Source organism: Diplotaxodon limnothrissa, linkage group LG14, assembly GCF_057381915.1.
Source record: "Diplotaxodon limnothrissa isolate DT_005_m linkage group LG14, D_limnothrissa_male_GT1.1, whole genome shotgun sequence".
Classification (NCBI taxonomy): Eukaryota; Metazoa; Chordata; class Actinopteri; order Cichliformes; family Cichlidae; genus Diplotaxodon; species Diplotaxodon limnothrissa.
In genome coordinates this window covers 24,178,309-24,322,487 of record NC_140609.1, presented here as the reverse complement: position 1 = coordinate 24,322,487, position 144,179 = coordinate 24,178,309, and the positions used below count along the sequence as shown (strand labels likewise).

General features: G+C 40.1%; 4 protein-coding genes across 6 annotated transcripts; 1 reads left to right on the top strand and 3 right to left on the bottom strand.

The window, feature by feature from the left end:
- Window positions 1-5,536: 5,536 nt before the first annotated feature.
- On the bottom strand, window positions 5,537-12,933 carry gvin1l2 (GTPase, very large interferon inducible 1-like 2). Its single transcript, XM_085371732.1, has 3 exons — window positions 12,891-12,933; window positions 5,770-10,672; window positions 5,537-5,681 (listed from the first exon to the last, which is right to left on the bottom strand). The coding sequence occupies exons 1-3, from the start codon at window positions 12,931-12,933 to the stop codon at window positions 5,537-5,539; spliced, it is 5,091 nt and encodes a 1,696-aa protein (XP_085227858.1).
- A 2,675-nt stretch (window positions 12,934-15,608) lies between these two features.
- On the top strand, window positions 15,609-17,774 carry LOC146618868 (uncharacterized). Of its 2 annotated transcripts, none has more exons than XM_085370072.1 (4): window positions 15,609-15,662; window positions 16,059-16,172; window positions 17,354-17,396; window positions 17,638-17,774. In XM_085370072.1, exons 1-4 carry the CDS (start codon window positions 15,609-15,611, stop codon window positions 17,772-17,774), a joined length of 348 nt encoding a protein of 115 aa, XP_085226198.1. The 2 variants fall into 2 exon arrangements, with proteins under 2 accessions (XP_085226198.1, XP_085226197.1); XM_085370071.1 differs by having other exon boundaries at window positions 17,575-17,774.
- A 7,007-nt stretch (window positions 17,775-24,781) lies between these two features.
- Window positions 24,782-132,857, bottom strand: dscaml1 (Down syndrome cell adhesion molecule like 1). The gene is made up of 37 exons (XM_085370125.1): window positions 132,842-132,857; window positions 132,114-132,149; window positions 131,892-131,966; window positions 107,806-108,126; window positions 99,726-99,872; window positions 58,554-58,700; window positions 58,165-58,443; window positions 56,865-57,140; window positions 54,814-55,113; window positions 52,317-52,459; window positions 51,556-51,685; window positions 49,414-49,692; window positions 48,559-48,687; window positions 48,210-48,389; window positions 46,617-46,822; window positions 45,364-45,460; window positions 45,065-45,193; window positions 44,672-44,839; window positions 44,322-44,392; window positions 43,899-44,139; window positions 39,921-40,067; window positions 39,668-39,823; window positions 37,391-37,530; window positions 33,661-33,814; window positions 31,657-31,774; window positions 30,815-30,978; window positions 30,570-30,668; window positions 28,787-28,975; window positions 27,855-27,983; window positions 27,546-27,704; window positions 27,264-27,419; window positions 27,092-27,122; window positions 26,831-26,949; window positions 26,537-26,689; window positions 26,102-26,296; window positions 25,650-25,958; window positions 24,782-25,371 (listed from the first exon to the last, which is right to left on the bottom strand). The coding sequence occupies exons 1-37, from the start codon at window positions 132,855-132,857 to the stop codon at window positions 24,782-24,784; spliced, it is 6,378 nt and encodes a 2,125-aa protein (XP_085226251.1).
- Window positions 132,858-135,797: 2,940 nt separating this feature from the next.
- On the bottom strand, window positions 135,798-139,182 carry fxyd6 (FXYD domain containing ion transport regulator 6). 2 transcript variants are annotated; one of them, XM_085371574.1, is made up of 7 exons: window positions 139,134-139,182; window positions 138,772-138,798; window positions 137,693-137,725; window positions 137,449-137,523; window positions 137,189-137,225; window positions 137,021-137,070; window positions 135,798-135,835 (listed from the first exon to the last, which is right to left on the bottom strand). In XM_085371574.1, the coding sequence occupies exons 1-7, from the start codon at window positions 139,180-139,182 to the stop codon at window positions 135,798-135,800; spliced, it is 309 nt and encodes a 102-aa protein (XP_085227700.1). The 2 variants fall into 2 exon arrangements, with proteins under 2 accessions (XP_085227700.1, XP_085227701.1); XM_085371575.1 differs by lacking the exon at window positions 138,772-138,798 and having other exon boundaries at window positions 137,693-137,739; window positions 139,121-139,182.
- Between the last annotated feature and the right edge of the window lie 4,997 nt (window positions 139,183-144,179).

Genomic DNA, 144,179 nt, shown 5'->3' with positions numbered 1-144,179 from the left:
CGGCGTGCCACTGTGACGTAATCGGCCTTAAAATGCGGCCTTTAAGGCTGTAGACCCTGAATTGGGATACAGCCCTTGTGTATTCAAGGCCTCTGTTTCCCTTTGTCCAGTGTTGTGATCTCCCTCATGGCTGTGTGTTTAGTTTCCTGTAAGTTCCAGTTTAGCTTGTAATTTCTCTGTTCCATCACTAAGGCTGAGTTTGAATTTATTTTTACCAGTGAAACCCTGTTTAGGTCCTATCCTGCTTGCTTTACATGGCTATCCATGACAGAAATACACAGATTCGGCATACTGCTACAATGCTTTGTGTAATGGCGGTGACAATTTTTCAGGCCACATTTGTTTTCATTCATTTTCAGTTTAGTGTAAAAAATCAGCTGGCTGCTACTTTTGTCATTGCTATTCTCAGGTTGGTAGACACTGTTCTGTCATCAGTTAGTCTGTTCACTGTTGACTAAAAAGGTTAAAACCTGTGTGTCACAGGCAGTTTGCGGTCACAGTTGTCAGACAGCTATTTGCAACAAAGTCAAGGGTGAAAATCTGTCAGCCCCATCAACACCATGAGAGGCCTCATATCGATGTCACTTCTTAACCTATTTGAGGTGTCAGTGTGGCAATTGAGATAACTCTAAGTTCCACATCAAAGCTTTTGCAAGTGTTAACAAGAACAACAGTATTGTTAATAAGCCCTAGATTATGCACATTGCTACTAGCCATTATACTTTAAAAGCATATAACACAAATGACTTAACAGGTAGTTTGTAAGAATTAAGTGAAACAGCATTACACAACCTTATTCCTTTAACACAAATAAATTGCAGATTGGAAAATAAGATGGGTTGCTTTGTAGTCCTTAGTGTATGCTCAGTTTTCACTCCATCATCTCTGGATGTTTGTGTGTACCTCCCTTTTCCTGTTTATGTGTGTATGTGCAAACAGGGATTTAAAATGGCTAAAGCAAGCTTCCACTAAGAATTTTCAGCACTGTTTGGATGATGTAAGATATAAATCTGTAAGCCACAGTGAGGTCTGCTTTCTCTCTCTCTCTTCAAACTCGCCCTCGCTGCAGATCTGTATTGCTGAAATATATATGGAGAAAAAAAAGCTTCACACACAACTCCACCCCCCCCCCCCCACCAAATTATTTGCAATTCCCTCGGGCTTGTTACCATTTACTATATGTGCCTAATTATTTATGTGTCTGATTTGGATTCTCCTTTATTACCTTTTCTATTATCTCAGCCTCCTCAGATGTTGTCCCTTTATCCATTTGGATCATGCTAGATAAGGCACATCTAGGGGAAATTTTAAATCCTGGTTTTGTTTAGTTCCTTCTGGGTTTGACAAGACACCAAACAGAAGGCTTAATCGATCGGCCAGGTAGAACAGAAAAAGTTCTCCTGCTGGTCTACAAATGTGCTGCGTTTGGCATGCAGCTGAGTGTAAAGCTTTGTTTTCTCCATCTGGCTGCAAGGCAGATCAGACCATACTGTGATTATTCATCAAACAGGCACAGCTGGAGGAGGTCATTCACTGGCAAAAATAAACCATGATGGCAGTTGGATGTTTATATGTCTGCTGTAAATAATTTGCATGAAAAGAGAGTTTAGATTATGGTCCCTTGCTAGGTATCTGTGTGTATTATAAATCCACACAGAGTTGGCTTTTTATGAAAATCCATTAATTGATGCCATAACTGAGAATATTGTTCATGCTGTTGCATGTGGGTGTTATGATATTTGTATATGCTAAGTGTGAGTGAAAAAAATCAGCTGTGTTTTTATTCAAGGATGAAACAATTTTGACATTTAAAGAAGTTGGGGAATAATTAGTGAAATGTGAAAATTACTTCATCTGTGCTACACCTAAATTTATACAGATGTACAGCATATGAAAAAGAAACCTTTCCCTGTATCAGCTAATCTGTTTCTAACAGGGTTCTGATGCGCTCGTCTTTACAGTGTCGTTTCAGAGGTTTGCAGGCAGCACATCACAGGGTTGTGGTCTGCTCTTTGAATGGACCATTGCAACCATTTAATCAACATTATTGTCCCGTGGCTAGACAATGATTGTTGATTAATTTTAACCAAGGTTTAGCTCTCAGACAGATGAGACCATCTGACATCTGCCTAACTCGAGAACACTTTGGTATCTGCAAGGTGTCCTTGAGTCCTGCGGCATTAAAATGGGCCCAAATAATCATCCCTCCACCAACGTGCTTGACAGTTTGGACAGTTTGTGGTTGTGCTGTTATTCTGTGTTTGGTTTTGTCAAACCTGTTTGTTAGAGCCAGACATCTCCACTTTGGTCTCATCTGTCCAAAGGTTCAAGGTTCAAGGTTCTTTATTTGTCACATGCAAAGGAGGTCCATTAGATGTTGGATGGCTGGAAACTTTCTTCAACTAAATGAGGAGAAGACTGAAGTTCTTGTTTGTGCTCCTAAAACTTTTGTACCTAGTGTTATGGAAAACTTGGGTCCACTTGCTACATTTGCAAAACCGTCTATCAGGAGCCTTGGTGTTAGTATTGACTCAGCTCTGACTTCGGATGCCCATGTAAAATCTTTGGTTCGCTCCTGTTTTTATCATTTGAGAAACATTGCTAAGCTGAGTCCCATTGTATCGCGCTCCGAATTAGAAATTGTCATTCATGCATTTGTTTCATCTCGTCTGGACTACTGTAATTCTTTGTTTACTTATTTATGTAAAGCCTCTTTGGATCGTCTGCAAGTTGTTCAGAATGCTGCTGCAAAGCTTCTGACCAAGTCCTCCAAGTTTTCCCATGTCACACCCCTGCTGATTCAGCTGCACTGGCTCCCCGTTAAATTCAGGATCCAGTTTAAGGTTTTGACCTTGACTTTCAGGGCCCTGCATGGACAAGCACCAACATATATAAGTGAACTTTTGCATCCATACATTCCCAGCAGGTCCCTGAGGTCATGTGACCAGGGCTTGCTTGCTGTCCAGCACACGAGGCTGAAAACAAAAGGCGACAAAGCTTTTGGAACTGTGGCCCCCAGATTGTGGAACTCTCGCCCTTTGAGCCTGAGATCTGTGGACTCAGTGGTCGCTTTTAAAAAACAGCTAAAAACCCATCTTTTTAAACTTGCTTTTAGTTGATTTTTATTTTTAGGTTTTAGCTTCTGTGAAGCACTTTGTGATTTTTATCTTGAAAGGTGCTATATAAATAATATTTTTACTTACTTTACTTGTTCAAGAAATCTTGTGGTTTGTTTAGGTGCAACTTTGCAAACTTAATGAACTTTACATTACAGCCCTCAGTTAGCATGTTTAGAGTCTGAGATGTTGCACTTGGGTGTTTTGCAATTTCTCTGAGCATTGTGTGGTCTCATCTTGGGCTGAATTTGCTGGAATGTTCATTCCTGTGAAGACTGTAGCATTGTGTTAACACACAACTGATTATGCAAACTGCCAAAACCTCTGCTTCTATGGAGGCGGTCCTACTTGATGATCAGCTGATTTGATTAAAGGCACCCGACTGCTACTTACCCAATTAATACCTATGGAAGTAGCAAAGGTGTACTTAGCTTTTTTTTTCTTTTTCATATGGCTATAGGCACAGTTTAAAGTGGGTGCCAGGTGGGGGAACCCCAAAATCAGGTGAAAAGAATCACTTATAAATAAGTCACACAATAATTTATTTTGTGAGGCTATGATTAGCTAACATGTGCTGCTACTCTGTTATTCACTGGTATTTGTGGGATCAGCCAGAATTCAGCAAGATATAAGCAGATGTTTCATGGGCTGTATAGCTGATTTACAACCCTTAGACACTATGGCGTTAGTATAAAAGCTGTAGGTGCATGAAACTCATCAGCATCATCACCTTAAATATAAATTGGTGTCTGCTACCCTTGATGTAACCTAACACTGACCATAAACATGTCTGCTATGGAGTCCAGTATATAGTGAATCACTGGGAACTTGACTGCAACATTGCAAACTAGCCAGTTAAATTGCACTTTACTGTCCCAAACTGCTTACTATGCCCACAGTACTTTCCTCCTGTTTGATTAACAGAAAAATTGTGTGAAATGATTTAGGACACAATTCCTAAATTTCTAGTTTAGCAAATGTCACTTGCTGAGCAGTCAGTGTTATTAAAAATAATCTCTAATCTCCCGCTACTATCCCAATCTTACACCTTTCTCCATCTCTCAGAGTCCATCTCACTCTCCCTGAGAAATACGGTGCATTTAGCTAACTAGCAGACACTTTTTGTGACAAACTGTGCAGAAAGAATTGTCTGTTTGGTGATATTTGTTGAGCTGCTTGAAAAAAATGAAATTACCTCCCACTCAAAAAAAAAAGGTGCCCTGTTTATGCTTGCTCATCTTCTGCAGGGCTAGTTACTTGCATTATGTCTGCGCCTTGAATGCATCGCAGGAACGAGGAGAAAAAAAAACATGGCTTGAGGGTGTATATACATTAACAATATCATGCATTAACCTTTCTATCTGATTTAGCTGAAGGTGCAGGAAAGCTGTTACAGACAGCCCACTTCAAATCCCAGACTGTAGTGGTCATCACCACACATTCTTTACAATGTATTGAGGAGAATATGCAGCAGGTATGTAAAATTAAGAATGAAATATGTTGTTGGATTCCCAGGTTTTAAAGTTTGAACCAAAACATTGTGAAAATTGTTTAAATCTCAGATTGGATTCCTCCATCCTATATTGCCCTCTTGTGGATCTCACCATTTCACTTATCTCTCCATACAATTTTCCCCTTGTGATTCATGTTACTGATAAACAGTAGGGTGTGTACTACACGTTTTTTCTTGAATAGCCAAGAAGGAAGTTGCAAACATTAGTGTCATTAGAGCTTCTCCATGTGCTTCCAGACAAAGAGATAGTGTATGCAGCCTTTGAGATATAGTGCTTGTAAACTTTCACCTGCTAACACTTTACCAGGTGACAAAATATTTTAAAATTCAGATGGAGGAATCTACTGGGATGCACATGACTAAATTGAGCAAATATCAGCAGGTGCTACCAAAGAGACATTAATTGTTTTTAATTTTTAGTTTAATTTTACATGTCATTTCACAAGTTAGACTTTTGTCAGTTACGCTTCACTGTGGTGTGACATCATAATTGACATATCTGCATATTATTTTTATACTTCAAAATATAGGATAAAAAAAGTAATAATGGAAAATATATTTGATTTATGTTGATGATTTTATATGTTATAAAAGTACATTAATAATGTGCTTCCTTTTCAAAATAATGAAAAAAAAATTAAAAAGTGTTTTCCTGTTGTTATAATGTTTATACAGAAATGCTATTTACAATATTATATATATATTTCAAAGTGTATTTTTTTTAAAGTAATATTGAGTTGAACCTGTTAAAAACAATAAATAACATTCAGCACAGAGCAGTCCTTCTTCTGCATCTATTTCAAATCAGGTGGGAAACCTTAAAACCCAGGATCTAAATTCCATGGTTGAATTATGGTTTTTCACATATGAACAAATGTTCTTTCTTAGCTGAACTGAATGCAGTATTTTAAACACTCGTTCTGGTGAGGAACACCTCCTTCAGACTGTTTAAGGCCTGTTCCTGAGTGATTTTCCTCCATTCCTCAGGAATCTTTGTCGGCTCTCGTTTAAACTCCTGTGCAAACCTCTCATTGAACTTCACCAGCACATACCTGTAACAAAGAATTTGTTCATTTAATAAATTAAATTTAATCTAATACTGTCATTTCTACAATAAAGAGTGTTTAAGTCACACAGTACCTCCAGTAATCACTGGCCTTTGAGCTGTTTGTGTTGTCAGGAGAGAAGCTCCAGTCTGGGTAAAGTGAATGGAGAACACTGCTTGTTGTGGATGTATCATGTGTGTCCTTGTCCTCGCTCATGCTTTCAGGGCAACTGATGCAGGATACAGAACTAGAGGCATAAGGCTGCATGCCTTTAGGTCGATGGAGCAAGGCATTGTGACCCTCATGCCCCATATCCTCCTCCTCACACGGGGCTCTGCAGAGAGGACATTGCTTGTCACAGCCTTTCACTTTTTTGAAGAGGTAGTCTTGGGGCTGAACTGGAAGACAGTTAAGAAATTGGGTGGTATCCACATTTTTGGAGAACTCTTGATCAAGGTCCATCTGCATTGCAGCCACTGACTCCAGTAAACATTTAGCAAAACGGTTCCATTCTACAGTGATGCTAAACAGGGGTCCAGTCAGACAGGTCCTGATCACATTAACATCCCCTTTCTCTAAAGTGAGACACACTCTCTCCAGCAGTGGCTTTGTATCATTCAGGACTCCACTGATACCTTCTGTGGATTCGTTCACTGCTTCTTCAATTTTTCCTACAATCTCACAGAGTCTCTGATGCCTCCATTGTCCCAGGTTGGTTGATTCAGTGAGGTGAGCTGTCACTGTTTCCTGGATCTTCCTGAGTCTGAAGTTGTCATAGAAGAGCAGATATTCCAGGAAGACTTCAAATTGATCTTCTTTAATCATCTCTTCCAGCAAGCTTTGGTGGAAGGCCTGTGAGGAGTGATACTGCTGAGCTTTCCTTTGGATCTCCTCTGCAATAGATATCCCCAGGGGTCTGTTGATGTAATCCAAGACTGTGGGCTTGATGACCATGGAGATGAATGCTTGGGCCATCCTTTGACACTGGTCTCTTTTCCTGAAGTCATAGATAAACTCGGCCAAGTCCATACTTTTTCTTTTAGTGATACATGTCAAAAGTTCTGCGTCTTTGGCATAGCGGTTATGCAGGTTTTGAAAGTCTTGGCAAGAAGCATTACAGAGATATACTTTTAGATCCACTTCAAAAGCTGATCTAGTTTCCACAGATTTTTCATTTAAAGATTTTTCAACATTTTGTAACAGCTCTGTAATGTAACCGTCAGAGAAATCTGCTGGTTTGTTACACTTATCTGCTATATACTGTTTGCATTCCTCTATGATATTGTTTGCTACCTGCTGAGCTTCTACCTTGTGTTGTTTGTTGTTGTCTTCAAACATTTGCTTTAATCTGCTGCGGTATCCAAAATGCTCATCGCAAACTTGGAAGTCAGAGTTCTGGTTCTGGCCAATCATTTCAAGCTTTTTCATGTGTTTCTGGAGGCCACGGCTGATTAGATTCTGTCTCAGAATATCTTCTACTCTTGGAGTTATATCTTCTGTTTCTGAAGGCCTGAATTCAAAGTTGGACAATATCTTATCCCACACAGCCTCAAATTCATCCTCTATCTCTGCATCTTGCAGAAGAATTTTTGTTGTCTTGCTTTTTTCTACTAGTGCATCTACCTTGGATTCTTGCTCTTCTCCCAGTAATGCTTTAAATTTTTTAAGCTGTGTGGAAGAGTAATGGCTCTCATAGACTGCCTCCAACCTTTCTGTTATCTCTTCAGTTACTCTGTCCTGTAGGTTGTCAATATTGCTCATTAGGATTGGCATGAATTTGTCAGATCTCATTTTGAGAGTTTCCTCTTTCATCACATATGTCTCTGCTATTGACCTGAGTTTGTTCACCTCTGCTTTGACTTCCTCACTGGCTTCCTTCTTTAACTCACTGAGAAGGTCATTTTGAATAGATGCATCCAAAGCTTCTCCCTTTGTGGTAAAGTCTTTTTTTGTTGCACCCGTTAGCCAACTTTTCATGTTATCCAGTAAATTGTTTTCCCAGTAGAAAAATTCTGTGCACAACAAAGAAAATGCCAAAGCTATATCAGTGTTTTGGAGACCAATGGAGAATGATTCCTCTTTGATCGCATCCCAAACAGAACACAAACGCCTCATAAATTCAGGCAAAACTGGGGCTTCTGCCTTAGCGGCACTCCTCTTCAATGCTTCAAAAAGGATTTCTTTAAACTTTAAAACATCCCCACTATAATCTGTATCAACTGGTTCAGAGAGGGACATTTTGTTCCATGGTCCTTTGACAGAGACTGTGCAGCTTGTGGTCTTTCCATCTTTATCAATATTGCTAGTTTGCAAAAGCACCTGAGAAACGTACCTTAATTGTGACGCTTGTAATTTGCTATTTACGTTTTCGTTCTGGACAAAGAATTGGCAAAATGGCATGGAGCCATATTCTTTGATTCGCAGGAGAGCATTGACTCTGACACTGAGGTTTGTTTCAAAATCAGAACCAGGGTGTGAAGACATGCTGTGCATTAAAAAGTCACTCAGTCCTGTTGCAAAGGTAGCCATTGCATTGTCATTGCCCAGTATATTTCTTTTGCTGTCCAGTGAGACTGAGCAGAGACCTCTGACCTCAATTAGCAACAAAACATCACACTTCATGTCCTTTCTGAGGTTTTCAGGAAGACACAGGGCAGCCATGTACACCCCTCTTGAAGTTTGTTTCTTCCATTCAGGGAATTTCACTCCAAATAATGCAGAAAGAATCTCTGCATTCCTTGCATTATAGTCGCCAAGATTTGTCAGCACTCTTGTCCTACACTGTTCTTGTGGTAGGCGACGTTTGAGCTCTCCAAAGACACAGCCCAGCCACTGGATGGGGATATTTGAGGCATCTCCATCCATTAGTTCAAGTGGAATCCCATAAAGAAGAAGATCTGTAGCTAAGCTAGGGAGACGTAACACATTTTGGCTTCCGCTGCTGGGGCTGATGTATGCTAGCTCAAAGATTAGCCCTATCTCACGCAGAAAGTGCTCAGGACCTAATGCGCATGTATCAGGTTCATAAGAGGGATCAGCACAATCATCAAGGCTCATTTGTTGCGTGCCAGAAGTTGAATTGTCCGTAGTGAGTGTTAGCTCTGATTCATTTGGTTTTTTCTCTTTGAAGCGCAACGTGCTATTTTCTCCTGACTCTAAAAGACAGCTTTGGTCTTCAGAGGCCGAATTTAATTCATTTTCTTTTTCATTTAAAGTGATGGATATCTCCTGCGCCATGTTTGCGTCATGTTGATGGTCTGTCTGTTGTGACAGTGGTTCTGTGGTCTTTTCTTTGGATTCTGAGACCTTCAGTTGATGGCTTCCTTCAGACTGTTGCTCAGAAAGTTGCAAATTTAGACCTGCAGATTGTATTTCTGTTCCCTCTTGAAATATTGAACCAGTGTCTCCAGGGGTGTCTTTGACTCTTTGTTCAAGCTTATCCAAATCTACCAGCATGCTTTCTTTCTTTACTGTCTGTAGATTTGTGAGCAGATCTTTCGTCTTGTTTTGTTTTGTAGTTTTCTTAAGTCTTAGAGTGAGCCAGCTAAGAAAGTAAGCTCTCTTCACTTTATCTTTGGTAAAGAGAGCATCTGTAAAGATCTTCATAGCTGGGGTCATTTTGTAGCTCCTCAACTCAGCCATAATGTCATTCTTTTCTTTTTGTAGCTGGGGGTCAATTTCTGTTCTTTCTTTTCTCTGCTTACTCTCTGCTTTTTCTAGCTCTGCTAATTTGCTCCACAAAGGCCCCTGCAGAGGAAGCTGTTTACGCCTATATTCATCAGACCCCTCATCTAAACCCTTCAACACTTCCTCCACTGAGGCCATGGCTTTTTGACAAATGGGTCCTTCGTCCACATTTAGGCCTATATCCGCCGCAAATTGTGCTGCTTCCTCAAGCGTAATAAGTTTCAGTCTGTCTGGTAGCAGATGTTTTAGAGTATCACATAGCTTACTAGCCAGTGCATCCTCACTCAGACCTCTGCCCTGAATCACAGATTCTTCGGGAAGCCCCATGTACTTTTCAAGGTTCTCATCAACAAAACCAACAACTCTGCTCCCATTTCTCTCAGTGTCTAAAAGGTCAATGAGTATTAGTTTGCTGTTGGTATCCTTACAGGAAGCAAGAAGTAGTTTTTCCTTCTCCTTAAGATTTCCACAGAAAACAACTATAGCTGAAGATGCCTTGCATAAAAAGGTAAGGCATTTCTCATGCGCACTGGCATCACCCCGCAGGTTGGAGAAGACCAAAGGGACTGGGAAGACATCTTTGGTGCTATCTCCAGTGGGTAGATGCCATCCAATTTCTACCAGGCCACCCGAAAGCCTTTTGGGCAGCTGCCCTCCTTCCATCCCCCTGTGGAGAAATGTCTGACAGGAAGATGTGACTCCACGTAACATATGGTTTAGCACCTGTGACTTGGACACACTGCAACAACCAAGCCTGACAAATGAAACTAATGGCATGCATGTGGTTGCCAAATCCCCCTCTTGGATTCGCCTGTATTTATTTAGGGGGTGAGATCTCCACTGGCCCACAATCCCTCTTAAAGGCCAAAGAAGGAAGCAACTAGGCTCTTCCGGATCTTTGTTTGGAAGGACCAGTGGTATAGAAAATTGGCACTGCATCATCCGTTTGGAGATCTCTTGCTGAAGGAAAGTACTAGCAGACATATAGACAGCTGTGATTAGATCAAGCGGGTTGATGGCACCCTGGCTATCTCCTTTAAAACTACTGAGCACCTTCCCGGTAGAATTGTTGTCATCGTTTGTAACAAGATTATGAAGAGACTCACACCAAGGAGTCCGGGCATCTTTCCTGAGCAGCCAAAGGGACTGGAGGAAAGCTTTTGGTAGATCAGAGGGTTCTAGAGGAGATTGGTTCCCCAGAGTCCAAGTAATAATGTCTAGCATTGATGAGACATCCAGTGGTATAGCCTGGTAGGCCTCCAAGCCGAGCTCATGCAGAACCTCTGCCTGGAGATTATCCTTTGGAGATTCTAGTTTAAAAAAAACAACCCAAAAACACAGCTTTATCCATTTAAGTGTGACACAGACTTTGATAAAATAAGTAAGACAGAAAATAGCTACAAAAAACTAGTCCAATTACACAAAAATTTCAAGTACTGTGCAAATGCTCTTCTTTTTTGCTTTTATTTCTATTTAATTTTAAGTTCTTTACATTTATTTTTATTGTTTTCTTTTCTTTTAACAGGAAAAGAACATTATCCTTCAATCTCACTTTTCATTTCATTTGAGCTTGAAAACAGAAAAACAGTGTTATCTGTAAACTTGGCATCCCTTGGTGCAATTAACATCAGAATTTACACTTGCAAACAAAAAGCCAATTATCATTATTAACTAAACATATTGGAAAAAAAATGCTGTGCTTTTTATAATAGCACATTAACTCCTACCCAGTAAATTTTAGCTCATATTGTTTGCAAAGTCTGAACAATAGGAGCCTTCCTGCAACAGTCAGAACTCACGTTAATGTAAGACAGCTTTTAATCATACCTCTGAAGATAAAACTTGACAGATTCTTTTTCAAATTATTATGTTTGTTATGAGCACCATTTAACTTTGGCAACTGAGAAAAAATGAGGGTTCAATAACAGTTTTTTATTATTATTATTATTATTATTATTATTATTTTTCGCATTTATATAGCGCTTTTCGAGACCCTCAAAGCGCTTTACAATTCCACTATTCATTCACTCTCACATTCACACACTGGTGGAGGCAGCTACAGTTGTAGCCACAGCTGCCCTGGGGCAGACTGACAGAAGCCAGGCTGCCATATCGCGCCATCGGCCCCTCTGGCCAACACCAGTAGGCGGTAGGTGAAGTGTCTTGCCCAAGGACACAACGACCGAAACTGTCCAAGCTAGGGCTCGAACCAGCAACCTTCCGATTACAGGACGAACTGCCAACTCTTGAGCCATGAGTTTTTTGCAACAGTATCTCCAAAATCATTGTAGCCCCATACTATTTTAGGTCACCAAATGTGGTTACCAAAGGTTATCAGACTGTACTAATACTTTTATGTCTGTTTGTGGGACTCATAATAATTGTAATAAGAGGTATGCATTCTTATTAATTTAAATTTTACTCAAGAGGGCTCTGGTTATTTACATCAAAACACAAGATTATGCACAGTATTGGGCAAAAGTCTTGTGTCATCCTTCGTTTCTTTACATTTTCTTCCAAGAAACCACACTTAAATTTTTAAGCTGTCTTGAGCAATACTTGTCCAGGCTTTCTGAAGGTACTTCAAGGGTTTTCTTTGGACATTGACTGCTTTTCCACTTATTTTCAGTCCTGTCCTTGTCCTTTACCATTTTCAAAGGAATGATTTGTTTGTGTGTTAGCCACTTAACAATGACCTATGAATCATTCAAGCATAAAAGAGCAACTAATTCAAGTGCTGTTTTATACATAACAGACAACTTAGCAAAGATTCAATTTCATGATATCTTTAGACATTTTGTTACTAGGAGAATGTTTACAAAATGATAATCATCTGTTCCAATATTTTACCTGAAACTAAAATATTGGCAGGCATAAATGTTATTTTTGTACCAACAAGGTAATTCCCAACATGCTATAATAACTCAACACTTGTCATATCTCAGCATGATGTACATAAAAGAAAACTGAAGAAACTGGAGGGCAGGAATCCTGGAGATCTATTCCTGATGACTTCTTCAAAAAATTACAAAAACACTTGCCTAAGAGAGTTCAAGCTGTTTTTGAACACTAAAGGCAGTCATTCCGAACATTGACTTTCAAACTAATCAGAAGTGTACAAAGTCTATTTTTACCTTATATGCTGCTTTTCCATGTAAGTGTGCATATTTTTTAATAAATCATTGCACCCGTTTGCCATTTTCCAATCAAAATACAAAGAAACTAGTCCTTTGTTTAACCAGGTAAAAATCTCAATGAGATTTAAATCTAATTTTCAAGGGGGACCTGACATCATGTCAGCGAATGACACGTGACTGAGTTCAGTAGTGTAGTTACAAAAAAAAGTCTTTGTAGAACATAGGCATTTCTTTGGCGATTGTGCTCACTCACTGACTTTCAATATAGCTACACAATACCCACAGCATGTTCAAGTATTGTAAGTATGAAAAACAATGTTCAGAATGAAACGCATGATAATGATGCACAAACCCCAGACAAACAAAACAGAAGAACAAAAAGGAAACATACTTTTCTTCTTGCTGCTCAGTCTTTTATGACGCTTGAGCGACATGATTGAAACTGATGAGGCTGCTCTCTGCTCTCTTTTAAATGAGTTTTTCTTCAATGGTTCACCACATCACCACGTATTGGTATTGGCTGGAACCCTGTGAGCAAAACAAGCAACAAACAATAACAGCAAAAATCATTACTGGTATGTAACCTGCAATGCAACATCTATATGGTCTAATACCGCAAATACCACACGAATAGGCATTGTAAAAAGCTTTGTTGTCCTAGCAACAATACGAGGGAAAATCTCAAAAGATGGATCATTTTGATCAGAATGAATGTGGTTTGTCATGATTTCTATCTCCCTGAAATGCTTCACTGAAGCAAGACTCTCTTCCCTGTTTCATTTTTTCATTTTACTATGATAAAATCTGATCCTTGCCAAATGTGATAAACTGATATAATGGCTTCGCCTCAGACAAATCTGTACAGTGTCAGGAAGATAAAGCATACTGCTCATAGCTCTTCACTGCGAGATTATTGTAAAAAGCTTACAGCATTAAGCTCATAACTCTTTAGATTTCGATCAGTTCAAGTTTGAGCTACCTTGCACATCTGAGAGCTTGAATGGCAGCAGAATAATGGTGATATAAGATTAATAACAAACTAAGGTAATATAGTATAGCCTGCTACATAACATATACCAAGTGACTGCTAAGACTAATAATCGATTACCAAGAACAATTAATAATGAATTATTATATAAGCATGTAATCATCTGTTACTAAGTTTGTGATTTACATATGAGATATATATGTCAGTTACACATGGGTAAGTAAATACAGATTTTTAAAGAGTTGTCACTCGACAGAGCATTTAGCAATATGTTAACTCATCACTGATTTACACATTCATTCTGATTCTTTGAATGCTGAATCAGCTGTAAGCTCTCATCAGAGAAAAAAGTAAGAGAAGAGGAAGATATGAAATACATTTTGGATGTAGTTGCTGCTCTTCAGCTGCACTCTTGCTATTTTCAACAGCCTAGATCCAGTTTTGTAAAGCTGCTCTTCTTCCTTTATTGCTCTTCGTGCAGTAAGTATTCTTTTTTAATATGTAATCCCTCTTAAAGCAGGAAATATAAAGAAGTCTTTTGTTAAAGTTGCGAGAAATCCTAATTTTCTTACCAATTTCTCTTCACACGACTGCCTCTGTCCTGTAGATGTGATGTGTAACCAGTTTGTCAGTGTCAGGAGCGCTCTTATGCCCGTCTGTTCAGTGATAATACACAGTGATAACACATTCCTGCACCTTTATGTAATTCCACTACTACAAAAACTGAATATTCGTTTTCATTCAGGCTCATGCGACACGTCGCCAAGTGTAAACAAAGGGCAGATAGTGATTAGTGATATAAAAATTCTTTACACGACAAGGTTGACACTTGATCTTGATAACAGCAGTGTCCTTCACAGTGCAGGGCCAGGTGAAATGTATTCACAGACACATGCCTAAAGGATTATCACTGGCCTTCAGGGGTTAGAGGCGACACTCCAGACAGTGACGCACACAGACCTTAGTCATGTGTGATCTCACAGATAGGTCTATCTCTTTAAGATAACCGCATAACTGGCATACTGATGCATCCGTTTATTCGTAGAAAACCACAGTTTCTGAATTTTAGTGTCGACGTCCTATCAGAAATCTCTGCCTGATGTACAAACAGTGTAACAATCAGTAGAGGATGGAGGCGATCAGCATTTTGAGTTTAATATTTTTTTTCCCATTTTTAAAAGATTGTTTAGGTTTGTTGTTTTTACAATAAAAGCACAACTGATCAACTTGATCTTGATAGCAAGTAAGTAAAACCAGGCATTTCATATATTTACCGAACTTGTTAGTAACACTGTGCAGGATTCTGGATTAAAGTTGCAGCTGAATGAATGACTTGCAAGTCAATAAAGTAAATCTGCTTGGCATCTTTCTTGGCCTTCAGACAACAATTCTGATGGCTAAAGATCCAAATGGGACAGGCAACAAAAAACAACAACCCAAAAAACAATAATAATAATAATAATAGGTTTTGATTACCAATCTAACTGATTGATTGCTTAATTTTATTATTGCTCTTCGTTCTACAATGTATTAAGCATTCATTAAAAGATTACCTACATAAGAACATTATAATCATGTAAATAGGACAAATACCAGGAAGGGGATTCATCCCAAGAAGGTCAGATATGATCTTTTTATTTTTTTTGTTTAACACAATTTCATAACATTTATTAAAGCAATTTGCTATAAAGTATAAACCTTTCTTTAAAAAATACCTCATTAGGAGGTAACTCTAGTATGTCTCAGTATTACGTTGTTGTTGTTCGGCTTATTAATAAGATTGCTACACACTTAACTAGAGGCTAAATTAAATTGTATGCATCCTAAATTATCAATAGCCTTTTTCTTTATTGATAAATAAATGCATGTCTGCTACTGGAAAGGTGCAATGCACACCTGAGGGATAAGTGTTGTGCATAGGAAAAGATTACTGCTTCTCTATTTCTGTCCTGCAAAGCTCTTTAGCAGTCTTACCCTTATGTGTCAGAGACTGAGACAGTGAATTGAGTGCGTTTCTTCCTGATTGCTCAGACCTGTGCCTGTGTGGATTTTTATTTTTGTTCAACAGAACTGAAGACAGCAACTGTAAACGAAGAAGGTCCTAAAGGAATAGCGATCAAGATGTTGATAACCATGCTAACAGCTATGTATATGGTGGTCAAAGTGGTAGAAACGGTAAGGTGATTATAATGGTAGCACTCTACTGTACAGATCAGAACAACAAGAATGATGACGTTGATTATTAGCACAAAGTAAGATGCCTTTTTTTTCATTTATGGAGGATATCAGCTATAGTATAGTAAGTGTTTGTAGGTAAATGGCATTGACAATAGCTTTTTAAAATAAGAATGTACATGTGGATCGTGCTGCAACAGCTGGTTAGTGTAAACCACATTTATATTTACAGCTTCCAGATGTATTCAGGCAAGTTATGTTAGAGCCAACTGGTAAATGCTGCCCTGTCATTGTTCTCTGTTTTCTCGTTATTCAGTGTTCACATTTAGAGCCGAGCCAGTTGTTGACCTTTGACCCATATTCATATGTCTAAGCAAAACGTCTTTTTATTTACAGATAGGGGCGCGATTTACGCGGGAACAGGATCCTTTGCCTTATGTGGTGTCTCAGCCTTTGCCTTGGCAGGTTCACTCAGTGTCTCTCAGCCGGAGGAGCAGCAAAGCAGATGAGGTTAGTTATAGCAAGATCGATACTGCAGATCATAATTTACATTAAAAACCACATCAGTTCTGTTCATATAGCTTCATTCTCTGTATGAGAAAACTGTTGGGTAAAACTACATCCTCTATTCTTAGTATTTCTAGCCTGTATAAATATCGTCATACGATTATTATGATCTCATGTACATTAATAGTAGTAGTATTTTTTTAATCATCAATACTCATAAATGATCTTTTCTTATTCTTTGGTAATTAGTAGAAAGAAAGTCCAGAAGCACAGGACATAGAAGCAGAGGAATGTGTCTTAAAAAGGCAGAGATGGTTTGCCTCTATACTCAGAAAGTAGCAGCAAAATAATATATTTTTAAAAATAAAGTTGCCTCTACATCTTCACAGTTCACATCTGATGTCTCCTGAAGGTTTCAATATGTATCCCCGAATAAAGGAGCATATTTCAGCCCAAGTTGAAAGTGCGCACATCTTTTTGTAAAAGTGAAATTTTGGTTGACAGGCTTGTATTTTTCTTGTACCTTTTCTAAGGTTACTTCTGTCTAAAACCTCTATACAACTGAAACTTACAAATGTATCGAGGATAAATAGCTGGAGTGCTTAATGTGAGCACAAGTACTTAAATGAAAAGGTGCAACAGTCATACTCAACAAGCAGCTCTATACCCTTATGTGCTTAGACTGGCTACAGTTTAAATTTACCTTAGCTTGTCTGGTGAAAGGAGGGAGCAGACCTCATAGACAGGGTTATAAAGCCAACACATGAGACTGAACATAGGCATGAAACACACAGTCAAATTGGCAGGTAGGCATGATAAGCTGGTCCTCAGACTCTGGATTCCCTGCCGCTGCTCTGTTTGAGCTATAATCCCAATCAAGGGGATTTGTGTTTGAGGTCATTACTGTGACTGTATATAGAAAGAAAGCACAGTCATAGACACACATGTACTTTGGCCATTAGTTCCTTAAGTGTGGAACATACATTGCAGTTTAGTATTTTAGTAGTTTTGCATATGTTTAACTCTGAATGTCAGCCAGAGAAGATGGCACTACTGATTATTCTTACACATAATCTGTATGTGTTACATCTTGTGCACTAAACCAATACTTACTCTCCTTCCTGTGTGTGCCTGCACATCTATTAAGAGTTTTATAACACAAGGCTGTTCTGTTTCATTTACAGTATGATGGCCTCAGGAGAAACAGCATAGGCGTGTATAGAAAGAGTAAGTAACATTTGTAGGTAAATATTTTAAATGCAGGCTATTATTCTGATGAGTGGCCCTGGAAAAGTTGTTCTGAATAACTATGAAATCCAATTTTAAAAGATTTTTTTTCAGAAAAATAGCCTGCTTCAATAAAGGCTAATATATAAAATGTGCTTGAACTCAATCATTGCTACAGAGTTTCTCTACATGGCTATTTCCTCTACTTCCCTGGCTATTCCCTGTGTCCTGTCGTGTTCAGACTCCAATGCCAGTAACGGGACATGCACAGCGCCTGCTGTTCCTCCGCTCAGCCCTGTTGAAGTTGAGAAGGCCGCCTCTACCATCCAGAACCATTTCAGGAAATTCCAGCAGAAGAAACACAAGAACGGCAAGTAGATGGACCAGGAGAGTCTTACTACTCCAGCAAGTCTGAGAGACAATAGCAAGCAAGCTGTGATTTCATGTGATTTCATCAAAGGCTAGATGAATGCTGTGATGTCATGATTAAATTCATATGAACACTTATATTCAAATATACATACATTTAAACTTAGTAGAGGTCCCAAGATTAGTAATCCAGATTAACATACAGCAGCCTACATCTCACACAATGCTTATAAAACCATATTTTAATTTCTATGTGAACAATAAATGTGAATATTCTGTAATTCTGAATGAACAGATTTGCTGTGCTGTGATGATTGATGTGATTTTAAGAGTGCGTGAGTGAGTGTGATTCTCTAATTTATATATGACTGTTGTTTCCTGTATATAAATGTGTGGAAAAACACTGATGTCTCTTAAGAAAAAAAAAAACCCCCAGTCCATTTCAATAAACTCATCATCAGATTATGTTGTTTCACTGCCCTCTAGTGTTTAGAGGAATTTTTGCCTCACAAGTTGTACGAATTTTAAGGTGCTTATTTAATTTGATGTTTTTAAAGGTTTTAAAATATTGTAAAAGTTTGCAAAACACAATTAAAGTTATCAACAGTTATTATATGTAGTAATGTGAAAATGTTTAAATTCATCAAACTGAATGTTCACTTCAGGTCAAAGTGATCTTCAGGCCAGCGATGCTGCCAGTTGGCCAGTCCACTTCTGATTGTGTTGAAGATGTATGATCTGACACAACAATAGAGCCGGAACGTATGTTAATGCAACCAATTTATATCAAAAGATGGTGTGAAGAGTCGATGTGCAGTCAAACCTGAGTCCCACATTAGAAGAAGAGGAAATCCTGATAGAGAAGCAGAGGAATCACCAATTCTTCTGTGGAAAGACAGGTAGGTTATTCTGGTATTCATCGGTATTGGATAATGGCTAAAGCACATGGAAACCAAATCCTGTCAACACCACTAACAACTCTCAAAAACAACATAAAACATGTTCACTTTCAATGAGAAACAGGAGCAAAACAGGAGCTTTCTTTTGGTGTAAATAGCACTTGTAGAAAAATGTGCCACAGGCTGTTGCATCCAGCAAAAGGCTAAGTTGTTGTCAAAGAGCTAGTTTAAGTCAATGAAAGCAGACACTAATGTGATGAGCTTCTGTCAGCATGGCTGCCCTGAGGTGAACTTAACCTTAGTGTGATTGCTTTTCTGCTCATGAGATGTGATTGTACGCGGTTTCTGTGTGTCTCCACGAGAAATTTTGGCTTTAAGGCGGAAGTGCATTGCACTGCCCATCTACCCGCAGAGAGAGTCTGTTGTGAGATTGGGGCAATGTCAAAAATATGTGGTTTAGCTCGTCTTTCGACTCTTGCTTGTGCTCTTGTCGGTCCATCAGCAAGCTGTGGAGAGGAGCTGTAAGTTATAACATGCAAAAAGCTGAAGTGAAACCAAGTGTTAAAAACAATGAAAAGTATCTACGGTCTGTGCTTTTCATACTGTATTGTTTATCTTTGTGTTTTTTTTGTTCTGTTTTGTCAATCCCTTCTCTGCTCTGGCCAATCAGCATTCGACCAACATACAGCATCATCGACATTGAGAAATCAAATATCTCCACAAATGTGGAAGTGCAATAACATAAATAAAACATGAAGGAATCAGTGACAATGCTGAATATTAGGCTGGTCAGTTTCCCAGGTATGAAACCTATAGGTCAGTTTTCTACCAGAGAGACAACTCTGAATAAATCCTTCTGGTTGGATGGTGCTTACATTTCTTATTAACATGAAAACACTAAAATGTTTCAAATCTGTCAAAAACTTGTTGAAAAACTTATATAAAAAATGATATTGTTATTTATTAGGCAAACAAACAGAATTTATGTTTTTATATCCAAATTTGAGCCTGCTCACTTTAGGAGTCAGAAATTAAGCATCTTAATAAAAAAATAATAATGTAATTGACTATATTTTTAATCATATTTTTATTTAAGATTAAATATGACAATTCATAGATAAGAACAAAAATTATATTTCAGTATCAAAAATATCATTTTGATTAAAGAGCATGAGCATACTGGAGGATTAATGATTACATAATTTAAAAGAAAATAATTTTTAATGATCAGATTTTAATTGTGTGGCATAAATCTTACATTGGGTAAGGTATAAGGTATACCTTGTAAATTTTTTAAGCACTACACAAAGTGCAGTACTAGCTGTAAAAGCTAACATGCATGACTCCATATAGTTTAAAGTGGCTGTATGGAGATGCTGACGAAAATAAGCATTTAAGTACACTTAGATATCATGAAAGTAATTACTGGGGAAGTGCAAAATATTCCAAATATTAATAATTACTTGTTCAGAGCAACATAAAAGCCAATCATAGTACCTTGCTGTGTTTATTTTTTTTTAAAATAAAGTTAGCTGAAAAAAGTGAAGCAAGATGATTAAACAATTTGGGCAGTCTTAAAAAAATGTCAAGTTTTATAGGCTATATTTTGTCTATAATAAAAAAAATTTACTTTTCACCTCATTTTAAACTCCTTGGTTCTCTGGAGAGTTAAAGACAGTTTACAATTTACAGTAAAGTTTCTACTACTAGTTTGAGATGAGGCAAAAGAGCACAGATTTCTCCAGGCTTGGTTCCCATTTGACCTTTTTCACACGTCTTGGGGCTTTGCAAAGGTTAAATTTGGCTTTTAACCTCCTCTATCCACAACACATGTCCCCATGGCTGAAAAATTCACACTTCTTATGATTTTTCATTAAACAGAAGAAAAAGTTAAGATTCAACATTCAACAGCAAGTCGCCAATAAACAATATCATCACAGTTTATAAAAAGATAGCTTTATTGCACAAGGTGTTGAGTACTCTTTTTTTCCCATTTTTGTTTTGTTTTCATAGAAAAGAAAATGTAGAGTTAAACGCAAGCAATTGCAAATTGAAGCAATGTTTCCCCATAAAAGTTTAAGGAACAACCTCTAAATTTTGAAAATGGTTTCAGTAATCCCCTTTTAAATTGGTCAATTCACCATTTTCCTTTTTCTTTTATAACCAGCAAAATTTTCAGTACATGCAATGCTGCTCCCCTCCCCACAAATGTGGATTAATAATTTATTAATGATTTTTATAAAAGCAAACTCTAAATTTTGTGACAAAGTAAAAACAAACTAAATTACAATAATATTAAAAAATCAACAAAAAAAAAAAAAAAAGGAGACAACTCAACCAAATGCCCTGTAAAAGAAGAAAACAATATATTTTTTTAATTATGCATGGTCCACTCTGACACGTTTTAACTGGTCCATAAATCAAGATAAAGCGGTGTCTGTATAATTTTATAGTCTTGCCGTTAAGTCCTCTTCTGTTTCATTACAATAGCTTCAGTTCAAAGTTTACATTGTGCCCTGGTTTCTAGTGAAGATGTCGAAAATAGTACTCATTTATACAAAACACTTTCCTATGTACACAAGTCTTCTATTATGGAGTAAAACATAAGCTGTATAAGTGGACAACGGGGAACGGTGAGGGTGGAGACGGGGTTCTGATTGATTGGCAGATGGGGAAAACGTTGGGGAAGTGGAACGTGTGAAGTTGGCCTTACAAACACAGGCAAAGTCAGTTTGAAAGTATGTTGTTGTATTTTAAGGAAAAATCCACCCCAGATGTTTCGTAAGCTGAAAAGCTGTCCAAATATAATAAGAGAAATAAGAATAAAATATGAGGACCACTTTATCCAGTGGATTGTTTTTTTCCCTTAATAAATGTTAGTGATTTTATCTTTTCTATACTCGCTATTTGGTACATAAACTTCTAAAACTGATGTATTATCATTAATATTAAAATGGAAATTTGAGTATGATTAACATTTTCCTTACTATGTGAGTATGCTTTGTAAAATGCATTGAAAGCAATTCAGTGTTCATATGTTTGGGTGGACAAAAAAATAAAAAAAAAACATCTGCTATAAAGTATCAAAATAAGCTAAATGTTAAAACGCATATTATATGTAATGGCAAAATGTTACATGGACATTTATGGCCTACTAGAATTCTGGAAATGTTTGGAGGGTGGAATTTTCTTTAAAGACAGACATTACATTTACTTTAAGCAAACTGACAGAGGATCGGTGTTATACGGTAGAAGCAACTTCACTGAAGAACTGGGGAAAGCAGGTTGGACAGAACTTTATTTCATCATTCCAACCAATATCCATACAACTGGAGTAAGGAAGCCCCTGGTTGTGAAAGCAGGCCTGCCCCATTCCCAAACTCTTGTTTTTCTGAAGACAAGTATTTGCATAACTTGAAATGTAAAAGCTAAAAGAAAAGGCATCGTAACCATTAGCAACAAAAAGCAAAAATACATATCTCTCCCGGCTAGTTTTCAAACGAAAGGGAGCATGGATACATTTAGAAGCAGTTTTTAAACACCACTGTGTGGTATGCTCATTGGAGTTTGGGAATGACTTGCTGTGACACAGATAGGAAACAGAAATACTTGTTGGTTGTTTGTTGTCATTAATTATAATTATAGGTAATGGCATTGAGTTTGTGAACACACCTTCAGAAGGTACAATACAACATAATACAAGATTCTCACTGTATAGACTGTCCTCGTTATACTGTTTTCTTTTTCAACACCACACTTTCTGCACTGAGCCATAAACCACAGTTAACCAGCGACACAATCTCACACTATAATTTGACTTTACTGTGCTTGTCCTTTCAGCTGCTACCTGCTGCACAGGCGGTACAGCTTTGAACATTTACAAAATCACAAGGGGTTCAAACCTCAGTTTCACCACTTAATTTTCTTTCACACAACTTCCTTTCGCTCTAAGATCTTCTGCCCATGGTTGTGCTACCCGTTTAAACTTCCCTCTTCTTTTTCCTTCTTCTCTTCTGGCAATTTTTTTCACTCTGAGCGATTGTCTTGTGATCTTTTATATATATTTTCAATTAGAACGGCTTTTATATTTCTCTGCATTTTTTTCAATATTCATATATTTGCTATATATTTGAATAGAAATATATATGTACATACTTTTGAAAACAAACATATATCTTTTTCTTTTTTCTATTGCGAGAGCCCTGATGTTATGTTCGACCACTGAAAAACATGTGGAGCAACTCTTCTTTTTTTTTTGGAACGATCTTTGTTATGGGATTAAGCTTTGGGAGAAGAACTAATAGTAATAATAAAAAAAAGATACAGTACCATGCATAAAGCTAAAAATAATTTCAGCAAGGTGGAGGGACTTGAAAATACTCCTTTTAGTTTCAAAGACCACTTATTTTTGAAGAAAAATCTCTCTGCTACTTCACATTATATTGACGCTCGATCCCTCTGATTATACTCTTAAACATTACTGTCTGTTTATAAATTCAAGATTATGCAAAAATGATTTTTCTTCATAAATCTCCATAAATCTGCTGCGACTTGCTTCTCATTCAAGCTGACACTACACATCAAATAGCATTTCTGCCCGTCTGTGCATATTAGACCTCTTCTCTCAGTCAGTCTGTCTCTTTGACCTGCCAGTAAGCTAGCAGTAGATCACAGTGACACTGTATGGATATGATGATGGACCGGGTGGGTAAAGGTGAAAGTGGGAAAGGACAGAAAGGGAGGAAAAGGGCACAGGTAAAATGGCTTAAAACAAAAAACATAATGGATATTGTGGCGCCATGATGAATCATATAATGGTCGCTTCCTTCTTGAGGAAGTTTAAGAGAAAAAGAGGGACCTAGTTCTTATAATCTGTAATAGCTCTCTTCTGAACCCACTTCTTTTCCTGTGTTTTTCATTTCCTAAGCCATGTCGTCAATCCAAAACAAAGTTCAAAATGCTGGACCAAATTAGGGTCGTTGCGTTACATCATCAGCATCGACCCATTATCCCCTTTCACAGGTACAAAATGAACATTTGTCAGTTTTGACACAGATGTCTGCCCAAGAGGTCAGCATACAGACTGATTTTAAAAAGGTCCATCGTTGGTGTGCCTGCCACATGCATACATTTATATACACACATATACACCCGCGCAAACACGCTTGCACGCGTGCACACACACACACACACACGCACGCACGCAGGCTGTTGAAGGTTTCTGTTACTTGGATCCATTCTAATTTTCTCTTAGTGCACATGAGATTATATTTCCATCATCTGAAAATAAACAGAAAACTGATTTAAAAGAAAAAGGTTGGATTCATCTTGCACTTTATGATGCTTGAATTTTTTTCCCATCTTCTCTGCTTTGAGTCTGCTTTAGAAAAGCATCAATTAAGACCACTATGCTGTATCATCCATTGCATGTATATGAAAATCCCTTTGTCTCAAATCTGATATTGAGACGACGGTCCATCCATTGCCTCTAATGTACGAATCCACGATGGAGTAATCTTTCAGAGCCAGTGTAACACCAAGGTTGGTGGTTAATGCATACAATAAAGCATCCTGCCATGGCACAATGCTGTGATATGAGCTCCTTTCCATCAGAGGCCAAAAAAGCAACATTTTTAAAAACCTAAAAATCTTAATACACATCTCTCTGAAACTCAAGCAACCTGGTTCATTCTACAGCTGTCTTGATCCAGAAAACAAGACAGTGCACGTGGAAAGCATTTTGTGCATAAGTACTGTGTCTTTGCCAGAAAATCAAAATATAGAGTTAACAAATGTGAATAAATCATCTATGTTTTGGCAAAAGTGTTTCCCAGGGTGATGAAGTAAGAGATAAAAATGACACAATAATAACAGAAAGCAATCAGGCAGAAAGAAAGGCAAACCCCTGTGCTGTGGAGACCCAACTCTGACCCCATCATATAATATTGTCAGTGGGAACCCAACCAGCCCCCTGCAGCCTGGCACAGCACAGGCACTGACAGGTAAGCTGTGCATCTGTATGTTTCTCACCCCAATTTTTCATAGAGGCTCTAGGCAAGCGATGGCTTGACCAGCATTCAATGAAGAGTTACAGTGACAGGCCGCAGTGATGACAGGCTACACCAGTGTGTAGGACTTGGAGTAGGCCCCCGCCCCTCCATCCCTTTGCTTCTGTAGTCTGCCTAAGCCCGAGGAGCTGCTCTCCAGGAGAGAGTCTCTGGATCCTCCCATCTTGGAGGAAGATGAAGATGCACCTCCAGGGGTCCCTCCTGTGGCCCCTACTGCCCCACCTCCACTGGAGGATGATGATGCCCCAGAAGCCGCAGCAGAAGCAGCAGCTGCCGCTGCACTCTGGGCTCCTGCAGCAGAGGAGCCAGGCATTGTGAGAGTTCTCTGGGGAAGTGTGGAGCTGCTAGAGCTAGCAGATGCCCCTCCACTCCCACTGCCACAACCACCGCCTCCTGTTGCCCCTCCTGAGGAAGCCCCAGAGGATGTGAGATTGGACAGACCAGAGTGGCCCATGGTTAGGGCCTGCTGTTTTGCAGAGTCCATAGTCACATGACGGCCCTGGGTGTGGTATGCACGTTGGGCCAGGCCACGAATAGAGGCTTCACGTGGTGGGACCACTGGACACGGGTCATGACGCTCTGCCTGCTTTCGAAAAAAGGGGTCTGACTTCATGTAGAGGGGTAGGTTGCAGTAGTCACCTGGAAGGGAAAAGTAAAATTTATCATCACTGCACAAGCTTATAGGATATAATGGATAGTATACTGTGCACCACAATAATTGCTATAAACTCATCTAATAATCAGAATACATGCATACTATCTACAGTTTGTTTGAGTTATTTACAGAAAACATTTACTTACATGAAGTCTGATTTTCACAATACAATTTTAAGCCTTTGGCCATACTTTTTAAATTTGTTTTCATATTAAAAATCCTAACAGACAAAAAAGAATCATGCTTAGAGGTGACAACTCACTCTTGGCGCGATGCGGAATGGGAACAGCTACATTCTTGCCACGGTCATAGTCTTGGGGTTTAGGTGGCGAGGCAGTAAAACGGCAGATGCCGGGCTCTGACGGTGTGCTCATGGACGTCATGCTGTCTGCATTGTCGTTGGTACCTGTAGTCATCTGATCAGATGAGCTGTCAGAAATAAAGCACTCTGTAATCTCAAATTTAGCATGTTGCAGGTGTTCCTCCAGCTTGGCATGCTCATATGCTCTTGCCAGCTCCTCGTAGGTGGAGGAGGCACTCTCTGTTGACACCATGCTGTTGCGCCCTTTATCTGTTCAAAAAAATAAGGAAAGGAAATGAAGGCAAGCCCCTTTCATAGCCTACTGCAAAATCACATTTGCTTCCTGCAGATAAATAGCCTTAATTGTATGTACATGCTAATGGCTGTAAGTGTCATTTCACCCATGTACTAACCTGTGTCCTGCGAGAGGCTGGCACTGTAGCTGTCACTCTCTGTGACAGTGATGCCATGCTGGGAGCCAACTGTGCGCCAGTCTGAGGTGAGAGTACGGGCTGGCGTAGAGGCCTGGCACTTGGTCAGAGTCCACTGACTAGAGTAGCGGTTCCTGATGCTGTGGGCTGACTTAACACTCTTCCTTGACACTGGATCTGATGGTAAATGGATGAAGAAATAAGAAGGGTTGGATGTTCACAGCCGGAATAAATCAACAAGAATTTAAAAATAAGAAAGATTGGTCTTCATATTTTGGTCCAGAGAACATTTGAATCATTCATGAAAAAATAATACTAATAACTCAATTGAACTGAGCAGAAATGTTGCATTTAATGAACATATTCAAGGTTAAACATTTAATGATATAATGGAGAGTGAGGAGTAAAAGCACATACTGGTTCCTGGCCGGATGTCAGACATGTCAATCAAAGGGCCAGTGTTCTGGATGAGGGCAGGATGATGGACTGACACACCAGTGCAAAAGCTCTGAGGGTTCCCAGTTTGGTTAAACTCTGTGTCTGTCACAGGGATAGTGGCCTTGTCCTCACCTATGACAGGCAGAAATATTGTGTGTCAACAAAATAACAATTAGCCTAACACCGCATTTCATGTAACGGTCATCGATTCGGTCCTCGGCATAGTTGTGTGAACATATGCGACAAGTCTCTCTTTCTCTCTCTTCCTCTCACCGATTTGCTTGATGCCTTCTTTGTCCTCAATTAGCAGCTGCACTCTGGGGATGTCGATGTGCAGCCGTGGGCCCTGAGGAGGCCCTTTAACCGGGGTGTCGAAACTGCGGTTGTTTTTACTAATTCATAGATACAAGACGAGCACACACAAACATGCATAGTTTGAAGAAAATGGGAAAGAAAGTTGATTTTTGAGTGGATTTTAGGTTACGCTTAATAATATTTCAAGCTTAATTTGCTGAGAATACATTCCAGTCTTACCTGATCAGCATCTCTGCTAAGCTTTTGGCATCTAACGAGAACAGAGGATATAATTAATTTTTCATTTTTTTTTGACAAACAAGTATTCTTAGAATAAATGCTCTGCAGGCTGAATGTAATATTCTCTCTCATTTTCACCACTTATCTCCTCTCTTCTTATTTCTTCTCTCACCTCTCAGTCTCTTTAGTCTCTTTTCTTTGCGTTTCTTGCGAATGATGAAGAGCAACGCAACACCAAGTGTGACCAAGATCACAGGACAGCCAATAGAAAACAGCTTCTTGACATCGTCGTTCTTCTCCAGAGGGGATTTAATTGGCGGTATTGTGCCTGTAGAGATCAGTTTAATGTGCTTTCATAAGACAATATCATAAGGTACCCATTTTAATGGATTTCTCATTAAAACAATGCCATTTATCCAAAGTAAATGGCAAATGAAGATCATCTTGTACTCACTGCCATCATAGTCTAGAGTGGCAAACTGGGAGCTCTGGTTACCACAGCCAGCACTGTTACAAGCTTTCATCTTTAACTCATACCAGGTGGCCTCACGCAGCTCTGCCAGGAACACATCTGTGGTGGCGTTGGTGCGCACGTTCTGCCATGTCCAAGTGCCTGCACGAGTGCACACGACTCTTAATTACGATCACGTTTTTTCAAGAAAAAATAATATATGTGTCTAAGTTTGGTCACTTTTCCATTGAATTTATATCAGGACATCTCCAATATTACCAAAAACTGAAAAATGAAAAAGGAACCACTCACCTTTCGGTCTAAATTCTAGCGTGACAGCTGTGATCGGACAGCCTCCACTGGCCCAGCCTTGCAAGTTGAGGCGAGCATGGCTGGAGTTAATGTGGGTGAAGACAGGCTGGTCTTTGTTGAACTGGGGTTCTGTAAAGGCAGCAACGGTTTGATGCAGAATATGCTCAGAATATTAAAACAACATTTGGAATGGCATTTCACAGGTAATATGGTTAACACAGGTCATCAGCAGCAGACCTGCACACAACATTCAGTTAAATAAACTAAATAATATATTGATGCAGTTACAGCAAAAACTGAAGCAGCAAAGTTTAGTATTGTATGTAATATGTTTGCATAATCTCTGAGAGGTTAAATATGCATTTTGTAATGACTACCAAATTTGAAACTGGACTGCACTATAAGAAGTTTAATGACAGCATAAACATCCCGCTGGTCAGTCATATCACTGTCCATAAAACAAACCTTTCCCACTGCATTTTGAGAGCAGTGTACATTAATTTAAAGCCTTACTAATGACACGTAACCTTGCTTTGGAGCCATTTGTAAATGAAAAAGCATTAAATGTATCAAATGTTTTAATTCTGATATTTAATATTGAAACTAATTTGATATCATTTGAATAGACTGAAGCATAGATGAAAGAAAATAACCCTCCTGTAATAAAACACATGATCTATTCGTATATCATCTATTCATTCACATTTTTCAAAAGTCAATTCAAATTTTGAGATTGCGGAAAAGATACATTTAAAGGTGCATTAAACACTTTCAGTTGACGTTTTTTGTTGACCTCCTCACATGTGACCTGCTGTATTTTCTGAGTGTTATCTAGAACCCCTTTTCAAAAATAATTCCATTGTGTAAAAATATTTTTTTTTTACTTGTCTGCTGTATATATTGTTTAAAGTCCTTTTCTGCCAGCTTCTCACCTCGCCCGTGAGTCTTTGCCTCAATGATCTCACTGATACGTCCAGCACCAACGCTGTTCTTGGCAGCCAGCTTGACTTTGTACCAGGTCCCACAGCGCAGGTTGTCCAATTTGAAAGAGCGCTCGCTAGAACTGATGAAAACATCTTTCCATTCCTCTGTGTTGTCTACAGAGTACTGCAGAACAAAACCTGCATAAGAAATGAGACATGCACAAAATAGTTTTTTCTCAGTTTGATGCAAATCCCTCACTAATATAAAGTCTACTGAACTTTCAGACATTGGTACCACTCCTGGCCACTAGATGGCAATGTATGATTGCACTTCCCTTGTCCAGTTAAGCCTCAATTGGAGGATGGTGTAGCTGCTCTCTGTCTATGCCGCCATTAGTTACCTACAAACCCCAAGACTGGGATGGCGCTGACTGAGCATCTATGCAAATGAGGGCATGCAATATGGTGACTGTTTTTATAATCAGCTGCCTTGAAGAGCCAACTCCCTCCCACTCTGAGACACCTTCCATCTAATCCTCTGTCTTTCCTTCTGCCTGTATATGATTACGCATATATGACTGTCTCACTCTGAGTGTTTCCTTGTACTCTTTGTACCATCTTCATTTCCTTACTCTCTCTCTTTTTCTAACAGATGGTGCGATGGAGTCCAAAACGTTAAAAAGGGTTAACATGCAGATCGAGCAGTGTCTGTAAGTTTTATAGTCACCCTCGGTCTGTCACAGAACAGAAGAGGACACAGCAGAACATAACAGAAGATAGCACAGTGAACAGTACAGAACAGCACAACAACAGGCTGGAAGAACACTATGACTGACTGCTGTTGTACATAATATAAGATTCTCAGTGTATGGGACCAGTCTGCAACATTTGGCGATTTGTCTATTTAGAAATTATTTTATTTTTACACAAACTGGAAAAAAGTCCTCATTACCAGCTGAAAATGGCTTTATTAGTGCACACTAGCATGTTTTTTCTGAAAGGGAATCATATACAGACATCAGGGCAGTGATACTGCAAAACAGGTGCGTGACAAGGAACTATTGCTGACAATGAGCCGGTGGATTTAGCGACGGGACTTCAGGCTATCACACAAGTTCTACAGAAAAGATTTATGGACACATAAGACTAGATGCTGTATGCAAATACTGGCACATCCCTATTTGAATACTAAGCTGCACATCCAGTAGAGGCTGTTTAAGTTTATGCATTATATCCTGTTTCAGTTTTGCATAATGCATGCACGCAAGTCTTTCTTGGGTCATCCTGGCAGCACGGTTTCCAAAAGGAGTATATTCTATTCAGTTTTGGAGGCCTTCATGTGCTGATTGCAAGAAGCTATTACTAAATGTCATCTACTGAAATTTCTCTGGTTTTATTTGTTTGTTTTCATTGTCATTTATTCTGTAATCACATAAGGTAGAATAGCGGCTTTACCAAAACCATATATGGTGCTTGAGTGTGTCATATAGAGCAGTAATAAGTTAAACTGCCACAGCCTGACCAAAGGGAGAGACCCAGTCACGCACACTGTGGCCATCTTCACATACAGCTCATCAATAATCAGCTAATCAAACAGACACACAATTAACAGGGAAACATAAAACCAAGACACCATTCAATAAACTAATAGGTCAATAGAGACACTACCAATAATGCCAGGCAGGAGACAAGCTGAGGCACGACAAACATGTCAGCTATAGACAAGAGGAAAGTAATGTGAGTACACAAGAGGAGAGACAGATATACGGCTTTCCTCTGAAAAATTACGCACCTCTTATAGAGCTGCCGCCATTGTCTCCTGGTATCCAAGCCAGAGTGATGGAGGAGGTGGAGGTGGTAGAGACGGTTAGACGTGGCTGGTCTGGAGGTACTGAGGACGAGGCACAGAATCTTATAATACCATGACTTATATTATCAAAGACATACTTTTGATGAGTTATGTATTCATTTTGGCAAATCTTAATGTTTATTACGTAAAAAAAGTTTGCTAGTGTGTCATTATAGCCATTCGCTTACCTTGCACCAAAAGGTTGACTATAATAGTGTCAAAGCCAAGTGTGTTTGTGGCTGTGCAGGTGTAGTAACCAGAATCCTCAGCTTTGACAGAGCGCAGCACCAGAGTCCCATTAGCCAAAATGAGACGCTGCCCATCTAGAGAAACTGGTATGGCTGTGTCCTCACTATTGAAGAGAAAGAGACACTGATAAGAGGACCTTCAGTCTATTATTAGGGTTAATTAAGTATCAGCAGCCACTTTGAAACACCTATGGTCATAAAAATTATTTAATATAATAAAAGATTAATAAAATTGAATTAATTCTAATCTATTTCTCTGATTAACAATGTTAATGATTTATTAATTTTTGCTATATCGTTATATGTTCTTTTGTCTTAGTTTTACTCATGAGGATGGACTCCAAGGGGATACAAGAGAAACTGGGACTTTTGTAGAAAGCTGCAGCAATAAGACAAACTTAGTTCTGTTCAATATTAACTTTATCTCATTATAACCATACTGGTGGGCCCTCCACAACAGTCCCAGCTTCTCTCGTGGCCCCTGGAGAAAATTAATTGCCCACTCCTGGTTAAGGTGGATCACTTGTGTTAAGATGTAAGTTAGGATCTGACTTGGTGTTTTGCATAGTTTCTAGTCTGAAGGTTTTCATAATAATTTTTAATGGCTCATCCAACCAGGACTGCAATGAAGCTGGAGGCTATCCCAAATGAAATTGGCAAGAAGTGAGGTACACTGTCTGCACATTACCTTAGCATGTGCACTTAATTGTCTGTAATCAATTCTCAGAGGAATTACAGCAGCAAGAACACTCTGCTTCAGTATTTCTAGTGTGGATTCTCACCTGTCTTTGGTCCATTTTATGGTAGGTGTAGGTTCTCCTACTGAGCTACAGGGCAGTCGCACCTCTTTCATCCAGGGAGTGGTCACGGTACCGCCAAATGAGAGGATTTTAGCTGGGGCTGGTGCAGGAGAGGAAAAAAGTGAAAGGTGTATAGAGGCAGAGAAATTTAATAAAAAGACCTTTAGAGCTAATTGCATTAACACTCAAGCAGCCCATAAGACCAGCTGAGCAATAGACTAATTAATATGCACCAATCGGATGATTTGCTGTTGTCAAATAATTTTCAAATCCAATTAACAATCACTTGGTTTTGAACCAATACATCCCAGTGTTAATGCATGTGCATACATTGATTTATCTTCTTGCTAGAATTCTTTTAATAAGCACAATTAACTGAGAGGAAATGTGTACTCCCTATAATTCACATTAGAATTTGTTACACTGGCTGGAAAAAAATAGAACATATATATATATATATATATATATATATATATATATATATATATATATATATGTATATATATATATATATATATATATATATATATATATATATATATATATATATATATATATATATATATATATATATATATATATATAAAGAATACAAAGAATGAGAAGAGGGGATATGAAAAAAAAAGTCTTTCCATTCAGGCACATAACCCTCTTATTCTCTGTCACTCCCCTACCCTCTCTGTCTCGCTTTCTTTCCCAAGCTTGGCGTCTTAATGCTAGTGCTCTGGTGCACTTATGTTAAGGTTGAATGAAGTATTGAGTGAGCAAGCCTGGAGGACACTGTCTATTACAGCTGCCGATCAGCAGCACACTCCAATATGAGCACACATTAACAAACCTTTGCATCCAAGTCAAAGGAATGAACAGATAAAGAAAAGGCACTCTATTCATTCTTACGCCTTTATTCAAGAAAGCCTATTGATTTAACTGCCATTTTCATTTTCTTAAACACTTTGCCTCTCTATTGTCTTCTATATTAGTTAGCTCAGCTCTTTTTTCCTCCACCTGCTGCCCACCTCTGTTGCTCCCCTCTTATCATTTCCCTGGATGAGAGCAGTTTATCTGGTGCCCTCTGAACTCTAAAATTAATCGTGCACCTCTGTAACGTCAAAGCGAGCAGTAACACAGAAATAAAGAACGAAAGTAGGGGCTGTGGAGTAGAAAATATAATATTGGGAATAATTACATCACATCTACTATCAAATAAAAACACATGACATGTGCAGCAAGATTACAGTCCTTTATGGCGTAGTGTGTTACCAATGGTATTCTTGGTGACTGCAGTCCCAAAATGCCTTTAGATCACTAACAAGCTTCTGCTGTGTAGTTTTCTCATGATTATTCTCACCCCATGAGGCAAGATCGGGCTCACACAGATTGGCTTGCCAGTCTGTGTGGCTGGGTCTGGGATCAATTACTTATTTATATATATACAAATTTATAGACAAATCAGTGTATAACTTTCATGTAATGTGCATTTGTCCTGGATTTTTTTGTCTCTCTTCATTAAAACAAAACTTGCATAAAAATTAGAGACTGTTCATTTCTTTGTAAGTGAGCAAACTTATAAATTCAGCAGGGGAGCAAATAATTATTTCCTCCATTGTATAGCAAACGTAATGCAGTAAGAAGATGATGGGGCATGTAAAGCAAAACATCCTTTAAAAATGCTTATTTTTAGTTCATGAGTGGTGCAGTGGGGTGAAGAATAGTCGGAGAGAAAACGAGTGGTTTGTAGAGCAGCACCACTCTAACAGCGGATGTATCCTAATAGTTCCTGAGAGAGAGGACAGAAGCAGGGGAAAATAAACAGGAAAAAGAGGGCACTGTTTGTTTCTTCCACCAAACAAAAGTCGGTCAAAAGATTACTTCACAAATTTAGCATTGAACCTCGATAAAATTATCAAACTTAAATTTTGAGGGTCTTTTATCAACAGTGGGCACTTCCACTAATCATGGGTCTCCCTTTCATATCGAGGGACTCACCTTTGGCAGCTGGCTCCACAGTGACCTTTTCGCTGAAGTTACCTCGGCCTGCAGTGGTGACGGCTGCAGCCCAGATCAGGTACTGCTGGCGGTGGTTGAGGTGTGTGATTCGATAAAACAGCAGCTCTGGATTAGCTTCATACTCACTTGGGAGCTAGAGAAAAATGAAATGAGAAGAGACATTGTTGATTTGGAAGAACAAACTTGATAATGTCCGAAAAATCATTTCACTTGATTAAAACTGTTCGACTACCTCTTACTGCAATTATCTAATCAGCCAATGGCACAACTTAATGCATTTAGATATGTAGACATGGTCAAGAAGACCTCCTGAAATTCAAAAGTGAGCATCAGAATGGGGACTCTGAAAGTTATATGGTTGTTGGTGCCAGACAAGCTGGTCTGATGATTTCAGAAACTGCTGATCTACTGGAAAGGCGATGGTGTAATGGTGCGGGCTATTTTCTTTGCACACTTTTTATCCTTTTGTACCAACTGAGTACCGTTTAACAACACAGTCTAGCTGAGTGTTGTGGTTGACCGTGTCCATCCCTTTATGACCATCGTGTACCCATCATCTGATGGCTGCTTCCAGCAGGATAGAGTGCCATGTCACAAAGCTCAGATAATCTCAAACTGGTTTCACTGTACTCGACTGGCCTCCACAGTCACCAGATCTCAATCCAATAGAGCACTTATGGGAAGCGATAGAACAGGAGATTCACATCATAGATGTGCAGCTGACAAATCTGCAGCAACTGTGTGATTATGTCAATACGCACCAAAATCTCTGAGGAATGTTTCCAGCACCTTTTTGACTCTATGAAGAATTAAAGTCGTTTGAAGTCCAAAAAAGTGCACAATGAGACAAAATGGGCAATTACAATAAAAAGAGTCTGGATTGGTTTGGAAACATGTAGCACTTTAACGGTACCTTTTCAAAATTAAAAAGAAAATGTTTTATAGCATTTCTCCGAAAATTTTAAGTATATTCAAGGTAGCATAAGATAAAATTTTGGGGATTCCAAATACAAGATTGTTTGGAGAGGCTGGAGTGATGTGATGAACTGAGTGAACATCATTTTAACGTGAACCAATTATTTTCTTCCTCATTTTGTATCAGTAAAACAGAGACTAAGATGGGCTAAAAGTTAGAGAGGTTCTGAGGCTTATCATAATGTGGTAAGGCAAAACGGTATGAAAGGATGACGCTGGAGGGAGGGAGGGAAGGAAGGCAAGCGATGCTTGAGGAGAGAGAGGCGAGAGGGTTGGATTGGGGGAGTGAATCCCACTCCCTCGCCTTCTCCGTTCTCCTCGGGGAGGGCAAACAGAGATATGAGAGAGGAAGACAATAGGGGACAGACAAATGAGTCAGTCAGAGATATCATGAACAGTCATACACTAATGAGGCCTATCTACTGCAGGCATCAGCAGTGATGGAGAGGAGAGGAGAGGAGAGGAAAGTAACACAAACAGACAGAGGAAGAGGAATGGTTACCCACAAGCAGTATGAATACACACCAATACATATGCATGAATGTACTGAAACACAGGCACACACACACACACACACATAGAGCCGCATACATGACCTGGAGGTGGATGTGTAATTGCAGTGTGTTTAACCCAGCCATGTGTCTCCTGTCTAGACATATACGCATCACTGTCCCCTTAACACACACACACACACACACACACACACACACACACACACACACACACACACACACACACACACACACACACACACACAGAATCTTTCATTTTTACTGCCTGCCAATCACTATTCACCTACCCACCAATTATACCTGTATTTCCTCAACTCCTACTCTTCACCTACTCCTCAGGTATCCCAGCAGTCAGCTATATATACACACACCTGCAACTCTGGCTGTTGCTGTGCTGCTGGCCTCAAGTAATAAATAGTATGGAAAAAAAAAAGAAAGAAAGAAACAATCAAAAATCAAAAATTCAACACACACACATACACTGCACTGTAAGGCAGCACCTAACATTCACTCGGCACCCTCTAAATCATATTTTACTACACCCAAGCTTGACACCGTCTTACATTTGTGACTGACAGGCACACATACACGGATGAAATGAAGACTGCGATACAAGTGTCAGATAGCATGAACAGTCAGCGAATGTGCCAGACCAGTAAAACCTGCGAAGACACTGCAGCGTTACTGAGCTCTGTCCTAGCCTGCTGGGTTGTTGTCTGCAGAACGGTTTATTCTGTGCAAACAGATTCCAGTATTCATGTTGTTTTTCACATTTATGAGCAGGTTGCCATGAAGGAATCCACTGAGCTTTTTATTACTTCACTATGTTCCCTGTTCATCATCCATTCCTCTTGCCTGTGACGCTCTCTCTATTTTTCTCTCCGACTATTCTTCACCCCACTGCACCATCCTTCTGTGCACCCCCGATGCCATCACTGTTCATCATTTCTTTATCTTTACATTTGTCTGTCATCTGTGGGCCCACTCCTTGCTTTTTCCTGCATCTATCCACCAATATACCCCCCCCCCCCCCCCCCCCTTCTATTTTACATTGTTTTAGCCCCCCGCCCTACTCTCACATACGCATCAATATCTTCTTCTGCACATTTGTCTCTATACTCTCCACTGCAAGCTGAAGCATGGATGGAGAGATGGATAGATAGAGGGTGGGATGGATGTATGGGTGGGTGGGTAGATGCTAGGAGGAAGGGAGGGAGGGAAGAGTGACAGAGTGTGTGTTGCTGTAACGGATATTAAAATATTCCTCCGGCATGGAAATAGCGGTGATCCGGGGAACGATAGAGCGAGATAATGAAAAGAGGAACAAAAGTACTCCCCGCGCGGTGTGTCTGACCCCCCCATCCCTCCTTCCTTCTCTCCAGTCGCACTCATTTACATAGTAATCATGCCGAACTCTGCATGGGGGCTTCAGAAAGAGATAGATAGATAGATAGATAGATAGATAGATAGATAGATAGATAGATAGATAGATAGATAGATAGATAGATAGATAGATAGAGATAACGTGTGAGTGATTTATGAATGAAGGACATTAAGGAAAAGATGTAAATTTCTCAAAGGGAACATTTATATAGTACATGTGTATGCATGCGTGTGTGTGTTCAAGATTGCAAGCAGGTTATATTTCTTGCTTTAAATTCACACTGTTATAGAAACATGAGTTGCATATATGTATGTACCTCTATATCGCTCATGTAATACATTTATGAGTGCGTTTCTGTGTGCGTATGTGTGTGTGTGTGTGTGTGTGTGTGTGTGCGTCTAAGCTAGAGTGTGTATTTGCTCTTGGCTTGTTTTCTGCCCTCGTTGATGAACAGATGAGGTTGTCCTGGCAACGTGATGAGACGCAGATATGTAAATGAGGCTGGAGGGTGAGTTTGCACGCACACACACTGCAGAATGAGGAGAGCTCATTTCACACACGTATCTCGCTGAGACTGCAGCACTAGACCACACACAAAAACACACCCCAACACACACACCTACACACACACACACACACACACACACACACACACACACACACACACACACACACACGCAAATGCTGTAATTAAGTCAAATGAGTTTTATCTCAGCAACATATAAAATGTTTAACAGAAGCTATTTTCTGCATAGAAAATAGGGTCTTGTCCCCTTCACTTTTCCACTTTAATTCATTTGTTTATCGTGAAACTCTCTGCGCCCCTCTTATAACTTACCGGTTGGCCTGACCCGGGGCTGGAGCAGTAAATGGTGTACTTGCGGATGATTCCATTTGGCTTGTGAGGGGGCAACCACGACACTACGACACTGCTGGCAGAGGAGGGCACAGCTTTGATGCCAGCTGGGGGTCCAGGGTCTAAAAAGAAAGAAATGGAGGGCTGAGTAAAATGTGAACCACTTATATTTCAATGTGGTTACAGTAAACGGGAAGTAGTTTTCCCTTTCATCTTTATTATTTGCAGTAAATTGAACATCTTTGGGTTTTAGACTATTAGTTTGACAAAACAAGCAGTCAGAAATTCAATTCAACTTTCTTTTACACATCATAATAACAGCTATCTCGAAGCGCTTGTTAATATTATTAGGTAAAACCCTACAATATTAGAGAGAGAACTCCAGTGATCAATAGCCTGGCTTATGGGAAAATACAAAAGGAATATTTCAGTATTTTCTGCCATTTAATAGAGCACAGATAATGATGTTAAGAACATGACTAGCGGTATACCAGCTGCTCTATATGCATACTGGCCTGCATATAGTAGTGTATTATTATACATTCTAAAAATCTATTGGTTCTTTATTATCATTTATAAAGCCCTAAAAAAGGCCTTATGCTGCATGACTGTAGTCCTCAACCTCTTCCCAAATAAAGATTTCTCCTCATCAGCCCCACTAAGTATGAAACTACTGGTGAATTAATTAATTTAAGACCTCACTTCATTATAAACAACATCTTATGAGAAAGTCTTCATTTGGACACTAGTGACACCTGTAGCTTTACATACATTTAGAACAGACAATATGCCTTAAGTTCCATAAAGAGAAAATGATTATTCTCTCTTTACTATCACCATTTAAGGCTCATACTGAGCAAAAAATTTAAAAATGCATGATCTATAACAACAATGTATGATATGACCAACAACTCCCTTACTCAGTGATGTCCAGAAATTAGGCTGTTTTTGATGGAAATTTGTATTTGGCCGAGCACCAGCAGAATATGACATTAGGATTTATTAATATGAGAGGTATTTGTGCAATACTTAAATATTATTAAGAGATATGAGTTCATTTAGAGTCAAAGGTCAGAAAATCCTGAGAGAACTTGACAACATTGGAATTTATACCAAAATAGTATTTTTAACATAAAACCCACAAATGAAGACATGTAACCACACATTCAAAGAGCCAAATACTGTGGTCCCCTAGATATAAGGCTGAAAAATTAATCCCGGTCTTCAATATTCTTATGCTTGCTGTCTTCTATGTTTATTCATGTAAGAGACAGAGGCAGAGAACGACAGACTGAGAACTGGCTGTTTGCACAATTGCACAGCAAACACTTTTCCATGTGCTGCGGCCAGAACCGAGGGCAAAGGGAAAATACAGAAAACGCTGAGCGTTTGTGAAGAGGTTGCCCCTGGACACAGTGTCAACCCGCATCAGGGAAAAAAGACACACTCAGTTTGCCCCTGATAAACACGCACACTCTCACACACGCACACACAAAGACTAACACAATAGACATATTTGAATAGCAATTGCAGTGGGGCCAGCTCATAAAATGGAGATATGGTGGTGAAAAGAGAATAAAGGCCTTTTCTGAAACGACACATCTTAGAATCATCTGCTCCCCTCTCTTTCCTGCACTCCCTCTCTCCCTCATTTTCTTCATCTCCAGACGCCTGCCTTCTCCTCTGCCTGGCCCCAGGGAGGTGGAGGAGAGGCGGATACGGATGTAATCCACAGCACCGCCAGTGTAAGCACAAAATTAATTCTCTCTAAGCCACAAAGAATTAATCCCTCTCCTTGTGCTGGGTGCCAGGGTAGACTTGCACACAAACAATAGCGCATGTACACACACATGCACTCGTGCATGCACGCCAACACAAAGCCATATACACCTGCAAACAGACAGACTTAACCCCCAACCCATCTCCACACACACACACCTCCAGATACCCGCATGCACAGACTGACACCCTTAGGGTCCTTAACCACACACACACTTTTTGGCTTCTTAATTCTCATTAGCACTGGTAATGGCACATCAGAGCACAAAGAGGTTTAATCAGCAACCTCAGCCTTACAAAGACCCCCTCTACCCCCGCTGGCTCTCTGCCTCCCACATTGCTGCCTAAACCAAGAAAAAGAAACAAAAAACCTTAAACCTGCCCCAAAGATGTGAGGAAAGTAAATGACTCCTCCTGACTGGAGGTCAGTTCTTCACTTAGTTTATCTGTTTGGTCAGAGCTAGTAAAATACAGACTCACAGTCCTCACGGGTTTGGATATAAAGGACGTTGCTCCGGACGCCATCCCCAGCCTGGGTGTAGGCCAGCACTTGGATGCTGTAGTTAGTAAACTTTTCAAGGCCTCTCAGCTCCACTTGCTCTTTGGTGGTTGTGATGTTCTGCATTTCACCCCACTCTGTTAGACAATAGGACAGAGAGAAGATTAGAATGCAAACCTGAGACATTTAGTGATCGCAATTTAACCTGGATATAACAAGACAAACTCAACACACCTCCGTCTGGGAAAACAGCCCAAAAAACAACACGATATCCCTTCAATACACCGTGAAGTGTCAGTCTTGGAGGCTCAGCCCATGTGATAACTGCTTCGTCAGATGTTACAGAAATGGCTCGCACATTCTGAGGAGGCTGACTGGGTACTAAAGACAAAGACAGAGGACAAAAGGTCAGATGAGTTATCCAAGCTGTGAATCGTCAGGTATTTAAATATGTAGTGCACCTTTTCAGTAATGAAGGTCTGATCATTGAATGTTGGAAAAACAACTAATTTGACTGATTGCACTACAAAGATAAAATGCGGAAAATCCAGGAATTATTTACTCTTAAATATGTGGTTTATCATTAGAAGATAGATTTCTTTCCATGCTGTGGAACTGGATTACATTAGGGGAGCGGTTCTAAAACTTTTGTTGTCATGTCCCAGTTCAGAAACTGAAAAATAATTCATGTCCTTCACAACACAAATTTCACATTTTATTTTATGGAGTAACCATAAACCAAGTTGAGTTTGACTTAAATAAAGGCCACTGTAACAGCATGAATAAACACTTTTTTCCCTGAAAAAATCATATTGCTTAACTTATTTTCATTCCATGCTTTCTGTCCAAATGCCACAGTGCTCAATGAACTTAAGAAAGCTAATGGAGATGTAGATTTTTGAACTTGTGTGTGTATGTATATATATATATATATATATATATATATATATATATATATATATATATATATATATATATATATATATATATATACATACATACATACATATATATGTTTCATAACAGCAGGGTGCAAGATGCTAGCAGGCAGGGCATACATGGAGCGCCATAACCAAGTGGCCGGCATAGTGTACAGGAACATCTGTGCCAAGTATAACCTGGAAGTCCCGAGGTCAAAATGGGAGATGCCCCCAAGGGTGGTGGAGAATGACCGAGCTAAGATCCTGTGGGACTTCCAGATACAGATGGACAAAATGGTGGTGGCTAACCAACCGGACATAGTGTTGGTAGAGAAACAGAAGAAGACGGCCATAGTAATTGATGTAGCGGTCAAGAATGACAGAAACACCAGAAAGAAGGAACACAAGAAGCTCAAGAAATATCAAGGGCTCAGAGAAGAGCTCGAGAAGTTGTGGAGGCTGAAGGTAACAGTGGTCCCAGTGGTAATCGGAGCACTAGGTGCGGTGACTCCCAAGCTAGGCGAGTGGCTCCAGCAGATCCCAGGAACAACATCGGAGCTCTCTGTCCAGAAGAGCGCAGTCCTAGGAACAGCTAAGATACTGCACAGGACCCTCAAGCTCCCAGGCCTCTGGTAGAGGACCCAAGATGAAGGATTGACTGCCCGCAGGGGCGAGCGGGGAATTTTTTTTTATGTTTTGAAAAATATATTTCATATATTTTTCAGTTCAACTATTTTGAAAAACCAGTGTCGCCATTAGATTTCTAAAGTTCATTGAGGTTATATGGATATTGAGTTTTCAGGGGTATCTGCAGCCTGAAGTTAAACATTGTGCAGATTATTTTTAAATAAAGATATGACTTTGGTAGTTAGTTTATTAATAAATCTATTAACAGACCTTCCTGAAACTCTAAAATACATTTCCATATCAAACTTAAAGTGAGTAAACAGGTGATAGATGAAAGGCCATGCCATGTGTCAAGCCTGATGTATAGGACCATTTCTCTTTCTCTGTACAAGCCTCCCTCTGTCTCTGCCAGTCCAGGTGTCCTTTCTATTGGCTACCACTGACCACGAGTCATTCAGGCTTTGAATAAAGACCACTGTTGAAGATGAACAGAAGTCAACTTGTGAGAGAAGGAAGCGCAGGAAGAGAGGAAGAGTGCTGACTGAAAGACAGTGTAATGAAAGAGAAGGATTGGGCCAAGTCCACCAGGGAATTTCTCTGCAGCTGGTGAAGAGAAAGGAGGAGGGAGGAGGATGGAGGACTGGAGGGAAAGGAGAAAGGAGGATCAGAAAACTAAAACATGGTTTTGCATGAATAAAAACTTTAGCTTCCATATCCAAATAATGAGAATGCAACCAAACACAACCCCATTCCCACCTTTACCAGAAGCAAAATAAGACTAAAAATGTGATCAAGAAGGTTAGTGGGTTCAAATGGGTGTCTCTAATAGGGCTTGCTTATACAGATATTTTAAAATAAAAAAACAAAACAAATGAACAAAATAAACCTTACATAAATGACTGCATTAATTTGGGGAAAATAACAATGATGAACTCGGGCTATAGGGAGGAGGACACGCGGGTGATGGGCAGAGGAAGAAGAGAGGAAGAGAGTTAAAAGCAAGGGGAGCAAGGGAAGGGCAGAAAAAGATGAAAAGAGGGATCAGGGAGACAATGCGCTCAGCTGTGGATAATTACAGCAGGAAGCTAGCACAGGGAAAGAGAGAGAGACAAACAGAGAGACAAGCTAATTATAATTATTTTTAGTATGCTTGTTGTTATCACTATTATCATAATGGCCATCAATATCACTGTCGCCACGGTGACAGCCACAGGAAAGAACTGGAGGGCTCTGTCTCTTCTAGACCAATGAGGCTAAGCCAACTGTTCACTGGAAGGACGAATGTGTATGTGATTGGTGTATGTGTGTTTGTTTGTACGTGGTACAAACATGCAAATGTAGATAAACGGAGATTGAGAGAGATAGTATGTAACAAAGATGGCTGTCTGCATTTAGCATGAAGATGAACTGCCCAATGCTAAAGAAACAAAGAGTGAGAAAAGACAAATGAGAACACAAGAAGTGCGACAGATGCAGCCGCCTAGTCCAAAAACTGGAGGCAATGCATCAACCTTAATTCTTTCGAATGGATAAAAGCGAAAAGAAGTCCGTATAGATGTCTATAAGAAAATTATAATACTTCACCTTGTATGTTGTCAGTAAACAGTTTGATCTTAATTGCATATCTTAATTTAATTTGATGTGGTGTTTAACTTTTTTTAATTATGGTCAAAAAGATGATATAGCAGGATATGATTTGCCTACCTAAATAGTGACTGCCATAATGCTAATTATGAGTATAACAACTGTCAACTTGTCGTGACTTTCATTTGTTTTATCAGCAGCCAAAAGTCAATACAGTCGGCATAGAAACCAATGCTTAATATAAAAAAAAATAATTCATAAATAAATGATAAAAGAATTTTTTTAAGAAGGTGTCTGCCCTTGCAATATAAAGTTTAGCCCTTGAATGTCAGGTTGAAAAGCTAAATGGATCAAATTCAATCACAGGACAATAAACAAGGACAAGGATTCATTGCTCTATTGTGATTGCGCCATCAGTTTACTACACCAGCCTCTTCCATCTTTCCCAAACTGCTTTTAAGCTCGGGTTGCACATTTTTGTCTTTTTGTTGGTCAATTTTTGTCATCAGTTGTTTCCCCCCCAAAAGTATCAACAAATCTCTAATGTGTTTGTTTGGTAAACTATGAATCTTGTGCAACACTTTCCAGCCTAAGAAGAGGGTTTTGCTCTCTAAGTGCTTTTTGTGTTTTAGTCATTCATCCATTCAGCATTAACTCTTCTACCCAATAATGATCGGGACGTATTGCAGTATATACACTCTGTCTACACTCACTTTACATGAATCACAGAGGTTATCTGTGTAGATGGTATTTATAAGGGATTGGAATTTCAACAGCCAATATTCATTCTTGCTGAGGCAACAGAGCGAATGTAGTAATTTGAGGTTATACAGCATGGCATGATTTGAAAGAGACCAGACTGCAAAAGCAAAAAGTACAATGGCATGAGAAATAGTGCAGAGGCTGATATTTCATATGACTGACTTTGTCCTTTTCCACTGCACATTTGCACTTATTTGTTTTATTTGTTCCAATATTGCTACAGGTCATAAAGGTAGCCAACATTTACCTTATTATACAGTCCTACAGACTGTCCTACAATCCCTTTACACGTATGTTGACACAGTTGTGTATTGCTCACCGTCTTCTAGTGTTGTAGCATTGATCTCTGAGCTGGAAGGTCCTGTGCCTGCTCTGTTGAAAGCTTGGACAACCACCCCATACTGGGCAAACTTCTTCAGGTTGTCCAGTGTGTAGACCTCACTGTCTCCAGTGGCCTTCATCTCCACGATGCTGTACTGCCCATTACTACCTGGGCCATTTTCTCTGTAACCGATTTGGTAACCGCGGATGACACCGTTCTGCAGCTCCTTCCTTGGAGCCTAAAGGTTTCCATTTGAAAAAATGTTCTCACATTAGAATCAATATTCATATTGCTAGATTGTGTAATGACATTGACACCTCCACACATACATTAAGATGAAAAATAAGTTAATCTGAAGAAATAATGATAAAATAATATAAGGCAAAGCTGGTCAGGAGACAGATCCTTGAAATGCATTACCTTCCATGTGACCCTGATACTCTGAGATGTCACAGGCTGCAGGATGACATCCATTGGAGGACCATCAGGCTCTATAACAAGAGAGACAATGGGACTGAGTGGAGGCATTGCACTAATGTCAGAAAAACATTATGCAACATTAACATTTCCACGTTTCGTACTTTTTCTTGAATATTTAGATCAAAAGAGGTTTCTTTCAGTTTTATTGAGACTAGCATTCAAAATGATTAGTCAAGGACAGATGTCAGAGTCATAACAGATTCAAACGCTAATTGCTCATACAACAAGCAAAAAATAAAATATTTGCCTACATTCACGCGAGTAGAAAGCAGTGCTGTCAAAAGACTTACGTGCTTCCTCTGTGCTGATAGTGAGTTCCTTACTAGCCTCGCTTTTGCCTATAGCATTGTAGGAGTACATGCGGATACTGTAGACAGATGCAGGATGAAGATCCACTATGTTGGCCTGGTTGTTGGTTGGAGAGATATTTCGGGTGGCATGCTTTAGTTCCCAGGAATCTGACAAAACAGGAAAAAATAACACATTTTACTACTTCAACACTTTGGATGGACATGGGAAGTTGGGAATGCTATTGGCATTCAGTTTAAAATAGCTTCAAATAAAGAGGCTCAAATAAAACAAGCACAAACAACCTAGCAATTTTCAGTGTAGAATATACTGCTACTTTTAGGGTCTTTTGCAATACTTTAATAAAATAAATCACCGACTTGACTTTTACTCACCTGTTTTGTTCTTGTATTCGATATCGTATGATGTAATTACGCTGTTCCCATCAAATCTCTGTGTCCACCTGAGATTCATGCTACGATCTTTCACTTCTCGCACCTCTAGCTCTGGAGGGTCTGGAGGCTCTGAGGTTTAAAATTAGACAAAGTGAACAAAAGGAGGCAAGAAAAAGGAGGGAAAAAAGGACCACATGAAAGACAAGTTCAAAGGTGAAGAAAGAAGAGCGTAGTTTTGTAGCTTTTATGGTATTAAAGTGAGGATGGTACAGTACATGCTTTTGCACATGGACGCTTACCTTGCACAGTGAGCTGGATAAGGCCTCGTCCCTCTCCGTAAGAGTTGATGGCATGACAAGAGAAGAAGACTGAATCCTCACGCTCTGCTGGCTTGAGCTCAAGTGAGAAAGGCACAAAGAAAAAAATGTCAACGAGAGAAACAACTCTATGTCTGCATAGACAAATTGTGCAAAGCTTTGTGATGAAGAAGCGCCTCGGTGAAAGTTTTTGCTTGACCATGTTTTGTTTGGTATTTAGGCGACTCTGTTCACCTCACTGAAAGGTGTAACAGACACCTGTACACTCGGCACCCACTGCAGTTTGAGTGCCAAGAATTAGTTTTTGCCTAAAAAACATTTGGTTGGTGTGTGAGGTACACATACACCGACAAAACATACAAAACACTTGATCATCGCTGAGGTTGTGACACTCTCTGAATTCAGTGAACACAAAGTTGCTCCTCATTTATGCGTCTCCCTCCATTACCTTTTGTTAATATCTGAAAAACATGGCATCAGCAGGCTAAAGAAGCTCCGTGCTTTCATTTGAGCCTGGCCAGTGCAGAATTTCCGTTTTAAATGAATTAGGAGACAACCCGTGGCTGCTATGACTGCCACGGTATGTTAGAGGAAAATTAAGACATAGAGATATTGAGAATTAGAATTTCTGTTTTGAATCTGGGATAATAAAGTATATCTAATCTTGTATTCTGATGAATTAATTTAATAATAAATTAATCTCTCTAACTGTTTGCTAAATTTGTGGCCAGCACAATTTGAATTTCTAACAACCCCAAACACACAAACTGGTTTTGCTATCTTCTTTCTAATCTTAACGCTATGAAGCACAGACAAGGAAGGTACAAAAGTTGACACTGTACCAAATAGTTTGCTTTGCGTGGTGAAAGTTACAGCTGTTTTCACACGTGAACTCTGGAATCTCTGGAAAATCACCGTGTGATTTTCTGTTTTGGACTGTGTCTGAAGTTGCACCTTCTGATCGGTTAACTGCTAATTTTATGGCAGGGAGCTAGGAGGACAAAGACCGTTTAATGTCTAAATGAAGTCTGTCATTAGTGTTCACATGTACAATGCTGTCGGGTAATATGTTGAAAAATTCAGGGTAGTAGTCTGGGTGTGAAAAAGTAAATCAAAAGAAAAGATTTAAAGCTCATGCATCTGTCAACTGAATAAGAGTCGGTGAGACATTAATGTCTCATTTCATCAGAAATGATCTAGATCTTCTACTATATATAAGTCTTTTTTTTTTTTACCTTGAGTGTTGACAGCACCTCATCAGTCTTTTCATTGGGACTGGTGGTAATGGAGTATCGGGGGTTGCGATCGGGGTCGATGACGGTGTCACCCCTTTCCCAGCGGATGATGATGGGCCATTCTCCCCTGGCTGTGCAGTTCAACTCCTTCAAGTGACCCTTCTTAGCCATGGTGGTGTTGGGGTGACTGGTGATCATTGCTGGGACTGGAAGGAGACGGGAAATGGAGTGTGAGATGAAGAGAAGGCAAGAATAAATGGGGTGAAGCAGGCAGAAATGGTAACAGTAAACAGATTGATGAGAGGGATGTCAGATGACAGAAGCAGATAAAAGAGGGGAGAGGGAGGAAGGAAAAGAAAGAGTAAGTGGATAATAAGCAGGGTTTAAGTGGAAAAGCAGAAAGAAGGGAAATAGCAGAGAGGAGAAAGGTGGGATAACTGGCAGTTGAAAAAGGTGGAGTTCAGAGTAGCCAAGTTCCATTGCAGTAAAGTAATGAAGAGCTGTGGTCAATGAGGTAAAGTCAATAAACCTCCTTCCTCATTCCCCAATAGTTAACACTGGGGTCTAGGTGAATGAAGAGGCAAAAACGATACACTCTACCTTTCGTGTACACTCTATACACAAAATCCCTTTACACACTCAATCTTCTCTCCCCAACAGACACACGGGCACACGCACTCATTTACACACACAAAATATCGATCTGAGGAGGCTTCTGCTGTTTTGTTTTCATCACTTATTCATCTCACCCTCCCTCTTTTCCTCTTTTCCTCCCTCTCCGCTGAGTGAAACAGACAGAATTGAGGGAGGCAGAGGAGAGGAACGGTTCAATCAATAACACTAACACCAGAAGGGGAGAGAGAAAGTGAAAGGGAGAGAGAGGGAGAGGGGCAACCCTGTGATAGAAAAACATGATGAAACTAGTAGATAGATTTATGTGCAGCTTGTTATATGTGTCTGCGTGTACAAGTGTCAAAGGGTGCCAGAATATTAAGCCTTGACATCTCTGTCGTGATTACAGATTTTTGGTCAAGGTCAGTGTACTGCATAGTAAAAAATATATTGGCATCATATAACGCTCTACTAGATACTGACAGTCAATGTGTCTGTGTGTGTTTGCATACACATTCTCCATGTGGAGTTTCACATTGCATTACATAGGGTGTTACTGACGTCGAGGGCAGGTTGAAGAGATTGATTACAGATAATGGTTAAGCTCAAAGTCATTTTGATCGTCTGTAGACAGATCCCGAGAGTCAAAAGATCAATCGCTGAGTTGCTTGCTTTGTCAATGTCTACCGCAGATACACACACACACTTTTTTTTCATTCTATACCTCATGTTTTTTCACTTATGTCCACAGTCACCTTTGCTCTTCGAGTCTACGATGGTGCATGTATGTGCGCGTACGGTTGAGCCCAAAGAGAGAGTGTTGCGAGCTGGCTCATTGGTTTGACACGGTTAGTGAGTGCATGTGGATGAGGACCGATAAAGAGGGAGTGCTGGAGCATCCCAGATGGCCTCACTGCAGTCGTCTGCGTAGCGAAGAAGTCATACCCTGCTACATTAACCAGTGCAAGTTTGTATACTCACTCTTAACTGTGAGGACCATGCTTTTGCTGATGTCTGAGCCCACGCCGTTGGAGGCCTGACAGAGGTAGAAGCCCCGATCCTCTTCCAGGACATGTCTGATAAGTAAAGAGCCATTATTCATGATCTGAATACGGCCCGTCAGAGGCACAGGGTGGTACTGCTGTGGGTTCCCAATACCCGCTGGACAGAGAGAGAGTGAGCAAAGGAACATGAGATTATGATGTAGTTAACTGCCGGCATATGCATTTTACTTTGCACAGAATAGATATGACAATGTGCAGAGAACAGCTGATGGAGGCACATCACAGTACATAAATAAAGAATTTAGGATCGTATAAAACTCATGTACCTAATGCACCTTTGGCATGCTTCCACATGACCTTAGGAGGAGGGTATCCATCAACAGAACAGTTCAGGATAGCTGACTTCCCATAGATCCCATCCTGGTTATTGGGCTGCACCACAAACCGAGGAGGCACTGGAGAATATTAAACACGAGATTCATATTTCTGTTATTATTTCAATAACCTCTAATGTTTAGTGAGGAAATGGAGATGAGTATGAATTAAAAAAAACAACATATACTAAGAGTTATCCTCAGTTGAAATTTTGATAGTTGATGATGATGGAGAGCACTGTTTAACAAGTTAATCAACTGAAATGAGACTGCAAAGGCCATGGAATGTAATTCATATACATTTTAAACTCATCAAACTATTCAGTCACCGTTTAAAAGTATCCCTGCATCCTCTCATCGTGCAGGTTACACTTTTTACCTTAATATTTCAAGTTGTTCAAAAAAAGGCTTTGTCTGAGGTGACATAGACTTCGCAAAAAATAACCCTTTCTTCGAGTGTTAATGTGCTGATAATTAAAGAGAGAAAAATCAAATGTTATTTGAGGGATGTGGAGATGTCCTGTAATACTTTAAAAATCTTATCTTTTTTGTGTTGTGTTGTGTTTTGAAAAATTTGGCATTAAACCAAAAAGGTATTGGAATATCAAAATTAGAAGTTAAGGATCCAGTGCAAAATCACTTCTGCTGTTTGATTTTTGACCATTTTTATTTCTATCATCCAGGTCCTCCATCTTTATTCAAGTGGAATACCAAATCTCCAAAGTGCTCCTTTTTCCTCCATTTGTCCTTCATCCCTTTCTAAATATCTCTTTCATATTCTCTCTTTTGTGCTCTTTCTTTTCTTACCTGTAACCGTGAGCTGCCTCTCTGTGCTGACAGTGGCAGCATCATTGCTGGCAATGCAGGTGTAGTTGCCATTGTGCTTGAGCGACACCTTCGATATCTGGAGGGAGCTCATGAACTCCTTCGTGTCAATAGTAATGCCCGAAGAGGGCACGATCTCCTGGCCGTCCTTGCGCCATGTGATGCGTATGGGCATGTCCCCAGACGACACCACGCAGGCAATGTACATCAATTTACCGATGGAAGTCGGAGGAAAGTCAAATGGCTGGATCAGTGGAGGAACTGAGACAGGTAGAAAAGACAGAGAAATTGGATGAAAGAGTCCAAAAAATAACCAAAACCAATAAGAGAAATACAAGGTCCAAGGAATAGTGGGAGGGTGAATAGATATGCAGAGACAAATGGGAGAAATTGTGAAATGAAATAAAAGAAGATAAGTAAAAGAGATAGAACGATTGGATGAAAGAGAGTGGAAAATGGAAAAGGCAAGGGTACATAAAAAGGCAAGGACAGGCAGCGGGGTGAAATAAAGGGTATATAGAGAGAAGTCAGTCTAAGGCAAAGAGAGAATGGAAATAAAGAAAAAAATGAATGAAAACAGTTAGAGGGCTGTTTAAATGAGCAGGGTGAGTAAAAGGTGAAAACAGATTTTAGGCAGATATGAATAAATGAAGTATAGAGAAGAGAGACCGAGTCAGATGTGAAGGCATAGAGAGGATATGGGCAGACAGACAGTTTTGAAGATTCAGGGGCATCTCGAGGACATGGAGTGGGAGAGTGAGTGGTGCAAAGGGAGAAGAGGTGAAATGAGAAAAACAGTGAAGAGATAAAAAAGACTGTGTTAGACTGGGCATGGTTCAGAATCTATCATTTTCAGCTGACAGTCTGATTGGTAAACTAGTGGTCCAACTGTCTGTGAGACTGCGGGAGATCAAAAACATGATTTCTTGAGTCTTTCATCTAAGCCTTCACTCCCAAAAGCTTCTGCAGCCCGGCCTACTAGCCCACTACCCACTCTGCAGCCGCCTGTGCCCCCTACCAACCCCTCCACTCCACCCTACCCTGCCCTGCTAAAACCAGCCCATAATAGCTGCTCTAATTAGAGCCCCATCCACAGGGGGAAGAAGAGTGTTACCATGGATACCGGCAGAGGTGATGGTGGTGGTTTGGAGTGGGGGATGAAGTAGAGGTTGTTGTTGGTGGAGGTGGGGGGGACTACAGCTGAGACATCTGGGGGATTTAATCTGGGCCTCGTTAAAATTCATCTAATTAAATCAAAGACATGACAAGCACACATTCATACAAGCACATACCTAAACCCGGCAAACGTATGCATGCACGCAAATGTGCCTGTATACTCACATGTGCAAGTATGCACAGACCACTGAGCCACACAAATTTCACACATCATGCCAATGTCAAACAGACACACACACACACACACACACACACACACACACACACACACACACACACACACACTGCACGCTTATACTCGACAACATCCTAAAACAAACACATTGTTCTGTTGCAGCTGAGAGCAGAGACAAACATACAAGGTGACATGCAGAATACACACTCATAGTCATCTCTCTCACACACACACAGACACACACACATTTTATATATATATATATATATATATATATATATATATATATATATATATATATATATATATATATGCATGAGTATGATATGCACACACACAAATCGTATATAATAGCTCTCCTGCTCTATGTAATTGCTGAGTGGTTGAGAGCTCACACTAGGCCACTCCGCCCCTTAATCAGGGGTTATTAGAGGCAATGCATACAGCATTGTTCTGTCTTCTCCCTCTGCTTCACTCACACCATCTTGCTCTTAACCAGTTTTGCTCCCCAACATGTCTCTTACAATCACTCTCATTAGCATTCATAATTTCTTTTTTTTTTGACACAGTAAAACAAAGTCAGATTACTATAAATTCTGGTTCTATATAATTTTGCTTGTAGCATATTCATCTCTTTTCCCTTTACAGAATTTACATCACTGAGAGAAGATTATGTGCATTCTCATGTCATAATGCCTCTACTGTATGCAGCTACCCAAAAACAGATACCGACCAGCAGCTACTGTTTCAAAGCTGTGACCTCTGTGACTTACCTTTGACAGTAACATAAACAGTCTGTGTGATAAAGAGCTGCGGTTGGATGAGCACGCTACAGACATAGGCCCCCTCGTCCATCCCTTTCTGAACATCGCTGAGCTTTAGAGTCCCGTTCTCATACACCACCTGGACAGACATCAGCAGTATTGAAGTTAAATAAGAGGATGCTCATACATATGAGACATACTTGCTTTGCAAATTAATTTATTTCCAATTTTTAAGGATTTTCAAGATTCCATACAGGTTTTTTTTCTGTACACTACTAAATCAAATAGGACCAAAACAGTGTAATGTAACAGGCCTGTATCATACAATAAAAAGTAACAGCGATGCCACTGATCATTAAGTCAGTGTTTCAGACAGCAAAATCCCTTTTTATGGTTAAACACTTGCTTAAGCTTTCATTATAAAATGGATGTATGAAGATCACCTGCTCTATGCAGAGCCACACTGTCTAAAAATAAATTAACAATTTTAATATATATACATATACATTTTTGTAATTTTGTCCAGCTATGTTATTCTAAGTTATGAGATTCATTATGTTTTTTTTTTTACAGTAAATATACAATATTTCTAAATAACAGCTGTTAAACGACAAGAACACAAGCCTCTTACGGATAATCTATACACACAGTGAGAAATATGTGTATAGATTAAATGCTTTATAGTGCTGTATGAAAAACCAATACCAAGATATATTTTTATTCATGTTATTCATTTATTTTGGAGCAGAAATGGAGAGCACTAACTCTACCTGGCGATGGTTGTCAGGCAGTAGAAGTCCCTCCTTGTACCAGTTTATTGAGTAATAAGGGTACCCAATCACACGGCAGTTTATGAAAGTGTTTCTTCCTGCTACGGCGGTGATATTCTTCATTGGCCGAATCCTTGGAGGACCTGATGGAGAGAGCAAGCAAATGGGGAGAGAAATGGAAAAACAGAAAGAGAGATGGGTTGATCAAAAAGAAGAGAGGAGGAAAAAAGAAGTGTATTAATTGACGGTGTCAGAAGCAGGTCATGGGAATTTTAGGAATAACGGGGAGGGTGGTAGGGGAAGGCTAGTGGACAGAAGAGGAGAGAAGCTTGCAGAGGAGAGGGAGAAAGAGAGGTTAAATTGGCCTGCCTTAGTGTTAAGTTTCTTTTCTGGTGGAAACAGTTTCTCACCCACCCTCAGATGTTTTCTCTGGAAAATATATTAACCTCATTTCTCACCGATGTGGGATCTTAAGGAATTTTTTTAGGTTTATGGAGATTACATATACTAAGACGTTTACTAAAATAACCTTATAAACATGAACTACATTTTTTTTTCAGGTTTAGGCGGGGCATAAATTGGATAAAAGTGGCTCATGTCTTTCTACTTTTGATAATTTGCACTGTTTCTTTTAGGAGCAAACGGAAACTAGAAGAAGAAAACACCAACGTTCATGTTGTTGTTTACAGGTCAGACTGGGCTAGAGATGATAATTTTATTTAATGCTACTGACATTTAAACACACCGGGATTTAATATAATTGACTGCATGACATCTCTAAAAAGAGAGCGTGAAATACAGAGAAAGGGAAAGTGAGTGGGTGAAACCAATGGGAAAAAACCCCCTGCTAAAATGACACTTGACTTTATTCTGTACTTCATTTTGTGAGAAGATAGCACTTTTACATGCCCAGTAATAACAGAGTTTTCATTCATGCTGACCAACCAATTCTGACGGTTTCAAAGCAAATCTTTGGGTGTAAAAACCCTCCCTTGTTTGTGTCAGTGTCTGAAATGCGCTTTATCTTTTCCACAGTTCTAAATTATGACAAACTTGTTATTAAAATGTTGTGGTCCAATAGTGACCACAACAAGCAACTAGTAAAAAGCTCAACTACCTCAGTATAAAGTCTTGCCAAGAGGCAGAGAAAGGCTGAGGACAGGTAGACAGGCAGTCAGGCCGACACAAAATGTGTTTCTGTTTAGCATCATTGGAAGACACTGTGAGCTATCACTCAATCATCTGTCACTTCTTTGTTGACCTCCTCGCCACTGTTCGTCTTGTATCTTTGTTTTTGTCTCTCCTTCCCGTCCCCCTACCTCTCACTTCCCTCTGTCTCTCTCCCCTCCCTTTCGCAGTATGTGCCAACCTTTGAAGTCGCAGCTCTGACGAGTCAAAGATGTATTATTCAGCAACACCATCACACACAAACACAGATACCGTGTTTGTGTGACACGCGTGTGCTCAACTATGTCTGTGTGGCTCAGAATGCTTGCTGTGGGTCCCTCGCTGAATGAGATAAGTTGGGCGTATCACATTTGAGTGAGTGGATAAGCATAGCGCTGTGCTGCTGTTTCATTTCTGAATGTCTGTGTCCATGTACGCGTCGTGGCTGTATTTGTGTCAGTTTGTGTTGCATGTGGGCTTGAAACTCTCTGGCAGCGGGGCTCATTCTCACTCCAATGATCGTTCTGGCATGTCTGCTTCGGGCAGACTCACATGTCACAACTACACATCTCACCAATGGACAATGAAAGCAGAGAGAGTGTGTGTGTGTGAGAGAGAGGGAGATGGAGACAGTGATACAGCCCTGTTCAGTGGTGTCACTCCTCATTCTTGTTATCTCAGACGACAGTGACATCACCTGTCCTGTCACCAGAGTTTACCATCACTCCCTCAACATACATTGCCACTCCCCTTCTCTTATTCTTCTCCCATTTCAAGTACTCTGCCTCACCTACATCTCTGTCTTTCTGTGCCTTCTTAGGTTTCTTCGTTCAAGTCTCAGATTACCTTAATGTCACGTCCTCTCCATTAACAACTCACAGTATAAAGCTGGAAAGTTTCCATTTGAATATTCTATCTCCCTGCAAGCATGCATATGTGTGTACATATTGATGTGAATATAATTAGATAAACTTGATGGATGACTTGGTGTATTTGTCTTATCTATGCATGAGTTTACACCAGCACATATGCAGCTGGAGGACCCAAACTGCACAGCAAAGAAGACAGAACGAGACAGAGTATAAGGGCTAGTGAAGAAAAAATACACTCCCTTGTAAGATTAATGTGTAGATAGAAAGATGGACAAACAACCAAAAATAAATAAATTTAAAAAAGGAAAAAAGGAAATTTTGAAAATATACATATATACGAGGAAGCAAAACACATACAGAGAAAGAGGGAGAGATATAGAAGGGTACAGGAGAGGGTGGGGTAGGGGTCAGGCTATGAGAAGCCTCCGTATGACTGATATTGAAAAGTAGACAGGCACCTCTTACGTTTATGCGCGCTTGGTACTCAGCACTACCGGCTGAGTTTCGTGCGGCGCACCGATACACTCCACCATCACGAATCTGTGGGTTGCTGACGTTCACGTGGCTCACGGTGCTGCCGTCAGACAGGGTGTACTGACTGGCTCTGACACGCGACAGATCTCTGGCCACAGGCTCGTCATCCAAGGTCCAAGTGATGGTGGGTGGAGGCGCTCCTTTGGCAGCACACATCAGGGAAAACGGTTCACCCGGGACAACCACCCTCTCGCTGAAGGAGGCAACAATACGGGGTGTGCCATCTGGAAACAATCACAAGAGATGTGAAGTGTGAATTTGGAGGAAAAATGTTACTTTTGCTCCTCTCTAAGCTAATTTCCCGAGTTCAATCTTTAAGCCCACTCTCTTCTGATTTGCCCCTAGCAAAGAGAATTTGAACAGCAGGTAGGTGGGGCTTCTGTGTTTGTAGCCAGAGGTGTGTCCCTGAGATGACCCTATTAACAAGTTCCTCTTTCGCTGACAGAGCAACAAAGTCTTTAGAGCAGAATGAAGCCTGTGCTGTTGGCTCACATATACTACTTGTAAAAATATTGTGCCATTATATTTTGCTAGGAAAACGGGAAAGGGGTGGGGGGCAGTGGAAACACAGTGTATACAAGAACAACAGAGTCAACATCTGATATGACCACCTTTACTCCTCAACACAGCATGAACTCTCTTAGGCAAGCCCATTCTGTCACCCATTCTCTGGGTCAGTAATGTTGAGGTCTGAGCTCTGGGGAGGCCAATCCACGACTGAAAGTGTTCCACTCTGTGTTTTTCTATTCAGACATTTTATTGCATTAGCAGCTTGTTTGGGATCAGTGCAGAAAAATCAAGACACCTTCCAGATGATATTGCATGGCGGATCAAATTCTGATGGCACTTTTCTGCATTCATAATTTCATCAATTTGACAAGATGCCCAACACCACTGGCTGAAAATGCAACTCCACACCATAAATCCTCCACCGTGTTTCACAAATGGCTGGTACCTGGTACCTCTTTTCTGATTTCATCAAATAAATTTGGAAAATAACTTTAACAGAAATGTCAAACTTGGATTAATCCCTCCATAAGACCTGTTGCCACTGCTTTTTAGTCCAGTTCTTGTGGAATACCTCAGCCTTTTCTCCCTGTCTCCCTCCCTTAAGAACAGCTTCTTGACAGCCACCTTTCCACTGAGACCATTTCTGATGAGGCTTTGGCAAAAAGTATATGGATCAACTAAAGGGCCAGATGCATCTCTCAGGTCCTATGTCATGTCTTTGCTGGATTTTTTTTTCTTATTTCATAAGAACATGGTTTTCAAGTCTTGTTCATCTGCTGTAAACAGTTTTCCGAGCCTGCCACTTCTTCTTTTATAACCCACTTTCAGTCCAGTTTCACATTGCACACCATACAAAAATATGACACTTTTTCTATGCTGTTATTTTTGAGCCTCTATTCTGAGCGCACATAAAAAATTTTTGCAAGTGCAAATGTTGCATTTTGAGGATACAATTATTTTGAGCAAAGAAACGCTTAATTTGAGCCAACAAAATTCATTGCTTGGGCAAGAAATGTATTTCAGTGTTTGCTATTATCCATATACACACAATAACAGTCCTCTCACTCAGTTGTTGGCGTTGCTCTTGCTCAGATCTCTGCTCTGTGTGCTGACGGACATCTGCAGACCTGCTCAGCGGAAAATGGCTTAACCCAAACATACAAAACACATTCTTCTGAAAATGGCCAGGTACAAGAACTGGTCTGAATATGGATGAAAACGCAGCAAACAAATCTTGAACAACTGTTGCTCAAGACCACTTACAAAAAAATAAAAATTTCAAGTCGGGCTCCTTGTAAGGAAAATATAGGGAAATGAGTATAGACCACTGTAACAGTATATGCATAATAGTAATCAACAAAAAGCTGTTTGTTGTTTATTATTTTTTCCTTTTCTATATGTGAACAGTTTTGAGTAATAGACATAGACAATTTCTTACAAATATTAGAAGCATAATTTTCCATACCTTCTAGGAGAATGATGGAGAAGTCCTGGGCAGTCTGGCCTTTGCGTGTGGCAAAGCACTGGTAAGCACCCGAGTGTCTTTTTTGTGCAGCAGAAATGAACAGCGTCTCATTGTGAGCACCCTGGATGGAAAAGTGCTGATCAGGCAAAACAGGTTCTGTGTTGCGGTACCAGGACACCATATAGTGAGGAGAACCTTGAACAGCACAGGAGAGGATGACTGTACTGCTGATCCCTGTCTTCAGATTTTTGGGAGACAAGGTAACCCGCAGTGGCTCTAAAGGTGGTAGAAGGAACAGGCAAGACAAAGTAAATTAAAAAATAAAAAGGGATGAAGCGGTAAGCAGCAAGCAAGCACAGAAGCCAGTTGCTACCCAAATATTGAAGGTACAAAAACTGGTGCGTGTCCCTCGGGCACTAAAAAGTGTATTATTTGCATTGTTGCGCAAGAGCAATTTTTATTGAGCTATTCTGTGCTGTTCAACACAAATAACATGTTGGTATAATAAGTCTGTGCTTTCTGTATGTATATCATTTTTTCTGACTTTTTGTGTTTGTGTGTGCGCGCACGCTCTAAGCAGCGAGGAAAACCGAGACAGAAAGACGAAAAGGGGAGAAAATGTCAGTGAGCAATAAAGCAGCTGGTGTTAGGTGCTGGAGGCTGCTGAATGTGTGTGAGCATGTGTGTCTCTGTGACAATGAATGTGTAAGACTTTCTTCATGGGCACTGAGTGTATATACTGTATGCTTGTCCAAATTTGTGTGTGTGTGTGTCCCACCTTGCATGCCCTGTCACTTGAGGTTTGTAGGCTGTGCAATGATGTGCCCTGTGGCCAGTGTACTCAGCGTCCACTAACTCGTCTCAAGCCACCCTCAAATTTCATCTCTTATCTTTACCAACTCCATAACCTCCTCTAAGTGTTCTGTGTCTTCTATGTGTGTCACCTTTTAACATCTCTTATATTAACATTAATGTTATTGTATATATTCCATAACCTTCTCCTCTCTCTCACACACCCATCGGAAAATGGAGCGACAGGCCTGCATGACCACTGTTCTCTGTCACTGTGGAGACGCTTCACTGCGGTTTGAGAACACAGTGGGGGAGCAAGCCATCCTTAAATATCAAGCTCATGCTCGACCTAGACGAGGGTGGCCACGGCAGAACCGACAGAGCTTAAAAGATGTCTCTATTGCGGTTTGTGTCCTGATGTCACATTTACTACTTCTGCCTATTGCACTCAGTTGCTATTTGAGGGGAACACTGGAGGACAGGAGAGGCAAATTAAAAATTTACCCACCTATCACGTTGAGGTGACCCGTCACCTCTTTGGAGCCAAAGCTGTTGGTGACCTCACAGATGTAGTTGCCGCTATCCTCGAGTCTCAAGTCTGAAATGGTGAGACCAGTGATGCGCCGTGTCCAGCGCGAGTCTGCTGGTAATGGTCGACCATCCTTTAGCCAACGGATGGTCGGGTTTGGATATCCAGAGGCGATGCAGGGCAGCTCCACATTATGCCCCACCTGCACCTCACTGGACTGGAAACTGTCCAGCACTGACGGGGTGGACTCCGTAGGGTCTGTAGGTTATAAAGGTCACAAAAAGGTTTTATTGATTTCAAACACCAAAAATCTCAAAAACTAAAACTTAAACACAAGTCTCTTTTTCATAGAGTAAATTGTTGCTTACCCAAAACAGAGAGCCTGGCTCCGTTGCTCTGACGAGTCTCTCCACTGTACTTGTGCTTTGTGATGCAGCGGTAGGTGGAAAGGGCATCTTCCTTCTGCACTTCTGAGATGTACAGCGCGCCAAATGAGGTCAGGAAGAATCGATTGCCTGTAGAGGAGAGCAGAACAGGAGCGGGTCAAAAAAACATACATGCTGTTTATGTATGTCCTGTTTTATCTTTCGTAGGGCTAAATAATAACAGCATGTTTTCCATTTGATCATTTAATTACACATGTATAAGTTCTCAAGATTCACAAAGGTAACCCTATAAGCACTATATGGACAAGTATCGGATCCCAACTCTTAGTCTTTGAAGTCGATGTTTTCAGTCCCATTGCCACTGCACAACAGTCTATCTTTAAAAACGTTTTTGTGAAGGAACGGGTTGTTCCAAAGAGCTCACTGAATTTGAGTGTGGCACTGTAATAGGATGCCACAGTCCAAACAAGTCGGTTTTCCACCCTAGATTTTCCATGATCAACTGTGAGTGGTATTATTGTAAAGTGGAAGTGTTTAGGAAGCACTTCAAAGTGTCAGGCTGCATTCAATTACAGTGTAGACAAAGTATTTAAAAGTCACCAAATCAATAACTGCAGAGATCCAAACCTGCTCTGGCATTAACATCAGCATTAAAAACTTTGCACTAGCAGCTTCATGCCAAGGGTTTTAATGGCTGAGCAGCTCCTGTAGGTGTTAAGGGTAGGTGGCCCAGAGCTTTTGTTCATATAGCATATGTGCGCTGCTGAAGAGTTGGGGCTACTAGCTTCACCAACACTGAGCATATTTGTAAGGAAAAAAATCACAGTTTTTGGAAGATAAAAAGCACTTCTATAATATACATGTCATCAAAAGACCCGAACACATGGGTGCTTTTAACTGACTCTGTCCCGTTCTTTTAGTGAGATGTACACAACGGGAAAAAGACATTTGAGAGGAACAAGAAAGAGAAAAGAGAGTGGGGAGTTATTGTAAGCGTTAATAATTGATGTGTCGGTGCGTGTTATGGTAACAGCAGATTAGCGTCATTTTCATGTCACATCAGTGACTGCTTGGACTGGCTGTGATTTATCTGCATGTCAATAGACAGAGTATCTGCACATGTGTGTATGTGAGAGAGAAGAAAAAGAGAAGGAAGGAAAGGAGATGAGGAGAGTGTATTTCAGTGTTTCATTCTTTCCGCTTCTCTGAGTCTTTTTGTATTCTGTTCCCCCCAAAGGGTTATTTTAGACAGTGTGCACTTCAGAGTTTGTAGTAGATTGCAGATTGTTTGGTTATGTGAATGCTATTACAGTGTGTGTGCGTGCATTTGTGCAAGTGTCTGTGTGTGTGAGAGTGTATGTGAGTGTAAGAACATGGTGACTGTTGTTTGCCGTACACGATGTTGCAGTGTTGACAAGAGAGAGCTTTAGTAAAATGCAGGTGCATTGAATAGTTGAATACTAGAAATATGTGCCAAGCACAAAAAACACTCTTACTCACTCACACACACACACATGCTCCAAGCAATAGGTCAGCGCCTAGTCGTAGCACAGCATTATTATTGTTTTTTAGGGGGTTTTTTTAGAAACTTTTAGGGTGCAAGCAAATCAATTGGTTTATGGAAAACAGCTAATGTAGTGTTAAAACTTTATTGCTACTGTTTGTTTTTTAAACACTTAAATTGTAAAGTTTTAATCAGGAACATAGCTAATAATCATTTTATTGACAAGATGATTTAAATGATTATTTGTTTACATTTTTATTCCTTTATTGTGGCTGGCAAATGGTGAAAAACTGTGTATAATACGTATATGCATATGTTTACTGTGTATTAAGTATCAATAACCAGCTTTGTATCTGTCTATGTGTGTGTGAGTGTGTGTGTCTCCTACCACAATGTGTGCAACAAAATCAATGCATTTTATGGCTGCACAAGTCCATCCAAAGGAGATTTATAAAACAGAGAAGACTGACCTGGCTTTCTGCCACACACACACTAACAAGACTGAGATATGGCGGAGAGTCGCGGCTGTACTTCTTCACCACAGTCACACCTTGGCATTAATCTTTGGTAATAAATACAGTCCATGGGGCCTGTTTGCAATTGTCCATCAATTCTTTTTTGTTATCTTGATTGTTAACACAGTTTAAAAACATAAGTTAAACACGGCTCACAGACTTGTCAACAAACATTTTGTTAGAGTTGTTGAAGTCTACAAGAAGACTCAGATGACGTTTTAACTTGTTTGGTGTATTTATTCATTATTTGATGAGCTATATTCACCTGGATGAAATCTGATCACAGTACCTTCCATTACAACTCAGAGCACTTTGTGTTTTTTACATAGAACAAATTCCTTTTACAAAGACTTTTTCTTCTTTAGGCCTCAGTCTCACATATCTAGAGACGTGTCAGTGACCCTCTCCAACCTCTGGTCAGTAGGTAAGGTGTATTCCCTGATGCTTACTAGCATATCACTATGGCCGCCCTTAGTTTTCATGCAAGATGCTGCCTTGCCCAAAAACACTCGATCAAAGCAATCTGCTACAATAAAGACTGCTGCAAATGCAAGTAGGTGCACAGCAGCAGTCTTTGCAAACAATTTCACCTAGCAACTGACAGCAACTTCCAGGACTACTTGCCTGTGTGTCTGGGGCCTTATACACTGTCATCCAATTACAGATTGTTTGTCAATACCAGGCATAAATTGAGTGATTTATTTAAGGCAGTTAATTCTAAAACAGGATTTAATGCATTTGAACTAATCGTGAAAGAGGCATTACAAAATCTTTGTGTGTCTGTGACTAAGCTGTCAGAGTTCTGAATATGCATACACACGGCAGTGTCATCTTGTGCATCTGCATGGATATATGAAGTTCACACACGCGTGTTTTCATGTGAGTCAGACTGTTGTGCTGAGTGCTAAGCGACGTAAGCTATAATTTCCAAGCCTGCCCTTTTGTTCCAACCTAGGTATTAAGCCTTACAGGATAATATGCACTTGGTGAGTAGAACCCTGTATAACACACTGCTACACCCTGTCACAACATGCCTGGAGAGAGGAAGACAGACCAGAGGGGGGTGACGGGAGGGAAGAGTGGTGGGTAGAGTAAGAAATGGCTAAGAATGGAGGAAAGGAAAGTGATGCAGCGGACCTTAATGAAAAGGAGCTTGTCACTGCTGACTGTGAAGGAAACTTATGCCAGCCTTCTCACTATTTTTCTATACTCTGTTCTTATCTTGTGTTTTTTTCTCTCTTGTTCAAACTGCATAAGGATCCAAGGAAAAGAATTCATCCTGCATCATTTTTTTTCTGTGTAACCGATTAATTTATTCTGTAAATTAATAAATATCATTAAATGTTACATTAAAGCTGTGGCTACAACTGTAGCTTGCCTCCACCAGTGTGTGAATGTGAGAGTGAATGAATAGTGGAATTGTAAAGTGCTTTGAGGGTCTCGAAAAGCGCTATATAAATGCAATCCATTATTATTATTATTATTATTATTATTATTATTATTATTATTATTATTATTATTATTAAACATCAAATTTCACCAAACCAAAATAATAATTAGAAATTAACATAGAAAAAAATCATAAAGTCAGTAAAATGCATATTTTACACCAACTATAGATTGTTTTAGCAGTAATGATGAACAGTATTTTCTATTCTTATTAATATGCAGACATTTTCTATGTTTTAAAAACTATTTAGAAAAACAAAAAAACCTTCAAAACCTGAAGTGACTTTAAACAGAAAAAACCTCAAGGACATATACAGGATGCTAACAGATGGCTTTTTTGAGAAGCCTAATTTACCTTTTAATCCCCTTAGATGTCCAGCTGTAGCATCTTCCATAAGTAGGGCTGCAGTGGTATACCAGATTAAAAGCGGACATGGTATAAAAACTGAAAGTTATCATTCACTATGCATCTTATTATTAATATGCTTTTTCAAGCCAACCTGCATGCACATATCTTCTTTCCTTTTCAACTGCCTTCCAGTCATGGTCATTGTAGCTGGTAGCATTAAAAAAGATTTTTTTTATATACATGGTGATCATGGCTGACATTTGGTCCTTCAATGCTGTGATTTAAATGCGTATCCAGTGTGTAAAATTAAGATAAAAACAGAAAATGTAAAAAAAAACATGCTCTATTTTCCCCTTGACTGCACTGACCAAAGCGTTCTACCACTCTTCCTCTTCTTTCACTACTGATATTTAATTTCTAGCCACTCTCTGCTTCCCTGCTGTCTTTGGAGATGTGACACACCTAAAACAGGCAGCGACGGCGAGAGGCAGTGGAGTAGCGGAAGGGTCTGGACCTACAGGGAGGAAGACGGCAGATGGAGATTGATGGAGGGAGAGATAGGGAGATAAAGAGAAACATGCCGCTGGGAGTGACACAGGAGGGAGTGAGAGTGAGAAGGATGAGGGGCCTACAGGCCCGAGAGCCATACATGGGTAAAAACAATTCTTCTACATCTTTCTCCATCTCCCGTTCTCTCTCTCCCTCCTTGCAAGCCTCTCCTTGTGGGAGAGGAGATCAATTCTCGTCTAGTCTGCCTACGCCTCCAGGAGTTTGTTGATGTTGTTTTTGAGTGTGTGTTTGTATGTGCTTCTGTGTCTGTATTTTATTTATTTATTTTACTGTAGGAAGCTGGATGAGAATTTTGAGGTCTATCCTACACCCAAGGGAGGTGCAAAATCCTCTCACTTCCTCCTTGTTTTCCAACCTTTTCTTCCCTTTTTTTGCTCTTTTTTCCCTTTTTCTGCCTTCTGCATGGCATCTATTCTCCATCCCCAGTCTCTCTTCCACTCATTTCCCCTCTGCCCTCCACCTCTTTCTGTCTCTGCCTTTTTCCCTCTTAGTCTGTGCTCCTCTCTTTCAGGGGGGTCTGTAAGTAATGGAATCAGTTCAGCTGATCAGCCTGAGGCATCAAGTCAAGCCAAGTGCAGAAGCTGCTGCTAGATCTCTGTGTGAGCGTATGCGCACGTATGCCAAAAATTCCACAGGCAGACACATACATGCAAATAACGAGATGCTGAGACAGGGGGGGCAATGAAAAAAGGATTAAGGAGCCCTGGAGCATCACTTGTCTTCCCCAAAGTTCCCCTAGAGAGAGGACACTCCTCTTTTTTTTAAGATATAGTGAAAAGGGGAGAGGAGTTGGAGGCAGAAGATGAAGGGATGTAGGAAAGGTGATGCTAAATATATTCCAGTAGTATATGGCTGCCATTTTCAACAAATTATTGTCAAATAGAGGAGGAAGGAACGGTAGCATAAGAGCTCATAAAAAAGGAAAGCAGTGAAGAAAAAAATGATAATGTTAATGTAGTGATGTTGTAGCCACAGGGGAGGCTCGGAGAAGGAGACGAACAGATCAGATATGAAAAAAAAGATTAAAAAGTACCTAAGAAAAGATATACATATTTTGAGATGTTGACTAGACCAAGGAGATGAGGAAAAGATAGAAACAGATAAAATGGTTCAGGAAAAAGAAAAAAAAAGTGACTCGGAGAGATACAGAGCGAGAGAGGAAATGGCGTAAGTAAAGGGGTTTGTTCTTGGTGCTGCCATGCAAATGAAAGCGGCGCTGCAGCAATGCTAACTAACAGCAATTCACACTGTTGGACTCATCACTTATTAATGCTCCACAGCTCCCCCCTCCCTCTCATCTCTTTCTCTCTCCCTCTCTTTACCCATTCCCCTGTCCCCTGCTCTCGCCAGGATCTCTCTTTTTTGTTCACTCTCTCGCTCGCTGTTGCTAGGGCCCGTGCACTCACGTGATAACAGCTGGGTAGGGGGCGCTGCGGTAGCACACAGCGACGTGCAAGTGTGCGTTTCATGTGAGTTTTGTGTGCACGTGTGTCTATGTGTGTGTCTTTGTGTGTGTGTGTGCGTGCACGGTACCCTTCATTAGAGGTAAAAACGAAATCAGCCATTTAAATGATGGCAAACGAGATCAGAGGAGAGGAAAGGAACTGCTGAATGGATCTGTAATTGATTCACAAGTCTAGGCTATAGGCCACAGAGGAGTTCACCACATTTCTCTGTGCATCCTGTCACTTTATTTTTTAGGCTGCACTAGTTAACAAAAACACTCATAACATCGAGGTTTGCCTTTCAGATTTTGGGCTAAATGGATTGCAGATTTGGTACAATGCAGGCCAGTAGTTGCGCAAATGGACTTCTCACAAATGCATGTGCTCACAGACACACACTAACACACACACACACACAGTGAGAGACACTCACAATCTATCTAACGAGCTACACTATTCTTACTCCCACTGTCTTACAATCCACATTTGCAAAGTGCACTCAACAAACTGTGAGTGTGTGTTTGTGGTGAGTATCCTCACTACAGCGTGTTGCAGCAATGAACAGACAGTGGAGTACACCTACACATTCCTTATTTATTCACCTCCTCCTGATTTACCTTCTCGTTTCTATCTTCCTTTTCTTTTCCACTCCCTCCATTCAATTCGTCTCCATCTACCCTCCATCATTACAATGCTACTTTTAATGGTCAATCTCTCTTTCAGACACACATAAGCTGTCACATATGCTACAGTGACAATGAAAGATGTCTACTTTGTGTGTATGTGTTGTCACAGCCAGGGATTTAGGCGTGTGCTTTAAAAAAGCTATTTTTATACAGTCCTCCATTTTCAGAGGCTACAAATTAACTGGACAAACTAGCATAATTTTAAATATAAAGATTGCTTTTAACACTTGCATGAAAATCTTTTGCACTCAATGAACCCATGAGCATCACAAAATTCTGTGTTTCCTCACTTGTGATGCTCTGCTAGGCCTTTGAAGCGACTGCCTCCATTTGCTTTTGAGTCTTTTTCCAGTTTTTTCTATTTAATAACTGAAAAGCATCATCTGTTGGGCTGAGATCAGCTGTCTGACTAGTCCATAGAGGAATATCCTATTTTTTTTACCATGACAAATTCTTTGATTGCTTTTGTCTTATGGTTAGGATGATTATCCATTTTGCGCTGTTGAATCAGTTTTGTAGCATTTGGCTGAATCTGAGCAGAGTATACTGCCTTGTACACTTTAAAAGTCATTCTGCTGCTTCTATCAGCAATCACATGATCAATAAACACTGGTGACCTGGTTCCACAGGCTGCCATAAACGCCATAACATTGCCTCCTCTATATCTGACAGATGATGTGTTGTGGTCGCACAACTTGTACAAGTTAATCTTGTCTTCTTTTCTTTTTTTCAAAACTGTAGAGAGTCCTTTAGATGTTTTCTGGTAAAGTCTAATCACGCCTTCCTGTTGCTGAGTGTAACCAGCGGTTTACACCTTCTTGTAAGTCCTCTGTGTTTGCATTCATAAATGCAGTCGACTTTGACAGTGATATGCCTGCTTCCTTGAGCATGTTCTTGACTTGGTGAGATGATGTGAAGGAGTTTTTCTTGAAATGGAGATAATTCTGCGATCATCCACTTGTTGTTTCTGTGGTTTTCCAGTCTTATTGGTGTTCCAGAGTTGATTAGTGCTAAAATGAATGTATACTGGTTTATTTTGCTTTTGCAGCCTGATGATGGCATCATTCACTTGAACATGATTGGCATATAACTGGCCTACTTTGGGGCCTGGAAATGGGGGACTATAGATAAAAATGGCTCTAGGGTTAATTCAATATGAAGTGTAAAACTCTGCACACAATCATATATTGATTTAAATAATCTTTTTTGAATGCAAACCCCCTATTAGTGTACAGACACAAAAATATATAACCATATTTTAGTCAAAAAAAACTTATGGAGCTATCCAGGTTTGCAGACACATTATTACTGGAGTGAAAAAATTCTTATGTTCCAAAATGTAGATATTACTAAGCCAGTGCAGTGTTGTTACCGTGAATCCATTACCACTATTAAGAGACAGTGTGTTATTTAATTTGGTTTGATGCCCTTTAGTCCCAACTGCTTCACTTGGAGAAGATGTTCTTTATTCATCTAAACAAGCAGAAGTGTAGAAGTAAATATTCTCGAGTATAGTAAAACAGGAGTGCAAAAGCATGCAAAGGCTAAAACTGCACCTGTGTGAAAGGCCTCCTCGGCTTCCCATTAAGCCCATGATTTTATGAGCTCATGTATCTGTTTCTTGCAAACTATGAACTATATATTTGTGTTACGATGGAGTAAAGCCAAAGCACGTCTGTCTAAAATATGTTTAAATGGGTTATGATTAAGGCTAACATAGGGTTTTCTCACATTGTGCACCCTTCAGTGTGTAGAGACTTTTTAACAAGCTAGAAAGCCAATTTATTTATACACAAGTCAGTGCAAATGGTATCTTCAAGAAGAAATATCGAGTCACTATATCAGATCAGAACAATGCATACTTCGTAACTGTAACTTCGGTCGTTGCTGTGCTTTTTGGAAGTCGAATTTCCCAGAGGAACCCACCCGAGGGATTAATAAAGTTCTATCTTATCTTATCTTATCTTATCTTATCTTACTTACATTTTGCAATGCTCTCAAATAGTAGCTGAAGTAGCACCATGGACAGCTCTGTTGCTAGAGCCCAAAATTGTCACAATCAAACAGTGTGCTTTCCTTTGATAATCCTACCTATAGTGAATACTGTCTCTGAGCAATAAAATAATAGTGTACAACACTGTCCATTGATATTGCCCAGTTCATCTCCAAACACTCATCTCATGACCACATGATTCTTTAACCACCCATCCACATTAGAAGTACCATTTAAGAATCAACACTTCATCCCTACACATGCGTATTTATTTAAATATTACAAGTTCTAATAGGTTTGTTGAAATGTCAGGTATTTTTAACTCCTAAATAATATGGGTTTGGGGAGAAAAAGGCTGAAAATCAATGGTTTCTTTAACCTGTTATCCTACTGGAGGCGTGCTAATCCTTAATTTATCAATCCATCTCAGCTGATGAACACTATAATAAAGAAAGAAAACATGCCCTAAACTACAATAAAAACCAACGTGTATTTGCATAACAAAAGTATTAAATTACACCAAGATGCCTGTCTGACAAAATTATATAAATTTAGGTAAAGCGTTTTAACAGGCAAAGACAGCTATGAGAATGAAAAAGAATGAAAGGAGTCAGCCCTGATCCCTCCCTCTTCCTCCCCCTTCTCCTCCTGCTCTCCCACTCTTTCCCCTGGCTAATTTATTTGATAATTACCAAGGGCCCATTATGGTTGATTTCAAGGAGGCACTGGGAAGGTCTACTAAAAGCTATTTCATTTGAGCTGCTCATACTGTATCTAAGCTTCTTCCTTGTACACACGTACACACACACACACACACACACACACACACACACACACACACACACACACACACACACACACACGCAAGCACACATACACACACACACAGAACCCTTATTGACATGACATATTTTTCCTAGCCCCTTACGCCTAGCAATAACCATAACTTAACCCAACCCAATTGAAATTTATACTCTAAAACCAAGAACCCTCAGCCAGCTCTTAGAAGCTGGGTTAGAAAGTAAATCAATCCATTTTCCTCCAGTTATCCAATTCAAAGTCACAGGGGGCTGGAGTCTGTCCTAGCTGTCACAGGGCAAGAGGCGGAGTACATCCTGGACAGGCTGCCAGTCGATCACAGGACAAACACAGAGAGACAGACAAGCACTCAGAATAGGAAACCAGAATACCCAGACAGAACCCATGCAAGCACAGAGATAGCATGCTGAACTCCATACAGAAAAGCTCCAGCTAGCCAGTGGATTTAAACTGTTCCACCGTGCTGCCTGGGTGAAAGTAAAGGCCGCTAAAATTGTCCATATTTTCTACTAATGTCCTCACTCCTGCTACCTAAATTTCAAGTAGAGCTAGACATACAAGAAAGCACAACCATGAACACAAAATAAAGCATTATTTTATCCATTCAGACCCAACATGTAACTACCACCCTGACCCCACTTTCACTCACATTTAAAAGCATTATGTGTCGGCTCCAACAGCCATCCTTCAGTATCAGTATCTTTTTAGATTAGTTAGTTATCTCTCACACAAACATATTTACATAATAACACATAATGGCACATAGTCTTGTTTTAATATTACCTTCATTTAAGAAATTTATGACCGTTGTTTTCCAATATTAGGGCACACATGTAATAAACAGCTCTGGCTTATGTTTTGTGCTAAAAATACTTACTTCTTGTTTTTACACTGAGCTGAGGGCTTTTATACAAGGCAAACATGTTCCCTTTTGTGTCTTGTAGGGAAGTATTTGGGAAGTATTAAAATGTTACTTTTTTCACCCTGACATGTTTGTAGATGCATGTGGTATGTGCACATGTGCATGTATGCAGGATGGTTTTCTGGTGAGCAGAGGGGAAGGATAAAAAAGACTGAATTCTAATAAAATGCTTGCATCCTCCTAAATCCCCTCCTGCCCTCTTCCCCTACCTGCCATATTAACACACCCATTACAAGGGCAGATAAATGAAAATGAACAGCGCTGTGGTGTGATTCCCTTAGTGTCAAATCAATACTGCTCCCCTCCCCTCTGTTCTACTCCCGCCTTCCAACCCGCCCTTTTTCCTTTCATCTTTTTTCTCTGCTGCTATCATTCTCCTATTCTCCTCTCTTCTGTTGGGGCTCAAGAATTGGCATGTGTTTGACAAAGGGAAATCTACACGTACCAACAATAGGCTCTCTCCCTATCTGAGCCCCCCCACCCCTTTCTCCCTTTTGCTCTCTCTAGTATGAAATGAATGATGGTTGCTCCTATTTCCTTTCTATTCACATTCAAAGCAGTCTGTAATAGTTAAGTGCTATGAGAACAAGCCAGACATAGAAAGACCTACAAGGACGACATATTACTGCCACTTTTTTTTGAGTCAATCATTGACAAAAACTGAAAAAAAAGACTGGGGAGAGGTTGTGTCAAAATAGCAGAAGAAGGTTATTAAAGAAGAATTGTGTGAATTTTTATAGAGTTTGCCTCTTTGACTCTGCATGAGTGTAGGACACACACAGTTACTAGAAGCAGAATAATTGAAGAGGAAGCACAGATACACATTTACTCTATTCTTATCTCTCTACAAGTGTTCTGGTTTTTCAGCCCCAAGCCTTGACCTTCGCATCCTCCTCTCTTCCTTTGTTCAGTCTGTTTTCCAGGTTCAATGTGATGCAGTGATCTGAGGATAGGTATTCAGAGGACTAATGCACTCATTAAAAAAGCATGCTTCACCGTCAAATGCCAGCTGCTGCCCTCCCCAACACCACCACCAAGTCTCCTGTTTTCTTTGTCTTTCCCTCTCACAGTATCTGTTTCCTTGGTTTCTCCATACTTCTCTCTTCCTGCTGCTGTCTCTCTGTTTCACTCTCTTTCTATATTTGTTGTTAGAAGGTGACACCCCATACGCCCACACACCCCTCACCCTCTCTGAACAACTCATGCTTGGGACTAAAGAAATAGAAAAAGAGAAAGGAAGATGGAAAAACAAATAAAGGAAATGAAAATATGCATTCATCCAAACCGAAAGAAACAGAGAAGGAGAATCTGTTTTATCATCAGCCCACCCCCACATCTTTATCTCAGACTACCCTCTGCAATGGTTAAAGGCCTCTAACACAGTTAAGAAACCTTAATTGGAATGGCCATAAATATTCAAGCAGCAAGATGGGAGTAGTTACGTATGTCTGGATGAAGAGAAACAATAAAGGAATGCAATGCAAAAGTCAGACTAAGACAAAACCATCGTCATATTCTCAGATTGTCTTTTCCTCTTAAAATGATGGTTCTGCATGTCAGAGCACACATGCAAACACAGCACACACAACCACAAAAAAGACTTCATCTGCATTTATCTTAGATTAAATTCGGTCACTGACACTCATGCAAACACATACGCTAGACTTGTCAACATGTGGTGCTTTGTGTTGCTTTTGTCTTTAATTATTTAGTCTCATAGATAATAGATTGAGACAAGCTCACCAGTCATGAGAATGATAACAGGGCATATCTAATGCATTATAAACACACATACAGCAGCGCAAAGTAAACTCTACTACAGCGTGACCTTATTTCTGCCGTGGAAAACACAAAAACGACAGTGCATGAAGGGTCTAATTTCACACGCCGCTCGCTTTTGTTTGATTGTCATACATTATGAAAGGGAAGACAAGGCAAACAGGGAAAAGACTGATCATGGATCCTCTGAAAGCACCACTTGGACTTTCTGTTTAGATATTGAACTTGATTCCATTGTGTGCTTGTGTAAATTCAACAACAATGTACTGTATATTCATATGTGTATCCGGACACATACGGTACTGCCTGCAGTGTTCCCTCTGTATACATGAGAAGTGGAGAACAGCGAGTGTGCTGACACACATGTGATAAACTCTCTCACACAAATCAATAAAGCCTTGCCCTTTGTAAAGCCATGTTGTCCTCAGTGGGAGTACTACAGTGCCACAGCGTGTAAGCAAGCGCGCAGTGACACATACTGAATCTCAGGGAGCAGGGGGGTCACCGGGGAGCAAGGCCTGTGTGCGGATGAGTGCACCTTGCATGAGGAACGGGGGAGGGAGGGGAAGGCGGGAAGGAGGCAGGGAGAGAGATGGCCTGCCCTTCTCCTAGGCATGCCTTTCCATGGCCTCCAACCCCCATCGTTTGCCCGTACCACCGTGATGATGCTCCCTCACCACTGTTGCTGGGCATCTTGGTGACAGAGACCCAAAAGAGGATGTGGAGGAGGAGCCAGAGCAGGAGAATGACATAAAGGATGATAGGAGGCAAAAGAGCTGCAGAGACAGATGTTGCAGATTGGAGTGGAGTAGTGGTGACATGCTAAAAGCGGGTCCCCCAGATGTCGCGAGGAGGCCTGAGGGTCCAGGAGTGCCCGAGGTACGTTCTCGGAGGAAGCGGCACTAGGGGAAGGTGTGGGGTGAGGGCACAGCCACAGCAGAGCAGGAGCGGTTCTTCCTGCCTCCCTCCCTTCATGACTGTCTCTCTGTCTCTTCTGCCTCAATGCCCCCCTACACTCTGTCCCACTTAAGCCCAGTGTCACTGTCTCAGCAAGGGGGAGGGGACATGAAGAGAGCGAGAGAAAGAAACAAACAAAAAAGTAAAGACAAACTGGGGAAAAGAGAAGAGAAATAGATGAAAGAAAGATCACATTAAGGATGAAGATGAGGAGGATGCTCAAAGGGAGTATTGAGAGTCCAGTTAAGATTCCATCACTTGCCGCTTTCATGTATGAAGATGTTCTCTTTCCTTCTCTCCCTCTATCTCTTCCTTGGGAATGCTTTTGTCTCTTTGCCACACAAACATTCCTCACTCAGTATATGTAGAGCTACACACGCAAGCAAGTAAAAACATGTATGTGCAGACACACATCTGCACACAGCCTGCACGCACACTGAAGTCAGCTAGCCAGCTGATCCAGCATTTCCTGGTATGATTTTTAGATATGAGCATACTTAATAGGAAAACAGTCCAAAGTCGCTGTGAGAAAATGGTTTCTCTGAGGCTTTGCTATGGTTAAATCACATCTGCAAGTACAGAAAGTGGCAAACAGCTATAGAACGGTCTTTACAGAACAACACAGAGGTAAAATAAAGACAATTAAGGTGTAGGATGGGGAACAAATATGGATCTTATTAAAAGAGGACACCCCAAAAATTATGCTTACACTCCTATAACAGAGTCATGATGATCTATATAAAAAAGCTCCAAATCCAGGTGCCTGTGCAATTTAAGCAGTAGCAGCTTAATTATAGATTCAGTTCAATTCATTTCAATTGATAATATGAAAAAACAATAACAACAGTTATCTTTGGCCACTACAAGATCCAAAATTTATAATTGTATAGACAAAAGCAACTATTTTCCCTCTGTGCACCAGCCGTTTAGAGTGGGAAGGAAATATTTCCTTTGAACAGGAAGAAACCTCTAATCAGAGTTAGGGTTGAGTGTTTTCCTAAGGGATAAACAGAAACCATTTCAGAAACTAGCAATAAATTTAAGGTCTACTTGGTTCACACCCCCAAATTTTCCATATTCAAATTTGTACCCTTCAACACCAACTGACACTGACTCATATGACAGCTCCCTTTAGAGGTACAAGTCTTTGCAAAACACATTTTGATAAATGCAGAAGCTTTCACAAATATCTGTAAACTGACTTTAATGTGCAAAACAAGGGATTAATGTAACAGGTTTCACAGTGGTGCAGTGGTGAGCAGTATTACTGTTCGTCTAACTGATTATTCTAAATTAGCCGTAGCTGTGGATGTGAGCGTGAATGGATTCTGTGTTCCCCCACTAATCAGGGCTCGACAAGCAAATGTGGCCTTTCTAAATCTAAAGCAGGAGAAAGATTAGACAGATAGAGCATATTCGGTCACTCTGAATATGCTCTATTAAGACTCAGAAATCAAATCCACCCTGGAGGCCTCTGCAGTCTCAAACAGAACCTAGAAGTGCTAAGGACTTCGAGTTTGGGGATTATTGAATGTAACAGATTTGGCACAATCAATGTGCTGCTGCTCTCATGTCTACACAAGACCAAGAATGTATCTGCTAACCTTGCCATTTACAAACATTTTCCTTAGCTTCTGATTTGCTCAAATGTCAGGGGGATCAATAGGCTTTCTTTACACTGTGAGGTGGGGTAGTCTATTATAGCACTTTACCCTTAAATTCTATCTTAAAAGAATAAAAAGAATAAAAAGAATGAACAACTCTAAGAACATATTATTGGTCTTGAGCAGCATGTTTATGAAGCCTGATTAGTACTGGATGTTATTCTGAAAAACAAACAGATACTTTAGTTTCAAAGAAAAATCAGGGAAAGGGCAACATTTATCCTGACTCAAATAATGAGATTATGACGAGCTGAAATTACGTGATACTGGAAGATAACTGACTGCTGATTGTTTTAATTGGGAATTTAACTTATTGTTCTTCATGGCAATTAGGTGTTTGCTCCATATTTGGTAAAAAAGAGAAGCACAAGGGACAAAGACCCATCAAACGAATTCTGATTAATTTTTGTATATATGCACAGAATTAAGGAACATGTTTAAATTTGGCATAAACTTCACTGTTCACAAGGCCTGGTTACATTTGATTCTATTATCAAACTGAAAGGTACAGCTTGAGGTGGAGTTTGTATTGCATGACTGAATACTTCAACACAGTGTAGTCACGCAAAAGTCCACATGGCTAAAAGAGGCCGTGATCACGTTTGAACATTTTCAACCAAAGACAAGTTCACACACTGAACACCAAACATTTTAAATATGAATTTAAAAAAATGAAACAACTGTAAACCTGTAACCTGCTACAGTAAAAATCTATTTCTATTTTTATAATTTATTCCTCCATGTTTTAACTTCATATGTTTCTCCACTCTGTCCATTATCTTTCCATCCTCTGTGTCTCAGTCTGGCTGATATAGCCTGTCTTGCAACTCAAACAAATACTGTTAAATCCCATCATCTCTGAAACCAGACCCTCTAATCTCACTTGAGACCAATTTAACAGGTGCTATCACATCATGACATTGTTTTTTTTCCCTCAGTCCAGCTCAGGATATAACAACGCAAACACACTCAAAATATTATGCTGACATGGGTTTAGATTACAGCTGCTTGTGTTTGAAATGGTTGCAGTAATGGTTGGGAAATTCTCCTGTAAATGACGGGCCAAGCACATCAGCAGATGAACTTTGATTAAAAGTACATATTGACCCAGTCTTACAGAGCAGAGCAAGATTGTGAGAAACACCCCAGAAATCTCCAGATCCCTGTCCGTACACCAACATGTGTGTTTTACAACAGAACCCCTCTCTTCCCCTTAGTCCAGCATCCAATCCCCGCGCAGCCATGTAGCACTCCCCCTAAAGAGTGGGAGGCCTCATGAAGGGCTGGCACTGAGATATGGCAGTTTGGCAAGAGGTGGCATTTGCCAAGGTCATTCAGCATGTGTGTGTGTACCACCATCTCTGCTGCACGACCATATTTAAACATATTATACTGGAGTATGAGAACAGCACAGATGGGCAATTTTTGTAGTCGAGCTTATAATGCAGTATGCAGAGCAGAGGCCATCTTATGAGGCTGAGTGCAATATAAGGAAAGGCAAGGCTTGCTGCTGTTGTTTGTTTTTTAATGGGCCAGCAACTGAAGCTGAACCTCAAATCATCATAATGAGAGAGAATGAGGTCCACATATGCAAGGGGGAGGAAAGGAAGGTAGTTAAGGAAATCAAGTCAAAAGAGAGAGAGAGAGAAAGAAGGGAGACCAGAAGAAACACGGAGGGTGGAGAGGAAAGGAGAAATAAGGGGAGAGGAAAGAGGGTGAGAAATGAGAGCGAGAGAGAGATTCCTCTGCATCTCTGATTTGCTTGGGTGATATTCATCAGAGTGACAGAGCATAGGGAGGAATAGATGGAGTGAGGCAGCAACAAGGGTGAAGGGAAAAGAGAGAAAGAACACAGAAGTATTTTTTGTCTCTATAAGCCATTTGTTTTTATTAAGCCTGTCCTTGTAGCTGTTTCATGCACTCTTCACTGGTTTGTATTTGTTTATGTTCAGTTACAGGAGCATGAATATAGTGGTATTACAAGCTTAAGGTAAAGTGTTGCAGTCAAAACGTCTAGATTTTTGTATTTGCTGTGCAAAGTAAAGAAAAGGGAGAGGACAGGATGCTAAAAGAGACCGCAATTGGAATTTAGCCTGCCTAAATACTATTACTTTTAAGATGGATTTTATTGCTCATGGAGGAAGTCACATATTTCTCCACAAAAATGACACATTTCAGTAACGAGGCCTAAAATCTACAGCACATGCCTCCTTGGGCCACTCAGTCACCAAGTATTAAGACATATGATCACATTTTTTTTCTGCTGGCATTTAGAAAAAGGATAATGCCACAATGTTTAACGTAAAATGTGACTTTTGTTGTTTTAAACAGAACCCTCTCACTGCCGTCGAAACAGACTGGTCATATGGAATAACAAGAGCTTCTGAGTAATATGCAAGATGAATGCGATCATAATAAATGTTGCCCAAAAAGCTTCACGCTGTGAGAAAAAGCAAGACTGAAGAATATTAAGAGCCTGGGCGCAGCACAGTGAAGAGAGGAGAAGAAGCTGGGAGAGAATGAGAGGGATGCGGGGAGGGAAGGAGGGGGGATGGAGGCAGAAGAGAGGGAATGTGACAGAGTGGTGACAGAGAGAGAGAGTGGAGCGCTGTGTGTGTCAGGACTGTGTGTGTCTCTGTGCTTGTGTCCCTAGGCGCAGGCAAACATTAGCTGCATTAAGTGAGCTGACAGGTCCCTCCCCATTACCACTACTGGTGGCCGAGCGAAGGAGAGAGAGATAGAGCAAGAGAGAGAGAGAGAGAGAAGTGTGTGTGTGTGTGTGTGTGAGTGTGTGTGGTTGTGTGTGTGGGTGGGTGGGTTGGCTGTGGTTTTTACCAAATGTCTGTACAATTCAAAACACATGATGTGCTTCTCCTTTCTGTGCACATGGACGATATTATCATGACACATCTGCATATAAACGATGCCTGTACACAACAACTTTCATACGTTTTTGAAAGCACACCACAATTACACAAAAACTACACCCTGACACTCTGATGTGGAAAAAAATCACTTGCAAAATAAACACATTTTACACAAAGTCTTGACCTCTTGGATGTACACCACACACACACACACACATATGTATTCCCTCGCTACATGCAGAAAAGCAAACTCTATATATCATGCACAGTGACATCCATGCCCTGTCTCTCATAAGAAAGTGTCACTGAGTTTACATATAGTGCACGCGGGCCTCTGTGTGTGCATGTGTACAATGCATCGTTTCTTTTCTGCTTAAATATTGATTGTTGTCTTGTCTGGGGTTCAGGGTTAAAGACCATCTGCTGCCTCCACCCTTCAATTATTCAGTCACAGCACCACCAGCCCCCTACTCCAACACGTACACATACACAGACACAAATTAGTCCCTGGGGGCATATTTTCTGTTTCTGTGTGTCATGATAGCCTAATACTGTGTGCTTCTGTGCCCTGAAAAATGGCTGAGTTACCGGTTACTGATATTCGCATTCATTCAGTCTCCTTCATCACATGGCACAACTAGAATAGAACTCACAAAAGCACAAACAAACAGTTAACCCCAGGAAGTCAGCCCCTGCACTTTAAGAAAGCAGTCGTCTGTGGGGGGCTCGGAGTTAACATTACACTGTGGTAAGGCCAATTCCTCTGCCTGAAGAAGAGCACTGAAGACAAATTATAAGATGAAGTAGAAGATTGACTGCAGGATGTACAGAGAACAATGCAAGGATAGTGTGTAAAAGAACAGACGGGAACGATAGAAAAAGTTGTGCAAAGGAGTTAAATAGTCGTAAAGACCAACTGTGAGGGAGAGAAGCAGTGAAAGACAGAGAAGGCAAGAGAGGTTGTTGACCTCTGGCTATGAAGCTTGTCACTATAGTGCAGGCGGGGTGGGTGTGAGAGGTAGAGGGGTGGGGGCTGTTTGTTAGCAAAGATGTTTTTCCTCAAATACAATGTCTCCACGCTGTGGTCTGTGAACATGCACGTAGGTATGCCTGCGTCTGTGTGTAATCTCCCTGGGCAAATCCCTCTTTAGCCAAAGCAGGGAAGAATAGAGAAGAAAAGGAAAAGCCATCTTTATCCAAATCCAATTGCAGCTGGAAGGAGATAGTAGAGTGAGCGAGGTGGAGGAGGAGAAAGGAAGAGGAGGAGAAGACGCTGTAATTTGTCTGAGGGATTACAAGAAGTGCTGGCAGAACATGACTGCTGACTGTGTGTGTGTGTGTGTGTGTGTGTGTGTGTGTGTGTGTGTGTGTGTGTGTGTGTGTGTGTGTGTGTGTGTGTGTGCTGTGACCTAACCCTATGAATTCAGAGTACAGCCCCATCAGAGACAGTATTTTGTAACAAAAACACATTTTTTTTGTAAGACAAAAACCATGTTCTGCTAACTCAGGTAAGCATCAAACCCTTTGTTGACTTAGAGGGTGACGACTGGCCCTCTGTTAGTTCAAAGTCATTATCATCTATTTTTGCTTCTATAAGAGATCGGGGTTTCCTTGACTTGACCTCTTTCACATACTAGTAAAAAATTAATTAAAAAATTTAAAGTACATAAAAAGCATGTAGTTAAACATGTCCAATATGTGGCTCTGCTCCATTGTGCAATCTATATTGCCAGTTTATATATATTTTATTTTATATTGTTTTTGTTTTTTCATGTGCAGGAGTAAAATTATTTTTGACTAAACAGTCCAATGAGTGCTGGATTCAATACTGAAATCAGATAAGACCAACCACGCCTTAAACCCACCAGGTGACTCATGTCAAAACAAATCAATATAAAATGACCATAAAGCTTTTAAATGTAAGTATTTAGTAAGGTATTTTGATGAAACAGGGATAGGAGAGAAGAAAAAAATGAGGGCAAATATGGTGGGAGAGCCAAAAAATGTTGTGGAGCAGAGGAATGGGCTGTAGGCCAGTGTTTGGGTGCCAAGGTTTGATGTGATATGACTGTACGACACACAAGAACGCAGATATCTGCCTGGAGCAGGGTAAGAGTTAAGGACAGTGGAGTCAAATAAGTGTCAGTGCGAACCAACATCAGTGTCTTTCTCTGTCTCTGTGAGTGACAGCGATACGAGGCAGTCTGCCCCCCCACACACACACATGCACACACACAGGTGCCCAACGGCTCTGTGCAAGAACAGCTGTTTTGCTGTGACACACAGCATACACTGCACATCACATCTGATACACAGCAGCTCCTTACCCAGAAACTCATAGGCTACAATGACACACACACACACACTGCTGCTTGTTTCACCAAATACTGACACACTTTTTTAGGCGTTTTTTTACTGTCAGGTTACATTTACAGGCTACGTCTATGTACAGTATTATCCTGCAGTTTAGATGAAGTAAAATGTATGTATGTATAGTACATATCCAAAGGCATAGTTACAGCAGCTATGGCTGTTGCTAATAAGGCAATGAGTGCCTTGTGCCATGTTATTGTTACGCCCCCCTTAACACTCCCAACGCTCTGAGTGACTTTATGGTGATGAGACATGGGCTTCATGGTCTTAATTGTCTTAACCAATGAAAGCCTGTTGTAGACACCACTCTCCTGGGGTTTCCTTGCCTTTAAAGCCCATTTTTTGCTTAGGGATATCCTATGGTTTGATTTTTGAAACAACACCCAATAGCAAATGGTCAGTAACTATCAATTTAAGATCAACAAATCTCAATAATTTTATCTCCTTCAGTTTTTTCAACCCTAATCTTATGGAGGTGTTGGTGTTTTAATTGGTTTACTATAACTGGCATAAATTGGGCTCAGTGTAGTAACCTGATACTTACATATCAATAGCAGCTCACTGTACAACCTGATATATATCATGACAAAGCGTGTAACAGACACGCCGATCCACGGTGTCCATTTCACGCTTTGCCTCTCCAAAATGTGAAATGTGCACGCATGCAGAAGTTGCAGTAATCTGCAGTAACAGCAGAGGGAGATTTGTTTTTCAAGACAACATGAAAATATAATCACGATAAAGTGTTTAAACAGAAATTATTAACACATTTACATGTATATCCATATCAGTCCCCTAGCTTAATCGATTCATTTTGGGGAGACAAAGCGTAAAATGCCTACGGTGGATCAGCGTGTCTATTACACGTTTTGCAATGATACCTGGTTGCACTGTAGTTAGTCACCATGACATCTCGATACTCTCCATGCACTAGGAGTATAAGACTTGAAAGCAGCCTAGATTGCAGTGAGCAGTCATAGTCATAGTTGAAATAAGGGAGATTATGCCCTCCCATAAACCAAAAGGTTCTCTATTATTTAATCATATATGGGCTTATGTTTGCACATGGATATAAAGTACACACGTGCATGCAAGTCATATCACGCAGATGTGTCTTTGCGGTGTCAAAGCACTATCTGGTTTTTTAATCAGGTGATAAATTTTCCTTCACTCCTTTCTTTCCTTTTGATTACCTGCCTTCACTCCTATGGACTAATTCTCTTCTTGTATTGGAACTTAATTAAGTGTAGTCTCTCTTTAGACGTGTGCTCTTACACAGCTTAAAACGAGTACAACAATTAGCACAAGCTGCAGTACTGGTTTCAGTATGATAAGAAACAGCTACAAATATCTTCCAATAAAGAAATTCCCTGGAAATATTCGGTCAAATGAAGAGATAAGAAGTTTAATAATAGGATAAATGACAAGGTAACGTGAGGTAGGTCATCAAAAAGGACATCGTTAACATATGATGAGAAGTTGAAGACAGTCGTAGACAGTGTTACTTCAGGCAGGCTGTGAAATCAGCTCGGCCTGGTCCTTGCATAAAGTATAACATTTCTTGTGTCATGAGTCTAGAAAGTACTCTATAATCTATTGCCAGATCTACATGACAGTTAGAGCTGCATCTTTTGAAGATAAGATTTAAAAAAAATCTTATGCCACAGATGATTGTGTTGCTGCTTGAGCCCAGTACATAACACACACACACACACACACACACACACATTACAGAAACCATCTAGCTTAAGCAAAACTCAACCTAAAGAGTTGAGTGTGTTTCTGCAGGACAGCAGATCACTAAATCAGGAGCCCAATAATGTAACTTTTTGGCTTGTAACTTAGGAATATGTTATATCTGTAAAAATCATGTTTTTCTCTGCACACTTCAAAAAAAAGCCTTATATTTTTTGTGTTTGAGTAGAGCTGCTGAGCTGATTCTTTTAGTCAAAACACAGCAGGTTTGAACGAATATTTGCCTTTTCTCCCACTTTTCAATCAATAATAATAATTTTTCATAAATCAAAATCTGTTTTAATCTCCTTTTTTGTGGTTCTCTCCTGTTGCTTTAGTAAACCCATGCTTTTCACTCACAAAGCCACAGGTAGTCCTTGAAAGACCGGAGGAGGTTCTGAGTGCTTTTCGAAGTTTTCCCTCTCTGCCTCTTGTCTTCTATCAGATGGAAGAATGGAGGTGAGGAAAGAAGTGAGGGAGAGGGTAGAACAGAGGAAAAAGACGGAGAATATAAGCCCCCAAAGCAGCACTTAAAGTAAGTCTGCATTATTGATGTGGAGACAAAGCGAAACATTTATTTATCATCAAGGATGTGCAGAAGCTAAGCCGATCCCCGCAGAGCTGGAACAGAGAGAGAAAGAGAGAGTAAGTGAGGGTCAAAAGACAGAAAGAGGCCATGCTGAAAGAAAGATGTCTAAGGAGGCTTCAGTGTGTCTGTGTGAGGATACAGTAGAAGGTTAAGTCTAAGATGTGTCCTGCGCATTTTATCTAGTCTGCTGTGGGATTTCCTCTGGGCTGAAGGATCAAGACCAGGCCAGAGAATTATTTATGAGTCCTAAACATGCTTCCATATCACACTGTTTAACTGCTGCTGTTACCCCCCCCCCCCCCCCCCCCACACACACACACACAAAACTTGATGTTGTCGCAAGCCCATTATTTTAACATCTTTGTTATTTTAAGACTACAGCTGTGTATAAGTGTCTTATTTGGGATTTAATTGACTACTTTTTCAATTATTGATTCCTCTATTGTAAAGGATTCGAAGAGAAGTGCCCATAAAATGTGCATTACATGCCCCCATGTTACCAGCACAAGTGCACACATACAGTATTAGAGATGTTGACTTTCTCCAAAAGCAGAAGGGATTGCAGATTTCCTGCACAGTAGGTAAATGAGAAGCAGATGATGAATGAACAAAGCTTGCGTTGCGTGCAGTAGTTAAGACAACTCAAGCATTAACACTAGTTACCATAGTGATTAAGCTTTGTATTAGCAACTCAAATTGTCACCTGTCGCAACAACGGGGAACCCTTCACTGCATGTCAGATTAGCCATAATGTTTGGCTTAAATAATGCACATTGTTCGGCTGTGACTGATGGATTTGCAGGGAACCGACGTGTGAAAGTGGCTGAGCACTGCATGAATAGTGCGATTTCATCGGCATGGCTGTACATTGTGTGCATTTGTGTACGTGTGTTTGCGTGTAGGGGAGGCCGTTAGGGGATAAGCACTCAATAACAGCTGACACTGAGCTGCCCTCTGCTCTCGCTCACACAAAGGACTATGATTATATTACTGTTTGACTGCCTATCCCTCTCTCCCTCCACCCCCCCCCCCCCCCACCCCCCCATTCAGACCCTATACTGCCAAGCTCTCTGTGCACTCAACGGCTAGGATAATTACCACTATTGTGTCTCTCGCTCTCTCTCTCTCACACACACACACACTCCCATGCAAAGTGTGCCACGTGCTTGCCAGCTACCCCATCTGTCCTCTACTCTCTCCCCCTTTTTTTCTTTCTGCTCCCTCCCTCACTTTTTATCTGTTTATGTTTCTGCACCCTGAGACATTTGTCGTTCGGCAGAAAAGGGGAAATCCATTATTGGAAAGGAGGGGTTGGAATAAAGACACGTAATTTTTACTACTTACATTTCTCTCAGAACTATACAGTGGACAGCAGGTTCTTTTCGAGTGGCTAAACACCGATTCAGTTGTGTAAAATGTGGAATAAAATAATGCATCATAGCGGGACAGACTTATTACTGAATATCAATATTCTTCCCAATACCTGATCGTCTCCTCTCTTTATCCCTTTCGAATTCTTCAGCCTTCTGATTTAGCAAAGAAAAAGAAAAGTGAACCGCAGAGAGTGAGAGGGTAGCGAGGGAAGAATAGCGTGTGTGACAATACTGTCCCCTTTATTCCTTTCCTTCCTCCTTATTTCCCCAACGAGTTAAACTTTAATGTGTTTTCCCGCTTAGGTACTCAGGGAAACTCCTCAGAAATGGCTTTAGTTGCAGAAACACCAGAGTGGTTGTAGTGTGGCTTCTGTGTGTGTGTGGTGGTATTGTGAGAGAAGTAGATTTAAGTGGTAAGTGGCTGTGTATGTATGTGTGTGGCGGTAGATGAGTGGGGTGAGGTCACAATATGATGCTGGAGTCGTGTTTACACGAGCAAGCGAAGCTGCAGACAAATGTAGCCATTAATACCAAAATCATTTTCCACCATTTCTCCATCTGCCTTTTCTTCATCCCTCCATCCAGTCTCCTCTGCCTGCAGGAACAAATGCATACCTAGAAAAATACTTTCTCACCCTCTCTCTCTCTTTGTGTTAAAGGTTGAGGTGACCACCTTGAGAGTGTATAATTGCTTAATAGCCTGAAAGCTCCCATGTCTACTCCAGAGGCCTTTGCTCAGTGAAGATCGATCAAATACTCTGGCTGCCAGTGACAACTTCGAAGATACACACACACACACACACACACACACACACACACACACACATGAAGCATAGGGGCTAACAATGAGTGCGGCTCAAGAAATGGACAGAGACAGTTAAAGGAAAAGAGAAACAGAGAGTGAGAGGAAAGAGGAGTACCTCCCTTAGTGGCTGCCATGTGGCTTTAGCCATCTGTTGGCAGAGTCTAAATTAATTAGCTCCACTCATTACTAGTTTGCAAGAGGCCTGCAGTCTAAACCAGACACCAGCTCTCCAACTTCCCTTTTTTCACAGTATCTTCTTCTTCACCCTCTCTTGTGACTAAAAAGCTTCCTAGCATACATTAGACCTTGTGCTGAAATGTTTAACATTATAATGCACATATTAAATTGAACTTGTCATCAACAGACTCACTGTCACTGTTTTATTTTTACCTTAATCACAGGGATTGGCCAGGCTTGTCTATCTTAAAGTGAAATCAGAAAGAAAAACATTCTAGGTTAATGCTGCTGATGGAAGAAACTCTTCATCTCATGAGTTTCACTTTCTGGTTAAATAACGGCAAAACGTTCAAATGTGAGAAACAGTGATATGATATACAAAGTCAAAGGAAAACATTTAGGTGGGTGGGAATTTGATCATATTTCACGGTGAGGCATTATGAGTCTTTTTCACAAATGTGCAGATCAGACGAAATGAAGGTGGAGGATATCAGAGAAGAACTGTAGTTCCTGGTGAGCTGTGAGATCAGTCACAGGCTAAACCAAACACAAAAACACAGCCACAGTTGCACATTCATTGTTGTTGGATTACAGGTAACGTCTGTACAGTTGGAATTCTTCCTATTTGGGTAAATGAACAAAAATCACTGACATACACACTAATATAAATACTATTTTACCCCTAAATTTCATCTCTATTCACTGAAAAATTAACAACTCTTGCCCATCATGTTCCTTGTACCTCCTACACTTCTCTGCATGTTTAGGAGACTCAAAAATGAGAGCTCAACACATTGAAGTTCTCTCTTGAGAGAGAACTGTCTTTGCAAAATATGAACTTTTCTTTAAGCATCAGATTTTTTTGGTCAGGTTTCCTGTAAGTTTTACCTATGAAAAAATCAACTATCCCACTATAACTGCAATAATTATTCTCAAATAAAAGACTGGGTATTCCCCAAATCGGGTAAGTTAAAGAAACAACTGTGTGCTGCATGTGAAAATGAATCCAAAACCCTCAGAAATCTCTTGGACCTGGAATCCAGGTCTGTAGTTGGAGACCATTAAAGCCCACAGTGTAGTGATCAGCTGTGATACTAAATTCAAATGTGTAAAACAAATCTTCTATTCATACTGAAACAAAACCACAACCACAAAATCTCAGCGATGCTCCATCTAGACACACCATCTCTCACCCTTCGCCCTCCCCTCCCTCCTTTTCTCGCCCTGCCCTCTTATCCCACTTTTCCCTCTCATCCTTGGGGAGTGCTCTGTGCCACCGCAGAGACGACAGATGGGGCTCAACATCATCCAGAGAGTGAGAGAGATGGAGGGACAGAACAGGGGAAGGTTGCATTCATTATTTACATCACTTGGTATTGGAATATTAATGCTAAAAGCAATCGGGTAACCCTTCATTAAATTAACTGAAGATGTAGGGAAAGAGAGGAGAGGGTGAGATGGAAGGATGGGGCGTGAGCGAGGCAGAGGCAGTGGGAGAGTAGAAAGAAGCACACTCTGTTAAATGGGCCTTAAAATTAGTGAAGCAAAAACACCTCCATTAAGAAAGCCTGCATCTCTCTTTCCCCTCTCTTCTTCCACTCTAACTCTCCCCTTTTCTGCTCACTCCCTTATTTTAAACACCTCTTTGTCTTTCATAAAAATCACTGCTTTACCCACAAGCGCCTGCTCCGAACCTCTTTGAGAAATATGCATTTCTGTGCTGTCCCTCTTAAGTGCCTGTTCAAAATTTAAACATGCTTATGGTGGCAGAAAGTGTCTTTGGTCCCCATGTGCAGCATATCTCTGGAGAGTACTCCTCTGCCTTTTATTCTCTCTATCAATCTCTCCTTGGCAACTTCTTTTTTTCCCTTTATCCTGCATCTTTCTTTCATCACTTATTCTTAGCTCTCTTCTTCCTATCTCTCAATTTCTCCTTGAGTCTGTATCTCTATTTCATCTTCTTTCTCTCCCCAAAGTCCAAAATTATTGTCCCACATACACTTTGAGTGTGCACACACGGAAGAAAAAGCAGACGAAAGCGTAAGTACACAGATGCACAACCATGCATATTCATACTTAAATGTACAAATTCAAGCCCACAGATAGGACACACACAGCACACAGACACACACACACTCTAAGCGTGGCAGAATGCTTCTGTCCTGCACAGCAACACATTGCGTATATGCAGAGCCACTCTCCCTATTAGTGGAATACTGCTACATGCTGTCGACTTCTGGAGAGGAAAACATACAGTCATATTCAGAGGTTATCAACTGATGTTACAATTACCCACCCACCTCCTACACTGAGCATGTGCAACATGCACGTAATAGGTAGATGGCTTCCATACAGTAGGTCAAACTAAAATAATGGCTAACACTGAAAAATTGGGTCATTTTCTGTTGATGGACAAAGAAATTTTAGATTTTTTTAGATGCAAATGATGCCCAGTTGACATCCAATTTTTTAATATAAATTAATAATATAACTTTTTTAATTAGTTATAACTACACTAATCTAGCTAATCTAACTATTTTCAGCAGCACAACTGACTATTTCTATTCATCCATATCTTGATCCATTTAAGCATCAATACCCTCTTAATTATGGTTTACATGAAGATGTACTATAAAGTATTTCATTTATTTATGTCCTAAGAAAACAGCAGCAACAGCGGTAATGGGGCAAGGCACTTATTGACTGCAGGACTCAATTAACAACCTTATGTTTAGCAACCTTTTTATCTGGCTTAGGAAAACACAATAAAGATTTTATTTTGCAGATAGGGTGTTATCTCCAACGACACTTCGATAGGAGTCACTTAACCTGATACAAATGCGTATTTTTAACCAACTTTTACATTTTAATTTTATTCATTTGAGAGAAAATGTTTAAACTGTTACTGAAGATTTAATTTTCTTCATTGGTCACTTGAAAAGAAACAGAAGAAAACGCGATGCAGCAATGTACTTCTCTGTATGAAGCAGAATTCTTTCAAATCTTTTGTGGTGGGTAAAATATGCTTGTTCTGGTTCAGTCTGAATTACAGAAAAATTGGGGCTCTGACATTGGTTTTGAACCACTATTAATTAGTTATGTCAGTGTGTCCAGGCTACTCTTCCACAATGCTCTTTCACAGTTTATGCATTGATGTTATTGTGAATTAAATATTATTATAAATAGAGAACTGCTTAATAATATTCCGATATTGTGAACTAAAGATAGGCTTAATTAAATGCCTTTAGATAGCTACAGCTTGAGGTTACATGAAAGTTTATGCCGTTTCCATAGCAACAGAAACTAACCTGAATCCAGGATGCCAGGCATCAGAGCAGCAGTTACTTGGCTAATCTGCACCTAACTACTTGTGCAAACACACTGTGTATGCACATGGTGGTTTTAAAAATGTGTGTTTTAAAAATAACAGCAATCACATTTTTGCATGTTATACATTATCCTGCACTTAAAAAACTGAACAGAATTTATTGCATGCCCAGTAAAGTGATGTCAAGTTCCACTTATACCCACACCCTCTAGGGTGATACCAAATGAATTGGGGGATCAGTTTATCAGGTCAGTGTATCAGGCGGATAGAACTGAATATACTGTTTTCAACATACATTCCATAGTGCCACATGACTACAGTCTATATAAGCTGCCACAGCATGAAGATACGTTAATGTTAATAACTGTGTAATAAACATGAAACTCTTTTTTTTTGTTTTCTCATCTGTCCTATAGCTGATTACTCTATCATTCCCACCTATGTTAGTCTAAAATTGCAAAAAAAAAAAAAAAGATGGGTAATGAGAAAGAATTGTAGGTATAAGGGACCAATAGACATCTTTTTTCCAGTCAACAGAAATAAACAAGGCATTCACTTGTCAGCCTGCAGGAAAAGGGAACACTGTTTATGCAGAGGAAAAGAGACATGCTTACACAGATGCACACACACAAAGCAAATCGGGGGATGCTGGGGATGGATGCCATTGGCGAGTGAGAGTGCTTAAGTCAAAATCTCTCTCTACAGTGTTGACATTGCAAGAACCGCCTGATATGTAGCCTTGGCAGGTTTAAGTCACAACAGTGTCATTAACTTCCTGGTTTTCCAAAATTGCACATATACTCTTAAAAGGCCAAAAAGTTAAGACCACTGCCCAGAAAGACTAAAAAAATCAAACTTCTAAAGTTTTTCACTTGGACACCAAACACAGTTTTAAAGCAGCTGTGTTTTTCTTAGGATACATGTTTTGGAGGAATGTAAACGCAAAAACAAGTTTGTCGCCCACAGGTTGTTTTCCTTCCTTTCTTTCTTTTTACCAGCTTTTACAGTTTTTTACAGCCGCTAGGACACATTTCCCAATACTTAGGTCACTTTTGCAAAACACTTCACACAATCCTCCTAACTGACCTTCAGCTTGGCAAAGCAGTTCATTTCACATTCAAAATGCACTACAACTACCAAAACACTTTATTCAGGTCTCAAATAAACTCATTCTTCCAGAACACTAGCAAAGGTTGACAGCCGACAAACACACTTTGTCACCCACAAAACAATGACCTAAAAAACACTAACAACATGTAGCATTACACAGTGTTTTCTTGTGTAAAACAAGGACACATCTCTGTTTATAATTTCAATATATGTTACTGGAATGAATCGGACATCATGCAGAATTCGTTAATATTTGTTTATGTATTTTTATTTTTTTGCACTAAGTAATCCCAAAATACAAGAATTTGTATACACACCATCCACTGATACACATACAATAGTAATGCTAATCTACTTGGTCTTCTCCATTTGGCCACAGGTTCTCATCCACATCAAATCTTATGTCATCTAGGGCAATACACCTAGGAAATAATCTTCTGGCTGCCAGAATTGAAGGAGTTGAAAAATTGAAGGAGTAACACCTGTGTAGATGTTCATCTACAATGAGAATAAGCTGTGGCTGGTTAAACTGCATTTTTAGATTTAAAATATGTTTCAATAAAATATTGCTGTTGCATTTTGCTGTCTTTTTAAGTTTTGCATTGTGTTATTGTTTTGGCCATAAGTTTAACAGTTTTGAAAACAGTATGTAAGCACATGCAAAATGTCCTGTACGTACAAAGATTTTTGGCAGTTGTTGTGTCTGAGTGAGAAAATAATTCATGAAATTTGAGAGATGTAGTCATTGAATGCATTTTGTGCCAAAACAATGATAACTGATCCTCAGTTTAGCCCACATAGACTTCTGTTGTGCTCACTGTGTGAGGAGTTTTGCAAAAGTGACCTAAGTATTGAGAAATGTGTCCTGGCGTCTGTAAAAAACTGTAATGTTGTATTTGTACGCAAGCAATTGTAGCTACAATAGAAAACAATATGTTTTATTTTGTAGAGAGGCTGCATCTGACACATCATTCATTTTCAACTTGGCTGCAGAGATGTAGTCAACAAGGATGAATGAGCTGTAGTGTGAGCACTCAACTGTCAATCTGTGCTCATACACAAGAGCTTTGTCCACAAGTGTGGGTGGGGGAGTGTGTGTGTGTGTGTGTGTGTGTGTGTGTGTGTGTGTGTGTGTGTGTGTGTGTGTGTGTGTGTGTGTGTGTGTGTGTGTGTAAAACTGACTCCAGAGAGAATGTACCAAGGCTAAAATGACTTTCAACTGAAATGTATATGAGATTCAAATTACATTCTCTTTTTCCACTATACTCTCGCTTCCCACACTCCTCTCACCCTTTCTTTGTCTTCTGGGAGCCTTAGTCAGCTAAGCTTAGATGTAAAAAGATTGCCTTCTTTCTCTTGCTCTCTCACACACCAAAACACACATTCTTTGTCAGAGGGCAGCTGGATATAGGAATAGTATTGAAAGACAAAATATAGTCAGGTTATAAGAAAGCTTCCTTTAAAAAATGGCCTTCACTATGGCAGCGTGTTTCTCCGTGCTGCATTCAGTGACAACTGGTAAGTGAAAGTTTCCAGTGTCTAGGAAAATTCAAAGAAAAAAAGTTCAATGTAATGCTCTTTCTAAGTCCTGATGTTATTCCACATAATGGAATCTTGGACAATAAAAATAAAGTAGAGCTTCTCTACGTATGAGTTCGGCTGAATGATAATTAATTTAGTCCTTTAGCTCACTTGAAACTGTGGCTGTATTGTCATAATTGATGCAAGCTCTCACTACTAGCTTAACATTATTAACTTTACTTCATGCGCAACAAAGCAAACCTGGAGGCGGCAAGGTTTTTCTTCTGGCTTTGTGCATTGAACACCTGGAGGTTGAAAAGGACACAATTTTGAGTTGTGATTTCCCACCTACAAAATGTGTCACTGCATTGAAAAACAGATGAGAACGTTCTTTTGACTTGGTATAAAGTCTAAGCCAAGTCAAAAGCTGTTTCAGTGACTGCTCAGACAGTCGTTGTCCAAGAGAAAAACATTGCTCACAAAACACCACAAAATTGCAAAATTTGCCAAAAAATAAAACATGAGAAGAGGCTACATTCATTTTGGCACCACAATTGTTGGCTAGATGAAGCATGAAACATGAAATATGATAGTGTCCACAACTTCAGCATAGCGTAGGCTGAAATACAAGGGCATGGTGTCGGCCGTGAGCTGCTAATACACCTGGGCTGCTACTATAGATGGTGCTGCGAATGCAAGTTTGTAAACCAAAGCACTAAAACAGAAACTTAAGGCTTAGCCTAAACTTTGTCTCTGTTCTGTCACTTTAACACAATAAAACTCAGGAGTTTTGTTTGAAAAATCAGATACACCCATTACAGTAAAGACAAATTAAGCAGAATGACTTCTAAGAAACGCATAAACATTTCCAAATATCTGCACAACACTGCAATCGTGTATTCCCATTAACTGGGGGTGAATTCTGGGGAGGACTGGGTTCTGTTTTGGGGACTTAGTAGAAGTTTTAATGACTTTATGTTATGGATAAATCATTATATTTGAATAAGGTGCATTTTTAACTTTTTTAAAAGTGGATTTTTAAAACAAAATGTTTAATTTTGTTTGTTGACCACACCAAAAATTGGATTATTAATAGCAGTATCCTTTATTTAGTTTGGGTGCTTATAAATGAAAAAGCAAAAAGTTGGAGGATTCCTCCAAAGACATTTGAAACTCACATTTCTGTTTTCAAACAATGTCCCCAGTGAGTGAGAGGAACAAAAACCCAGATTGCCCTGGGCATCGTAAAACAATGGCTATGCACATGAACAAAACAGACAAAAAACAAAATGGAAAGAAGAAAAAAAAACAGGCTGCACTTTCAAAATACCAACAGCTAAGGTACAGAAAGTGAGCGCAGAGAAAATAGGTAGGTGAGGGAAGAATAGGAAGAGGGCAGACACACTGAAAATAGCAGAATGTGAAGAAAAATAATGATGCAAAACAAGAGGCGATCAAGTGGGCCTGATAAGCGCTTCAGAGGAATAAATGTCAAGTCAAGCAGTAAGAGAACCCTAGGAGGCAGAGGTAAAACAGAAAGTGAGAAAGAAAGAGTGCATTTATGACACAAACAAACCAGATATGGAAACATGAAGGGCAGATGTGAATCGGTCTATAATGGATCTGAGCTGCTTGCACCACTTTGTTGCTGCAGCTAAATTAAAATACGAACCGAAAACTTGAAAAAAAAAAAAGGTATTGACAAAAAAACAACAACAACACCAACTCTAAATGTGTTATACTCCACCGACTTCTATGAGCTATTGATGTGTGTGCGCTGATACGGAGGCATATGTCTTATGGGAGTCCTCAGGCCATCTCATAGATCCCAGAGAGCTCATTGATTAGCTATTAATAAAACACAGAGATGGCACTGCTGACAAGGGAGATCAGTGGGCTCACACACATGCGCTCATGTACTTACACACACACAGGCAGATGCACATCTGAATTTAACAGATATGACAGAGGTTATGTGAGGTTAGAGGGAAAGAGTGGGAAGGGCGGGAAAGTCCAGAAATCCAATAAAAATGGCAAGTGTCAGAAAGGGTAAAATAAAAATTGAGAAGGACTAAAAAAAAAGGAAGTGCAGGTCAAATGTGCAAACCTGTTTCACCTGTCTTCTTATTCTACGGCTATCTCGCTGTCCTTTTACTTTGAAGCACTCTGTCTCTCCCTTACTGCCTCTGCTTGTGTCCACTGTGGGCTGCGTGTCATGGGTCTGTCGGCTGTCGCCATCCTGACTTTGATTAACTGTGATCTTTCAGCCCAAAGAAAAGAAGTGGATCCAGAAAAGTGAGAAGAGTGCCAGAGGCAGACAAAGAGAGGTAAGAGGAGGAGCTCCTCAAGCAGATGGACACGACGCTGGTCAGACCAAGACGTGTTCCAGAGAGAGAAAGAGACTGGAAGGACAAAGAAATAGAGAGCAATGCATCAAGCAGAACACATTTTCATCTCTTTTCTGCTTTATTTGCTTCAATTTTCATCCATTTTGTTCCCGGTCCAACACCCCTCTGCTTTCCTCCTCTTCCTCTTCAGCTACCCTGCCTCCTTGCACCCTCCCTCTCTCTTCTCCTAGCATGTACATCTTCAGGTCATGGGTCATTAAGTCAGCTCCAGCGGGGATGTGTTGGAACAGGATATCTCTCATATTGCCCTGCCCCCAGCGCACTACTAAAAACACAAATACACAGAAACACATGCATGTCTACAACTACAGATGCACATAGGAATGCTCTGTTTTCTTTCTTTTCCTTTGCTTATGTAGCCTTTTCTTTAACACAAATGTAACAACTAGACACATTTTTCGACCTGCCGACACTCAACTTCAGCATTATCTGCTGCGATTACAGTCGTCAAAGTCATCATATTCTTGACTCCGAATGAAACATTTTCAGTGTTTAATGGCAACACTGCACTCTGTACACAGCAGGGCTGAACTGAAAATGATCAATAATGATAAAGCCTCACATTTTATCATTAACCAATTTGTCCACAAATGGCAGAAAATTGTCACAACATCACAACTTCTAAAAGTCGACAATGATGCAAAGAAGAAGCAAATCGTCTTCTATAAAACCTGTTAGGAATTTGTGGTATTTTCATTTTTTCTCAAGAATGACTTAAACCATTAATCAATTAATTCCAAATCGTTTTTTTTCCTTTAGTTTAATCAGCTGGTGGTGTTTATGGAAGCTTATTTCGGCCATTAAAAAAGAAAAACCTGAATTTTCAATTATTATCTCCAAATTTTGACTTACTTGAAATTTCAAGTTATTTTAGTTAGTTGAAATTTTAAGATAATAGCTTGAAATGTTTACTTAAAACATGCTTCTGTATGGTTTCACCAATCATACACTATTTGATTTTTTGAAGAAAACAATAAATATTGGCCCACAGCACAGTTTTTTTTCCTAACTTTAAACAGTTCCAGCTCATGTTTTCTCACCTACTTAAGAGTGCAGTTCAACCATTTGAAGCCAATACATGATGCAGTTCTCTTTTTTCAAATAAAGGTGAAATAAGTAACTCGTGTCAAACACAAACTATGGTGTTTGCCTACTTAAAATGAGCAGCAGACCAACTTAAGCAAAGGTCACACAAAGTGAATTCACCCTACAGCTTAAGCACATGTGACAAACACTGTCACTGCAAATTCCTGGTTGCAGATTCCAACGCACGCACTTACACACACACACACACACACACACCCAGCACACACACACATACACACACAAATGTGCATACAAGTGCAGCTCTTCACCATGGTTTTTGTGCACTGTCAAACAACATTAGATCGCAAGGAGGTGTCAGTGGGATAATTAGAATAACACATCCACTGCATTCTTCATTATGTGTGTCATCTTCACTTACTGGCTCTGCTTCCTCATTGACACCACCCATACTCCCACCCCTGACAAACACACACAATCCTAACCAATCTTACAAGTGACATGCTTTTTTAGGCAAGTTATGCTCCCCATTAGTGATGATCTGAGGTAAAAATCTAATTGTCTGAACCTCTATCATGTATTTTTTCCCCTAATTAGCTTCTTGGGATGGAAGAGGAGGAGAAAGGCAGCAGCGATATAAAATTTAAAGCTCCGGCGTCACTACTTGAGGAAGAAGTTGTTGGCGAGATCACGGTGGGTGATGAGTAATGCTCTGACGTTGGCTCTGCAATTGGCACAATATCTGACAGCAATTCTGTCTGCTGGCATGTACCTAGTCAGTATTGTAAGGATATACGTGGAAAGATCCAGGGCACGTATCCAGTCAGTCATAAATATGCAAACCTCATGGGAGGTAGATCTGCAACAAAGCCTATATAACAAGAAACATACAGTGTAACATGAAAGGCACACCGGTCAACAGGTCACAAAAACACACACACACACACACACGGATGCATGAGAAATTCGCGTGAATGTGCTTCTGAACACCTTGTGCTTAATGAATAACTAACTAGCTGAGAGAAAAAGGGAGCCATCTTCTCTGAGTAACGCCAAATGAATTCGCCGAAGCGCTATGCAAATGTTCCCTGGGCTAACGAGACTGCCTGCATGATTGGAGTGCCATTGAAATTCTCCTCGTGCACAACCCTCTCTCACTTCCTACCTCCCTCTCTCCCTCCTTCAACCTCCCTCCATCTCTCCCGCCATTTCAATCTCTATGCAGAACATCCATGTTCCTGAGCATGTACTTTCTATCTATCTATCTATCTATCTATCTATCTATCTATCTATCTATCTATCTATCTATCTATCTATCTATCTATCTATCTATCTATCTATCTATCTATCTATCTAGCTATCTATCTATCTATCTATATCTATATCTATCTATCTGAAATCTACAAAATAGAATTTCTTTTCAATATTCAAATCATGTTATCCACAAAGACAAACACAGCGGCCCTATCAGTGCCTGGACAGCAGTGAATGCCCCTGTGTCTGACTCTCTTTCTGTCTGTCTCACTGACACAGCTAGCACACACACGCACGCACACACACATGCGCACACAAAGTCCGCTCAAACAGAGCAAGCTCAGAGTCACTCTGCACCTGTTCTCTCTGTAAAACATCCAAACACGAGTGCTGAATAAATAACCCAACCTAACATGCATCACTGCCAGAATCGGACACACACACACACACACACACACACACACATAGCCCATAAATACACATCAATAAGTAAACAGCACCCATTTCCCCTCCACAGTTACCCCCCTGCCTGCCCTCTTCCCCCACCTTTACCCTAGGTATGAATGGTAACCATTCTAAAGACAAACACACATAGATGTGCACCATGTGTGTAATGGTTAATGGTTAGATACTAACAGGAACAAGTAAAGAAAGTCTAAAGAAAAAAGAAATGGAGGGGAGAGGGGAGGTAGGGGAGCATTAAGTACTTGTCAGATGCATCTTTAATGGTAGGCCCCACTGGCTTTAAAGCCTCTGGCCTTCTCTCCCTCCCTGGGGTGCTGGGGACAGCAGGAAATCTCAGCGCACACACCTCTTTCTTTGTCCATCTGTCCAACCCCTTATATGTCCTCATACACCTACCCACCTCATTCCATCATCCCTGCATCCTATGTCCACTTTCCCATCTGCATAATTTAACATGTCATGCTTTTGTGCCACTTTGTCTCTCTCTTTTTCTGCCTATTCTGCCATTTTTCAGCCTATCTGTTGTTCACTTTCAGGCCTGATGGAGTGGAAGAAAAAAAGACGATGCTTTGTCACTTCACTATTTCCTAATAAGTGCCTCTAGAAAAGAAGGGCGGGAGAGGGATAAAGTTAAAAGTGGAAAGACAGAGGGGTGGGAAGAGTACAGGTCCTCTGCGGAGTGGCTACAAAATGGAGACTGGGACAGAAGCTACTGCAGCTGTGGTGACGCTACACTTCACAGAGAGAGAGGCAGTGTGTGTGAAAGAGAAGGGGGATTAAACAGCCTCAATCAATGCAAAAAAAACACAGATGTCACACTTTTCCACACCCTCTTCACCCTCGATGTTTACGCTTTCTGTTGTTATCTCCCGCGATATCAACTAATCAATCACTTAGTATTGTTCTGTGACTCTATTTGCTTGTTCAATCTATTACAATTTTCAAAAATATTGTAACATTGCAAGTGTCTTCTTTCTCATACGAATAAAGATTGTTCTTTAAGAAGCCATACATTGTTTAAGATAAACGAAAACAACTTAATTGTGTGTGTTAATCTCTTTATCCCTTACCCTGGTTTAATGCTGTAATATGACTCACAATGTTCTCATTAACATTTAATGAAGCATGCTACTCAGATGCCACCTGAATAGTTCATTCAACCACAGTATGTAAATGTGTAATTCAAATAAGCTGTAGTTTCTTTGGCTCTAATGAAGCAAGCACATTATATCTAAGTGTGTACAGTTTGCAGAACTGACTCAGCTGCCTCACAAAAGAAAGGAACATTAAAAAGACTACACTGACTTCATGTGTAGCTATTACATAAAATAAAGACCATTCCTGTAAATGTCTTTTGGCAAACTTTGATATTTCTATTTTAACTTCAGTATTTTAGTAAAGGAAGAGGGCAGACACACTGAAAACAGCAGAATGTGAAGAAAAATAATGATGCAAAACAAGAGGCGATCAAGTGGGCCTGATAAGCACTTGAGAGGAATAAATGTCAAGTCAAGCAGTAAGAGAACCCTAGGAGGCAGAGGTAAAACAGAAAGTGAGAAAGAGAAAAAGCAGGTCTATAAGAAACATAAAATCCTGAAGTTTGGGGTTATGTCTACATCATGGTCCAATCACAGATGCTGATGATATTGTTGAATGTGTTGCTTACTTTTGGACATTTCCTTTCCCACAAATACAATTAAACCCATGGCAATCATTTATTAAAATTAAGATTAAAATTAACATCCAAGTCTGCACATTGCATTTTTGTTTCCTTGGCCCTTTCGAGTGCTGCAACAAGTGTTATGCCCCTGACACAAGCCTGATGTAGAAATCAGGGACACATTCTGGGATTATAGGAAAACATGCACAAGTGAGAAAATACATATAGTTACAGGATGGCAGGAGAAAAACTGATCATCTTTCAAAGGAAAAGTATGATCACACCATATAAAACCCAAGCTTTTACAGTGCAAACGTGTAAAACTTTGGCATGCATTTCCAAAATACTTAAAGTAAACTGACATATGCTTGACAATTCTGCTGTACGGTTTTAGGTCAGTTATTAGCTATTCTCGATAACAATACATGCATAATATGTATCCAAGGTGTGTTTGCAACTGAACCTCTAACGACCAATCATCTTTAAGCGGGGTTTGATTGCATGCAGGTAGAGAGCAAAATTTACACAGCTTTGTTAATGTACCTGCATTCATAAACTCTGCTGGACGGATTAGGAAGTGTTGGCTCAAATATCTGCCTTCTACACTGGAAGCTCCTAGATATTGGCTGTTGTCCCTGTTAACAGAGTGGCCAACAGGTTTATTATAATAATATATATATCACACAGGCACATAGTGTCACCGACAAGTCACACACAGTGCTTCATCATCCTAATCCAGACCATGGATGATGGACTATACAGTTTGCAATGCAGGAAATAAAGAAAGAAAGATGCTACATATGCTGATATGTCCTCTGTATGTGTGTGCGTGCGTGCACATGTGTGAGTATGGTGGAGATGAACCGTGGTGATGCACTTATAAAAATCAGGCAGCGATGCATCCTCACACCTTCCTCATTCCGCCCGCCGGATCGCACCCGTTACCATGGCGACCAGATAAAACTCACAATGTTTTAAGCTCCAACTGGAGGAGGAGAGCGATACTAACAAAGTGACACGCAAACACTCACACATACACACGGATGAAGTTCCTTCGTACACATCGCTGTCAGAGCATACTCTTTCAGTTCCCTAACTGACAAGCAAACAAATGTTAATTTTCTAACCGACAGCAACACCAGCAAACCATCAATTAAAGGGAGAGGCATGGCTAGATAGAGAAGTAGCACGAGAAGGGGAGGAATATGACAAGGGAGTAAAATCCACGATAGCCAGTCAACACGCAAAGCTTCGCACTGTTTGACTGTCTGCCTGTCTATCTATCTGTCTACTCCCCCACAAATCGCTCCACGAACAGGCCTCAACGCAAACAGATTTGGCTGTCAAATAGTGACATGACACCCAGGCAGGGTCGTCTCACAGTGAGGCCAGCTGTCAGCAAACACCCTCCTGCCTCTTCATCAAAGCCCATTCAAACTTAGCTTTATTGACCAACACAGCCGTCTGTTTGACATGTATCATCCTGTCAAGCCAATACCTTGGCATACAGTGTCCCTAATAAATGGCAAACCACTAGAGCATCTCGAGCGCTATCGAAAGACTGAAAGCTGTACATGCTACCAGGAGCTGATAGATGAAGTGGATGGATAGATGGATGAGGTGTATGGTGGAGTGCAAGTGGGGTAGGTGGGGCCCGCACATGGATCCTCTGTGTCTCTGTTTGTGTGTGTGTGTGTGTGTGTGTGTGTGTGTGTGTGTGTGTGTGTGTGTGTGTGTGTGTGTGTGTGTGTGTGTGTGTGTGTGTGTGTGTGGTTATGATGCTGACACGGGCCACCAGTCTGTACCAGGGTTGAGGAGGAGGCATCAAGCCAAAGATGGACAGAAAGAAGAAGAGATGCACTGTGTCACCAATAAAACGTATTCAGACTGAGAGGAGAAGAAGTAGAGAAGAGAAGGAAGCGAAGGAAAAAGGGAAAACAAATACTCTCAAGTATTTTGAAATGCCAGCTCAGATATTTCGGGATTATATTACTTAGTAAACAATTGGAAAATCAATTAACCATTTTGTTTAAAGATGCCTTATTAGACATCTTCATATGTGCGGAAATGTAAAAGTGACCATTTATAATCATCTAAAAGAATAAGAACAAGAAAAATCCAAGAAGAACAAATATGTGATTGAAAGTTATGATGGTGATCATTGAAATAGTGACAACTGATAACCTGACTGATCATTTCACCTTAAAAATTGTGTTTCAGTTATTGAAAATGAAACAGATTATTGTAGTTCGTGCAGTGATAATTCATTCAAATGGAATCAATGGAATGTATAGTTTGTTTCTTAAAGATTATGGATAACATGAACTGGTCACAGCTGAAAGCTCAAAGAGCTGCTCATTCAAATGTGTGTGTGTGTGTGTGTGTGTGTGTGTGTGTGTGTGTGTGTGTGTGTGTGCATACTTTTGCTTGTCTATATGTGCATGCTTTACCAAAGGCGTCCATCACGCGATCAATAACATACTCCCACTGAGCTCTTGCACACAGCCATGATACAGTGGCTTTAGCAAATACACATACACACACACACACGCACACAAACACACACACAGAGCTATGAGTCAAACAGACTGGCCCGGTCTCACCACTCTCACACTGAGGGATCCGTGACAAGAGAGAGGGGAATCCACCAGCAAGCTCTATCGATCCAGACTGGAAACCCCCCTCAGGCCACACACACACACACTTACTATAGTTGTGCTGGATCAATGAGTGCTCCTGTGTGAAGGACAGAGCAATATAGAGAGGCACACAAATACACAGACACCTTTATAGACACACTCACACACAGTGTTGAGAGATGAAACAGGCAGTCTGTATCAGAGAGCAAGATAAGGGGCAGAGAACAATGCGTATCATCTGACCTAAACAGTCTCATCTGACACCCTGCAATTTGCCATTGCTCCATGGAGCAAATGTTAACACTGCAACACAAGCCTGAACACATACTGTAGATACACACGAGTGCCAATGCACAAGCGTAGCAGCACGCAGGAGGCCCATACTGATATTTTCACTCTTCAGTTAGACAGTGAATGATTTGTTTAGAGGATCAGATGAAACAGAGTGAACAACACCAGACATAAGAGAGCCCTAGAGGTGTTGCTGCTCTCTTTTAGGTGACTGTGATAACATCAAATTAGACACACACACACACCCCAGTCCACACACACCCCTCGGTCCTCCTCTTTCTCTCTCTCTCTCTCTCTCTTGCTTTCTCACTTTCTCTCTCTCACACAAACACAAATAGCACATGTCTGCTAATGTCTGATTTATCCACAGAACACAGCTCTGAACCACAGCAGTGACAGTGACTGAGCAGCCAGGAATGTGTCAGGCAAAGGCCATTTCATCAGCCTTATTTTTGAATGAATGAGGCATTCTGTCATCTTCTCTCACTGGGACCAGTACCAGCAACACAAATAAACACAAATAGATTGATTATTATTGATAAAGAGAAATCAACAATCACAAGAAAGTCCATTACGTTCTGAAAGCAAACCACATTTAAAAAAACAAACAAACAAACAAACAAAAAAACATCCCTGGATTTAAAGCTTGGACTTCATTTGCAATAACAGAGAAAATTCTTATTTCTCCACCTGCAAATATTCCATTTATGTAGTGGAATGAGATTAGATCATTTGCTTTCCATTATTAACCACAGACACAAACAGAGTGAGCATGAACTTGGAAAATGAACCTGAAGCTTTTGTCTGCAGTCTTAGTTTGGGCTTTTTGATGAATCATTGATTATGAGTGGCTGAATCTCCTACCAGGGACAATGGCGACGGTGTCTTTCTCCCAGGAAACAACGCTGACATACTCCTGGACAGCTGAGGGGATGAGGCACTTGAACACGGCAACATTACCCCGCATGGAGCGCTGGTCGGCCACACGGACTGTGTAGGGCTCCCTGAACACTGGTATGTGAAGAAAAGAGTTGATATTAGTCACTAGATGTACACTGGGTGAGAGTGACAGTGGACACTTCAGTTTAATAAACCTCAATCTGATATTAATACTGATATTTAAAAATGACAGATGAATGCTGATATCATAAATTGGGAGTCTGCACAAACTGTGATATGAGAGGTATAGTTTACTTTTATGCTTTAATTTAATCAAATCTACATCTCTCAAATAGCTTTTTATATACAATTTAGTCCACAAAGGCTGTCAACAGCCCACAAAAGTCTTTATAATGTTTAGTCAAGCAAAGTACCACAGGAGGGCTACCATACAGCCAAATCATAAAAAGATTGGGATACTCTATAATAGAGTTCAGACACGTAAAGGCAATATGTAATTACAATGTAAGAACACAAGGTAAAGATAATCTGATAATAATCTGTTACATTTTCATTGAAAACATTTATTCTTCCTTTTAAATTAAGGAACTAAATTCATAAAATTAAATATATTTGTAATATCATTTGTTGTGTTTCTCTTTACTGTCTACCGTACATACTGGTAGTTAGTGTAACATGTTACACAGTAACGTGCTACTGTAATCACATTACACTTTTCAATAACATGTTACTGTATTGCATTAAATTCAGTAATTACATTACATTTGCAATTATGTTGTTATAAAGGTTCTTTCAGTTCTCTACAGGATGCATCAACAGAAACAATAAAAACACCAAACAGGACTTTTTCTTCCTGCACTTGTACTGAAATCCAGAGTAACCATAGTTGTTGTTTTTTTAATTTCCTAATTAGTTTTTTATTTTTATTTTCATTTTTATTTTCATTTTTAATTCCATTTAATTTCATTCAAAGTAATTTTTTAAAATATGTTTAGCCCTATGACAGCTGGGATAGGCTCCGGCAGCCCCCGCGACCCTGAAAAGGATAAGTGGAAGCAAATGGATGGATGGATGTTTAGTTTAATTTAGTTTAGTCTCTTTAATTATTATCTTATAAAGGGCTTATGTCAGAGGTAAGATTTAGGAAAATAAGTATCAATATTAAAATAAAAACACTTAAGTTTTTGAAAGCATTACCTCGTAATCTTGTAAACATCCAGAGTTTCAATAAACACATCCATCAATGTCTCATTGGGAATGTTGTAATAATATTTTTTTTAGCAGACTAACAGATACTAAAACTCACTTCTATTTTGGTTTTCCAAATTCACAATATAATTTCAGTTAATTTGCATTTGTCTTCAAAAGTCTAGTTTTTACTTTTATTTTAGTTAACTGCAATGTTTCTCACATCTAATTGGAGTATCGGAATTTCAGGAGTGGGACCTCTAAACACGCTCCTTCCGGTTGTCATCTAGGTTCCCCCAGTTCTACAAGCTGTTTATTCTCGTTTACGTGCCCCACCCTCCCTCTTTGTTTTCAATTCTTTAACTTCTTCACTTCTATTTAGTGCACGGGGATCTGCCAGGCCCGGGAGCCATCGCCAGTCAAGGCCTTCCCCAAACCGCAGCTCAATTCATGTCCAAGCATTCACCTTTACCTACTAAAACGCTGCCAAACCTAAAATGAGGACGTTGGCCCAGCTGGTGAATTTTAGTTTTTAGGAAAAGGGTGGCAAAGTCTACATCTTTAGAAGTAGAGATTCAGGCATTGCGTTGGTTTTTATTGCCCAAAAAATAAGAATGTAGTAGTAAAAGTACAAACTACATCCAGGAGTCTGTATTTTTACCTGTTCATGTTCCTGCAGGAGAATTGCTGTGATGAACATGGGGACGTCGCTTTCAGATGGTTTTCAACTTTGAATGTAAACACTAAAAGTAAGATTGTATGATTGTCCTTACTAGGATATTGTTTTGCCTCAGTTTATAGAACTGTAGGTAATTATGCGCGACAAATAATATAACAAATTACTTATTTTGGAGATTAATTAAGGTAATGAATACATTTTAAGAAAAGTAACAAGGAATGTGGAACACTGAGCTAACAATGCTGGTGGTGAATACTTTTAGGTATTGGAAATTACAACCTAAAATATATCTTAAATGTGTGGAAATTCTTTATTATAATATTCTTTATTCTCTATTATTCTTTATAGTTGCTCTCTATAGAATCAGAATTCATTAACTGAACTTAAAGGATCATTTTTTTAGTCATTATTATCAAGAATTGGCATTCGGATATAGTGATAGTCCTGATTTTAAGCAGTGGTATAAAAAATAGTAATACATCTAAAACAAACAACAACGAAAAAACACAAATATTTTTTTCAAATACTTTTTTCACATGTTGACAATTCACAGCTGACATCTGTCCTGTTCGACAAATACTTAAAGCAGGGTGAGTAAATAACCTTGTCTGGTGCTCTGTTCAGCCACATTAAGCATGTTTTTCACTGTTCAGCCACAGCTTTAAAAATCACGGGGCGATTGTAAGGAGGACCGACTCGGAGCTGTGTTGAAGGGGATACGTAGCGAGTTGCTGCTGGCCTTTTAAAGAACAACGCCACAGATGCTATGAGACGGCAAAGAGTGGAGGGTTGCACAGAGCCGATGGAACTGTCACATGCAGGCGCCAGGGCATCAAAAACACACCCTCTGCACATGGCATGCAGAGCACTAAACTGTGAATCTGTGCCAGTGTACAGAAAGGATGGTGGCGATTAAGACAGGCTTAATGATGAAAACACTAGCCTGTAGCAATAGCCTGATTGGTGAAAAATGTGAAATGCTGAATCAGAGCATAAATTTTCATTAAATAAATTAAGTGAAATTAAATTAATGGATTATTCTGGTAAGAAGGACAGACAGGTAGTTCAAGGACATGCTAGCTCGAGCGAATAAACAGAGCTGTTTTATAAACTGAACTGTGTGGCCTTGGCTGCTATCTTCATCTCATTTGTTTAAAGGTATGTTGCCAGATTTTTCAACACAGACAATTCACATTGGACACAATTTGACTTGAATAAGACGAACAGAAAAACAAAGTTACAGAAGTCAGAAAGGGTCTCAGAAAGGCTGATATTAGGGAGTGTTTCCAGCAATCTATCAATGCGGGCTCTCTTTAGAAATGAGGGCAGTAATGACTTAACAATGTAAAACACACATACACACAACAGAGGGAGTGGCCCTGCACTCCTATGTGTTCGCTCTCCCCCAGCTCTCCAGTGATATAATTAACGCCTAGCCTGAAGGCCAGTTTCCTTGGTCATTAATAATGCTTTATGCCAGCCGCCACTGTCACTGGAACTCATTGGAACCAAAGCCAGTGTCCTTGTCCAAACGGTGGGGAGTCTTTCACCTTAAAGTTCGATGTTTAATTTCCTGATTCTTTGTCTCACCATGTCTATTTCTTTCACACTAGCCTACTTTATCCATGTTCATCTAATCCTTGGGCCTTGTTAAGGAGTTAAGACTGGGGCAGACTGTGTCAACACCATGGAAATGTCACTTTTTGACATATATATGATCCTGCCAAAAACAGATGATGCATATTGGCTATTGAGCCTTGACACTGACAATTATGGCACTACCATGCCACTTTGGACCTTAATTATGCCTGGTTATTGTTTCTCACTTGGTCACCTAACTCACGGGCGGCTAATGTGAATTGAAGCTTAATTTGTAAATAAATCAAAACTAAAACACAATTAATTCCAATCAGGTCCTAATCTCAGTTTTTCATTTAAACAGCCCTTGCTTTTCACTGAAGCCATCTACCTCAGATCGATACCCTGGATCGACAGAGTGGCCTCGGCTGTTGTGGCCGAGCCAATTCTTTCAATCATTTATTTACTCTCTGACTGACCCTGCTGCCTCTCGTCAATAGCAAGTAAAATCCCCAATGCCCACTGAGCCTCTCATAGAGTGTTTAAAATCGGCTTGGCAGATTGTAAATGTTTGGCGTGATGATGACAGTGGTCACATTTTAATACAGCAGAGGTGCTAAACCAGTCAAGGTCACCTCGGGTTTGTACTTCCTGTCAGTGATCCCACCTTGCCCTACACTTGATTCCTTTTAAGAAAGTGTTGTTTAACCACTCGTTACCCCATTAAAATCTGTCAATCAAGCCATGTATGGCGACATGCCCTTGGACCCATCTATGTAACCGACCCCACTAAGAGGCAGCTGTTGTGATAGCATTGTCATTTATCACACGTTTCTCTTAGAAAATATGAAAGACAGAGAGGAAAAAAACCATTACATATTCATCCTCTTAAGCCTTGTGACATGATGCAAATGGTACCCCAACTGATTTGTGTGTAAATTGCACTCCCCCTCATCGCATGCGCAGCAGAATCATTAGGATGTTACTGATGCCTGACTATATGCAGCCTGGTTGCCTAGATACAAGTTAAAACATGGGTCTGGGCGACTGGGCGCACTGGGAGGCAAGTCCTGTATCACTGTCGCTTCAATAATTAACGACGGAGAAACCAAATACTGCATTTACTTATTCATAAAGCGAGCATTAAAAACACAGCAAAGGGAAAGGATAGAAACGGGGAAGTATAATGAAATACAAGAGAAATGAATGGATGTGGGTTGCATTATTGAATTGAAAAGGATGAAAAAAAGCAGTCTATCAGGTTCAGGTTCAGACAGATATGAGGAGGGCAGATAGAAGAAATCGATCTAAACACCTGCTGCCTTGGCCCTGTCCTACGTAGGTTTGTGTGTTTTAGGTGGAACAAAGGGGAGATAGGGTGGGGCTCACCGAACAGGTCTACCCAAATCATTATACCAAGTTTTTGTAAAGATGTGTTATGTGAGCAAAAAACAAAACTCTCAGATGTTTTTTTGCAATTTTGTTTTAAATTTCTATCCTTCAAATGTCCTTTGGGTCTTTTGTTTATTAACAGACAGAGAAAAATGCTAAATTTGCTTTATGAGAAAGTCCCTTGATATTTTTAAGTTTTGAACTGAAGCTAAGGTAATGCTAGGCGGATAGACAGATAGATATACAGTACAGTCATGAAAAAAGGTTTTCTTTTTTGGTCAGAGTTGAATTCAACAAATTATACCATTTATAATATAATATTGAAATTTTTGTTTAGTTAACTGGTGATTCTAAATTGGTTGTCAGTGTGGATGTGCATCTCTCTGTCTTGGGTAGGGTGTACCCTGCATCTCCCCCTACGACCGCTGGGTTAAGCGCCTAACCCTCCAGTAAGTACAGATCAAACTGAAGATGAAACTCAAGTTGCCATGCACACTCCAGTTTAAACATACGTATATCAATAGCCTTTCAGTTGCCTCTGGATATGAGAATGTATCAAACTGTTTTACCAAAAATAGTTGCGTGCAATAGACTGGCGTTACACTCGAGTGAAAAATGCACAGAGAAAACTAGATTTTTCAAAATGAGATACCCAAACAAAAACATATACAGGAAAACAAGCAGCCCACATACTGATTTTCATAAATGTAGAGCTATCCAGACAGGTGCTTGAGCTATTATTGGACCACAATCAGCATGCAAAGAAAAGGGTGAGAAAGAGGGGGAGGGATAAAGAGAGAAAGGGAGATGTGAAGATGTGAAGCGAGAGAGAGAGGGGGAGAATGACGCAGGGGGAAGTGGGAGAGAATTTTTTTAGGGGGGGGGGGGGGGGTGTCACACTGTGAGCTGTCAGCTGTCATCATTCTCCTGCACCACCTGAGACAGGGCATGCCACACCCTAGCGCTCACGCCTCTGTCGCCCATGGCAACTACAGGATTTTGTGTGAGTGTAACCGAGCCTGTGTGTTGTGTACAACTCTAGGGGTAATGAGGCACACACATGCATGTGAGCTCTGGTTATGGAGCTGTGGAGTTGTGGTTGCCTCAGCATTTAATTGATTAATTGTTGTAATTATTTGGGAGGGAAGGTCATCCCAGCACAGAGACTGGCTGTAAGGTCACTCTCACGCTGAAGGGACTGTCATCCTCTGGGGACCACATATGAGAGTGTTTGTGTTAGTGGTCGCGAGGAAGATGATCCAGCAGCATTTTGGAGAATGATTTTGTTGGTATACGTGTGTGCTAAGGAACTGCTGACTCTCTCTTCAGGTAGAATTGATAAACACAGTCAAAATGCCTCACTGGCTATTAGCATGACCTAAAAATCTACTTTTTTTTCAGGATTTCTTTTCACATCTTTTCATGTGTCTAGCTCACTCCAAAATCTTTCCTGCCAAACACCCTTACAAAGAGCTGGCGACTAAACACCATGAGCCAGCTTGAGGAAAATGGCTGAGCCGGTGTTTCAGTGTGTGTGTGTGTGTGTGTGTCTGTGTTAGCCTGTGTGTGTGTGTAGTTAGGGGACTTTCCAGTTCATGGACAGATGGAGAGACTGGGAGACAGGAGGCTTGCTGGCACGAGCTATTCGCAGGCTGGTGTGCATGTTGGTATGTGTTTGTTTGTGTGTGCGCGTGCATGTGTGGGTCCGTGTTTGTGTACATGCGCATTAACATGCAAACGTGCATATCTATTGTATAAAGTGTGTATCACATGAGGTCATGTGCATGTGTTTTTTACTTTTTGTGGTGTGTGTGTGTGTGTGTGTGTGTGTGTGTGTGTGTGTGTGTGTGTGTCACCGTGCAAGTGTTAAAAGATCAGTAACACCTTTCCTCGGTGTGTTCAGCACCTCTCTCCAGCTTTGACCTTGGCAGGGAGTGTGGACAGGTCACCAAACCAACTGTCTCTGTGCCTGCATGTGTGTCAGGGCACTCGGAGCTACTTAAGCCCCACCGAGAAAAGTTTTTGGTTTAAAATGACAATATGACTGTGGGCTGTTTGTGTGACCATATTTTCAGATGCTGGCTGTGGCTATGTTGTTTTTGTGATCACTTCAATGTGTGCCAAAAAAAAACTGCCTCCAGCTTGGCACTTGGACATTTTTTGGTGAGTATTTAGTGAAGTGAAAATTTTCAGAATGTCCACATAATATTATTTTATTGATAACCTTAGTGGTCTCCAATGGGCCCTCAACAAATTTAAAACATGAAGATCAGTTTTCTTGTCATATTCCAACGCACTGCACTCGACCAGTTTGGTGGCACAAGAATTTGTTTTTCAAAACTTGAAGTACCTCTCCTGAAAAAGTTTTGCTACCTCTCTTTTTTTTTGTTACAGAAAATGTATCCAATCACTGAAAGAGTCCAGTAGTGGCTTTCTATAGTAAAGCTAAAAAAAAAAGTCAGTCTAGAAATGAACGCAAAAGTCTTTTTGTTATGATGGTCATAACATGGTCATAACAGTGGACACAAAATACTTCTATCTCCATGTTAGTTTTAATAACGGCAACAACTACCGGGCCAGAAAAGCATGAAAAGGTAAGGTTAGTTAGTTCACCTGCCCTGAACATACATGATATGACAAAAGTTGCACCTCTTAATCTTTGAATAGGAGCTCACTGAATTGAAATGTGGTACTATAATAACATGTCACCATTACAACAAGTCAGTTTGTGAAATTTCTTCCCTCCTAGATATCGCATGATTCTACAAAGTGATATTTTCACAAAGTGGAAGCATTTAGAAACAGCTGCCACTTGGCCATGAGGTCGAAGGTCATGTAAAGTTACAGATCAGGTTTGCCAAGTGTTGAGGTTCCATAGTGTGTAAAAGCTGATACCACTCCACTGACTCAGTAACTGCAGAGCTCCAAACCTTCTTTGGCATTAACATCAGTACAAAAACTGCACACTGGGAGCTTCGTAGCATGACTTTCCATGAGCAGCTGCTGTATGTGTAACATGTAGGTGGACCAGTACTTTTAATGTACATTTAAAACTGACCTTAAATACAATAACACTGACATCAATAATATATTCTAAATACATATAAAGAAGAAAAAAGGTAATAGTCTGCTGGTTTGGTAAGTAAGAAACATAGTAACATTCCTGAATTAAAGTGTCCTTCTGGCCATTCAGTTTTAAGCCCTCACCTGCTTTGATGTGGATGCTGGGGCTTCGAATCTTGCCCGCTTGGTTCTCAGCAGTGCAGAAGTATTCGTTGTCATGGATAATGCTGTTATAGGCGGAGGGGGAGAAAGGGTAGAGCTGGAGGGTGCCGTTGGCATGCACGTGGCGGATATGGGGCACGTCGTAAATGTCGTCTCCGGCAGCCAGGTACCAGCGCAGGACGGCATGGGGGGCGCCACCCGCGGGGCAGGGCAGGGACACCCCCACCGAGCTGGAGAAGGTCACCCGCTGCAGGGAGGCGTTCACAAAGTACAGCCGCGTAGAGACAACATCCTCACTGTTGACTGTTAGGATGAGAGAAGGGGAGACAGAGTTAAATAGCTGATATGTGTCAGATATAGAGACAACATTCACGCCCAATATAGAATGTGCACAATCAAGGACCAAGGAGACTGAATAAAGTTGCATAGCATGATAAACTGCAACAGACAGCCAGTGCATTAATAATGAAATATATAGTATATTAATTGTACTTGTTCACTTTGCAACTTAAACTTTGACTTTAAAAAATTATAATTACAATTATTATGAAAAACTAAGCAGATAGATAGATAGATAGATAGATAGATAGATAGATAGATAGATAGATAGATAGATAGATAGATAGATAGATAGATAGATAGATAGATAGATAGATAGATAGATAGATAGATAGATAGATAGATAGATACCCAAACTGCCAACAGGTATACTCTCATATAGTGGTGGTTTTCTTTGATTGCTGTATTTGAATCATTTCTAAAGGGTCAAAGAGGTAAATATTTCCAAAAAAGGTGCTGCATGAATAAATGAACACATGAAATGAAGCCCTTTAGAGGCATTTATTCCTTTTCAAGACATTTATTAACTTCCCAACTTCTGAGATTTGGTATATGAACACTTATGAGCTTCCTGAACCCTAGGCAGTGAAGCTTTGATACAAGATATCCTGTTCAAGTATAAACCAACCTTAAAAGCAGCAGTGGGCACCAAGAGAGAACAGTCCTGACTGAAAGAAAGCAACAATGCCAGATAAGAGCAGTGGCACTGGTGCGTATCACAAAAAATCAAAGGAGACAAACAGTTTGTGTCCTGCTTCATTTCATTTCATTTTTTTCTTGCTCTTTAGTTTTGTTGTTGTTGTTTTTATTAATATTATTGCCATTTACTTTTGCTTTCAAATATTGGTTATTTTATTTTAAGCACCAAAACTTTGCTGGACTTTCACAAAGATGGTGATATAGAATACAATATGAGTTGGAATCTATAACCTTTCCTTCTGTTCAGTATATTAATTTTACTTATTAATTACTTAATTAATCTGGGGAAGCTAAAGATAGATAGATAGATAGATAGATAGATAGATAGATAGATAGATAGATAGATAGATAGATAGATAGATAGATAGATAGATAGATAGATAGATAGATAGATAGATAGATAGATAGATAGATAGATAGAGGTGCATCGTGAACATCCATGTTACTCTTTCAGGCCTAATGCATTCTAGAGATGTATTTACAATATTTTACAGGTCTGTTAACTAAATCAGTGTGATACAGTCAAACATTAAACATAAACCTACATGCATTTGCATTCAACCTATAAGAAAGCATCTACAGGCTCCTAGGTCACCTTAACTCAAAAAACCTCCTCACTGTCTGCCAAAAGGCAGACATAAATCTCATCCAATACGAAATCCTCTGAGATCTATAATCGAATATGTGTAAACAGGTAGTCCTTTAGAAACATGCCTCTCAACAGGAAAAAAAATGGGTTACATAAGATGACCCCGCCACCACTGTTATCTTTTCTGGAGGGAAAAATGTATAAACATTTGTGGTGTGAAAGCTAAGTGCTGCATATGTGTATGTGTGTGCATTTATGCTGGGTAGCATAGTAATTTGCTGTATATCAATACTTTTGTGGCACAGATGAAGAGTTAAGTTTTCCTAAGGGGAAGCAGACCACCAAATATCCTCTTTCGCACAACGCCCTCGTCAGCTATAAAGCAATGAGGCATCCTTTAAGATCTCTGTTTCTCTGTGTGTTTGTTGGAACTGGGAAGAGGGGTGTAGAGGAGTGTATAGAAGTGCTGAGCTCGGCTTGGCTGGAGGCCAGGGGAAGACGCTATGCCCCAAGCCAGAGTATTTTCTTCTCAGACAATGATACTTAATTAATCCCTTTTCCTGGATTTTGTCAACAATGCCTGGATTAGCCCTGTCTCTTTAATTCTCTGTGTGCTGGGAGAAAATAGGGTGTTAGCTATCAATGGAGATATAAAGACACTATCCAATGTCATTTAGGCTCTAATTTTTACAGATCCTCTATATCAATGGATATCATTAGCAGCCAGCTATAAAATGAAACACATAGGCTGACTAGCTGCTTTTTTAACATCTGAATGCATGGTAAGAAAAAAAAAGGAAGGGATGTTATAAAGGCTATTTTTGTATCTTTTCTGTCTAGTATAAATAGTAACATGTAATGACATTAATAACATGACATAAATAGGATGGGTCACATGAGAAAAGGCTCAAAAGTAAAATGCAGGGATTAGCCTGAACTGATGTAAGGTGATTTTCACTCTCAATTGTCTGCTGCCTGCCACCTAATGCATCTACCTGCCTTCCTTTCTCTTATCTGAGCGATAACTCCTCCTTTTCTTTCTGTTTCCCATCATTCCTTTTCCCCCTCCAGATACCCCTCAAAAGACATAAACCTTGTCTTTTCCTGCCACATTAAAGAAAGGCGATGTTACGTGATTGAAATCTGTATGCCAGACACAGAGAGTTAAACCCACATAATCTCCTTTCACATTTAACACATACATAGTCTATCCACTCTGTAATCGCACTGCTGTGGGAGGCTGATGTCCGACTTCCCTCTTTTCCATGCGTGTGTGGGTGTGAAGCGGAAGGGAGCCAGGCAGGAGCGCAATATTGTAGACAGGATATGGGTGGCTGGTTGGGGGAAAGGTTCTCAGGTGCAAAGGTGTTCGGATGCAACTGAGTGACCGAGCGTGCATCTGTGTGTGGTAAGGTGAAAGGGATAGAGAAAGGTTAATGTTAAATGACTGCCTCCGCTCTTGATGCCAAATTCAACCAACAGAGGAAATCTACGATCACTTGTGCATGTGCAGAGCGTGTGACTGTAAATGTATGTGTGTACAAGCACGGCAGAGAGGAGATAGTCATTGTTGGAGCAGATCCTCTCTTCAAAAATCTGAATTTAGGTCAAGTTCAATCCATGCTACCGTTTGAATCCATGTCAATCACTTTCACAGGCTGCTAGGCTTACTGATCTGCACTTTCAGCACCACGGAGAGCACCACTATGTATTTCTGGGGATAAACACAGAAGTGCTGCCATACTTGGAAAATAAGGAGAAAACTATTAGCAGGTGACACTATTTGGAAGTAAAATATTTTCATGATAAAGTACTAAGTATTGGTTAAAAAGTATTCATAATTACGCAATTGTTCACTATTGCCATCATAAGATTAATGTTGTCCTTCAGCTCACCTTACGTTTACCATAGCCTGCTTTGCGTGTCAGTGCTTTTCTACTTACACGCCTCGCACTTCACAATTGTAGCATAGTTGTCTTTAATCTTAAAGTCTTACCAAATGAACTCAAACAGCATTTGAGTTCATAGCTGCAGGGATGAAGTGATTTTAGTGGAAATGTTTGACAGTATGTGTTGCATATGGACACTATGTGGACAAAAGTACTGAAGAACCTTTACATTATCTCTACAGGAGCTACTCAGCCATGGAAACCCATGCTATAAAGTTCCTCCCCACAGAGCACCACTTTTCAACAACAGGTGCTTACTAAGCAGGACAATCTACTATCCATGAAAAACTCACAACAAAGGTTTGATCTGTCTCCCAAACTCCTGATAACAAGCCAGTTTCAGTGCACATGAAATGTTTACAAAATAGTTATATTCTCATTTAAAAGGCAGTGTCCTTAGGAATGTCACTGCTGTTTAAATATTTAATACAAAAATCCCTAAAATGCAAAGACTGTTGGGCTAATTTATATCACCTAAAAAATAGCTTTCTTCTTAAACTTATCAGAATATATCTGTTTGAACACATGAAGGCTATTCCATGCAGGAAATTGCAAGAAAACTGAATATTTTATACAACAGTGTGTATTTCTACTTTCACAGAAAAGAAAAAACTGGCTCTAACCAAAGCCAAGAAAAAGAAGTGTGAGGCTCTGATGCACAGCAAAGCAAGAGAGCAAGTACAACTTGTTCTGAGAATCAAGAAACTCACACATCCTCAAATGTGAGATTCATTGTATAGTACCTGCAAAAAAAAAAAAAAAAAAATCAACAGTGAAAGATAACTCTAGGTTTGTGGCCTTGTAGACAGAGGCCATATGAGGCTGGCCACTAAATGGAAAAGATTAGGATGAGTGAATGAATTTGGATCTAAAAATGAGGTGTAGAACAAATAAAAGATGCTGGAACATTGACTGCCATGTAAAACAGTTTTTGTAAAGGCTAAAATAGATCTAAATGACTAGAAGACTATTCCTCCATTTTGAAATGCCACGCCTAACCTTGTCAACACTGTTTGTATAAAGTCTCTAAACTCCTATGACTCCTGTAGTAGAGCTGTTTCACTGAGCTTCACCTCTACACCAACAAATTACAGCTTGGTGGCAGTCAGGAAAAACTCTAGTATTCAAGTTGCTTTAAATATAATAATTCTAAGTGTCATTTGGCATTGCAATAACTTGGTATTGGCAGCAGTGGGCACCAAGAGAGAACAGTCCTGACTGAAAGAAAGCAACAATGCCAGATAAGAGCAGTGGCACTGGTGCGTATCACAAAAAATCAAAGGAGACAAACAGTTTGTGTCCTGCTTCATTTCATTTCATTTTTTTCTTGCTCTTTAGTTTTGTTGTTGTTGTTTTTATTAATATTATTGCCATTTACTTTTGCTTTCAAATATTGGTTATTTTATTTTAAGCACCAAAACTTTGCTGGACTTTCACAAAGATGGTGATATAGAATACAATATGAGTTGGAATCTATAACCTTTCCTTCTGTTCAGTATATTAATTTTACTTATTAATTACTTAATTAATCTGGGGAAGCTAAAGATAGATAGATAGATAGATAGATAGATAGATAGATAGATAGATAGATAGATAGATAGATAGATAGATAGATAGATAGATAGATAGATAGATAGATAGAAAGTACATGCTCAGGAACATGGATGTTCTGCATAGAGATTGAAATGGCGGGAGAGATGGAGGGAGATTGAAGGAGGGAGAGAGGGAGGTAGGAAGTGAGAGAGGGTCTTTGTGGATAACATGATTTGAATATTGAAAAGAAATTCTATTTTGTAGATTTCAGATAGATAGATAGATAGATAGATAGATAGATAGATAGATAGATAGATAGATAGATAGATAGATAGATAGATAGATAGATAGATAGATAGATAGATAGATAGATAGATAGATACCCAAACTGCCAACAGGTATACTCTCATATAGTGGTGGTTTTCTTTGATTGCTGTATTTGAATCATTTCTAAAGGGTCAAAGAGGTAAATATTTCCAAAAAAGGTGCTGCATGAATAAATGAACACATGAAATGAAGCCCTTTAGAGGCATTTATTCCTTTTCAAGACATTTATTAACTTCCCAACTTCTGAGATTTGGTATATGAACACTTATGAGCTTCCTGAACCCTAGGCAGTGAAGCTTTGATACAAGATATCCTGTTCAAGTATAAACCAACCTTAAAAAATCAAAATCATGATGAATCAACAAAGGTGGCTTAATTTTTTTTAAACAACTCACTTAAATTTAGAGGGAAACCTCTTAAAATTAGTAGCATGGGATGAACGGGCTAATTGTTTTATTCTATGGTATAAATCCAGGTCACTGAGTTCACACACATTCATGCGCACGTGCAAAAACACATGAAAGCAAGCCCAGGCCTTCACTGCAAAAATGACAGCCTCCAGCAGAAAAGACCATCAAGATGATAGTGGCAACCAAGGGTCTTATGGCAGTAATGGTTTAAAGCTTAGTACAGAACAGTAAAAACATACACATAATAGCTGCCAAAATGAAGCGTCTGCTTTAAACTTATCAAAAGTAACTCTGTACTGGTCATGGGTATCACACAGATACATTAGACATATGGCGAAGAGCTCTTGTTTGCTGTTGGGCAATAGTAAAGTCTTCCCTGGAGACTTGACCTCTTTAGGATATCTGACAGGTGAGATGTTCAAATTGGACAGGAATTACAGGAATTAATGTGATCTAAACAAATAGCAGTTAGCTGCATTATACTGCACGATCCATGACATACTATATACTAACTTCCAATTCAAAGCTTCAATGAAATGTCAATGAAATGCAGACAACTACTGGAAAACTAAAGAAGAATATCTTTCTATCAAATATTATAACAAACTGTTAATAATTTGTGTAAAGTGACATATAAAAACATGGGGTGCAATAATCTTGCTTTTCCTCTTTATTTGAGTAACATCTAACCTCAGATGTTATCTGAGTCCTTTCACTGCCCCAGGCTCTCTTTTTCTTTTTCCCAAGCAGAGGAATAAGGAGCCAGGAAGCAGCACTCATTCATTCATGAACAGTATTTTGATTTTCTTCTTCAAGCCTCGATGCACTGATTACAATGAAGAAGGTCAAAGTGATTTTGGGTGAAAAATCTTTCCTGCTGGATGAACCCTTCAATATTTTCCTCATTTGTTCTCTCCTTTTGCCCCCTTTTTAAATTCTTACTTTTCTTTTTGTCCATGTATCCCTTTTGATGGTTCTTTTTTACTCCAGTCCATCTCAGCAATAGACTTAAATACATTTTGCACATTCCTTCCATGCTTTTGCAGTTGATATAAAACTGGTGTATGAATATGTATGCTGGAGAAGCCAGAATATTGCCTATGGTGAACCGCTATGCATAATGCAGCCTTTTCTGTCTCGTCTACATTTATTCAGACACACACATTCATACCATCACGTGCACAGAGAAACAGGGCTATAAATTCCTCCTTCTCCCTCCCTCTTTAACTCTTTCTCCCCATAAAACAGACACACGCAGAGTCACATAAATACATTCTTAATTGCAAGTAGATTTTCAATATTGCGATCCATGCAGCACTACAGATAACGGCCCACAAAACCCATTCAGGTCAAATAATAGCCAAAGCAAGTCTTTGCAGTGATAATGCATGCAAAAAGCAAAACATAAAAGACACGATCGTGTTTGATGGAGAGGAGGGTCTCGTTTAGATTAAGATATCCATTATTGCTGCATGGCAATGTGTCAGTATAGTTTTGTGTGCAGTCAGAAAATTAACAGTGTCTCATATAGTTTCATTAAACATTGCAGTTAATAAAAGAAAGAAAAATTCTGGATTGAATATAGGTGGTGTGTGTGTGTGTGTGTGTGTGTGTGTGTGTGTGTGTGTGTGTGTGTGTGTGTGTGTGTGCGCGCGCGCGCGCGCTGAGGTGCAGGGTGGGGGTGGGGGGTTAAAGGCCCTGCATACAACTTATGCAGTGTCAGTGAAATATTAGGCAGCCATTTCGGTGTTTGAAAATTCACATCTCACACTTCAAAAAGATGATTTCCGCTGTTGAAGCGAGTGTCAGAGTTGTGGTGATGTGTTTTTTTCTCCTCTCCCTCAGACACAGGACCATAAGTTGTCAGTAAGCAGAACACAAGAGAGAGGCGGAATGAAAGAGAGTTGATTGTTACTATGGACTGTGGTAGTTTCACTGCTATTTTGGGGTTGGGGCTTACTTATGTCCTAAGACATGAGACATGGCTTTCTGTGGGAGAAACGGGCTACCGGACACGACTTTGAGCAACCTGTGTAAGCCGTTAAAGTCGATCTCTGTGTGACTTGTTTACTTAAAAAATACCCTCATCATCCTTAACAGAAAGCAAAGATCACCGAAATCATTTGGATTGGAGTCCAGACCCCAGGTAATGCTGAAACTATGACCTCGCACCAACTTGTCGACGAGGTTCATGTGTTTCAAAGTACACAAAATGGCACAATGTTCAGACTGAATATGAGGCCGAATGGCTCGTTCGGATGGACGTGAGCAGAGCGACATTTGACAGTGAACCAGCCAAATATGACACGCAGTCCTACAGCTTTAAACTGTTGAGCCGTGTGTCTCCGACAACACTTTAAAGTTGTGTAGGCAGAGCCGGGAAAATTAGACGCGGAGCTCTCAAGTGTGACTTGGAAGAATTTAAGTGATATTTGACATGTGCGTCGCAGATAGACTGGAAAGTGAATTCCAGCCATATAATTAAATCCAGTCGGGCCGGACTGCAATAACCTCTGATGTTGTGTTTAGAGGGGTTTAAAAAAAACAGAAGGGGTGCCAAAGGAGAAGGTCACCTTTGAATGTCCTTCATTACCACGATTCTGGAGTAATATATATGTGTGTGTGTGTGTGTGTGTGTGTGTGTGTGTGTGTGTGTGTGTGTGTGTGTGTGTGTGTGTGTGTGTGTGTGTGTGTGTGAAGAAATCAATCGATAAATTAAAACAGAATAAACAACTCCAGAGATGGCGTCTTACTTCTATCAGCCGCTAAGTTTTCCAGTCCAGAAACAATACATCCGAGTCCATCGTGCGGGTGTAGCCGAGAAGCCACCAGAGTCTGACTCATACCGCAATTACAGGGCTCCCCCTCCAAGCACTTCTCCAGTAGTCGGTGACTGTTTTGTTTCCAAATTTACACACAGCCCCGCGGTGTGCGCACATCAGCGGGTCAGGCCGCTCTCAAGAATATGAAGGTGTCCCAAAGGAAGGCGAGAACACTGACAGGTGATCCTCTAGCAGATACCCAGAGGAGATACCCAAACTACTCTCCATACTTAACTTGTGTCGAAACACTCTTTATATGTCGTACACCAAGTCAGAATGTAAAGACAGTAAAAGTGTGGCATCATTTAATATCACAGCGCTCAGACACAAAGCAGATAGGGACACACTGCATTCGAGTCTCAAGGTTAAGAAAGAGAAACACACACGTTTAAATAAAGTTCTGAAATAATATATAAGTCAACGTGTTTTGTAGCTATGTGGGAGGAACAGCATGATGCAGACGGTTAATTTTACGTGTGTGTTGCAGGAGGCCTGTCGACCAAAACTGGATAAAACCGGAAAGATGTTAATTGATGAAATAATTATAGCAAGAGCTTAGTCCGCGTCCATGTCGATCACTACATGGCGTTTTCCTTGAAAATTGTATAAATACTGATCGAAATTCCTCGAATTCCACTCTGTACCGTGTGCCCCATTTCTAACAGTTCTTTTTAAATGTATTAATTGCAATATGGCTTCCCTTTTCCAGTTTCCCGGGCCCTATTATGGCCTGTCAGGCCTGACAGAAGATTCCCCCACAGCCCTCAGCTGTGTTTGTCTCAATCTTATTTCCATAAAATGACAAGCAGCCTCCCAAATCATGACAAAGAAGAATGGCTGTACTCCCCCTCCCTCTTCTGCCTCTGTCCCCCCATCCATCCATCCATCTATCTATCTGTCTATCCCTGTTCTCTCCCCCTGCTCTCCGCACTCATGGGTGCAGGTGTGCTGGGGGGGGGGGGGGGGGGGGGGGGGGGGACGCCAAACCAACAGCCAAGAGTGACTGAATGAATGTTTAATTAATGAAAGAAAGAAACGATAAAGTTAAACATCTCGCAAAATATCATAACACATAGCGAATCCTCATAATCATGTTTATAAAAAATAAAAAAGACAAATTGTGTGTCATTCTAGGAGGCGCGGCCGAACCAGCAAAATACGCAGTACTAATGCATATGCATGTATGATAATAGACCTACCCTTTCCCTTATTTTATAAAAATCAAACATATATAAAACACTCAGCGACCCCATAAAACAACAAATCACTGTTGGATCGTGCAAAACGATGGGAACATGGCGTAGGAAAAACAACGGAAAAATTGAAGTTTGTTTTCCACCGCGTTATCTACATCTCTCCCATCTCAAGCACTCTTTCCGCTCCAGTGGCTGTTTGCAGCCCCCAACCCTTCCTCCCCTCCCCTCCACCATACACACAGGCACACACTCACATCTCGTTCAGTCACGGGACAGGGCGATGTACAGTCTGTATAATCGAAATAGACCCTGTAATCCAATTACATATAACAAAAACAGCACAGAAGCCCTCGCCGCAGCTGCAGCCTGAAAGAGGGCACTGCCAAGGCCAATCATGGCGACTGGCATGAGCATGAAACAGGCGCACTGCCCACAGTTATAAAGACATTTTTGCAACTTCTCTCTAATTTGTGAGATTAAAATGGTTTAGAATCACGTGTATTCGGTTACAGACCTGTGCGTAAAGGAACGAAAGAACATTTACTATAAACACTAAACACATTATTTCATTGTGTGGCTTTCATGAAGTGTTTGGAAATTAGTAGACAAACAACAGAAGATTTTTTTTTAAATTTAAAGGGAAAAATGAATCATTACTTCGTATCTGCAGTATTTAGAGCGAAGCCAATCAGTGAAATCTGGTGCCACAGAAAATGGTGGATGAATAATTAGACCAGGGGTGATAACAACCGAGCCTGCACACGCTGACACTCCTATATTTTGCCAAAGAAAATAAACGGTAAGATATGGCATCGTATTTTAATTATCCAACTGGGGCAAATTATCTGCAAATTAAAGGCCAGTGGTCAATACCCAGTTCACACGTCTATCATAAAACGTATTGACCCTTGTTGCCTCGCACCCGCATCCAATCAGCACACAACGATGTTTATGCAATAGTTCAGTGTTCATTCAAAAAGAAAAACTGAGAAAAAAGATTCTTTAACCTCTAGGGACCCGCTTCTTCCCCCCTCCCATGTCACCTAAGCTCCTTGTGTGCGCATTCTCGCGCACACAAACTCACACCCTATCATCTTATTTGTGCTTCGACGGGACAGCAAAAAAAAAGTCAGTAAATATATTAAACTCCTCTGCCTCCTTGGACTTTTGCGAGTAAACAGTCTACAACTGTGTCCAGCAGCAGCGCTCGAGGTCGCCCCTTTATCCGTGCGCGCGCCTGCAGATCCTTATCAGCCTCTCCTCCTATTCAACAGCCTCCATATTCACGACACCTCCACATATTCATCATGCAAAATGCAAATGCCGTTATCTTTCTCATCTCAACGAAAGGCAGTGTTCACTTCAGAGATCTTTGTGCTTTTTCTTTACTGTCATCCGACGGCAGGGCATGTTGATTTTATTCTCCGATTGAACCAATTTTTTTTTATCATTTTAATAATATCATCAGATAATCACAGTGAGGACGTGCGATGAATCAGCCATCATGTTCTCTTCCAAAAATCATGGCTGCTCAGGAAAGCATCTTCGCCAAACATAAAAAAAAAGTTACAATTCTTCCTCTAACGGCAATTTTGGAGTTTGAGTCATTCGTTTTAGACGTTAATTCGTTTAGTCCAGCACAATTCATCACCCGGACAACGTAACAAACATGCACAGACAACTTCAGCATTGCACTGGTAAGGGGGCAACATGCAGATGAGCAACACTTGAAGAGACACAATTCAAGCCTACCTTCTTGCAAAGAATACAGCAGAAGTAAAGTTACAAGCCACATGCCATTAAAAGCAGTTATATTTCACAGGAATTTTGTGCAGTCCCCAAGAAGAGTGCACGGCGCAGCGGTCGGCCAGGCGAGGCTCCGTGCTGGACTGGTTCTGCTGATGCTCCCCGGCGGTCTCTCCAGCCCTGGTCCCACACTCTCCAGCGCCGAGAAAGAGGCAGCGGAGAAAGTACCGCCTCTGTTCCCTGTATTCTCCTCCCCTCACCGGGACAGGCTGCCGTTGCCCCACCCCCGGTATCCTAATGATGCGCCGTGGTGGAGAGGTGAGCCATAAGTACTAAATGGGGACCAAACGAAAACCACTGGCACCGCTGTATTACGCGCACTGAATAGATTCTTTAATCCGGTGATGGGATGGAGCTCCAAGTGCAAATTTCAAAATTCCCCGACATACAAGTCATTCAAATTTGGTTTTCAGGCAAGGGACTTCAAATAGAAATGAAAATGCTCGTGATTTCCCATGCAAATCAGCCTAAGAATTTCCATGAATCGCTTTTTTTGTCGTTACACTGGTGCACTTAGAAAGTAAAAGTAAATTCTCCACAGGATCAGTTGTGGCATTGGGGAAACAGAAAACTCCATTGGCAAGCGCAAATTCCACACCCGGAGGAGGAAAAAGAGAACAGAGAAGCTGCAGCCTCCATATCCTACTAGAGGAAAGTGGGAACGATGTGCGCTGCGCACCTGCATGTAGCTACCAACAGTGGTGGCGCTGAAGTCACATTTGATACTGAACAGCAGACTGATATTATTCTACACCACACCTCACCACAGCGTTGATGGATATCTCATTAAAAAACAAATCTGTGTACATGCGCCTTTCTCTCACTGTAACACTCAGACACACTGAGGAGCTGCACTTGAAGTTGGTGTTACTGGTTTATGACAACAGGTGTTTCTGAAAGAGGGGTCCAATACTTTCATCTTAACTACAGCTATTAAGCTGGTGTATTTACCAAGTCATTTAAATGGCATGGTAGCAAAAAAAAGTTGTGAAAAAAGTTGTGACCGGGGAATGTTTACCACTGTGTTGCATCACCTCTTCTTTCAACAACAATCTCTAACTGAGGAGACCATCTGACGCAGTTATGAAAGTGAAATGTTTTCACATTCTTGCTTGATGTAGGGCTTCGGTTGCTCAACAGTTTGGGGCCTCTGTGGTATTTTCTTTTCATATTTTTAGCAGTTTTCAGCTGAACAGCTACAGTCAGAGCGGTTCAGCTGTCTGATTCTTTTATTAAGAAGCCAATTTGTTTAGCATTGTCTTAACCTGGATGGATGAATAGCATTTATATAACACTCTACATTCATGGCACCTTTACACATGAGATTATTATCTATACCATGTTTGTGTGTGTGTGTGTGTGTGTGTGTGTGTGTGTGTGTGTGTGTGTGTGTGTGTGTGTGTGTGTGTGTGTGTGTGTGTGTGTGTGTGTGATTTATTGTTACTTTTTCCCTGTAACACTGTAACAATAAAATAGCAGTTTAAAGATACACATGTATTTAAACTGTGGTATTCCAGAGGACCCAGAGAAAATCAACCAGCCACATGGAATCACAGAGGTGATGGTTTATATGTGTATTAAATACTGTTTGTTTAACTGAAGTAAAGTGAAATCTTTAACTCTGAGATCTTATCTCATTTCCTTTTGTATTTGACCAAACATAGACACTATAAAGACACCAACTTTTTGGCCATCAAAAAACTGCACAAAAGTAACTTTAAGTTATTGCAGTAATTAGTCTTAAGGTACAGATTATAACTGTAGAAATACAAAACTGTTTCACTGTCTCTATGTCTCTGACAGGCCTAAAATTCTTGTCCATTTAGTACTGGTTTTTGGCCTTGCTGCTTGCATTCAGTGACTTCTCTGGATTATCTGAATATTTTTATGATAAGTAATGGAAATGATGAAGTGCCAGCATTCATTCCCATTTTATATTAACATGTGTTGTTCTTAAATTGTTCAACTATTTACCCAGGCAGTGATTCACAGAGCATTGTGCCTCTCACCATCTGTATTTGTGAAAGACTCTGGATTTAACCTCACTATTCATGAGACATCGATACCTTCAAATTCAAAAACTGTTTTTTAGAAAAAGGAAAGTTCTTAGTTTCAACATTTGATGTCACCTCTTTCCAATTTTCAGTTGAACACGGGGTTTAAATGATTTGTAAATGATTAACTTCTACTTTTAATTAACATTTTAGCTACACTTTTTGTAAAACAGGGTTGTATTCTGTCATATTAAAATCACAAGTAAAACAGAATTGTTATACATATGCCATAACCAAGTTGAGCAACTGTGTCTCAGGAGGTTGCACTGGTCGTGGGAAGGTGGCTGGTTCAATCCATGGCTCCTCCACACTGCGTGTTAAAGTACGTGTCATTGGGAAAGACACTGAACACAACCACTGCCCCTCAATCTTTTGCTCCAAAGAAAGCTAAAAAATGTTATATAAATGCAGCCCATTTCAAAAATACGATTACCATTGTTCAGCACACTATGACTTCACACTACTTTCACCAGCAGATATGAAAAAGGATAAAGCAGTGTAAGACATTTTGCAGTTACAAAATCATGTTTTGCATAAATTTACACTGAAGCTCAGCACAACCTAAACATACAGCGTCAGAAATTTGGTTGTCCAACTAAATGGATCCTCTGCTGATGTAGTGTCACATGCACTGACTGATTTACTGATAAGTGTTATTCATGTTTTGAACCACATTCTTTAGTTGATATTCTTAAAAAAAATGTTCGAAATAATTTTAGGCCATTATGTATTTAATACTTAAAAAATTCTACCAATATGCATTCTCATACAAGATTTACTTCATCACCTGACTAGTCAGCACAAGCTTGGCTTACTGTTGTTTACCCATTTCAGACCAACCACAGAGGCCCCACTTGAGTCCACTCAGTTGTCCTACTCATCTAACATCAATCACCTTCTACTTGACGTGAAGAACTCCCTTCTAACCTCTGCCATCACTCTTTCTGTGTCTCTCGGTGGTGCAATGTGATGTTCTGAGTGTCTTAACCAAAAGCAGTGCTACTTGTGGAAGCTGAGGAAAGCTGTGGCCTCTCTCCCTCCCACTGAAGAGCCGCTGTAGTGTGGCAGGCAAGGAAGCACACTGTGCCTCCACTCTCTGTTATGTAACAGGTGGAAACACACACCCACGCAACCTGTCTCTCTCTCACACACAGACCCACAAATATGAACACACAAACACCACACAACAAGAAGGAATTTTTGTTGAGAGTGCACAGTGGCACTTTTATTTCATATTCTGTGTATCCCGATATGTCCTTATGTGAGTACATTTTCAGCTTTATGCATTTCGCTAGTTGAACATTTACAGCCTAGAGTGCACTGTGAGTGAGATGGGCTCGCTTGTTGAGAAATCCGACAGCCCTCAGAAAACATGATCTGCCTCTGGATCATGTATTCTGAGCCTCAATACTCCTGCTGTCCTAAACCAGCACCTAACACATTAACACTTCAACTAAGCTTTTTGCACACACGTCTCACCCATCTGCCCTATCCTAACATTTCAAGTCTCCGCCAGGACTTCAAAAGGCAGTGTGGCAAGCTAGTTAAGGGGCTGATGTGAGCTGGCCTGACAACACCAAGCAGGTTATACTGTATGTCAGCCAGTGATCATCATGGAGACTGACAGGCTGAGGCGGGCCAGCCAGGCCAGAGAAAAAGCAAGCAGCTCCCTGACAGCTCTAGTGGCTGTCACTGTGGACAGGATCCAGGACAGGCTGCCACCACACCGCTAAAAACCACAGCAGAATGTGATCTCCATCACTCCTCCATCGCTGCCCGGAGATAGGGAAGAAAATGGGAAGCAAGTGTATTAAGAGAAAGAGAAGAAGAGAGTTTGGGCGAGGAGGGTGGAAGAGAAACAGAGAAGGCTGAGGGAGGGGCAAGGTGCAGACAGAGAGTGAGGCAGATGAGTTAATGTCGATGTTAATGTTAATGTTCAGACAATCACAGCTCCCCTCAGGCCCTGACTACATGCTAGGATCATATTAGCGTTAATGTATCCAGTATTAATGCACAGCCCCTCAGCCCAATGAAACCTTAGAAAGGCTAGAATTAAGAAGGGAAAGGGGTACATGGTATTGCTGCTTAAGCCTGATGCAAGGTCACAGGGATCAAAATGAGCAGAACTGCAGGAAAACAAATGATGGGGTTAAATTATGTTTTGAGGATCAGGGAAAAGCTGCATTTGGTCATTTGTTGATGGGTCAGTTGAAGGAGTTATCCTTTAGAAGAGTGAAAATAGAATCTAAAAATACCAAAACTACAGTTTACATTAAGAGGCAGTTCAGAATATGGTCAAAGTTAACGGGCGTGCTAAAGCAGGATAACTGGATCTGCATGCATTTTTTGTGTGAACAAGCCTCTGCATTAGGCTAATATGAATCACACACCACCATGCTGCAGTACATTAATAGGAAGCTGCCAACCAATGGAGTGTATTTGCCTTAAACCGAGCATGCGTGATTGTTGTAGCAGATGCGTTAAAGTGTATCAGCACATCAGAGGATGTGTGCGTACGTGACCATGTGTCTGCATGACGGGAAAGCACAGGACATAGAATTCTGGCTGCCATCCTACCGTACCGCGCTTGCATTGCTAAGTGTTTGCATGAGTGTGAATGTGCGTGCACGTGTGTGTGTTTTTGCATGCGAGCACATGCGCATGCACAAAATACACCAAGGGGTGCTAATTTATTCAAATGAGCTGGGGAGGATAACGAGACGATAGGGTGCAGGGCGGAGGACGTGTATGTGCTATAAGGGGGGACAACTTCTTTGGCTGGTAGTTCATCTCTTCAGCCCCCACCCCTCATCCACACACTTGTTTTTTTAGGTTTGCAAATGAGACTATTTGCACGGCTGAGACAGGGGAAGGCAAGAAAGATGGTGGGGAAAAAAGGGAGAGACAAATATCGGAGACGTGGAACGTTGCGATTCTGAAGCAGACGGAACGCCTTCAGACAGAAACATACTGTGCCAGGGCGATACCACCACTTTCAAGATGGCTGCCGCTGGAGCTGTCCTCTGTGGGAGCAACCCAGAGACCGACTACTCTTGCTCCATAGCGAGTGACATACAAACACATTTACTAGCTTTGCGTTCCGGAAGCTTAAAAAGAAGGAAATTTGCATAGCTCGGTAAAGGATTAACATCATCATTTGAAAGTGAATACATTAAAGACTTCAGAAAGTCAGCTTTAACAGAGATATTGATCAGAGATATCTAGTGACACCCAGTGGTCACAATTAAAGGTGTTATCATTAGAAGATCATATACTGCTCTATTTCCTGTATAGGCTGCTACCAGCAAACAGTATAGGACCAAACTAGTAAGTGACTCAACCTCAAAATGTTGGTCCACAGATCAATAACATGTGGCTCAGTGATCCATGCTTTTGTTTATGCTTACTGTACAAAAATGTAGTTATTCAAACAGTTTAAAAAGTAGTTACTCTAATTTAAATTGGCAAACTTTAAAGTAGCAAAATTTTAATTATGGCAAACATTAAAGACACTAGTATTCACATACTGCTTTTATAGTTTTACTGACAATTTAAAGCTTGTAAACTACAAGCCACATTTCTCCATTCGCATACATATTCATATGGTAGTTCAATAATTTCAGATACTTTATTTTTCCAAACCACTCAATGTTGAATGCAGCATATTTCCCAAGGACACTTCCGACATGCAGACCAGAGGAACTGGAAATCGAACTACTGACTGATTAGTGGATGACATGCTCTATCTCCTACCCAAAATGTTAAAGTCAAAAATCATATGTTCTAAATTTTCTTCAAAGTGGTCATGCGGTGGATGTTTTTAAATTGACTATTAAATTGCAACAAAGTCACAAACAGAAAACCTTGAAATAGATGGTACAAGTCCATGACTGGTATATAATGATGATTTTGCTTGGCTAATGAAAACCTTGAGGTTGTAGAGTAAATACATAATACATAGAGTGCAGCTGTTAGGCTATCAGGAAACTGGTGAAACTGGTTAACCTAAAAAAAAATAAAAAAAACAACCCAACATACTCTAAAACTGTAAATATGAATTTTCACTTAAACATTTGCTGTTTTGGTTTGTTACTTCAGATCATGTCAGCAATAAACTGATGCATAGCACAGAGAGAAAATGAGTGGCAGAGAGACAGTGAAAGAAGACAGAGACAGAAAAATAGATATGGCAAGTGTGCATGTGAGAGCGGGTGTTGGTAAATGTAATGAAGTTTACCTAATACAACATTTACCTGTAAGAAACATATTTGTTGGTATGGTGACTATGTGAGCTTAAGACATGTGCTCACTGCGGCCAACTGGGAAAGAACCATTGAGAGTACTGAGAATATTCTGATAATATTCTGCTTCACTTATTTTCATTCAGATATCAGTGGCAGAACACAGTACTATTTCAAACAGGCTGTTGGGAGACCTGAAAACAGCTGGAAGTGTTGAAGTCTTTAAATGTCAACATAAGCGTTGGTCTAGCTTTTGCATCCTAACTCCAAAAAACTTGAGACACTGTAAAATATAAATAAAAACATAAGATTTGCAAATCTCGTAAACCTGCATTTTATCGACAACAGAACATTGAAAACATACCAACCGAGACAATATGCAATATTGTGAATTAAACGGGAGTTATCCTGTTGGGACACTATCTCATTTTAGATAGAGTCCCAACTGTTTTGGAGCTGGGGTTGTACTTTTTCTTTACTTTTTCTGTTGCGTTTGTTTTTTTTCCTGTCTTCAGCATGTCACTCATGATTTAAGCTGTTTAATTTTGAGTAGATACTTCCTGCAAATTAAGTACCTTGCTCGTGCCAGCTTGAGTCTGCTTTTGCTTTCGGAACTACCTTAATTCTGCATGGTATAAATTCAACAAGGTGCTGGAAATGTTCAACAGAGATGATCACACAGTTGCTTCAGATTTGTTGGCTACACTTCCATGATGTGAATCTCTTGATTCACTGTATCCCAAAGGTGCTCACTTGGACTGAGATCAGATAGCTGTGGAGGCCATTTGAATACAGCAAAGTCATTGTCATGTCTATATAGAGGCCTGGGAGCTTGAGGGTCCTGCACAGTATCTTAGCTGTTCCTAGGACTGCGCTCTTCTGGACAGAGATCAATGTTGTTCCTGGGATCTGCTGGAGCCACTCGCCTAGCTTGGGAGTCACTGCACTGAGTGCTCCAATTACCACTGGGACCACTGTTACCTTCACCCTCCACATCTTCTTGAGCTCTTCTCTGAGCCCTTGGTACTGTGCTTATACTAATACGAACTTATACGAGCTGTGGGTAGTGACCAAAAGAACGAGATCGGGGATACAAGCAGTGGAAATTCGCTTCCTCCGTAGGTTGGCTGGCCTCTCCCTTAGAGATAGGGTGAGAAGTTCAGCCATCCAGGAGGGGCTCAGAGTAGAGCCGCTGCTCCTCCACGTCGAAAGGAGCCAGCTGAGGTGGTTCGGGCATCTGACAAGGATGCCTCCTGGGCGCCTCCTGGGTGAGGTGTTCTGGGCATGTCCCACTGGAAGGAGGCCCCGGGGCAGAACCAGGACATGCTGGAGAGATTATATCTCTCAGCTGGCCTGGGAACGCCTTGGTGTTCCCCCGGATAAGCTAGAGGAGGTGGCTGGGGAGAGGGAGGTCTGGGCTTCTCTGCTTAGGCTGCTGCCCCCGCGACCCGGCCCCGAATAAAGTGGAAGAAGACGGATAGATAGATAGATAGATAGATAGATAGATAGATAGATAGATAGATAGATAGATAGATAGGTGTGTGTGTGTGTGTGTGTGTGTGTGTGTGTGTGTGTGTGTGTGTGTGTGTGTGTGTGTGTATACATATATAAGACAAGACATAGAAGCAAACAACAATTAAAAGCTGGGGAGCAAAATGGGCCTTCAGATGGGTTTTAATAATGTTGGGTGTTGGAGAGATCCTAATTTGACCTCACAGGAAAACTGTTCCAAGGTTTCGGCGCAGCAACTGCAAAGGCCCAGTCTCCTAGTCTGCTTCTAGGAACAATTAGAAGCAACTGATCAGCTGACCCCCGATTTTGTTTGGAGTATGTTTAGTTAAAAGTTCGGAGAGGCAAAATCTTAAAACCAATTCTATAATGTACTGGCAGTTTAAACGAGCCAAAACTGATGAAATATAGTCACGTTTACGTGTACCTGTCAAGATTTGGGCTGCCGCAATTTGAACAAGTTGGAGACAAGAGAGCAGAGCCTGGCTGATACCAAAATAATGGGCCTTCAGCTGGAAGAATGTGGCTTTAAAATGAGAATTTATTTGTTTCTCACATGTAAAACTGCCAACAAAGATCATCCCCAAACTTTTCGCAAAGAGAGTTGTGGAGTTTTCCAAAGGGCTAAGGTAACCCTTAAGACAAGAACGAGGGTCAGGAGGTCCAAATAGTACAACCTCTGTTTTTTGATCATTCGCATTTAAAAAAAATTAATGCCAGCCATGATTTTATGTCAGCAAAGCAGTCCAGCAAAACTATTTAAGAGGCTGTAGAATACTTTTTAAGAGGAAAGTAAATTTGTCAATCAGCATAACAGTGAAATGAGATTCCATATTTCATGTTCAACAAACCAATTTAAGTTGGTTTCACCTTTATGACATAGGTGTGTTATTTTGCTGACAGTAGTCATCAGAAGACTGGTGCACTGTAATCATGAAGGGAGGCGCATGATCAGCAAAAGCACTCAGCTAGGCTGTGGCGTTTAATTCATGCTCAACGGTACTAAGGTGCTCAAAGTGTGGCAAGAAAATATCCTTTACACCAGAGATCTCAACCTCCTGGCCCACGCACTTACTTTGTTCAATTAAGTAAGTGCAGTTTTTGATGCGATCGGGGCAGATAACGTGAAGCAGGACAAGAAGAAGAAAAGGTAGTACTAGCAGAACTAAAAGAAGCAGAAGTGGATGAAGGACACGGACAATTTCAAGAAAGATGCATACTGCAGTATTTTTTGTTGAATTTTATGGAAATGTGATCTGCCTTATATGCAAGCAGAAAATTGCTGTGTTGAAGGAATATAATCTCAAGTGTCATTACGCAACTAAACGCAAAGAGCGTAATGAGAATAACAAGGGAGAAGACAGAAAACAATAGCAGCTACAAAGACGACTGCTATCCCTGCAAGAACTTTTCCACAATTCAGTAAGGACGTTATGCGGTTAATCGCCAAAGCAGGAAAGTGATTCACCAAAGGGCAGTTTCTGAAGGCCTGCATGTCACAAGCTGCTGATATTACATGTCCTGAAAAGAACAGCTTGTTCAACAACATCGCTCAGTTGGCAAATACTGTGGCAACGTGAATGCATTATCAAGTAACATATCAAGTAACAGTGGAGTTACTGTCAGTCAGCTCAAAGCATTCCTGCCCATTCTCCTGAGAAAATCTGAGTAGATCAGCAGTTTCTAAAATACTCAGAAACCAACAAGGATCAACAATCACTTTTTATTTCCTTCTGATGCTCAGATTGGACTTTATTAGATTCAAGATTCTTTATTTACCTATTCTTTATTAGGTCTTCTTAATCATGTCTACATGGCTAAATGCACTGAGTTACTGCCATGTGATCGACTGATTTGCTATTTGGGCTAATGAGCAGTTGAACAGGTGTACCTAATGAAGTGGATAGAAGAGAGTAGGAACACTGCACCAACTAGAAGAAAAGAAGTTGCAGCTTTAGTTGAAAACAGCCAGTCTATGTGAGATCATAGGGTAGCTTGGTGCTAGGCGTTTATCGAGAATAGTTCAGGTTACTTTGTCAACACTTTCCCTTAAACTGTTTTGTCAAACTGTTCCACCCTGTCTCAGCAGTCACCCCGGAGTGCTGTCTCAGCAGTTACCAGCAGTTACTCTAAACGCTTATGTGAACAGTATCTGATCAGCGTCAAACACCTGTCCGGCATAATATGCATCTGTATGTGTGTTGTTCTCCAAACCTCTTCTTGGTGCAGCGATGTTATCAGTTCTAGTGAAGTGTGAGATAAATGGCTGCTCATGCTTACCTCAACCGAAGCCCTTATGGAGAGCAGCTGAACCAAGGCCCGGGGGATCCAACTGTTAAAACTGCCTTCCTCACCGCTTAGCAGTAAGGGCGGTAATTTTTACAGCTCGGTATTTTTCAGCAATTTCTGGGGCCTGAATGGGAAAAGAAAGGGAAAAGGGAAAGAGAGAGAAAAAAGAGCGCAGGGGGTCCTTGAGACTCAGCTGGTTGACAGCTCCTGTCTCTCTCTGTAACGACTTATTTATTCAGGGATAATTAATCAGGCGCAGTTTTATGGCGGTATGATTAATGCGCTTTGTCATTTGTGCTGCAGCGATGAAAATACAGTACCTATGATGCCGCTGCTCGAGTCTAACTGGCTCAGATGAAACGGCAAACAGGGGAAGTCCTGTTTGCCTCCCAGCAAGGAGCCGTGAAAGCAGGCCTAACTTTTGATGTGTGCATTCTCTTTCTGTAACAAAACAAAAAAGGAAAAACAACCACGTCAGGGAAATTTTTTTATATACTGCACTATTTAAATGCAACCTCGGGGCCTCTATTTATGCTTTGACGTTGACGCTGATGTAATCTGCAGAATTAACGTTCCTCGAAATTTACAGTTCGCGGTGTTGTGTTTCAGTGTAGTGCATTTTTCCCACACTTTGAATTTCTTCTCTTTAGTCAGCAGCTCCCTCCTCACGGCCCCGTCGTGCGACTCCTTAATCGCCATGCTGATCCGAGGGCGCCACCTTGTGGTTGTTTTTGTTACAAGAAGTACATGTGAAGTTCACATGAATTACAAGTGGAAACCTGAACTATTGACCTCTGTCGAAAGAGGGATTTTAGCGGCTCTCTTACGGGACTTTTTGATTGCTCAGTTTTTGGATGCCGCCCACTTAAAAGGAAGAGTAACTGCAAATCAACACAAATTAGTTTCAAGTGAGAGATTTCCCGTAAACCTATGAATCACAAGCAATTACTAAAACAAAAGACATTTCGAATGACGCTCTTCTATCTCTCCACCTGAGGTCCTTGTGGAAGGGTCAGAGCTGTTTTTTCGCTGTTTATTTGTGTATGTTTCATCAACTGTCAGGAGGTTTATGCAAAAAAAGAAAAAAAAAACTTGTGAAACTTGTTGGGCGGGTGCCTCATAGGCAAAGGGAGGATTTATTACAGGTTGGTGTGAGTCTAGATCATTTCCTGTGGACTCTTTAAGGCTAGAAAGGTGCCGTACAAACACTGTCCACTTACCATTACCATGTATCAAAGTGTAAACTTCATACAATTCTGCATACAGCCTTTTATATTATGATGGGGAGCTTGTAATGCAAACCACTTCCAGGTAGGCTACTGAAAAGACGCTGTGCCTGGGTTGGGCGTTTCCTTTCCGAGCAGACTTGTTTTTGTTCTTCAAGGTGTCAAATGTCAGGTGATTCTTTTAACTGGAAGGCTATCATCCTCTGGATACAATTTACTTGTTTTTATTCAGTAACTGCCTTTGTTGTTCACTTTAATATGAACACTTTAATACTGTCAGATTATACATTTTGCTGTTATGTTATTTTTTTAATTGTATAATTAGTTACTTTTATATCTTCTTCTTCTTATATCAAGCACAAACAAAGCGTGGTGGAATACACTTTATTTTTACAAAAGCCTTACATTTTTACACACATAACAGCTCACGGCAATGCCATGTATCGCAGGACATTGCCACAATGGTTCTTCTCGGATTAGTAATCTTCCTCATCACCACGTCTTGGCTGTTGACAAGAAAACAAATGAGGTCATTTTTCATGTAGGGGTTGCATCCATTAATGCCTTTTTCATATCATGTTAACATTAGCTTTATGAAGATTTGCACTATGCAGAAGTTAAAACAGAGTACTGTTTCATCATATAACGAGTTATTGTTTCATAATGACCAGCAGATGTCACTATAAACCCATCCAGCAATATCTTACCTTGGATTTGCCACAGTTTCTGATCTTGTTTCCTTGAGAAAAAAGCAAAACCAAGTGATAGTTAGCTCCTATCAAAACGTATGGATAGTTAAACTACTCCATTATTATTAGGATGTCCTAAAAACTCCAAAATCCAAAATACTTCAGTGAGAGTACTGACAGGGACTAGAAAAAGAGAGCATATTTCTCTGTATCTTCATTGGCTGTTCACACTCAGCCAGCCTTTCCAGCCATGTCCTCGGCAATCCTCACCTTAGGTGTTCCATTTGTTAGGGCCTTTGTTTCTATTTTCCTTTCTTTTCCATTGAAACACATATGAAATCTTATACAAACACAAAACACAGCACATATAGGATGGGAATGCTGTCTTACCTGCCAACAGAATGATGGAAAGGAACACAATGACCCCGGCAAAGATCAGACCTCCAATACGCAGCTTCTCATAATCTGCAAATTCACAAAGCGCTCTGTCACTACACCATTACTTTCCACCCCCTCACCCCCCAGACCCCTAATCCTAACGACAGAAACTGACTGTATCTTGCTTTCTACACACTATGATGAGATACACTTTTTTAAGACGTAGTTGCTTACCATATACAAAGTCTGCATCAAGGTCAACATCTGCACCTATTGAAGGACAGCGAGTGGAAAGAGATACAGAGCCAGTAAAAACTGTTTTCTACAGACACATAACTGCAAGCTGCATCAAGCTCAAATATTGAAGCTATTTTTCACTGTGTTGTGATTTGGACACATTCAAGGCTCAATTCATTGTTTTATTTTGTGCACGTTGTGAAAACAGGGTGACAGTCTAAATTGGTCCATTGTCTGAAGTTGTGCACAGACAACAAGCTCTTCTGGCAGATCGTAAGTGACTTTAAAAGTCCAAATGTTTCTTTAAATAATGATTCTGTATTCCATTATCAGCCCCTAAATTTGTTCTCATTTTACTGCCTCCACAAATGCACTGTCATATAATTTATTATATCACCTTATTACCAAAAAGCCAGAGGCATAACTAGTAATGCAGAAATTCTAAGTAAGCATGATTGACTGTGAAACAATGCTTAAATGCTAGAAGGTCATATTTTCCATGACTAGTGTTAACCTTTGTATTGTTGTTCATAATATTAATAACAATAAAAAAGGGAACTTTACACTCCCCTGATATATGACTAACATGCTCACTTGTGGTTCTGACTCAGAATCACAACAGTAAGTTTAGCTATGACCTTGCGAATGTTATGTCACTCGAATGCGTCTGTTTCCTTGCCCTGGCGTTTGTTCATAATGAGCAGTTCAGCTGCTGTGTAACTCACCTTTAGGAGAAGACATGTTGTCTTGTCTTGTTTGTGTGTTCAGCTGGTCAAACTGCAAAAAGATAATACAAATAGGTTTTTTTTTATTTAAAGTGTGCGTGTGTGGGGCGATGGGGGGTTGCATCTACCAACCGGTGATCCACCAAGGTCCACTGTTTTAAATTATTAAACACAAACCTTTGTATTAATAGCATTCCCACCATTGGGTCTGGTATGTGAAAGCGTGTGTGGGTTAAAAAGTTTGTGGGCATTTTGTTTCTACAGCCCCTCTCTTGTAATAAAGTTTGACTGTTCTAGTAGCTAATTTAACTGGGCTTATTCACTTTAGATGAGAGGCAGTTGAAAGGCTTGGAAACTTTATATGTCCTGAACAAATTGCCCTGTGGGTTGCCTACTGCAGTCTTAATGGCAAAGCGATTGCCTTGATCTTCACTGAGAGGTTAATGGCAGTATTGATTCTTCTTCCGCACCCATTCTGCCAACATCTTTCACCACCCCTCCCCACCACCAAAACCACACGCATTCCCACAAACAAGCGTTTCTTGTTTGATCTCCAAGTCTTTAATTGTTAACTTAAACAGATTAAAGAACTGAGACTTTCCCTGGCTCTCTCCACTTACTTCAAGCATGCCATTGTGTGCATTGTGAACTTCAGTTCTTTAATCCTTTATGTGCCTGGGCCTTTTCAATGCACCACTGAGCATAAGGGCATACCAGGCAGTTACTCATTAATATATTACAGCTCCAATATTCATTAACCTTGAACCTTGCACAGTCTGATAGAGGTTATAGATAGAACATGGAAAAGAAGCTGCTGTGACGACTGCCTAATTGATATATAGTGATTTTGGCAAATAAAGACAGCACCCCTAAAGTCAAGCACTACATCACTGCTATGAGATTTCTTTAAAAGTGGGCATCTAGCAGGATATTTAGTAAACAAACTACTGTCCTCTAAACCCAGCTTTACAACACATATTAACTGAGCCATGAGAACATGTTTTGGACTATTTGGACAGCCTGCATTCAAAGGTTAAACTTTTCATTGCAGGAATGCCGGTAATTCACATTTAATACAGAAATAAACACAGAGATTAACTTAAACCTATTAAAACATGTATCTTCCATACATGATCCAGCTCTAACATTTATTTAAATAATTTTAAGGTAACAGATTATTGTGCCACATTTATTTTAATATTTATTTTAAGAGAGCAGTCACTCACCTGAGCTGCAGAAGGCTCTGTATCACCACTGTCCAGGTGTGTCTGCGGGTGGCCCTGTCTGCATTTCCAGACCAGACTCCCACAGTAGAAATCCCCACCCACTAAACCACCCCTCCACGCTCAGGCATATTTTAGTTCAGCCGCTCAGTTACATATTTATAGTCTCATAAAATTTGCAAGCTGGTGCCAATAAACAAAAGCTGCTTCAACCTTTGGAATCGTAACAGAAAATGCGGCATGTTATAGAGTCTTCAGGTGGAGAGATCTTTCCCTGACACATGGTTTCATAGCCCCAAGTGACAGTATTATAACCTTGACTGACATTGATTGGAAAACAGCAGAGTGATTTCAAATGCTGTTTGACGTTTGCATGTAAATGAATGTTTATAGAAAGTTCCCTGAAGAAAACAATAAGAATCCAAATTCTACAACAAAATCAGGTTTTCAGCAAAATAAAAACAAAAAAGAAATAAACATAAAAATACACGTTTTGTGTTCCGCCACTTTTATTTATGCCAAAGCACAACAGGTTGCCACACAACAAGGCTCTTGTGTGAAGAATGAACATATTTACTTGTTTAGCTGTCATGTTTAATTTCAGACTTAATACTGGTTAAAACCCGACCTGGCAGCAGGGTGACAACAAGGACTAGTCATCTATACTCTCTCTATAATTTGGCTTACATTAGGCTACTATTAATGTAGTCTGGCAAACAAATAATATCAATATCACGACTCTCAAACTCCACAGACAAACTTAATCTCTCTTCCGGCAGTGTAATGCATGTCTAGTTATTTAAAACATCATGAGACTGACTAAACAAATAACAAAGAGAAAAGAACGATACCCTGGCTCGACAGATTTGTGGCACCAGTGAGTGTGTATGGGAAAACTAATTATAGCCTGCTGGAGACTAGCTAATCCTGACGGAGCCAGTGACAGAGCAGTGGAGTGGATATGTGGAGAAGGTGGCAGTGAGATAGCTGATGCAGAAGCTTCCTCCACTATGAACTGTTAAACACTGCGGTGGAGGGGCCCATGCAGGCACCTGCACACTACTGTGCTCCCTCAAGAGAGCTGTGGCAGTTGAGATTGTCTTATATAAGGCTCATCACACTTGCATGTAGAGATGCACATGCACTTGTGATGTACACACAATCATACACATACAGGATATGCATGCACACATAACTACACTCATGTGGCCACACAAACACACCCAGCCATTCACACTTAAACGTAAATGAAGATATTCATATTTCTGTGAACTGTCAGTACTACTTATACACATATCGTATTGATACATATATATACTGTATATATATATATATATGTATGTGTTATATTCTAACTGTGGCAAAATATGACGCTGGACAATTAACAAAACAATTAGGAACAGCAGGTCACACAAGATTTGAAAGTCTTCTTTTCTTTTAAAGACAATCTTGCATTAAAGGTGCTACTGGCTACGACAATGAAGTGGAGACACGGTCACAGAAAGGCACAGGAATGGACAAGAGCACAGGCAGCGAGGGAGGGACTGGCATGATCACAACGAAGAACAGCAGGCACAAGAATTATGTACATATCAGCATTACTCCTCTAAACATATACCTCCCCTCTTACCCTATCGCATGACCGGTTATAATAATCACCCACACCTTCACTATTATTGTAGACAAGTATCAAATAAAATCTTCATTTCAGAAGGTAGTTCTTTAGAGTTGCCTCAGTTCTCTGGTGGAGTCTCCTTGGCAGCTGCTGCAGCTGAAAAAGGTCAATGATGAGTGAGTTAGCTGAAGCGAACATGCAAAACATTAAACTTGCCTAGAGTTATTTCTTGTTAAATATTCCTCTCCTGTGCCAAAACATTCACTCACTTGCAATCACTTGAAGGTGAAGGACAATGCTCAGGGCTCTGCTGCTAATTGAGGGCCATTAAGTATGCAAGGAGTACCTGGATTTTGTACTTGTGACCTTATAACAAAGAGCACTACTGTAGAGTATATGTATTCACTCACTTAATGTACAAGGTATGCACATTTTAGAGTGGAAGATACTCTTATAACTCACACAAGTTAACTCATGCAATTCAGTAAAAATGCTATAAATATCATATCAAAATATTCAATTAAAACACATAGTCCATATGCTTTCTTGAAAAGGTGTACTTGAATTCAAACCTTGATTGTTCCCCAAACCTAAAGTAGTTTTGTTGCATAAGTTTAACCAATTTTCACTTTAAAACTAAAAATAATATCTTAAAGAAAAACTTTCTGGTCTAAAGCCTAAAGACAAACTTTCTCCCTGCTACCTTGTGAATCACTGAGCTCTTCTTGAAGACGGCATGAAAAGAAGCTAAGATTCACTAAGATTTAAAGCAACAGGTGCTGAAACATCTCTTTAAAACATGGGTTATATACAGTGGACTAAATCCACTTTAAAATGAAAAGTCTAAGCAATATTTCTAAGCTAAAACTTGAAAACCACATAATGGGGAAATACACGGTATACACCAACTTTTTGTGGGGTGTAAGAATATATGTCCTCTTCAAGATGTTATTTAAAAATATTTTGAAATATATCAAGCACTGTTATGTAATAATGACAGTAATAACACTGTTTATATTTGCACTTTTTCTTTTATAGCATATCGTAAAGTATATTTTTTGCTGTGATTTTACTGGTTTTATGTGACCAAAGGATCACAATGCATCTTCCATCAGTAGCTTTAGACAAATGGATAACATGAGAGCAGAAACACTGCAAAAAATGATCCCACATTTGACTGATTGTTTAAAAGCCTTTTAACTGTAAAAAAAAAAAAATAAAAAAATTTCCCAGTTCCTGTGTTCTATGGGCTCTCTCAGAAGGAAACTTAATTATGGATGTATGTCAGAGGGTGAGCTTGAGGTGAGGAGGAAATGACAAGAGTTAAAATGTGCATCTTACCCTTGGAGACAATCAGATTCTCCTCCTGTGCCTCTTCATCTCCAGGGGCCCTGAAGAGAGGATCCACAGGTTGTCATGGTAACTAAATCAAATAGTATGACCCAAAAAAGCTCTTCATGCAGCAAAAAAAAAATCATTTCTGTACATCAGAGAGGGACACTGACATACCTGGGCTTCTGTTTAATACCACAGCGGCATCGCCGACCTGGAAACACATTAAACTGTCAGCTGTATTGTTCTGTTGTGAACGAAACATCTGTGTCATCACTATTAAAGTGTTATGTGAAACAGCGCGTAAGAAAGGTCATGGAGTAGAATGATGTGAAAATTCTATGAAAATGCAGTTTTTTATAATTAAATTGTAACATTTGGTTATAGTGGAGAGCGCGTGTAGACATGATGAAACGACACACACAAGGTTAACTTACTGAGGATTAGAAGAATGCCAAGTGTAAACAGCACCACTGCAAATGCCAATCCCCCAATCCTCAAGGTCTCATAGTCTGCAGAAGAAAGAAAGCAACAGCAGGGGTGTAATTTAATCATTGTTTATCGCAAATAATGCTTTATAAAAATTTTAATTAATTTATTTTTAGGGATTTACAATGAGTCTATGTCTATGTAATTACTTTCAATGTGCTAGTTATTTCAGAAGGTTTTGCTTTAACTTACCATAAATAAATGGGTTTTCAGATGTATTGGTTGCTGCAAACAGGGAAACAAACACATTTATAAAACCACAATGAGAAATCAAAACACATTGTCTCAGTTGCAAGCCTGTATCACTATTATCAATACACTTTTCTGAGTGTTTTGTGACAAAATCCATGTCTTTCTTCTTTTGTAATCTATATAATTATTTTTATGACTCATCTTGAAAATTAGTCAACTAAAATCAGCTTTCCTAAGGGTATTGGTAGTCATTCAGGAAATTATTGCTCTGTTAATGAAAATGAAATGGATATAGAAGACCACTAACTCAGTGATCTGTCTCTCTCCTCAGCTAATACAGACTGGAAGAGCATGTGTTTAAAAAGATAAATACTCTTTGTTTGTTTTTTCAGAAACAAAATGTTATTGTGAACAGGATGTTTATCTCAATAACAGTATCTCAGGATATCTCAGTATTTTTGTTTGTGCTAAAATGACTATACTAAGCCTAAGTCAGTGTGTTTCTAGTTTCAGTCTGGAGTGGCACTGTAAGCTGAAACTCTAATGTAATAACGAATTGTAACTTCACACATTATCATATCCAGCTTACATAAATATATACACAATATAAAACACATGGTACTTATTTAATAGATTCTTGTTATTTATGTACAAATATTTATAGCTTTATATGTCAATAGGAGATAAGCTGGGGAAAGCTGGCATGAAACAATATTGCATATAATAATATCACATATTAAATAGATTTCATATAAAATGTCATTTACTTCAAGCAGTGATTTTTCAGTAATAGCATTATGATGGTTTGACTTTGAAACAGTGCTCTTTAGATGCAACACTTTAGATTTCATAGATTTTGAAATCCTATATATTTATCCTACTTTATCAACTCTATTTCTTGCCAAATTACTGCTCATATGTCTTCAAAACTAGAATCTGTTTGGGTTAATAACTTGGTCTGGTAATTTTAAGGCTCTATCAGTACATCCGAAGAGTCTGATCTAAACATGAATAGATCATCAGTAAAGCACTTAAGATCAATGTTTGACCCCATTAGAGACCACAGGAAGAGTACTCACCCCCCTCTGTATCAGTGTTTGTTGCAGCTGCGAGGCAAAGTGTTAAGTGGTTAAAGTGAAAAGGTGGAAAGAAAACAGAAAGGGGAAAAACACAGGAAATTAGAGGGCCATAAGTGAAAGATGAAAAACATATCTTTGCAAATTCAGTCCCACACAATAAGAGACCAGGCATGCAATCAGTAAAATCCACACTTAAACTGATGTTTTTCTATGGATTTGACTTGTCCACCCCCAGTCCTTTTCCATGAAATGTCACCGCTTGCACCAACACTGCCTCCCTATGGACAATCGGCGAGTGTGCATGCATGTGTGTTTGTATGCATGGATGCACGTGTGTGTTGCATGAGCAGGGTTGTACTTACCAGTCATATATACAAGGAGTGAAGAGACGATGAGCAAAATAGTTTCCATGGCAACTGCTGACACAGAGTAATGAAAAAGAAAGGGGGGGGGGGGGGGGGTGAGAGAGAATTGAAGAAAGACAAAATAGACAGTCAGGGGGATTTTTGTTGTTTGTTTGTTTGATTGTTTGTTTTCCCCACTCCACTCCAGCACATTCATGTCTGCAGTCTGGTACAAAAACAGCAACAATGAACATGCATTCAAGGTATACTGCGCAAGATGATGACCACACAATTACGCACCTATTGAGTGAGAGGAAAGAGGACTCACATCACGCACAACACTTGCTCTGTCCAGCCTTTTGGAGTATAGCAGATGTCAAATGCTTGTGGATACAGCTTTTATCTTGCACAATGATCTGTGTTCAGAGCCATACATGTTCTCTTTTTCTGGCAGAGACTGCTTCTTCGTCTCTGTGGGCATCACACAACCTTGACCTATTTTTATGTAGGCTATTCAGTGCGCACCCACGTGCAGACACACACCATGTCTGCTACAGAGATATCTCTTATGTTCAGGCAACTATAATGTTGTTATGTCCAGGCAAACTATAATGAGCTAAAATATTTTATGTATTTATTAATATTCAGTTTATTTAATTAATCATTTTTTAGACATCCAAGGTATATGGCTCCACAACTCGCTATGTTGGAGTGTCAATCAGCCGGTGGGTTCCCCACTTTGACCCAGATTAAAATATCTAGAGCGTTATTACGTGGGTTGTCATGACATTCTGCACAGGGAAGGGACGTTTGTTTTTCACAATATCATTAACACAATTCACAGTAACATAGAAATGAAAGGTATTACACATATGGATGGATGGATGGATGGATGGATGGATGGATGGATGGATGGATGGATGGATGGGAAGTTTTAGCAGTTTCTAGACATTAAATGCTGCCTCATGTTGCTTGGTTTAAATCCACTGAGAAAAACTTGTGTGAATAATGTTGGGTGTCCCGAAACTTCTCAGTGTTAAAGTAAGATTTTAGAAAAGTTGTGAGATTGTAAAATCTGTCCTTGAACACAGTGCAGTAATCCAAGGACTACAGAATTGGGCTCAACTTTCAAGTGCTGAAAAAATATGCATCAAGTTGTTCTATACCCTCAATTAACAATATTTTTTTTTACAACAAGTCAATTTATGAAATTTCTTCCCTCCTAGTTATTCTGTGATCAGTTGTAAAGGGAATTATAGTAAAATTGAAACTCAGTTAATCAGTTTGCATTCTGACATCATCCAGACCATCTGGTGATAAAAATTCAGGTGTGTGAGAATGTGTAAAATGAACAGATTTGGTCTTTTTTGGCTGTGTTTTAGCATAATGAATGAGTCTCACCTTTGACCTCTAGTGTTTGAATCTCTGAGACCAACTTAGACCACTTTCTTGATTTTATTTTGTAGCATGTAAACAAACAAAACATATGGCAGGTTCAGTTAATCTGTTTATGTTTTTTGTCACTCTAATATCATGATACCACTGTACATGGCTGTTGAATGCAAATACGTGTCATGGATCAGTGTTTAGTGAGCAGTCCAAAGCCCTATCAAATTAGCTTGTGCAAATAAAGTGTCTGATAGATTGTTATACATCAGCTGACAGTGACTATTGACTATAATCCTTCACTCTAAATGAATATAGATGGGAAACACAGCATGACAGCAATGGATTTGATGGAGCAGAACAATGCTCTGTGTGAACTAATAAAACAAAACAAGTCTGCAGTTCAACATGCATGATCTATAAACAAACCATGGGATGTCTGCACTGCACCTTCCAGAGGTTTTATAACCCATACTTTAGTACTGTTAACGGAGAGTATCGACTACTAATTCTAAGAGAACTGAACTGGTCCTCTGATTGACTGGGTCTATTTATGTCCATCTAGCCATCTGTCTATTTGCCTGTGTTCAGCTGCATCACTTGTATAGGACATAATGCATTTAAGCAAACAAATTATCCCATTATGGTCATTAGTTGTAGTATGAACAACAGCATTCCTGCGCACTTGCAATTTGTATGTTGTGCTCCACTTATTTGATTTGTGAGCTATAAACAGATCTAAACAGCACAATAGTAACTGGGACATTTCTAAAATGATGTGACATAAGATGACGATGGAGGAACAGATGAAGCTGTCCCATCCAATAGAATGATACATCTGAAACAAAAATCCTTGCATGTGACCTTGAACAGAAGAAATATTTTTTGTTAAATGCCTGTTTCACACACAAGTACATTTCTATAGATTCCACCTTGTGATTCTCAAATCATAAGGTGGAATCATCAGTTAAAGATATTATCAGTTAAAGGTAGTGACATTTGGAATAATATTCCAGCTGTAATAGGAGAATGTACTACCTTCAAATCATTTAAAACTCATCTCAAATAATGGCTAAAGGGGAATCAGATTTGTGATCATGAATTTGATATTAATATATGTTATTTTTAATGTATTTTAAAAATTACAACATTTGTTGTTCTGCATTTTCTTACAGTCCTATGAAATTTTATGTTTTAAATTTGTTGTGTATGGACTAGATTGGTGTACATTGTTTGATGGTGTGTTGAATTTCTTATTTATCGTTTTAGTCCGACCTGCCAGGGACAACAGATGAAAAGTAGCCTTTTGGCTAACTCTGTTTATTTACATTGATATATTCAACAATATGCACTGTCCCTTTTAAATAAATAATATCAATGTATTCATTTATATGTTGCATTATTAAGACCTTTAAAGTTCTATGTAACATCCCAGTGATAGAAAAGAAAATAGCTTCCTTTAGCGCAGGACTTTTTTTCCCCACACCTGTTACTAAGCAGACAAGACAGAAAGCTCTGTCCTCTTTTTTCAAGGTGTGCATTTGAGAAGATTAACATGCAGTTCAACTTTATTAATAAACACTGCATCTGCTCACGTGCAGCATGCAACAGGCATAAAAAAAATAGGTCATTCATTAGCTAAGCAAGTCATCTATGTTTATTTTGTCAAACACTCCTTGTTTCATGGACAATTGTTTAGTTTCTTTTTTTAATCTTTAATGCTTCATCTTTCATGCTAGTTTTACTGTGGCTAAAATCACAATAATCAAAGAGCTGACAGCCGTGATGATGGTTACAATAAAGGAAGGTATTTGACCGTGAGCCACCTGCAACTCCCTTTTCAATGGTCTTTCACTTTCATCTTTCACTCTTCACATGCTGTTAAACTGCTGTTGGAAAAACACTATCAAGGATGATATGAGATAAATAAATAAAAAGGCAGATAGCAAGAAGCAACTGTGCTCTAAAAGATGTTGGCTGCTTGATGAGCCTTTATCAGAAATAATCAATAGTCAGTGAAAGTTTTTTTATCCTCCTGGGCCCACCCACAGATCAGATTTCCACTAAGCCTTTAATTGGTGATGACATCACAAAAATTACATTTATGAACATGATAGAGGGAGAGTGACCTGAATGCTTTTTAAAAGGCTTTTTAATTATAAAAGGAGAAAATGGGTTTTTTCAATGATTTGTTTTTTTGTTTTTGTTTTTTGCAATACCTCAAGTGGCTATTAGTAAATATTAGCACTTACAAGGTGGCATCATTCCTCCCTGAATATGTTACATTTGTTGATGCATTACCACCGGCTGTGCATCAGTAAACATTATGAGGAAAATGTATCATGTCACCTGTGTGTGTGTGCATACACAAGATTGCTTTTATATCAAATAGCATAATCTGAGGTCATACTGACATGGGGAATTGTTCACTTATTCATGTGAATAATGTCTTGGCATAATATGTCTCAACATAATACAGCAAGAGCAATATGGCGTAATGTGTGTCAGCCAGCTGCTCTCTTGCACTGGTAATCTAAAGCTCGATCTGTCACTTTGGTGCTAATGGAAGGAGAGAAATTTGAAAAAGTAGACAGAACCATACCAAGGCTGATGGAGAGAAGTTTGATGCTCTTTTGTGTCCTTCTTACTCAGGCACTTGCTAATGGCATAGATATGACAGTAAGTGCCCAGGGTTAAGTGGCCAGCCGGACAACCTCAGCTGATTTCAGAGTAGCCAAAGATAGTCTGAGGTTAAAGGGCACGCAATCAGCGTCACACAAAATATAGCAAGTTTATTCAGACCGCAACACTCATCCCTCTTTGTAAGGACATAGAGAGCTGTCCCTTGACACTGGGATTTCCAGGCTTCTACCGTTCTACCTTTAAAAGCCGGAGAGCAGTCAAATGCTGGAAGTGGAAGCTAAATTGGCTAGTCATTCATATGTATATTAGGTCGTTACCTAGGAATTCTGGAGGGAGGGGAGTGGGGGTGAGTGATTGAGGGGGTGGGGGAGTGGAGTGTTTCAGTTTGCCATCTTAGGGAGAAATCAACACATGTCCTTTGTATGTCCTTTGTTGCTGACATTTATTGATGAAAACAGTACAAAAAACCAACCATTTGTACACATATTTACAAATAATGATAAAAAGTGAGTGAGTACATTTCAACATTTTCAGCAATCACTCACAATCCTGGCACTGCCACGGTATCTGTCGTCTGCATTTACCACATGTGTACCTGTAGCAGTGAACACATCGCACAGTGGCCTGATTTTTTTTGCATCTGTGTTTGACCTGACACGTGGCCCTTTTTCCAGGGCTCGGTGTGGAGGGTTGTGTCCGAAGCAACTGATCTTTTCTTGCCTTCTTCGCAGCTACATGAGAGCGAGCCAACTCCCTTGCAAGCTCCACCAGGAAGTCCACCCGTCTTTCCTTCGTCCCGGTGCATGCTTGATACAGCACATGTGCATTCAGTGCTGCCATGTCAATCATGTTATAAAACACGGCGACTGGCCAGCGCCGTGTTCCTTTGCGGACAGTGTACTCCCGAACCATCTGGTCCATCACATCCACGCCACACTTTGTTTTGTTGTAAAGGGTGACAGTGTTTGGCTTCCTTTTGGTAGTGTTATCAGTCTGAACCACGCTGTGCATGCTGCTAAGAATATAGACTGTCTT

Excerpts from the sequence above, each read along its gene's own strand:
- gvin1l2 (XM_085371732.1), bottom strand. The coding sequence starts at position 12,933 with ATGTCGCTCAAGCGTCATAAAAGACTGAGCAGCAAGAAGAAAA. Across the intron at positions 10,673-12,890 it reads ACTGAGCAGCAAGAAGAAAA|AATCTCCAAAGGATAATCTC; the intron begins GTATGTTTCCTT and ends TTTTTAAACTAG. Across the intron at positions 5,682-5,769 it reads AAGGCCAGTGATTACTGGAG|GTATGTGCTGGTGAAGTTCA; the intron begins GTACTGTGTGAC and ends TCTTTGTTACAG.
- LOC146618868 (XM_085370071.1), top strand. The coding sequence starts at position 15,609 with ATGTTGATAACCATGCTAACAGCTATGTATATGGTGGTCAAAGTGGTA. Across the intron at positions 15,663-16,058 it reads TGGTCAAAGTGGTAGAAACG|ATAGGGGCGCGATTTACGCG; the intron begins GTAAGGTGATTA and ends TTTTATTTACAG. Across the intron at positions 16,173-17,353 it reads GGAGCAGCAAAGCAGATGAG|TATGATGGCCTCAGGAGAAA; the intron begins GTTAGTTATAGC and ends TTTCATTTACAG.
- dscaml1 (XM_085370125.1), bottom strand. Across the intron at positions 39,824-39,920 it reads GGCTGTTTTCCCAGACGGAG|AGTGGGGTGAAATGCAGAAC; the intron begins GTGTGTTGAGTT and ends ATTGTCTAACAG. Across the intron at positions 25,959-26,101 it reads CAGCCTCTCGCAGGACACAG|ATAAAGGGCGCAACAGCATG; the intron begins GTTAGTACATGG and ends TTTTTTGAACAG.
- fxyd6 (XM_085371575.1), bottom strand. The coding sequence starts at position 139,182 with ATGGAAACTATTTTGCTCATCGTCTCTTCACTCCTTGTATATATGACT. Across the intron at positions 137,740-139,120 it reads ATGACTGGTAAGTACAACCC|TTCCCTGTTTGCAGCAACCA; the intron begins TGCTCATGCAAC and ends AAATGTGTTTGT. Across the intron at positions 137,071-137,188 it reads GGTATTAAACAGAAGCCCAG|GGCCCCTGGAGATGAAGAGG; the intron begins GTATGTCAGTGT and ends TCCTCTCTTCAG.